Source organism: Dendrobates tinctorius, unplaced genomic scaffold (genome assembly GCF_039654945.1).
Source record: "Dendrobates tinctorius isolate UK_male_01 unplaced genomic scaffold, ASM3965494v1 ptg000007l, whole genome shotgun sequence".
In the NCBI taxonomy this organism is placed as follows: Eukaryota; Metazoa; Chordata; class Amphibia; order Anura; family Dendrobatidae; genus Dendrobates; species Dendrobates tinctorius.
Window position 1 is genome coordinate 40,059,582 of NW_027361675.1, and position 144,179 is coordinate 40,203,760.

Here is a 144,179-nt window from a genome sequence, read left to right on the forward strand (position 1 = left end):
ACAGTGCCCCCCCCACATATGGGGTACCAACGTACTCAGGACAATCTGGACAACAACGTTTGTGGTCCAATTTCTCCTGTTACCCTTGTGAAAATAAAAAATAGCGTGCTAAAAAATCATTTTTGAGGAAAAAAAAATGATTTTTTATTTTCACTGCTCTATGTTATAAACTTTTGTGAGGCACTTGGGGGTTGAAAGTGCTCACTACACCTCTAGATAAGTTCCTTAAGGGGTCTAGTTACCAAAATGGTGTCACTTGTGGGGGAGCTCCAATGTTTAGGCACACAGGGGCTCTCCAAACGCGACATGGTGTCCGATAACGATTGGAGCTAATTTTCCATTCAAAAAGTCAAATGGCGCTCCTTCCCTTCCGGGCCCTGCCCTGCACCCAAACAGTGGTTTATGACCACATATGAGGTATTGGTGTGCTCAGGAGAAATTGCCCAACAAATTTTAGGATCCATTTTATCCTGTTGCCCATGTGAAAATGAAAAAACTGAGGCTAAAAGATAATTTTTGTGAAAAAAAAGTACTTTTTTTTTTTTTAACAGATCAATTTGAGAAGCACCTGGGGGTTCAAAGTGATCACTATGCATCTAGATAAGTTCCTTGGGGGGTCTAGTTTCCAAAATGGGGTCACTTGTGGGGGAGCTCCAGTGTTTAGGCACACAGCGACTCTCCAAACGCGACATGGCAACCGCTAAATATTCCAGCATATTTTCCATTCAAAAAGTCAAATGGTGCTCCTTCCCATCTGAGCCCTGCCGTACGCCCAAACAGTGGTTTATGACCACATATGAGGTATCGGTGTACTCAGGGGAAATTGCCCAACAAATTTTAGGATCCATTTTATCCTGTTGCCCATGTGAAAATGAAAAAATTGATGCTGAACGGAAATTTGTGTTGGAAAAATTAAAATGTCCATTTTTTCCTACCACATTGCCTTAGCTGTTGTGAAACACCTGAAGGGTTAATAATCTTGTTGAATGTGGTTTTGAGTAGCTTGAGGGGTGCAGTTTTTAGAATGGTGTCACTTTTGGGTATTTTCTGCCATATAGACCCCTCAAAGTGACTTCAAATGTGAGGTGGTCCATAAAAAAAATGGTTTTGTAAATTTTGTTGTAAAAATTAGAGTTGAGCGACTTTTGGTTTTTAGGGTCGCGTTTCGTTTCGTGAAACCCGACTTTTCCAAAAGTCGGGTCGAGCAAGATCGTCCGATTATAGGGAAAAGTCGGGGTCGTCCCGAAACACGAAACCCAATGTAAGTCAATGGGGAATAAAAGTCGGCAGTGAGAGGAGGACAGGAAACACACCTACAGTGCCCATTTGAATGCCAAAAGCATCAATTCTTCTTACTTAAGCTTGTCAACCTTAATTAACTTCATAATACAAGTTACGCACTGAAAAATGGGGGTTATTTGGCTAAAGTTGTGGGGGGAGAGGGCTGGCTGCAGGTTTTCATGTGCCCTGGGCGAAAGAGCGCCCCTTTAACACATACCACAACTCATCATGCTCCGATACGGCAGATAAATAGCGGTATAGTACAATGAAAAATACCTCACTTTTTACATCTCATGACGAGGCCCATCTATTTCTCCATACAGAATCATTGGTCCCATATAATGTTTGAAACAGTATATGATGAGCTCCACATAATGCTACAGTATATGTTGGTCCCCATGGATGAAGCTCCACTGTCTTATGGGCCCAAATAATGCTCCAAACATAATGGGCCCCATTTCTAATGCTCTAGTGTATAATGGGCCCTGTAAATGCTGCTCCAGTGTCTGATGTCCACCTTTGGAATGTTCCAGTGTATGGTGGGCCCCATCTATCATTCTCCAGAGTATAGTGCTCCCCAAAAATTGCTGTCCCAACATTGAAAACAATCAAATAAGTCTCCTCGCTAGGGAATCCCTGTACTTGTCTGGACAGGTGCTGTAGCTTGCTTAACAGCTCGCCAGCCGTTCTCACGCCCAGTATGGATTGCACGTGATTGCACAAAGGTTAGAAAGGGTACCGTATCCCTGGATAACATGTATGGATAGCGTACACATTCAAAATATATGTCTCAGGAGGCAGGCTCAGACGGTGTCAGGCCCAGTATGGATTGCACGTGATTGCACAAAGGTTAGAAAGGGTACCGTATCCCTGGATAACATGTATGGATAGCGTACACATTCAAAATATATGTCTCAGGAGGCAGGCTCAGACGGTGTCAGGCACAGTATGGATTGCACGTGATTGCACAAAGGTTAGAAAGGGTACCGTATCCCCGGATAACATGTATGGATAGCGTACACATTCAAAATATATGTCTCAGGAGGCAGGCTCAGACGGTGTTAGGCCCAGTATGGATTGCACGTGATTGCACAAAGGTTAGAAAGGGTACCGTATCCCCGGATAACATGTATGGATAGCGTACACATTCAAAATATATGTCTCAGGAGGCAGGCTCAGACGGTGTTAGGCCCAGTATGGATTGCACGTGATTGCACAAAGGTTAGAAAGGGTACCGTATCCCTGGATAACATGTATGGATAGCGTACACATTCAAAATATGTCTCAGGAGGCAGGCTCAGACGGTGTCAGGCACAGTATGGATTGCACGTGATTGCACAAAGGTTAGAAAGGGTACCGTATCCCCGGATAACATGTATGGATAGCGTACACATTCAAAATATATGTCTCAGGAGGCAGGCTCAGACGGTGTCAGGCACAGTATGGATTGCACGTGATTGCACAAAGGTTAGAAAGGGTACCGTATCCCCGGATAACATGTATGGATAGCGTACACATTCAAAATATATGTCTCAGGAGGCAGGCTCAGACGGTGTCAGGCACAGTATGGATTTGACGGGCCAGATTACACAGCGGAGGAGCAGGGAGAGGTAAAGATTGCAAATGCTGGGGCCCTGCCCAAGCAAGGGGGGTCCACTCGTGGGCGTCGGTACTGGCACTGGGCCCCTCATAGTACAGCGGTGTGTCTGACGGCGGGTGTGCACCACCACCGTCAGAGACACTTGATTGCACTATGAGGGACCCTGTGCCAGTGCCCGCGCACAAGAGTCGGCCTACCCACCTGTCCAGGGCAACGGCACTCGCACGGTGTCGTGCGGTAGGTGGTGACCCCGGCCATGGGGGGGGAGGCAGCACAGTTAGGGAGTTTTAGAAAGTGGCATATGTTGATGTTGGACATTCAGCTGATGCAAAAAGGCGAAATAGGTGAAGTACCAGGAAGAGGTGGACCAAAGCAAGCCATTTTTCTGTCACCCTATGTGTCATCAGGGGAAGGTGGGACAAAATCCTTGGAAACCCATGCGTGGTTCATTTTAATGAAGGTTAGATCATCCACATTTTGGGTTGACAGACGGGTCCTTTTTTCTGTCAGGATTGATCCAGCTGCACTGAAGACTCTTTCCGATAGCACACTTGCAGCTGGGCAAGCGAGCTCCTGTAAGGCATATTGGGCCAATTCAGGCCAGGTGTCCAGTTTAGCGGCCCAATAGTCAAAGGGGAATGACCTGTGTGGGAGAACATCGATATGGGAGGAAAAGTAGTTTGTAACCATAGTTGACAACTGCTGTCTCCTGTCACTTTCCATCGATGGAGTATTACCAGTTGTGTGAGCGGTATTTGAAAAATCAGTCCACAACATTGTCATGAAACCCCTGTCTCCAACGCCACTTCTGCTGTGTGCACCACGAACACCTCTGCCAAGCTGCCCCCGGCCCGTACGGCTCGTGTGAGAACCATCACCGCTGCTGTGTGCTGGGAATGCCTCAAGCAACCGATTTACCAGAGTTGCTTGTTTATTAGCCAATATTAGGTCAAGGTTCTCCTGTGGCATGATGTTTTGTAATTTGCCTTTATAGCGTGGATCCAGGATGCTGGCCAACCAGTAGTCGTCATCGTTCATCATTTTGGCAATGCGGGGGTCCCTTTTTAGGATCCGCAAGGCATAATCTGACATGTGGGCCAATGTTCCCGGTGTCAATGATGCACTGCGAGTGCTGGGTGGAGGAGCACTTTCTGGCAAATCCACATCCCTCCAGTCACGCACAAACCCTGTACCAGACCTTGCCACGCCAACATTTTCACTTGCCCCACGAGATGCATCCTCCTCCCCTAAGTAATCATCCTCCTCCTCCTCCTCTTCTTCCTCCACCTCGTCCAGGAGAGGTCCCTGAGCAGGCAATGGCTGAATGTCATCAAGGATTCCCTCCTCCTCTTCATCAACATTGGCTGCAGACGCCTGCTCCTTAAGGTGCGTCAAAGTTTGCATGAGCAGACGCATAAGTGGGATGCTCATGCTTAGGATGGCGTCGTCTGCGCTTACCAGCCGTGTGCATTCCTCAAAACACTGAAGGACTTTACAAAGGTCTTTCAGCTTCGACCACTGCACGCCTGTCAACTCCATGTCTGCTCTCAAAGTGCCTGGCCGTGTATCCTCCCACAAATGCATTATGGCCTGCCTCTGCTCGCACAGCCGCTCCACCATGTGCAGGGTGGAGTTCCACCTTGTTGCAATGTCGATAATGAGGCGGTGGTTGGGAAGGTGGAGCAATCGCTGCAGCTTCTGCATACGAACGGAGTGTACAGGCGACCGGCGGATGTGCGCGCACAGTCTTCGCACCTTCTGGAGCAGGGCTGTTAACTCCGGATAATTTTTGAGGAAGCACTGCACCACCAGGTTCAAGGTGTGAGCCAAGCAAGGTATGTGGCTGAGTTTTGAAAGGGCTATGGCTGCCACAAAATTACGGCCGTTATCACTAACTACCTTGCCTGCCTCAAGATGTACACTGCCCAGCCATGACTCAGTTTGTCGCTTCAAGTACTCGGCCAGCACCTCGGCGGTGTATCTGTCGCCCAAACACATCATCTGCAACACAGCCTGCTGACGCTTTCCACTAGCTGCTCGATAGGGGGACACATCGTGTGCAACAGTGGCAGCTGCAGATGGAGTGCTCGTACGACTGCGCTCTGTGGACGAGCTTTCGCTTCTGGAGGAGGAGGAGGAGGAGGGTCGAACGCCTACAGCCAACTGTTTCCTATACCGTGGGCTAGGCAGCACTGTCCCACCACCGCTGTCCCCTCTGGACCCTGCATCCACCACATTAACCCAGTGCGCAGTGATGGACACGTAACGGCCCTGGCCATGCCGACTGGACCATGCATCAGTTGTGAGGTGCACCTTTCCGCTCACTGACTGCTTGAGTGCATGGACAATGCGGTCTTTCACATGATGGTGGAGGGCTGGGATGGCTTTGCGAGAGAAGTGGCGACTGGGTAGGTCATAGCGTGGTACTGCATAGGCCATGAGTTCGCGGAAAGCTGTGCTTTCCACCAACCGAAAGGGCATCATCTCAAACGAGATTAGTTTGGCAATGTGGGCGTTCAAACCCAGTGTACGCGGATGAGAGACTGAGTACTTTCTTGACCTACTCATAGTGTCTGGGAGGGTGAGCTGGACTTGAGAGCTGCATATGGTGGAAGTAGCGGTGGACAGGGCGGACTGAGAGAGGGTTGATGATGGTGATGGAGTTGGTGTTCTTTCTGATGGCCTAGAATCAGTCTTTCGTTGATATAACAGTGGGATTCCCTGACTGCTGTGGTCTTGCAACGACACCTCAACATTTAGTGCTGTGCTAATCGGTGGGCTTACAGTGGGGGGGAAACAATGTAGCGTTGCTGACTACCTTCGTTGTGATCAGTTGCACATGTGGCACTTGAGGTTTGGTGTTGTGTCCACGCTTGCAAGTGCATGCTGGTTAAATGTCTAAGCATGCAACTGGTTTTCAAATTTTTCAGATTTTTCCCTCGGCTAAAGGTCTTTGCGCACTTCTTACAGATAACCTTGGCCTGATCATGATGATTTTGGTCAAAAAACTGCCACACTGCACTCTTCCTACTTTGGCAGACATTTTGCGGCCTAGCACGCTGTGATCTTTTGACCCTCTGGACAAGCTGTCCAGCAACTCTTTTGATGTTTGGAACCTGTCTTTGGAGTGCTCCGGGCCTGCCAGATAACAGCTGTTGCGATGTCGATGTCTGCTGTGGATGCTCCTCATCTGAGCTATTGGAAGCAGCACCCTCTTCCCCCAATGGATGCCAATCTGGGTCAACAACTGGGTCATCCATCACCTCCTCTTCTATGTCATGTGCACCTTTCTCTGTGTCACCGTGTATGGTGGTATAGTGTGCGGGAAGGGGCACCTGAGTCTCATCAGGGTCAAAATCTGGTTGTACACTGCGAGGACAATGTAGTGCTCTGAGTGAATGTACCAGCAGAATCATCCATCAGCGGCTGTGCATCAGTGCACTCCATGTCAGATTCATCTTGGCCTGGGTAATTCACCATTTCACTTGATAATCTAGGCATGGTATGTGAAAACAGCTCCATGGAGTAATCAGTAGTATGGCCTGCGTCATCCTTCAATCTTGGTTGGGGTGAAGGACACAAGGAAAGGTGTGGTTCATGAACATGAGCCTCCAATGACGACTCAGTGCTTTTACTTTTTACAACTGAAGAGGAGGCGATAGAGCTGGAGGCTGAGTCAGCAATGTAAGACAAAACTTTTTCCTGATGCTCTGCCTTTAAAAGCGGTTTGCCAACTCCTAGAAAACTAAGCGTTCGAGGCCTTATGTAGCCAGACGATGACGCAGGGTCAGCACCTCCTGCATTCGGTCCTATTTTGCTCTTGCCACTACCATCAGATCCACCACTAACACCATCATTACCAGCTGCCAACCCCTGCCCAATTCCACGGCCTCTTCCACCAGCCTTCCTCATTTTTGGTAGAAATGTAGACAAAATCCAACAAACTATATAGTAATGTAAAACAAGGTACAAGGTGTCTATAGGACAGGGGAGATTTAGAATTTCTGCACACACTTGTGGACAGTGGACACTTTTGGATTGTGTGAGGCCCACTGATATCTGAGCGCTATGTGACAGGCTCGATGGCACAGCTGCCTGTGACCAAAGTGACGAGAGGATAATGGAGATTTTGAATCTCTGCGCACACTTTTGGACCCTGGACACTTGTGGATTGTGAGGCCCACTGATATCTGAGCGCTATGTGACAGGCTCGATGGCACAGCTGCCTCTGACCAAAGTGACGAGAGGATAATGGAGATTTTGAATCTCTGCGCACACTTTTGGACACTGGACACTTGTGGATTGTGTGAGGCCCACTGATATCTGAGCGCTATGTGACACGCTCGATGGCACAGCTGCCTGTGACCAAAGTGACGAGAGGATAATGGAGATTTTGAATCTCTGCGCACACTTTTGGACACTGGACACTTGTGGATTGTGTGAGGCCCACTGATATCTGAGCGCTATGTGACACGCTCGATGGCACAGCTGCCTGTGACCAAAGTGACGAGAGGATAATGGAGATTTTGAATCTCTGCGCACACTTTTGGACACTGGACACTTGTGGATTGTGTGAGGCCCACTGATATCTGAGCGCTATATGACACGCTCGATGGCACAGCTGCCTGTGACCAAAGTGACGAGAGGATAATGGAGATTTTGAATCTCTGCGCACACTTTTGGACACTGGACACTTGTGGATTGTGTGAGGCCCACTGATATCTGAGCGCTATGTGACACGCTCGATGGCACAGCTGCCTGTGACCAAAGTGACGAGAGGATAATGGAGATTTTGAATCTCTGCGCACACTTTTGGACACTGGACACTTGTGGATTGTGTGAGGCCCACTGATATCTAAGCGCTATGTGACAGGCTCGATGGCACAGCTGTGACCAAAGTGACGAGAGGATAATGGAGATTTTGAAACTCTGCGCACACTTTTGGACACTTGTGGATTGTGTGAGGCCCACTGATATCTGAGCGCTATGTGACAGGCTCGATGGCACAGCTGCCTGTGACAAAAGTGACGAGAGGATAATGGAGATTTTGAATCTCTGCGCACACTTTTGGACACTTGTGGATTGTGCGAGGCCCACTGATATCTGAGCGCTATGTGACAGGCTCGATGGCACAGCTGTGACCAGAGTGACGAGAGGATAATGGAGATTTTGAATCTCTGCGCACACTTTTGGACACTGGACACTTGTGGATTGTGTGAGGCCCACTGATATCTGAGCGCTATGTGACAGACTCGATGGCACAGCTGTGACAAAAGTGACTAGAGGATAAGGGAGATTGGATTGCTTTTAAAAAAGCAGTTTGCGGAGCAGTGGGTAAACAGCAATGCCAGCGTGTCAGGAAGCCTTAAAAGGCAGCCCAACAACCAACACCACTGATACACCACAATATAGCCTCCCCTTGCACTGCACACACAGTGACTTGTGTGTTGTGCAGGCCAAATCGCTAGCAGCAGCAGTTTTTTTGTCTTCTTCCCTGCCTAACGCTCTCCCTACAGAATCAGCAGCAACCTCTCCCTATACTAAGATCGGCAGAAGATGGCGGTCGGCGTGCACGCCCTTTTATACCCCCTGTGACGCCCACCAAAGCAAGCCAATCACTTGCATGCCCTTCTGAAAGATGGTGGTGACCCGTGCCTAGGTCAGCACGTTGCCCACAGTGTCCGTGGATCCTGATTGGCTGACAAAGAGCGCAAAACAAACTTTTGAAACGCGACTTTGGCGCGTAAGTCGCCGACCTCGTGGCCGACCTCATCCTAGGGTCGGGTTTCGTTTCATGAAACCCGACTATGCCAAAAGTCGGCGACTTTTGAATTTTTTCGACCCGTTTCGCTCAACTCTAGTAAAAATGAGAAATCGCTGGTCAACTTTTAACCCTTATAACTTCCTAACAAAAAAATATTTTGCTTCCAAAATTGTGCTGATGTAAAGTAGACATGTGGGAAATGTTATTTAGTAACTATTTTGTGTCACATAACTCTCTAGTTTAACAGAATAAAAATTCAAAATTTGAAAATTGCGAAATTTTCACCAAATTTCTGATTTTTTCACAAATAAACGCAAAAATTATCGACCTAAATTTACCACTAACATGAAGCCCAATATGTCACGAAAAAACAATCTCAATCGCTAGGATGCTTTGAAGCGTTCCAGAGTTATTACCTCATAAAGGGACACTGGTCAGAATTGCAAAAAATGGCCAGGTCATTAAGGTCAAAATAGGCTGGGTCATGAAGGGGTTAATGATTAAATCTACATAATGAGCACCATCATTTAACTGGCAAACTTTATTTTTCTATACTGTAATGCATCATTTTTGTAATCTCGTCACACATTTGTAATGCTTTATATTAAAAAAATCCAATAAAAAACACTTGACTAAAAAGTTTTAGGGTGTGTGCACACGTTGCGGATCTGCTGCAGAATTTTCCGCGCGGTTTGACATCTGTCATGGAGCAGGTGCCAAACCGCTGCGGAATCCGCACAAGTAGTGACATGCTGCGGATTTAAAACCGCAGCAAATCAGTGCGGAAAATTCTGCACCGTGGGCACTGCGTTTTTCATTGCCTTACATGGTACTGTACACCGCAGCAGGAACTGCTGCGGATCCGCAGGGCAAAAACCGCTGCGGATCCGCAACATGTACACACACCCTTAAGGATACAGTACATGTCTGTATGAACTCTGTGCAGCAGTGTTCTATATGAATGCAGTCCTGGGCATTATTCATTTTAAACTGCACTCTAAAGAAGGGCTTACAAAGAACACTGCACTTATGAGGCTCGTTTAGATGGACAGACTATAAAAACAGGATTTTTGGGTTGCTTACCGTAAAATCTGTTTCTCGGAGCCTTCACTGGGGGACACAGAGACCACGGGTGCATGCTGCTGACACTATGCAAAAAAAGGTTAGCTCCTCCTCCGCAGTGTACACCCCACCGACCGGCAGGGATTTCCTCAGTTAGTGAGAAAGCAGTAGGAGAAGTAACAGAATAGATTGAAAACAGAACAAACAACTCAACTGTAACCATTGAACCAAAGTAAGAACAGGAGCTGTAGAACATGGGAGGGTGCTGTGTCCCCCAATGAAGGCTCCGAGAAACAGATTTTACGGTAAGCAACCCAAAAATCCTGTTTTCTCGTTCGCCTTATTGGGGGACACAGAGACCATGGGACGTCCAAAAGCAGTCGCTGGGGTGGGAAACAAACTTCCATCAGGCCAGCGGGCTCACCACGGCAGCTTGCAGAATCCTTCTACCTAGGCTGGCGTCCGCCGAAGCGTAGGTGTGGACTCTGTAGAATTTCACAAACGTGTGAACCGATGACCATGTTGCAGCTTTGCAAAGCTGCAGCGCGGAAGCTCTGTGGCGTACCGCCCAGGAGGCACCCACCGCCCGAGTAGAGTGGGCCCTGATCCCCGGAGGGGCTCCGCGACGCTTAACTCGGTAGGCTTCCAAAATTGCCGATCTGATCCAGCGAGCAATAGTGGCCTTTGACGCCGGGAGACCTTTCCACGACCCATCTGGAATAATGAAAAGAGACTCTGTTTTTCGCAAGGAAGCCGTCCTAGACAGATAGACTCTTATTGTCCTAACCAGGTCCAGCTTGTTCAAAGACCGCTCTCGGGGATGAGTTGGACTCGGACAGAAGGACGGTAGCACGATATCCTCATTGAGGTGAAACGAGGACACCACCTTCAGAAGGAAGGAGGGCGGAGGCCGCAGAACTACCTTATCCTGGTGAAGCACCAGAAAGGGAGAGCAGCAAGAAAAAGCTGCCAATTCCGACACGCGCCGGACGGAGGTGATGGCCACCAGAAAGGCCACCTTCCAAGAAAGAAGAGAAAGGGAAACTTCCCTGAGAGGTTCAAAGGGAGAACCTTGCAGAACCTCAAGAACCAGATTAAGATCCCATGGATCCACAGGCGCCCTGTACGGCGGAACCGTGTGAGCCACGCCCTGAAGAAAGGTCTTGACTTGAGGACGGGAAGCCAACGTTCTCTGAAAGAAAATGGACAGCGCCGAAACTTGCCCCTTCAAGGAACTGAGGGCAAGCCCCACTTCCAATCCTGCCTGGAGAAAGGCTAGGACTGAAGGGAGCGAAAAGTACATGGGCGCGATGTCATTGGTCTCACACCAAGTGAAATAGGCCTTCCAAGTACGGTAGTAGATCTTGGAAGATGATGGCTTGCTGGCTCGGATCATGGTCTGAATTACTTGGTCGGAAAATCCAGCTCGTTTCAAAACCTCGGTCTCAACAGCCACGCCGTTAAATTGAGCGGCCAAGAATTGGGGTGGCAAATCGGACCTTGGGACAGCAGATCTGCTCTGTCCGGAAGCTTCCAGGGAGCGTCCGCAAGAAGATTGACAATGTCCGCGAACCAAGACCTTCTGGGCCAATTCGGGGCGATGAGAATGACTGGAATTCCTTCTGCCTTGATCTTCCTCAACAGCTTGGGAAGAGGCAGAGGAGGGAACAGGTAGTGAAGATCGAACTGGGACCAAGGAACGGCCAGGGCGTCGGCGCCCACTGCCAGAGGGCCCCGAGACCTGGACACGAATTGTGGGACTTTCCTGTTGAGGCGAGATGCCATGAGATCTACATCCGGGGTTCCCCACCGAAGGCAGAGCCGATGAATCACCTCCGGATGTAGGGACCACTCTCCCGCCGCGAGACCCTCGCGGCTGAGAAAATCGGCGGCCCAGTTGTCTACGCCGGGGATGTGGACTGCGGAAATTGTCGGAACGGAAATCTCTGCCCAAAGAAGAATTTTGGACACCTCCGCCAGGGCTGAGACACTCCATGTTACCCCTTGGCGGTTGACATATGCCACCGCTGTGGCATTGTCTGTCTGAACCCGAACAGGCAGTCCCTTGAGAAGCCTCTCCCAGTGAACGAGAGCCAGATGGATCGCTCGAATCTCTAGAACGTTGATCGGTAGTGCCGATTCCCGATCCGACCATCGACCCTGAACAGTGTGGTTGCGGAACACTGCACCCCAGCCGAGGAGACTGGCATCTGTGGTTACTATCTGCCAGTGAATGGGAAGGAAGGATCGACCCGATAGGATGAGAGGTGACGTCAACCACCAGTTGAGAGACCGCTTGATCCGGCATGAACGATGGACAGGGCGATCCAGGTACAGAGGCGACCTGTTCCATCTCGACAGAATGGCCTGCTGGAGAGGTCTGGCGTGAAATTGGGCAAAGGGAACCGCCTCTATTGCCGCCACCATGTTTCCCAGGACCCTCATGGCTGTACGGAGGGACGGGGATTGTGTGATCTGAAGCGATCGTACCTCCTGCTGCAGTGAAAGGATCTTCTCTTGAGGGAGAAAGACCCTTGACCGACGAGTGTCGAACAGTAGGCCTAGAATGACCAAACGTTGGGTAGGAACCAGACAGGACTTTCTCCTGTTGACGATCCACCCGAAATTGGAAAGAGTGTCCAGGACGATTACCAAACTTTGGTGAGCCTGTTGAAATGAGGGAGCTTTGATCAGAATATCGTCGAGGTACGGAAAAAGAGCGAGACCTCTGACTCTCAACAAAGCCATCAACGCAGCCATGATCTTCGTGAAGACTCTGGGAGCGGTGGCGAGACCGAAGGGCAGTGCGACAAACTGGTAGTGGTGCTGTCGAATCGCAAAACGCAGAAACTTCTGATGTCCGGAGAAGATTGGAACATGTAAATAGGCATCTTGGATGTCTATTGAGCACATGAATTCCTGCTCCTCCATGGAAGCGATGACCGAGCGAAGCGACTCCATTCGGAAGTGGCGAAGGCGGACTCTTGTTGAGCAGCTTGAGATCCAAGATGGGACGAACTGCGCCGTCTTTTTTCGGCACTACAAACAGGTTCGAATAAAACCCTGTGAAGCGCTCCGATTCGGGAACGGGCACAATCACTCCAGAACTGAGAAGAGAGGCGATAGCCGTAGAGAACCCCGGGATCAAGGCTGGATCTTTTGGAGGCCGGGATTCGAAGAAACGATCCCGTGGAAGAGACACGAACTCTATCTTGTATCCTGAGGATACGACCTCCCTGACCCAAGCTTCCTCTACGGAGGCCAGCCAATCTTCTCTGAAGAAAAGAAGTCAACCTCCCAATTGGAAGGGCCCCTCGGGTGCCCGACGATAGTCATGCTGATGTAGACCGTCCAGATCTAGATCTGGACGGTCTGCCCTGGGAAGAGTGGGATCGCCAGGAAGGAGTGGGTCTGAAAGAAACTTTCTTCCTATCCTGGCGTGCCTGCGGTCTCTGTTGATTGGAGGAGTTGTCCGCCGTATTGAAACGGCGGAAAGTCCGAAAGGGTCGAAACTGACGCCTTAGTGGAGGTCTGCGAGGCTTGGACTGAGGGAGGAGTGAACTCGTGCCTCCGGTGGCGTCCTAAATAATCTGGTCCAATTGGGACCCAAAAAGGCGCACCCCTTGAAAAGGCAGGTTAGTGAGGGACTTTTTTAGAAGACAAGTCCGTTTGCCAGGCCTTTAGCCAAATAGTACGTCGAATTGCAACTATGTTGCTTGACGCCTGAACTGCGCAGGATGCTGCATCCAAGGAAGCGGAAAGAAGATAGTCCCCCGCAAGGGAGATCTGATTGGCGAGATCGGCCAAACGCTCCGGTTGCGCCTTATCTAGGATGCCCTGACGGAGGTAGTCTGCCCACATCGCTATGGCTTTTGCTGCCCAGGATGAAGCAAAGATTGGACATACCGCCGCTGAAGCCACTTCGAAAGCAGACTTTGCCAGGGATTCTATAATCCTGTCATTAGAATCTTTTAGGGACGCCACGCCTGAAAGCGGGAGAACCGTGTTATTGGAAAGCCTGGACACGGGCGGATCCACCGAGGGAGAAGCAGACCAGTTGTCCGTGAGCTCCTTAGCAAACGGATAGAGTACGCCGAGACGCTTCCCTCTTTGAAAGCGTCTGGTCGGATCTTCTCTTTCCTTGGTAAAAATCTTTCCAAACTCGGAATGGAAAGGAAATACCCTGGAAGGAGTTTCTGCCCGTCTGAATGAAACCTCCTGATCTGAGGATTTCACAGGGGATTCAGCAATATCGAAGGTATGATGGATCGCTGCAATGAGGTTCTGCACTGTGACCTTCATGTTCGCATCCTGGTCTGAATCCAGCTCTAAAATCCCCTCAGATGACCTGTCCGAAAACGCTTCACCTGACTCGGGAGAGGAGGCCTGAGAGGGAGGTTGCTGAGACGGGCTATGCGGTGAGATGGGGCTAGGAGAGGATTCCGGCTGGGGATCTCGCCTGGGTCGTTTGCGACTAACGCTGGCTGACTCAGATGGAATCTCTTGGGACCTGCTGGGCCCTGCCGAAGTGTCCAGGGGCAACTTATCCAGAACGGCAACTAGGGATTGAGACACCTTGGTGAGGTCTGCCACTGATTGAGATAGAGAGGAGGCCCAGCCAGGCATGGGGGGTTCACTCTCACCTGGGGCCGTAGATGGCTCCTGGGTGACGTCCGACTGAATTGGATTGCTACAATCCAGACAGAGGGGAGAGGACTGACCTGAGGGAAGTTTGCGATTGCACGAAGAACATGCAAAGAACTTGACTAGGGTGCAGGGGAGGGCCATAGAGCGGGTACGATCAGATTTCAAGTTAGACATAATGAAAACCTGAGGTAGTGCCGGAAGGTTGGGGGACAGAAGGCGGAGAAGGGTCAGTCTGCAGTGCAGAGCTACTCACGGACCGGTGTCCCCAAAGCACAGGCTGCTGGATATCCGGAAATGTGCGTCCGGCTGACAGGCTGTGAAGATGGTGCCTGCCTGTAGAGAAGCGAGCGTCCAGGAGAAGGGGAAGGGCGGAGCTCGCCGCAGGGTTACCAATCGCTGCCCTCTGGCCATAACAGGCTGAGCAGGAGAAGGAAAGGCGGGGGAGGGCCTGGGGAGAGCGGGAGAAAAGCCCGCTTAGAAGAAAGGGGCGGGGGGCGTGGCCGCGACGCTGCGGTAGGCCCGAACAGAAGCTGGGGCCTAAATTAGTTGCGGCGGCCGCCTGTCAGCAGGGGGTCAGCGCGGAGGTTCGGACAAGGACGCCGCCGCTGGAAGCCGCTTCCCAGCATGGAAGAAGGGGAGGGAGAGGCCCTGTGCTCTCTGTCCCCAGAAAGGGGGGAGGGAAGTGGAAGAGTGGAGGGCAGCAATATAAGGATGATGTGCCCGTAGGGTGGCTGCGGAGAACCGCAGCGCCCGCATCCCTGTGCCAATGAAGAGGACCCCCTGTCCGTCGGGAATGGGCAGCCAGGTAAAATAAAAAAGGCCATACTCACCCATCCCCGATCCATTACCTGGATTGAAGAGCTCCTGTGTCTCCTCCAACCGACAGGCTCTGGTAGGCGAGTGGGTGGGAGACTGGCGACAAGGACCCCTGGAGTCGCTGGCACGTCTTGGTGTCGGCGTCCGTCTGGGCTGCTGGTCCTGTCGCGGAGAACTGCAAGGATACGGGGTGGCAATACACGCCGTACTCGCAGACTCCATGTGGGAGTACAGATGTGACTGTTCACTCTGTATCCCTCCGTAGAACCTGTAAAGGAACGACGCACGACGAGGTAGATAAGGGTCTAATGAAAGACCCGTGTCCACCTCCTACTGACACTAAGCTAAACTGAGGAAATCCCTGCCGGTCGGTGGGGTGTACACTGCGGAGGAGGAGCTAACCTTTTTTTGCATAGTGTCAGCCTCCTAGTGGCAGCAGCATACACCCGTGGTCTCTGTGTCCCCCAATAAGGCGAACGAGAAAGCAGCATTATATGCAGATGCAGAGAAATCATATCTCAGAAATCATATAGCATATGGGCCATACAACTAGTCGCAATACATAGAAGAGATGGTGAGTATATAAAAGCATGTCTTGGGTAGAGAGTAGGTGGATTTTTAAACAGAATGCTGTACCAAGAGGTGTTAAAACAGAATTATCTGCATTCGAAAAACTGACAAGTCATGTTTTTTTTTAATGTAATTTGCATGTTTAATCTAATTATGCAAATAAGCCAATTTCAGAGGTGCTATGCATTTAAATTGAGTAGATGGATAATACATGTGCTATCCCTGACAAAGGACAGACCTTCGAAATGCATTCGATTACTGGTGAAAGTAGCATTCAACCATAGTTTTGACATGTCACAGGAATCAACAGCTCCACTTTTGAAAGGATGAGATTTGTGAAAGGTGCTAACAGCCATGACATCAGCCACATATATTCTGTGTACTTATATGGCAGATTACACACTTTGGACACCATCACCAACCATAGTACCTTTGGGCTTACTGGCTGTGAGCAGGTTGGGTTAATCCTTGGTTCTATGTGATCATTAACCTTAAGTGTATAACATTATAATTAGCCTGTATTGTCATTTTGCGCGAATAGTAAAAACACCGGACATTTTACATAACAGCAATCTTTGTCACGGTTTGCAATTTATTTACAAATGTTGCTTTGAGACAATTGCACAATGTGATTTCATAGGTAACAAATGAGCTCTTAAAAAAAAAAAAAAAAAAAAAAAAAAAGAAGAAAACACAACGCCTAAAAAGAAGTCATTTTATTGTATTACAAAAACACTTATTTGGCAATAGTTTAGAATATCATTTGTCGAATTGAAGAAATAGGGGCAGCGTTCAGTAATTTTATGAATTTTTAGGAACAAAAAAAACCCTCACATTTTCTGGGAAAGAATAAAACAAAAATCAAACTTGTGACTTAATTCTAAGCACTCTGATGCCATGTAAAGCAGAAGACCGGAAAGTAACCTCAAGCTAGTAAGGTCTGTTGCGCTGGTCATTTCTAAAGTCATTCCTAAAATGAGAAGAACATAAAATGGTAAGGTTTGTCAATGTAATCTGAGGCTCTGATATGAATTTCACTTTTAAGATCATTAATATTATTGGGAAACATTACCCTAATATTGGCTTTACTAACTTGGTTAACAAGACTGCCTTTTTGACAGCCTAGTCTGTTTGCAAATTATATAATTTGACTGCTATCTAAACCATGTGCCATTAGCTCTTGCCTAAAAGGTACTAAAACTATTGCGCATAAAGCAACTGCTGCTCAGGTATTAAAAGCTTTTTATCTTGTTAAATGTGCAAATTTGCCAATTCCTCATAAAAACAAGCAACACTGCATTTTACCCCATATAAAAAATATTCTCAATTATCAATAACAGAGAATATTTATTTTTTTGCAGATCATCAGCGGTGGCAGGCCTTCTAGTAAGAAGCGTGCTTGCAAGTACGGCTCTGATTATGGTTGGATAGCTAGATACGGCCATCGTCAGAGCTTTTGATCCTCCGATGCTGCAGGTGCAAATATACATTTGTTTGCTGTATTGGAGACACAGTACTTCAAACATGCCGCCGGACGGTTCGAACTGATGATCAAGAGACAAACCCCTTTAAGCGTTTCATACTAAATTGTATGAATTTATTCTTAAGGGTACTGAGAATTGTGTGGATACCTAACATGTATAGTTTGTGAGGTATATGCAATTCTCATTGCTACATTTTATTTAACCCCTTCACGACCAGAGGTATCTCGGTTTTTAAATTTTCATTTTTTACTTCCCTTCTTCCCAGAGCAATAACTTTCATTTTTCGGCCAATATGGCCATGTGAGGGCTTGTTTTTTGTGGAACAAGTTGTACTTTTGAACGACACCATTGGTTTTAACCCCTTTCCGACATCAGGCATAAATTTACACCGATGTCGGACTCCCTCGCTTTTGTTGGCGGTGAGCCAACATCTTTCCCGGGACATGTCAGCTGTTTTGAACAGCTTTGAACAGCTGACATATGCCCGGAACAGCTGCAAGTGGAATCGCGATCTACCTGCAGCTATTAACTCATTAAATGCTGTCAGTTTGACATGCTTCCAGCCACAGGGCCGGAAATCCGCCCATCGGTGACCCCCCGTCACGTGATCGCGGGTTGGCATGACAACCAGAGGTCTCCTGGAGACCTCTATGGTTGTTACTGCCGGATTGCTATGAATGCCACCTGGTGGTCGGGGGCCCACAGCAAGTTAGCAATTCTGCCGATCGGGTTATGGCAGCTTCTAGTCTCCCATAGAAATCATTGAAGCATGCCAAAAGCAAAAAAAAAAAAGTTTTTAAAAATACAAAGTAAAAAATATAAAAAGTTCAAATCACCCCACTTTCGCCCCAATCAATCAAAAAAAAAAAATCAAACATACACAAATTTGGTATTGTCGCGTTTAGAATCAACCGATCAAAAAAAAAAAAAAAGGATTAACGCGATCGCTAAACGGTGTAGCGAGAAAAAGTCAAAACGCCAGAATTACTTTTTTTTGGTTGCCGTGACATTGCATTAAAATACAATAACGATCGATCAAAAGAACGTATCTGCACCAAAATGGTATCATTCAAAACGTCATGCTCAGCACGCAAAAAATAAGCTGTCACCCAACCCGAGATCATGAAAAATGGAGACGCTACGGGTATCGGAAAATGGCGCAATTTTTTTTTTTTTTACAAAGTTTGGAATTTTTTCCACCACTTAGGCTAGTTTCACACTAGCGTATGGAGGAGCGGCGTACTTACTCCGTGAAGCTCCGCCCACGGCGGTACCTCCTCCAGTCAGCTCCGCCTCCGTCAGCATGCGGCCTACATACTCTATCTTTAGCATTAGGTACGCAGGCCATGCCGATGTATGCAGATGCCTCCGCATGTGTCGCTTTGACGGTGTGGCGACCGCACCAAAATGCAACACGCTGTGTTCAGCGCAGGTCGCTGCACCCTCACAATGACGCATGCGTACCTAATGCTAAAGATAGGGTACGCAGGCCGCATGCCGAGAGGCGGAGCTGACAGGAGGAGGTGTGGCCGTGGGCGGAGCTTCACGGAGGAAGTCCGCAGCGCCTCCATATGCTAGTGTTAAACTAGCCTTAGATAAAAAAAGAACCTAGACATGTTTGGTGTCTATGAACTCAATGACCTGGAGAATCATAATAGCAGGTCAGTTTTAGCATCTAGTGAACATGTGAAAAAAAACAAACAAATGTGGGATTACACTGTTTTGCAATTTCACTGCACTTGGAATTTTTTTCCTGGTTTTGTACACGGTATGTTAAAACCAAATTTGTCATTCAAGAGTACAACTCGTGCTGCAAAATACAAGCCCTCACATGGTCATATTGACAGAAAAATAAAAAAAGTTATGGCTCTGGGAAGAAGGGGAGCAAAAAACGAAAATGCAAAAAGCGCCGGTCATGAAAGAGTTAACATATCGTGTACTGGAAAATGGGAAAAAATTTCAGTGCGGAGAACTTGCAAAGAACATGCAATTCCAGGTTTTTTGGTTTTTTTACCATGTTCACTAAATGCTAAAACTGCCATTATGATTCTCCAGGTCATTACGAGTTCATAGACACCAAACACGTCTAAGTTCTTTTTTATTTAAGTGGTTAAAAAAAATCCACAGTTTGGTTAAAGAAAAAACGGCGCCATTTTCTGTCACTTGTAGCATCTCCATTTTTGGTGATCTGGGGTTAGGTGAGGACTTCTTTTCTGCGTGTCGAGCTGTCATTTTTATTGATATTTTGGTGCAGACACGATCTTTTGATCACTCGTTATTGCATTTCATTGCAATGTAGCAGCGACCAAAAAAACCTAATTCTGACGTTTATTTTTTTCTCGTTACAACGTTTAGCGATTGTATTCTTTTTTTATATTGATAGATCAGAATTATGTGTATATTTGATTTTATTAAATTTTGAATGGCGCTTCAATAGTCGATGATCAGATCGCCTGTGTGTAGCAGAAATGCTCACTTGCTATGAGTGCTGACTGTTGGGTGGCGCTCATAACAATCTGGCAATGACAACCACAGAGGTCTGCTGGAGATATCTGACTGTCATACCAACCCATCGGTAACCTGCGATCATCTGACGGGGTCACGGATGGGTGGGATTTACGCCGCGCTTCTGGTATGAGCGAGTTAAATGCCGCTGTCAAATTCACAGCGGCAATTAACTAGTTAACAGCCGCAGGTGGATTGCCATTACACCTGCGGCTGCTGCGGGCACATGTCAGTGCCACAAATTACTTGCAGACATCCAGAAATGCTTTGACCCAATACAATGTACAACCTAAAGGGAAAGTTAGGAGTATTGAGAAACTGCTTCTGCTTTTAAAAGGGGTATTCCCATCTCCAAGATCCTATCCCAGCATGTAGTAGGTGTAATATTAGAAAATAACTCCAATTAGAAAAGTAGTATAGTTTTTCTGATTCACTATGCTTTTCCTTATGTACAGGAATTGCGTGACCTTAGGTATTCATGTTTACGACCACTAGCTAATTGTCACTATTCTATATCAGTGGTTGTAAACATGGATACCTAAGGTCCTGCAATGCCTGCATATGAGCAAGGACATTTTATCAGAAGAACTGGACTACATTGGATGTATTTGCAATTGTTACTATTATACCTACTAAATATAGGGATAGGATGTGGAGTTGGGAATACCCCATAAACACATCAAAATATGTCACTGTAGACCCAGGAAGGGGCGATTAAATAAATAAAAGAAAAAAATTCAGAGGCCACACAAATGCCCATCCAATGTGCTGTCCCTTATTCACTGACTAATAGAACAACCTAGGAAACTTCAGTTTGTTTTCTGCATTCAGGAAAAACTAATGGTAAAAACTAGCATTAATTTGAAAAAAGAAAAAACTAATTTGAAGGAGACCTGAGATGAGAGAATTACTGCTAGCTTCCCATATATGTGGACAATGAGATTCAACAGGAGGATCAGGATAAATATATTGGCATAATCACCTGCCACCCATCTTGCCTCCAAAGCCTCCTCTGTCACCGCCCCGTCCACGTCCTCTGTAGCCTCTGTCACCACCATACCCGCCTCGATCTCCACCATACCCACCTCTTCCACGATCTGTGGAACAAAGAAAACAAAGATTTTACTAAAGTAGCATTACAAGATTTATTAACATTAAAAATACCACTTTGACATATGGCAAACAAGGAGCATAAAATATTTTCTTATGTATAACATGAAGGAAAGCTTTACTGGGGCGGAGCTAGCCTGGCAATGTGAGGAGAAGCAGGACCCAGGAGCTCCAGTGAAATTATCCTGTTAGCTTTCATTATCTTGAGCCCTGGGGGGGGTCTGGACAGTCTGTCTTCCTCTGGGACCCGCGGTGCTGACAGGCGGTGACCGGGAGGTCAGCGGCAGAGATCTCAGTCACTATGAGGAAGACACAGCTAGGGAGAGGTGAGGAGAGAGCAAATCAAGATGGCGCCGCGCTGCAGCATGGGCTGACAGCGGGGAGACGTGTGGAGGAAATGAGAAGGGAGGCAACTGCAAGGCTGCAGAAGTATGCGCGATCCCCCACCACTGGCTCTCCTAAACAGCACCAACAGGTAAAGGCTGGATTAGAGAGATGCAGCACAGATGGAGGTGGATGGCTCCCAGGAGACACAGGGGGAAGGGGACGCCATAGAGTCTCAGGCTGGGGAACAGATGCAGGACCCTGTGCTCATGGCTACTGTGGAACAGGCTGCTAATACCCCCACCCTCACTGATATCCTGAACGCTTTGTCGCTGGGGAATGCAGGCTTGGCCCGGCAGATGAAAGACATTAAAGATGAGCTGAGGAATGTGAGGCAGGACATTAGATCCCCAAATGACAGAATCACTGAGCTGGAGGAGAGAGTGTGAGGTGGAAGATGTATTATGGCCTGTGAGAACACGAGTTGAACAATACGGCAAAGTAATAGAAGCACTCAGAGCCAAGCAGGATGATTTGGAAAATCGGATGCGCCGCAAGAATGTGCGTATAGTGGGGGTCCCCGAGGAGGCAGAACCTCAGCCACATGGGGCACAGCCACGCACTGTCTTGATCCAAACGCCATCTTGAGAGGGACTAGAGACAAGACTGACTTAATAAATGGGCAACAAACTTCTTTGTATCCGGATTTCTCCATTGAAGTTCAAAATAAGAGACGGCAATTTCAAGATGTTAAACGCCGGTTGCGATCCTTAAAAGGTGCCTTACTCAATGCTGTATCCGGCCAAGCTGCGAGTGGCTGCTATGGAAGCTACCCATTTCTTAGAATCTCCGAAGGATACAAGGGATTGGCTGGATAAGAATGAGAAAACATTACATCATTCGGAGACTTGAGTCTGTTTATCCTTGATGTATGAACTACTTCATGATAATGGATCTGCACTAAATGCCTTTTGGGAGTTTTTTCAAGATACCTCCCTCTGGATTGACTGTCGGCGGAGAAATGATGGATCTACCCTTCTGCCCTGTTGTACACTTTAAGTCCGCTCTGGTGGTGCATGCGGGCTACAGAGTGAAAAGAATTTTTTGATGGCTTCTTAATCCTTCCTTTTCTTGTTTTAAATTATTTCTTCTCTCCATTTTGCATTACGTCCATGAACATGTAAAAATATTTGGACTCCGGCAATATGAGGAGCGAACTGGGACTGTGGTATGGAGAGGATTTGTTTTTCTTGTTTTTCTTTTGTAGCTCCTGATTGCTGGCGGTGATAAGCTGCTAACAACGCTTCCCTTTTTCTGGAGAGCTGATGGTTAATGATCTGGACTCTCGCGGTTATTGCGGCTAGGTATATGCGAGAAATGCTTCCTCACGCTGCTCTATTGCTTTTATGTCTCATAAGTAGGTACTATTGCTCGAAACCTTAAAATATTGACGTGGAATGTCGGGGCCTGAACGAGCCGACTAAGCGTAAGGCAGTGCTTGACTATGTAAAATCTTCGCAGGCGGAAGTGATATGTTTGCAGGAACCACATATGACAAAGGATAGACTTCAATCTTTGCGTCCTCGATGGGTTGGGAAGTGTTTTCATTCCGTTCTGTGAATCGGATTCCAAAATAGACGTGGATGGTCGGTTTGTATGTTTGAGGGGCAGATTGAATGAAATTGAATGTTTGATTGTTCTTTATGTCCCTCCGTATTCTGGAACAGTGTTGAAGAAGAGTCTTCGGTTCATAGAGACCTCCGGGAAGCCCGACGATAATACTGGGTGATTTTAACAATATACTGGATAACACATTAGATCGATCGCAGGGGTCAGGGGGACCATTGAGAGATCAGACACCCTTTGGGAGATTAAATCCAAACAAATAAAAACCTTATATCTTAAATATTGATCCCTTCACATACAGAACAATATACCAAAAGAGAAAAACGAAGGAACAAGATCCCAAAAATTATCAAATTTTATTACACCATGAATAAAAAGTATATATCATACCACCACCATATCTCAATAAATACAATACAGAGTATAGAGAGGGGGAGGAAGTTACCTCACCCTAGTTACAACAACTCATAATTGTGGATTGAGGATAAACTGTATAATGGTTCCCTCCACCTTGATAAGGAGCAGCCTTGACCTATTAGAATTATTGCACTAGATGTGCACCCTCCTGTAGGTTATCAGCAAGGTGCAACATGTCACCATAACAAAAGGTACACAAGAGTAAATCACCATATAAAGTTGCCAATGTACCTGTAGTCATGCTGCCACCCGGTAGAGGGGACCTGTAACACACCCCGACGCGCGTTTCACCGCCTTTGCAGTTTCATCAGGAGGTCCAGGGTGCACATCTAGTGCAATAATACTAATAGGTCAAGGCTGCTCCTTATCAAGGTGGAGGGAACCATTATACAGTTTATCCTCAATCCACAATTATGAGTTGTTGTAACTAGGGTGAGGTAACTTCCTCCCCCTCTCTATACTCTGTATTGTATTTATTGAGATATGGTGGTGTTATGATATATACTTTTTATTCATGGTGTAATAAAATTTGATAATTTTTGGGATCTTGTTCCTTCGTTTTTCTCTTTTGGTATATTACCCTTTGGGATATTGTTGGATGAGGTGGAACTGGTGGATTGATGGCGACGAGATAATCCACGAACAAGATCGTACTCATGTATGTCCCTTTCTCATGGCTCGCTGTCCAGGACTGATATGATACTGGGTAACCCACAGGCAGTTCGACGGTCCAGAGGAGTCGAGTATCAACCTAGAGCCTTGCCGGATCACTCCCCTCTTATGGCGACATTTAACTGGGAAAATGGCGGGGTGTGTGTGTGTGTGGGGGGGGGGTGGAGAACGGGCACCGTGGTCGTTAAACGCATTCTAGTTACCTATTATTCAGGCAGGTGCTAGGATCCCTGACTTACTAAAATATTTTTTTGCCATTAATGAGGGTACAGCCCCCAGGGAAATAATATGGGATGCGTCTAAAGCCTACCTGAGAGGATTGTTGATCTCGGAAGTGAATAGAGTTAAAACTAAGTCTAGAGAATATGGGGAACTCCTACAGAAGGAAGTTATCTCTGCAGAACTGCAATACTTGAAAACTCCATCTGATATACATTTTAACGCATTAAAGGACGCAGAAAAACGATCAGCCCAACATAAGCATTAAAAAGCTGCAGGTAAACGATATTTTCAGCAACAGGTTTATTTCGGGGAGGGAGAGGGAACTGGACATCTGCTGGCTACCCAGATCAAGACTCAATGTGGCACTGCAATGGTGGCGGAGATAAAAAATAAAGACGGGGAACTAGAAACATCTTCTGGGGCAATTCTAGCAACTTTAACGAGTTTTTTGAGACATTATATAATTTGCAGTGGGGGTTCTCTGATGAGTTGCTCAGTAGCTTTTTGGGGACTACTAGTCCACCTACTCTGCCGGAATCGGAAGCTGTTGGGCTGGAGGCACCAATTGGTCTGGAGGAATTAGAGGAGGCTATAGATTCTATGGCAGGGAATAAAACACCAGGGTCTGATGGGCTGCCTGTGGAGGTATATAAACAGTACTCACATATAATGCTTCCACAGCTGCTGAAGGTGTTTGAAGCGGCTAGGGAAGATGGGCACTTGCCCCGGTCTTTGAATGAAGCAATCATAGTGGTGATCCCCAAGGCTGATAAGGATCCTTGTCTTCCAGAGTCATACAGGCCTTTCTCCCTTTTAAATGTTGATGTCAAGATTTTGGCAAAGATTCTGGCGATGCGGCTGTCTAGAGTAATATCTAGTATTATTCATCCAGATCAAACTGGTTTTATGCCGGAGAAATCGACTGCAATTAATATCCGTCGGTTGTATTTAAATTTACAGATGCCATCAAATGGAAAGGAACTTAGAGCAGTTGCAGCTTTGGACGCTGTCAAAGCATTTGACAGCGTCGAATGGCCATATCTGTGGGCTATATTAGCTAAGATGAGTTTCCGTAAAAATTTTATTGCCTGGATACAGCTGCTGTATTCGAGTCCAGAGGCCAAAATTAGAGTAAATGGGGAGATTTCAAATACAATTAACTTACACAGAGGGACCAGACAGGGGTGCCCCCTGTCTCCCCTACTGTTTGCTCTGGCAATTGAGCCCTTGGCAGTAGTAATTCGGGCGACACTTGAAATGAAAGGGTTTGAATATGAGTCTTTGCAAGAAAAAAATAGCGCTGTATGCTGATATGCTTTTGTTTTTGGGAGATTGGCCATCTTTTTTGAGGGTGGCAATGAAAGTCTTTGGATCCTTCGCAGCGATCTCTGGTCTACATATTAACTGGGAGAAATCTTCAATTATGCCGGTGGGAGATGCCCCCGAGAACTCCTTGGGATCGGACGGACGCTTAAATGTAGTCAAAGAGTTTAAAAACTTGGGAATCCATATTGGGCATAATATACAAGATTTTGAGCGTTTAAACATTACCCCGCTACTTGCTAAATTTCAGCAAAAAGTAAAGGACTGGTGCAAGTTACCACTGAGTATGGTGGGAAGGGCAAACCTGGTAAAAATGGTTCTCATGCCACAAGCTTTGTATGTCCTCTATAGTGCGCCCATTTGAATTCATGGTCAACTCTTATCAGATAAACATTTAGAGCGCTTATCTGGAAGAGGAGTGTTCCTAGAATTCATGGAGGTTTTGAGTAGATCTAAAGAACTGGGGGGGGGGGCTTAGCGGTTCCTGACCAGTTTCTGTATTATCTTGCAGCGCAGTTGCAGCATTTTAGAGGATGGGGGGAGGAGGATTCCATCATGCCAAGTTCCTTGGGGTGTATGCTTATATGTGTAGTGGGAAAAGACTTACTGGTGCAGGCGCTAGACTCGGGTCGGTTCCGTCAGGGTCGAGCTATCAATAGTCTGACAATGAAGTGCATGGACAAGGTATGGAACATGGCCAAAGAAATATTGGGTATACAGGGAGTCACGGAGCATTCCCTGATTTGGAGAAACTTGACATGTACAGAGTTACATAAATTGGAGTGTTTTGAGCTATGGGAGAGGATAGGGATTAAACTAATATCACAGCTTTATTGGAAGGGGAGTTTCGATCCTTTGAGGATCTTAAACAGACGCTTTCCATTCCTAATGCACGATTTTTTCAATATCTCCAGCTGAGACATGCTTGTGAAACACAACAGCGACTCATTCCACTAGGTAAGCCAGCCAAAACTCCGCTGTTGGATAGAGTAGTGAGGGGAGGAGGATCAAGAGGTATTATATCCATGATATATGCAACAATGTCGGAAAAGAAAGTGGCAAGCTTGGATGCATTAAAGAATAAGTGGCAAGTTGATGTAGGTGATTGATTTAACAGATGAATGGGAGGATGCATTGCAAGAAGTCACAAAAACAGGATTTTTGGGTTGCTTACCGTAAAATCTGTTTCTCGGAGCCTTCATTGGGGGACACAGAGACCTTGGGTGTATGCTGCTGCCACTAGGAGGCTGACACTATGCACAAAAAAAGATAGCTCCTCCTCCGCAGTGTACACCCCACCGACTGGCAGAGAATTCCTCAGTTAGTGAGAAAGCAGTAGGAGAAGTAACAGAATAGGTTGATAACATAAACAACTCAACTGTAACCATTCAACCAAAGTAAGAACAGGAGCTGTAAAACATGGGAGGGTGCTGTGTCCCCCAATGAAGGCTCCGAGAAACAGATTTTACGGTAAGCAACCCAAAAATCCTGTTTTCTCGTTCGCCTTATTGGGGGACACAGAGACCTTGGGACGTCCCAAAGCAGTCCCTGGGGTGGGAAACAAACTTCCATCAGGCCAGCGGACTCACCACCGCGGCCTGCAGAATCCGTCTACCTAGGCTGGCGTCCGCCGAAGCGTAGGTGTGGACTCTGTAGAATTTCACAAACGTGTGAACCGATGACCATGTTGCAGCTTTGCAAAGCTGCAGTGCGGAAGCTCTGTGGCGCACCGCCCAGGAGGCACCCACTGCTCGAGTAGAGTGGGCCCTGATACCCGGAGGGGCTCCGCGACGCTTAACACGGTAGGCTTCCAGGATAGCCGATCTGATCCAGCGAGCAATGGTGGCTTTTGACGCCGGGTGACCTTTCCGTGCTCCATCAGGGATAATGAAAAGAGACTCTGTCTTTCGCAAGGAAGTCGTCCTAGACAGATAGACTCTCACCGCCCTAACCAGGTCCAGCTTGTTCAAGGACCGCTCTCGGGGATGAGTTGGATTCGGACAAAAGGACGGGAGCACGATATCCTCGTTGAGGTGAAACGAGGACACCACCTTCGGAAGGAACGAGGGCGGAGGCCGCAGAACTACCTTATCCTGGTGGAGAACCAGAAAGGGAGAGCGGCATGAAAGAGCTGCCAATTCCGACACGCGCCGGACGGAGGTGATGGCCACCAGAAAGGCTACCTTCCAAGAAAGGAGAGAAAGGGAAATATCCCTGAGGGGTTCAAAGGGCGGACCTTGCAGAACCTCAAGAACCAGATTAAGATCCCATGGATCCACGGGTGCCCGGTACGGCGGGACCGTGTGAGCCACGCCCTGAAGAAAGGTCTTAACCTGAGGACGGGAAGCCAACGTTTTCTGAAACAGAATGGACAGCGCCGAAACTTGACCCTTCAGTGAACTGAGGGCAAGCCCCGCATCCAATCCTGCCTGAAGAAACGCTAGGACTGAAGGCAGCGAAGAGGACATGGGCGCGACGTTATTGGTCTCACACCAAGTGAAATAGGCCTTCCAAGTACGGTAGTAAATCTTGGAAGATGATGGCTTTCTGGCTCGGATCATGGTCTGAATTACGTGGTCGGAAAATCCTGCTCGTTTCAGAACCTCGGTCTCAACAGCCACGCCGTTAAATTGAGCGGCCGAGAATTGGGGTGGCAAATCGGACCCTGAGACAGCAGATCTGTTCTGTCTGGAAGCTTCCAGGGGGCGTCCGTGAGAAGGTTGACAATGTCCGCGAACCAAGACCTTCTGGGCCAATTCGGGGCGATGAGAATGACCGGAAGTCCTTCTGCCTTGATCTTCTTCAACAGCTTGGGAAGAAGAGGCAGAGGAGGGAACAGGTAGGGAAGATCGAACTGGGACCAAGGAACGGCCAGGGCGTCGGCGCCCACTGCCAGAGGGTCCTGAGACCTGGACACGAATTGTGGGACTTTCCTGTTGAGGCGAGACGCCATGAGGTCTACATCCGGGGTTCCCCACCGAAGGCAGAGCAGATGAAACACTTCCGGATGTAGGGACCATTCTCCCGCCGCGAGACCCTCGCGGCTGAGAAAATCGGCGGCCCAGTTGTCTACGCCGGGAATGTGAACCGCGGAAATTGTCGGGACGAAAATCTCCGCCCAACGAAGAATCTTGGACACCTCCGCCAGGGCTGAAACACTCCGTGTTCCCCCTTGGCGGTTGACATATGCCACCGCTGTGGCGTTGTCTGTCTGAATCCGTACCGGCAGTCCTTTGAGGAGCCTTTCCCAGTGGACCAGAGCAAGATGGATCGCTCGAATCTCCAGAACGTTGATCGGTAGCGCTGATTCCGGATCCGACCATCGACCCTGAACAGTGTGGTTGCGGAATACAGCACCCCAACCGAGGAGACTGGCATCTGTGGTTACTATCTGCCAGTGAATGGGAAGGAAGGATCGACCCGATAGAATGAGAGGTGACGACAACCACCAGTTGAGAGACCGCTTGATCCGGTAAGAAAGATGGACAGGGCGATCCAGGGACCGAGGCGACCTGTTCCATTTCGACAGAATGGCCTGCTGGAGAGGCCTGGCGTGAAATTGGGCAAAGGGAACTGCCTCTATCGCCGCGACCATCTTTCCCAGGACCCTCATGGCTGTACGGAGGGATGGGAATCGCGAGGTCTGCAGCGATCGTACTTCCTGCTGCAGAGAGAGAATCTTTTCTTGTGGGAGAAAGACCCTTGACCGACGAGTGTCGAACAGAAGACCTAGAAAGACCAGGCGTTGTGTAGGAACCAGACAGGACTTTTTCCTGTTGACGATCCACCCGAAATTGGAAAGAGTGTCCAGGACGATTGACAAACTTTGGTGAGCCTGTTGGAATGAGGGAGCCTTGATCAGAATATCGTCTAGGTACGGGAAAAGAACGAGGCCTCTGACTCTCAACAAAGCCATCAACGCAGCCATGATCTTCGTGAAGACTCTGGGAGCGGTGGCAAGACCGAAGGGCAGTGCGACAAACTGGTAGTGGTGCTGTCGAATCGCAAAGCGCAGGAACTTCTGATGTCCGGAGAAGATTGGAACAAGTAAATAGGCATCTTGGATGTCTATTGAGCACATGAATTCCTGCTCCTCCATGGAGTCGATGACCGAGCGAAGCGACTCCATGCGGAAGTGGCGAAGACGGACACTCTTGTTGAGCAGCTTGAGATCCAAGATGGGTCGAACCGCGCCGTCTTTTTTCGGCACTACAAACAGGTTCGAGTAGAACCCCGTGAAGCGCTCCGATTCGGGAACGGGCACAATCACCCCGGAACTGAGGAGAGCGGCGATAGCTGTAGAGAACCCTGGGATCAAGGCTGGATCCTTTGGAGGCCGGGATTCGAAGAAACGATCCCGTGGGAGAGAGACGAACTCTATCTTGTATCCTGAGGATACGACCTCCCTGACCCAGCCGTCCTCCACGGCGGCCAGCCAAACGTCCCTGAAGGAAAGAAGTCGACCTCCCAATTGGAAAGACCCTTCGCGTGCCCGATGATAGTCATGTTGAAGTAGACCGCCCAGATCTAGATCTGGACGGTCTGCCCTGGGAGGAGTGGGGTCGCCAGGAAGGAGTGGGTCTGAAGGAAACTTTCCTTCTCTCCTGGCGAGCCTGCGGCCTCTGTTGGCTGGAGGAGTTGTCCGCCGTATTGAAACGGCGGAAAGTCCGAAAGGGTCGAAACTGACGCCTTAGTGGGGGTCTGCGAGGCTTGGACTGAGGGAGGAGAGAACTCGTGCCTCCGGTGGCGTCCTTAATAATCTGGTCCAATTGGGACCCAAAGAGGCGCACCCCCTGAAAAGGCAGGTTAGTGAGGGACTTTTTAGAAGACAAGTCCGCTTGCCATGCCTTTAGCCAAAGTGTGCGTCGAATTGCAATAACGTTGCTTGACGCCTGAACTGCACAGGATGCAGCATCCAAGGAAGCGGAGAGAAGATAGTCCCCAGCATGGGAGATCTGATTGGCGAGATTGGCCAAATGCTCCGGTTGCGCCTTATCTAAGATGCCCTGCCGAAGGTCGTCTGCCCACGTGGCTATGGTCTTTGCTGTCCAGGATGAAGCAAAAATTGGACACACCGCCGCTGAAGCCGCTTCAAAGGCAGACTTCGCCAGGGATTCTATAATCCTGTCATTAGAATCCTTTAGGGACGCCACGCCTGAAAGCGGGAGAACCGTGTTATTGGATAGCCTGGACACGGGCGGATCGACCGAGGGAGAGCCCGACCAGTTGTCCGTGAGCTCCTTAGCAAATGGGTAGAGTACGCCGAGACGTTTTCCTCTTTGAAAGCGTCTGGTCGGATCCTCTCTTTCCTTGGTAAAAATTTTCCCAAACTGGGAATGGAAAGGAAAAACCCTGGAGGGAGTTTCTGCCCGTCTGAACGAAACCTCCTGATCTGAGGATTTCGCAGGGGAGTCAGCAATATCGAAGGTATGATGGATCGCAGCAATGAGGTCCTGCACTGTGACCTTCATGCTTGCATCCTGGTCTGAATCCAGCTCTAAAATCCCCTCAGATGACCTGTCCGAAAGCGCTTCCCCTGACTCGGGAGAGGAGGCCCGAGAGGGAGACTGGTGAGAAGGGCTATGCGGTGAGATGGGACTAGGAGAGGATTCCGGCTGGGAATCTTGCCTGGGTCTTTTGCGACTACCGCTGGCTGATTCAGATGGAACAATTTGGGACCTGCTTGGCCCTGCTGAAGAGTCCAGGGGCAACTTATCAAGAACGGCCACCAGGGACTGAGACACCCTGGTGAGGTCTGCCACTGATTGAGATAGCGAGGAGGCCCAGCCAGGAATGGGGGGCTCACTCTCACCTGGGGCCGCAGATGGCTCCTGGACGTCGTCAGGCTGAATTGGATTGCTACAATCCAGGCAGAGGGGAGTGGACTGGCCTGAGGGAAGTTTGCGATTGCACGAAGAACATGCAAAGTACTTGACTAAAGTGGAGGGGGGAGCGGTAGAGCGGGTACGATCAGACTTAGACATAGTGAAAAGCTGAGGTAATGCCGGAAGGTTGGGGGACAGAGGGCGGAGAAGGGTCAGTCTGCAGTGCAGAGCTACTCACGGTCCGGTGTCCCCAGAAGCGATGCTCTGCGACCTGTCAGTGGATGCAGGTCAGAGTGAAATCCGGCCGATAGACCTCCTGAACGAAAAAACCAGCTGGAAAAGATGCTGTCCAGTGAGGAGCTGGTGCCCGGCTAACAGGCTGGGAAAATGGCGCCGTCCTGAGAAAAAGCGCGCCTTAGGAGAGGAGGGAGGGCGGAGCACCTCGTAGGGTTAAAATTCACCGCCCTCTAGCCAATAGCAGGCTGGGCAGGTGAAGGACAGGCGGTGGGAGGGCCTGGGAAGAGCGGGAGAGAAGCCCGCTTAGAAGAAATGGGCGGGGGGCGTGGCCGCGACGCAGCGGTAGGCCCGAACTGAAGCCGGGGCCTAAATTAGTTGCGGCGGCCGCCTGTCAGCAGGGGGTCGGCGCGGAGGTCGGAAAAAGGACGCCGCCGCCGCCGGAAGCCGCGTCCAAGGGAAGAAGGAAGAGGCCCTGTACTCCCTGTCCCCAGAAAGGGGGGAGGGAAGGGGGGAACGCGGGGGCCAGCAATATGGAGCATGGTGTGCCTATGGGCGTAGGGCGACTGCGAGCGACCGCAGCGCCCGCTCCCTGTGCCACTGAAGAGGCGCACCCCCTGTCCGTCGGGAATGGGCAGCCAGGAAAATTAAAATAAAAAATCCATACTCACCCATTCCCGATCCGTTACCTGGGACAGAAGAAGTCCTGCGTCTCATCCAACCGACAGGCTCTGGTAGGCGAGTGGGAGGGAGACTGGCGACAAGGACCCCTGGAGTCGCTGGCACGTCGGTGTCGGCGTCCGTCTGGCTGGTCCTGCCGCGGAGAACTGCAAGGATACGGGGTGGCAGTACACGCCGTACTCGCAGACTCCATGTGGGAGTACAGATGTGACTTTTCACTCTGTATCCCTCCGTAGAACCTGAAAAGGAACGACGCACGACGAGGTAGATATGGGTCTAATAAAAGACCCGTGTCCACCTCCTACTGACACTAAGCTAAACTGAGGAATTCTCTGCCGGTCGGTGGGGTGTACACTGCGGAGGAGGAGCTATCTTTTGTGCATAGTGTCAGCCTCCTAGTGGCAGCAGCATACACCCAAGGTCTCTGTGTCCCCCAATAAGGCGAACGAGAAAGTCTTGGTTAGAGAGGTGCAGAGAGTGCCACATCTTTATTTGCCTCGAGTTTATCGAACTCCTGTACGGCTGTTGAAAATGGGATATGCTAGAGAGGCTGATTGTTGGAAGTGTGGAATGCCCAATGCGGATCTGATACACAGGACCTGGAACTGTCCCCGGCTACGTAGGTTTTGGGGGGATGTGACTGATTTACTTAATACTGTCTATCAATGTCAAATGGTACTAGACACCAAAATGGCTCTCCTGGGTCGGGTGGAGAATTTGCCGCTCTTGGAAGGACACCAGCTGGCAGTCTCACGAATATTATATCAGGCTCGTAAGAGAGTGGCGGCTCACTGGAAGGGATCTTCTGTACCTACAATCACGGAAGTTACTGATGCAGTTAATAATATAGATATGGAGAAATGTGTGTACCAAAAGAGAACAATTAAGAAATGGGAGGATATATGGGCAGCCTTGGTTGGACACACCCAGGTTGGCTCCTTCTAGATTAACATGGATGAGAGCGTTGAGGAGGATATAACTGGAAAACTCTGGCTGTGAGAAACCAAATGCATCGAGAAAGAAGAGTTTTTTGTCGGGTGAGGGTGGGGGGCAAGATGGGTGGGATTTTTGTGGGGTTCTATTGTGTTTATGTAATACACTATTTGGAAACTATCCTGTATGTGATTACCTGTTTTTTCAGTATTTGAAAATGTTTAATAAAAAATTACCTGATATAAAAAAGGAAAGCTTTACTTATGTCTTGCAAATGCTGATCTGAGTGTATTGAACATAAACGCATAAAAATGCCCAAGTTTAATTTCCTGCCAGGGTGCCTTCAAATGTCAGTCACTACAGTTTTTGCAGCGATTTTGTGAAGCTTGCCATAAAGAATGAGATACTTTATGCTCATGTTGCAGTCATTAAGTGTCGGTGTTTACTTACATTTTACACTTTCTATGCAAAAAAGAACTAACCTTGTCTAGAATCTTCTGGTCTGGGCTCACTGCACTGGTTACAAGAATCTCTTCTGGCAAAGTTCATGTTTCCACAAGAACTGTAATTCACAAAAACATTGCTTTTTAACAAACAAATTTAAAAATAAATGTTTGATCTATTCTTTAATATTAAAGGCTTACGGATTTGGGCACAGCCAGTCTCCACCTTGTGGTGCACCACTGCCTCCTCTGAAAGAGCCACGGCCTCCACCAAAACCACCTCCACCCCTATGACCTAAGGAGAAAAAAAATTATATTTATATACTGTAAAGGAATAAACCATTACTTGCAAATGTGCAACAAAGATAAGCGAACGGCCTGAAGGACCTTGGTCCATAGGCCTGGTCAGTAGTATGGAGCTGCTGTACAGGAGTCCTGTGAGCCTTCCTACAGATAATACATAGTCCGCTTAAAACAAGAAGTAGATTCGAAAGTCTGAGGTTTATATACCACACACTCACACACTTACCACCACCTCTTCGACCTCCTCCACCACCACCACTAGCTCCTCCTCTCATAAATTCAGGACGCCGTGTAGCAAAGGAGACTTTGATCGAATTTCCCATAAATTCTTTTCCTGTGTGAAAAGTGTAGTAAACATTAGATAATTCACAGGCTGCAAGATCCATATACAAGCGTAAATACTACAATTGCTGAGAGAAAATACTGGCAAGAATAGGCAAAATGTATCTTACCATCAAACCAGTCAATGGCTGCTTTGGCTGAAGGAGGGTCATCAAATGAAACAGTTGCTTCTCCTTTAGACTTGCCTGTTTCCTTGTCAGTATAAAGGTTTATCATCGGCTTTCCAGTCTTCTTATTAATCTGCAAAAAGAGTAATTCAGGCTCTCTTACACTGGTGCAACCTTCACCTTTTAATCCTCAGTTTTGAAGAAATTGATTTTGTAACATTCGAATATACAGGGATGAAGCTTTATTAACAAAAAACCTCTATAAACATGGATTTTTGTGAGTACTCACCGTAAAATCCTTTTCTCAGAGACGCTCATTGGGGTACACAGGTACTGTGGGTGTATGCTACTGCCACCTGGAGGCCGACACCAAGTGAACAAAAAAAAGTTAGCTCCTCCTCCGCCGCATACACCCTCGCCCCGATTGCGGGCGGAAACCAGTTTAGTGCAACAGCAGTAGAACACAAAATAAATCAGCCTTAATGCAGAATACAATATGTCTGGAAAAGGGCCGCCCTAATCTCAATAAAGGAAATTAAATAAACAAGAGCCAACTTGGCTAATAGGGTGGGTGCTGTGTCCCCCAATGAGCGTCTCGGAGAAAAGGATTTTACGGTGAGTACTCACAAAAATCCATGTTTCTCCTTCGTCTCATTGGGGGACACAGGTACTGTGGGACGTCCTAAAGCAGTCCCTGGGTGGGAGATTGACTCACCGATCCAAGCCACATGCACCTCCTGTCTAAAGGTGCGCCACTGCTGCTTGGAGAATTCTTCTACCCAGGCTCACATCTGACGAAGCCTGAGTATGCACACTGTAATGTTTAGAAAATGTGTGCAGGCTGGACCAGGTTGCTGCCATGCATACCTGCTCCGCCGAAGCCTGGTGCCGAAGCGCCCAAGAGGCGCCCACTGCCCGAGTACAGTGCGCTCTGATCCCTGCTGGAACCGGCGTGCCTCTAATGCGGTAAGCCTCTTGAATAGTTAGACGGATCCATCTAGCTATGGTCGACTTTGAGGCTGCGAGTCCCTTCCTGCGCCCTTCGGGGAGCACAAACAGCATGTCCATCTGGCGAAAGGGTGCCGTCCGCGACACGTACCTTCTGAGTGCTCTCACTAGGTCTAATGTGTGAAGCGCTTTTTCCACCTGATGTACTGGCGCTGGACAAAATGAAGGCAGGACAATGTCCTCAATGTGAAAAGAGGACACGACCTTCGGCAGAAAGGGGGGAGCTGGCCTGAGAACTGCCTTATCCTTGTAGGTGGTGAGAAACGGTGCTCTACAGGATAGGGCCGACAACTCCGAGACTCGCCTAATGGAAGTTATGGCTACCAAGAATACCACCTTCCTGGAAAGGTACGACAACGAAATTTCCCGTAATGGCTCAAAAGGAGCTTCCTGCAGGACACTCAAGACCTTGTTAAGGTCCCAGGAATCTAGGGGCGCCCTATAGGGTGGTACCAAATGTGAGGAGACCCCCTGGATGAACATCCTCACCTGCATATTAGTAGCGATTTTTTCGCTGGAAGAGGACAGACAAGGCCGATATCTGTCTCCTAAGGGAACTCGGGGCCAACCCTGAGTCTAGGCCTGACTGAAGAAAAGCCAAGATGTTGGGAATAGAAAAAACCAGTGGAGCAACCCCGCGATCTCAACACCAACCAAAGAAGACCTTCCACATGTGATGGTAAATTCTTCCCGAGGTAGACTTCCGGGAGCTAACCATTGTCGCGACCACTTTACGCCCAAACCCCGCCTGGGTCAGAATCCAAGATTCAACGGCCATGCCGTCAAACACAGGGCCCCTAAGTTCGGGTGGCAGATCGGCCCCTGAGACAGTAAGTCTGGACGCTCTGGCAGACGCCAGATGGAACGTCTGCGAGGAGCTGCACTAGATCCGCGTACCATACCCGGCGGGGTCAGTCTGGGGCCAGCAGAATTGCTGGAACCCCCTCTGTTTTGATTTTGATGATGACACTCGGAAATAGCGGCAGCGGGGGAAACAAGTATGGAAGGCGAAACTGGTTCCATGGTAGAACCAACGCATCTCCACTGCGATCGCTCACGGGTCCCGGGACCGAGCGACAAACACGGGCACCTTGGTGTTCACCCTGGAGGCCATCAGATCCACATCCGGTGTTCCCCACCGCTGGCAAATGTGCTGGAAGACCACGGGGTGCAGGGCCCATTCCCCGGGCACGACCTCCTGCCGGCTGAGGAAGTCCGCCGCCCAGTTTTCCACGCCTGGTATGTGGACTGCTGAAACTACCGAGCGGTTCTCCTCGGGCCAGCGAAGCACGTGCCTTGCTGTGCGTGCCCCCTTGATGATTTACATAAGCCACCGCCATGGCGTTGTCCGATTGAATCCGGACAGGAAGTCCTGCTAGAAGGTGCTGGAAATGTTGCAGTGCCAACCGCACTGCTCGTATCTCCAACAAGTTGATCGGGAGGAGTGCCTCCTGTTGCGACCATTGTCCCCGAGTCGTGTGATGGCGGAAAACCGCTCCCCAACCGAGGAGGCTTGCATCGGTTGTGACCACCCGCCATTGATCTGGGGGGAAAGGGTTTCCCCTGAAGAAGGGAGGCATCCAGCATCCACCACTGTAGTGACTGTCTGACTTGAGAGGACAACAGGCACCGATGATCAAGCGTAAATGGGCTCTTGTCCCAGGATGTCAAGCTAGCGTGGTGTAGGGGACAAAGATGAAATTTCCACCACCATCTTCCCTAGCACCCTCATCCCAAACCGAATGGTATGCGGGACTGGTTACAGAAGCTTCCGGATTCCTTGCCGGAGCGCTACAGCCTTGTCTTGAGGGAGAATTACCAACCCTCGGAAGGTGTCGAAAATCATCCCTAAGAAAGAAATCCTCTGGGCTGGGACAAGGGATGACTTCTTCCTGTTGACCAACCATCCCAGGGGGAATAGGGTATCCAGCGTAATGCTGACATTTTCTTCGCATGCCCGAAATGAAGGGCCTTTCACCAAGATGTCGTCCAAGTATGGCAAGACGACTATACCCCGAGAGTGTAGCATGGCCATGGCGACTGCCATTACCTTTGTGAACACTGGGGGCAGTGGCCAGCCCGAAGGGTAGTGCTACAAATTGGAAATGCCGACCCTCGATGGCAAACCGTAGGAACCTCTGATGGAGGAAAAATAGGGACGTGCAGGTAGACGTCCCGGACGTCGATCGAGGCCAAGAATTCTCCTTGCTCCATGGCCGAAATAACTGAACGGAGAGATTCCATCCGAAAATGTTTGATTCTGATGAACCTGTTCAGGAGCTTTAGGTCCAGTACCGGCCTGACTGTCCCGTTCCGTCCGACACTAATTCCGTCACCCACGCGTCGCGCGCTACCGCCCCCAGACGTGGCAGAATCGGAGCAGACAGCCGCCTACCCTGTCGTTTTCGGGTAACGGGCGCCCCGAGTCATGTAGCTGAGGGTTTTTGGGATCTGGCTCCCCTTGACCTGGGCCGGCAAGCCCACATCCTGCCCAGCAGGTTGGCTCTATATGCGACCTGTCGATCCTTGTCTTGGTTGCAGCGAGCTGGAGCGGCGTAACTGGCCGCTGTCATCCACTCAGGGTTGCGAAACGCCAGAAACCACGCCTGGCGAAGCAGCGGTTTGATTTTCTGCTGCGGGAGAAAACGGCTTTTTCCCCCCCGTAGCATCAGAGATGAGTTGGTCTAATTTTTCCCCGAATAGGCAGCTAAGTCAAGGATTTTTTGGAAATCGCATCGGCCCACCACATTCTTAACCATAGGGCCCTCCTGATGGCGATTGCATTTGCCGCCGCTAGTGCCGTGCAATTAACCACATCTAAGGAGGCATTAAGTAGTCACCCGCCATCGCGATCTGACTTGCCATCTCTGACACCTCCGCCGGCAGATCCCTATCCTGCAGGAGCTTATTTAATGACTCAGACCATGACATCATGGCCTTAGCTACCCAAGTCGCTGCGAATGAGGGAGAGAGCGCCGATCCTGATGCTTCATATACCGAGCGGGCCAAGCTTTCTATGAGCCGATCTGTGGGGTCTTTAATGGAAGAGACACTAGGTACCGACAATAAAGTTTTCGAGGCCAAGCGTGACACTGGGGGATCCACGACTGGAGATTCCACCCATTTCTTGCAGAAATCCGGTGCAAACAGATGTCTTGCTTCCAGCATCTTCTGGCCCGAGAAACACCTGTCCGGTCGTTCCCTGTGACGCTGTACTATGTCCTCGAACTCTGGGTGAGTGTTAAACACCCTATGCGGTCGCTTGGCCCTCTTAAAGGACACCTTGTGACCTGAGGCTAGGGGGACGTCATCTTCGTTACCCAAAGTCTGATTGACAGCTTCGATGAGACTGTCAACCTTTTTCCGACACCCTGGAGTATCCAGGTCCAGGGCCTCATCTGCACTCTGCTCGCTCCCGGATAATGGTGATTGTGAACGAGACGCCGTACTCACGGATGCCGAAGCACCGGACGGGCCCGGCGACGCACTGTGGGTTCTTTTCCTATGCACCTGCCTCGAGAGAGTGCGGCCCCTGCAGGCCGGAGGCTCTAGTGAGGTGGATGATCCCTCCCAGATCGGCGAGCCGCCACCTCTGCTCCTATCTGGGGCTTGAAGGGTCTCGATCGCCTAAGTTAGCGATGCCATAGACCGTGAAAGCGATAAAGCCCATTCCGGGGGATCCGGACCCCTGGGCTCCGAAGCAGGGGAGGGCTCCTGGGAGCGTTCGGAGTCACAGGCTTCACATACTTTTTTACTCTGCGCTCGTGGAAAACTAGCCCCACAGGAAATGCATGCGGCATAAAGGAACGTGTGCGATTTCCCTTTTCCGGTCATATTGCTGCCAGGCTCAATAACCCCCACTGCTTTCTATAAGCGGGTTGAGGGACGTAGCGCGGCTCCAGGGTCGAGGTCGCCCTTACCCTGATCCTGTGTCCCCACGTGCTCCTGCCGCTGCTTCTGCGCTGTGCTCTCCTGCGCTCCTTTCTCCCCTGAGTAGGCCGAGACGTCCTCTCCGGTCGCGGACTACCCTGTAACGAGACCGGGGGCTCAATTTGTTCGCGTCCGCCCCTCCACGGGGGGCGGCACCGGAAATGACATCACGCCGGGGGCGGGACTTCCACCCGCAGCCTAGCCACGGGCTAAATTTTTACCTCTGCCCGCCTGCACGTTGGCGGTCCCGCCGGCCCTTCTCTGAGCCGCTCCATGCGCTCTGGCGGCTCCCGCCTGGGGGGTAGGAGGGAGGGAGGAAAACGCTGCCGGCCTCTCAATGGAGCTCTCCCTCCCCAGTCCTCCATAACTGCAATAACCTCCGCTACAGAGCCAGCGCACCAGGTAGAGGGGATGGGGTAATTTTCTGGACAGTGCAGGCACCCTAGCTCCGTCCCCCCTGCAGGGGCGAGGAGAGGGACCGTCCGCCGCCATGCAGCACCGCCGGTCTCACGTTGGTGGAGCAGTGGGGGCCGCACAAACTAGTCTTGTGCCTCTGTGCAAGGCCATGGTTTCAATACCTGGGGTAGACAGGGCTAAGTCCGGCATTATGTCCCACGTCGCGGGAGAGGATATGTGGAGGGACACTCGCACGTGCTCGCCCGTTGCTGGTTTGGGGAAATCGGATCCTTTCAATAGGATGCGTTGTCCCTGTCTTATCTTCATAAAATAAAAAAGAAAAATAGAAGTCTGGGGAAAAGTCCCAGATATGTCCCACGGTGCGGGAAAGGATACGTGGAGACGATAGTCAACGCGTGCTCGCCCGTTGATGGTTTGGGGAGATCGGACGCTTTCAATAGGATCCGTCGCCCCTGTCTCATCTTCATAGTCAAAAAATAAAAATAGTCTGGAGACCTCCAGACATGTGTACCTCCAACGGACACCAAGCAAAAAACTGGTTTCCGTCTGCAATCGGGGCGAGGGTGTATGTGGCGGCGCTAACTTTTTTTGTTCACTTAGTGTAAGCCTCCAGGTGGCAGTAGCATACACCCACAATACCTGTGTCCCCCAATGAGACAAAGGAGAAAAAAGGTTATCAATATAAGAATCCCTCACTCTTACCTTTATGATACCAATTTGTTTGAAGTAGTCGGCCACTTGATCTGGAGATGCATCAGCAGAAAGTCCTTGCACAAATATTGTATTATTGTCAGAATTGTCCTGATTGTCTAGAACATAAACAGAACTACATAAATAACAGTCTAGTGGGAAATTATGTCCAGCCTCTCTATGTATATAAAATAGTCTTACCTGACTCAGGCTTATTACCATAATCTTTAGAGCCTGCAAAAGTACAAAACAAGGTATTTGAAACATGTTACAGCAGCAAGTAGGCGATACATTTCTGAGACATTTCCAGTGTTAACTCCTTTACTACATGCGCCGTACTAATACAGCGCATGTCACTTCTCTCCCTTTGATGTGGGCTCCGGTAGTGAGCCCTCATCTTTCTCAGGACATCCGCTATTTTGAATAGCTGACATGTGCCCGGAACAGTCGCGGGTGGAATCGCGATTCACCTGTGGCTATTAACCAGTTAAATGCAGCTGTCAATCTGACAGCAGCATTTAACGAGCGCTTCCGGCCATGGGGCCAGAAATCCGCCCACTGGAGATCCCCCGTCACGTGATCGCGGGTCACCGGTGGGTTGGCACGACAACCAGAGGTCTCCTGGAGACGTCTATGGTTGTCACTGCCTGGTGGCCGGCGCTCATAGCAAGTACAGAGGCAATTTGATCATCGCCAGTATGTTGCAGAGCTGATCGGGTTATGGCAGCTTCTAGTCTCCCATGGAGACTATTGAAGCATGCCAAAAGTTAAAAAAAAGTTACAGTAAAATCCCTTTCACCCCATTGAAAATAAAATAAAAAAAAAAATAAAAAAAATCAAAACATTCACATTTGGTATCGCCACGTTCTGAATCATCCGTTCAAAAAAGAAAAAAAAAAAAAAAAAAAGATTAACCTGATTGGTAAACGACGTGGAGAGAAAAAAAAGTCAAAACGCCAGAATTACTTTTTTGGTCATCGCATTAAAATGCAACAATGGGCAATCAAAAGATAATATCTGCACCAAAATGGTATCATTAAAAATGTCAGTTCAACATGCAAAAATAAGCCCTCACCCAACCCGAGATCACGAAAAATGGAGGCGCTATGGGTATGGGAAATGGCACATTTTTTTTTTTTTTACAAACTTTGGAATTTATTTTCAATACTTAGTTAAAAAAAGAACCCAGTAATGCTTGGTGTCTATGAACGCGTATGACCTGGAGAATCATAATGGCAGGTCAGTTTTAGCATTTAGTGAACAAGGTGAAAAAAAACCCCATAAAACAATTGTGGGATTGCACTTTTTTTTGCAATTTCACTGCACTTGGAATTTGTTTCCCGTTTCTGTGTACAGTATATGGTAAAACCATGTAAGTACGACCCGTCTCGCTAAAAACAAGCACTCACATGGCCATAATTGACGGAAAAATAAAGTTATGGCTCTGGAAAGAAGGGGAGCGAAAAACAAACGCAAAAACGAAAATGGGCTCCAGCGCGAAGGGGTTAAACATTCACGCATTCGTAGTTACCCAATACCTGTAATTCTTAATCTGTTAAAGGCGAGGGAACCCCTGGCTCAATATTTTCACTCCTTTGTCCTTTTCTACCATAAAATTGCTAGGTATAGGAACAAGCATTCTATATTCCTCTTCTAAACTATATTCTGATTTAGAGGATATGACTGTGTTAAGCATTTCTGCTGTGAAAATGACAGTCCTTCCTGTTGTGCACTGGGGTACCCTGGTAGGAAAACACTGCCCTAATAGATAACCTAAGGGGCAATAACACTGCAAGAGTGAATGTGCAATTAAAACGCTAATTTGATAATTATATTGCAGTGTAAACATGCTGCCAATCACCTGATGGACGAGGAAAATTCAGCATAAAAGGATCATCGTTCTCGACTGTGCATTGTCCTGTGTAAACCGGACTCACACTGCCAAGACCAATGGCATCCAATGTACACATGCAACCTAGTATAGATTGCTTATGCACATCATTTACTTTGATTAGTTTGTGAAAACACGCATTCAAACGACTGCCCATTGGTAGATGTTTACTGATCTGCAGTAGTGTCATGCCACTGGTCAGGCTGTGTAAACAGACTGGTAGTCTTCCTGTAGCCCCCACAACTCCCAAACTAAAATGAATAGTTGGGTTAGAACAATATATTAACTACACACAGAAAAGGTAGCAATTACCATGTCAATGAAGGGGGACAACCTCAGAGACCCCTACTCATTCCTAGAACAGAAGTCTTGTCAATGGGACTGCCAGAGACAACTTTACTTGGTTATCTCTGTCACTCCGTTAACAACTGACAGAATAAGAAGATGTACTGTCAACTTCTCCAATCAATCAGTAGGGGTCCTCTGCCTACCAACTCTCACACTAGCGCTAATCACTACAAAACTCATCCATGGCATGCATGCAGCTTACTAGAATAATTACCGTATATACTTGTGTATAAGCCGAGTTTTTCAGCCCCTTTTTTGGGCTGAAAAAGACCCTCTTGGCTTATACATGATTCATACACCTGAAAGCCAGCGATGGAGGGGGAGCAGGAGACACGATACTCACCCTCCTGTCGTCTACATATCCAGCTCTGCTACATCTCAATCCCGGCGTCTGTATCTCCCTTGCTGTCTTCTTCCTGTGCGGTCACATGGTACCGCTCATTAAAGTCATGAATATGGACGTGTCTCCACTCTCATATGGGTAGAGCCGCATATTAATGACTAATGAGCGGTACCATGTGACTGCACAGGAAGAAGACAGGAAGGGAGATACAGACACCAGGACTGAGATTTAGCAGAGCCGGATATGCAGACGCCAGGAGGGTGAGTAGCACTGGGGGAGGGTTAGACAGCCATGCCATAAAGATGCCATAAGGAGAGGTGAGTATGCCTTTTTTTAAATCGCAGCAGCAGCATTATTATATGGGGCATATATGGAGCATGTTATGGGCCACCAATAACCTTTGTGCAGCATTATATGGGGCATATATATTAATATGGAGCATGTTATTGGCCACCAATAACCTTTGTGCAGCATTATTATATGGGGCATATATTAATAAGGAGCATGTTATGGGCCACCATTAACCTTTGTGCAGCATTATATGGGGGCATATATTAATACGGAGCATGTTGCATTTCCCACCCTCGGCTTATACTCGAGTCAATACGGTTTCCCAGTTTTTGTTTTTTTTTTCTCCTTCAAAATGGAAGTGGGGGGTGGGGGGGTTCGGCTTATACACGGGTATATACGGTACATTTTTTCATATTTTGCTTTTTTTAATGCAAGACTGAACATTTATGAAATCAGAGAACAGTCATAAGCATCCAAAAAAAGTGTACATATGAATTAACGACTTCATGGTGTTCTCTGACGTAGCAGTGTGATTCTGGCTGGATATACAACAACTGATTACTAGTAAGCAGTGAACATTCAGCTTACTAAATGGCTGCCATAGCTATGCATTATAGCACATGGACACTGACTTTCAGTCCACATATACTGCAATCAGTTTGTACTGAAAGAGAACATTCTCCTTAATAATGAATGACCTCTGGTCCAGTCAACATTGCATAATATTTTAGAAAGGACAGTGCAATATGATTATAAATAGTCGCATATTGAGAGCACATGCACACCAGACATTTCTGCTGCAGATTTCGTTCCCCGAAAGCTGCACATTCCACCATGTCTATTGCAAAGGGTAAAATCTGCTCAGACTCCTCACCACCACTGGAGCTGCAGGTACCCTCTAACATATCTCCACCATTATCCTGTAGACTGTAAGCCCACAAGGGCAGACCCTTCTCTCTGTACCTGGGTCATTGGTATTTATATGTGTACTTTTTATGTAGAGCCCCTCATGTACAGCACCATGGAATCAATGGTGCTATAAAAATAATCTGCAGTATGAATTGACATATGGTACCATTTCAAAGTCATAAAATGGTCAATTTGCAATGAAGAAATTCTTTAGATTGAGATTAAGAAATTCCACAACCAAATCAGCACTGCTGCTATATTTTGCTGTGAATTTTTCATCTGTGGACAAGTGGAAAATCCGCTGCATGTGCCCCTTAATGTGTATGTACACTAATACTGCTTATTGAACAAGAGTTTCAGAAAGTTTTTAAGTTAGATGCTACGTTTTATAGCAACTCAAAAGATATAACAAAAGTTACATGGCTTGGTTTTCCTCACAGGTTTTTTTTTTTAAATTTATGTGGCAAAAAGCTCAAATTAGGAAGAATCTGGTCTGTGATTTTAATGGGTTAGACACACAGAAGCAAACCACCACAGTATCCTTCTTGTATAGAAAGTAGGATATTTTTTTCTATCCTTTTAAGTTCAGTGGAAACTTGCCACAACAATATAATGAACAAATCATCCGGCAGGGACTTTAAGTAGCAGCAGATTAACAGCAGTGGAAAACTTGCTATGAGTCGTTTATCTGAGTTTTGGAAGTGTTTCTCCCTAGTCCTTACCATAGAAGCAGTCCGCACACTTGCCTTTTGAATGTATCTTTGCACACATATAAGACAGCATTTATTACTGGCCTGAAACAAGCTGAGGAGTCCTGTTCAGTGCAACAGGAATTCCACCGAAAGGATCTATTTTCTTGGCACTTACCACCAAAATTTTTGAAGCCACCTCGGTCGCCACCGCTGCGGAGGAAAAAGTGGAGACATGATTTTTTTGCCCCCCTTCACCACAAAGGGCTGTTGAACTCAAACCCCAAGCTGCTGTCTATACCAGTGTAGCTTCCCATTTAAAACACCATATACACGGTTATGGAAAAACAAAGACTTTACCATTCTTTAAAGACGTTCTCCAGGATTAATGAATTCTGAACAATCACCTGTGAAGGTTACGTACCCAATGGATGTTGCTCTAATGGGGCACATTTACCATACATTTTACAGTGCACATGGTGAAATCTGCAGCAACATCTGGAGTATAGTTTGACATTGTTGTGAAATTTAATTCTGCATCACAGAACAATTTAAGCTGTGGATTTTCACATGCAAATTCGCAGCAGAAAATCCGCAAAATACACAATCTTGTGGGGACGTAAACTTAATGTTGCAGGAAAACTTGAAAGTGGTAGTGATCTTCACTCACTATTTTAAAGGGTTTGCGCACATGTGATCATGTTATTAAAATTTGGTTATTTGGCTTGTCAGAACTTTGCGCATAACAAGGGGGTTTGATTTTTTTTTTTTAAATTAACACCTGGAAATGTGACAAAATAATTACTTATTCAATCCTCGGGCTGCTAATGTAGCCAGGATGAGACATGTGCAGGCAATCACTGGCCTCGGCAGTCATGTTTGCATGCATGTGTCATGTGACAGCTGAAAAGGTCAAGTATATGATGGAAATGACAAGCGCTCAAGGATCAGTGGGAATTGTTATTTTAAACACATTATTAGTCAGGACGATGGGGAAAACACCACTGCCAGACATCTTTAGCAGGAGGATAAGCGGCAAACACACCAATCCTTCTCCCAATTATTTCAAAGAAATTCTTTTGACATTAAGAGATCCACAGTGATCATACTCCGCATTTAAAGTTAAAACCGATTTCAGCAGTTCGTTGATGTGTGTCCAAGCAAATCTCACAACAATGTACATACACAAAGATGTAGGAACGCCCTCCAGCTGTTAGCGGGTATGTGTCAGATTTTATATTAAAGAAGCCCTATTTTTTTTTTTCCAAATCACCCCCCTTTCGTCCCATTAGAGATATAAAAATAAAAAATAAAAAAAAAACATCCATATATTTAGTATCGCTGCGTTCAGAATCGCCCGATCTAGCAATATTAAGAATTTACACAAATCACTAAACGGCATAACGAGAAAAAAAGTCAAAACAGAATTACGTGCATTAAAATGCAATAACGGGCAACCAAAAAAAAATCTTATCCGAACCAAAATGGTAATAAAAATTCCAGCTCGGCACGCAAAAAAAAAAACCCTCACCCAACCCAAGATCACGAAAAATGGAGACGTTATGGGTATAGGAAAATGACGCAATTTTTTTCACCACCTAGATAAAGAACATCCTAGACATGTTTGGTGTCTATGAACTTGTAATGACCTAGAGAATCATGTCAGGTCAGTCTTAAAATAAAAAACAACTATAGGATTGCACTTGTTTTTTTTGCAATTTCACTGCACTTGGAATTTTTTCCTGATTTCCAGGACACGATATGTTAAAACCAATGGAGTCGTTCAAAAGTACAACTCCTCCCGCAAAAAACAAGCCCTCACGGCCATATTGACCGAAAATTTAAAAAAAAAGTTATGGTCCTGGGAAGGGGAGCAACAAGAGGGATTTTTGGGTTCTTACCGTAAAATCTTTCTTGGAACCTTCATTGGGGGACACAGATTACCATGGGGTGTATGCTGCTGCTGCTAGGAGGCTGACACTATGCAAAACAAGGAAATTATACACCCACCGACAGGCACCAAGTACCTCAGTTGGTGAGAAAGCAGTAGGAGAAGCAACCAAAAACTCAAAATATGTACCAACCCAACAAGGGACTCGAAGACCCAACACAATACAACTTAAACAGGGAGGGTGCTGTGTCCCCCAATGAAGGCTCCAAGAAAGATTTTACGGTAAGAACCCAAAAACCCCTCTATCGCCTCATTGGGAGACACAGATTACCATGAGACGTTCCAAAGCAGTCCCGAGGAACGAGAAGGAAGGGCTTAGATTGGTCGACGTGCTACCGCCGCCTGCAGCACCTTCCTACCAAAATCTGCATCAGACGAGGCCTGGGTATGAACCCTGTAGAACCTCACAAACGTGTGCAAAGGTCGCGGCCCTGCAAAGTTGTAAAGCCGAAACCGGGTGTCGAACAGCGCAAGAGGCCCCTACAGCCCAGGTGGAGTGGGCTCTCACTCCCTGAGGGGCCGTTTCTCCTGAAGGCGATAAGCTTCCAGAATGGTAGAACGAATCCAGCGAGCGATTGTGGATTTAGATGCTGGAAGCCCTTTTCGGCAACCTTCAGAGATGACAAGCAGGGAATCGGATTGACGAAACGAAGCGGTCCTGGCAAGGCAGACCTGCAAGGCTCTCACTACATCCAGTTTGTGGAGCGACTTTTCCAGATGGTGGGTAGGCACAGGGCAAAAAGAGGGAAGGACGATATCCTCATTAATGTGGAAAGGGGATACCACCTTTGGAAGGAAGGAGGGAACTGGCCTGAGAACGACCTTATCCTGATGGAGGATTAAGTACAGGGAAAGACAGGATAACGCCACCAGCTCAGAAACTCTCCTAATGGATGTGATGGCGATAAGAAAGGTTACCTTCCATGAGAGAAGGGACAGAGGGATGTCTGGATAGGCTCGAACGGCGCCTTTTGAAGAGCACCAAGAACGAGATTGAGGTTCCACGGATCTATCGGAGAATGATGAGGAGGCACCACGTGGGCGACTCCCTGGAGAAAGGCCTTAACTTGCGACAAGGGGGCCTGATCCCTCTGGAAAAGAATCGACATAGCCGATACCTGGCCCTTGAGGGTACTGAGGGACAGGCCCGCATCTAAGCCGGACTGGAGGAAGCCAAGAATGGATGGAATGGAGAAAGACAATGGGAAAACATTGTTATCGTCGCACCAAAGGAAAAAAGCCTTCTCGTACCTATGGTAAATGCAGGAGGAGGCTGGTTTCCTAGCTCTGATCATGGTCTGGATGACCTGGTTGGAAAAACCCGATTCTCTCAAAATCGTGGCCTCAACAGCCATGCCGTTAAACTCAGAGACTGAGAATTCTGGTGGTAAAGGGGGCCTTGAGAGAGAAGATCTGGACGGTCTGGAAGCATCCGGGGGACGTCCGCGTACCAAGGTCGCCTAGGCCAGTCTGGAGCCACCAGAATTACTGGGATTCCTTCTGATTTTATTTTCTTGACCACCCTTGGGATCAGGGCAAGGAGAGGAAACAGGTAAAGAAGTTGAAACTGGGACCACGGAATTACAAGAGCGTCGCAACCGACGGCTAGAGGGTCCCTGGACCTGGCTACGAAGTGAGGAACCTTGTGGTTCATCCGAGATGCCATGAGATCGACGTCCGGGGTGCCCCAACGCTGGCATATCTGATTGAAGACTGTGGGGTGAAGGGACCATTCGCCTGACGCTAGGCCCTGGCTACTCAGGAAGTCAGCTGCCCAATTTTCCACCCCCAGAATATGAACGGTGGAGATCGCCGGAACGTGACGCTCTGCCCAACGCAGTATCTTTGCCACTTCTGTCATTACCTGTCTGCTGTGAGTACCGCCCTGGTGGTTTGTGCGCGCCACGGCCGTGGCGTTGTCCGATTGAATGCGGACTGGTTTGCCTACGAGGAGAGGCTGTCAGCGAAGGAGGGCAAGGAAGATGGCTCTGATTTCCAGAAGGTTGATGGGAAGAAGAGTCTCCTGGGCGTTCCAGCGGCCTTGGGCAGTTTTCCAATGGAAAACCAGCCCCCATCCTAGGAGACTGGCATCGGTGGTGATGACTTGCCACTGAGGTGGAAGAAAGGACCGTCCCTGGAGAACTGACGCTGTTAATGTCCACCAAGTCAGATTGCCTTACTCTGAGAGGCAGGAGAATGGGGCGATCTAGAGAAACAGAGGTCTTGTCCCAGGCTGAAAGGAGGGACAGCTGGAGAGGGCAAGTGTGAAATTGTGCAAAAGGCACTGCTTGCATGGAGGCTATCATTTTCCCCAGGACCCTCATGCAGGACCGAAGGGGAATGGGCCTTAAGCATTTTAGGGATCGGATTCCCTTGCAAAGGGCTGAAAATTTGTCCCTCGGTAGAAACACCCGGGCTAGATTCGTGTCAAATTCCATGCCCAAAAAGGTCAGACTTCTCTGTTGACTATCCATCCGAGGCGGTCGAGAGTATCCAGGGTTATCTGAAGACTTTGAAGGCAGTCTTGACGGGACGAGCCCTTGATCAAGAGATCGTCCAGATAAGGGATGATGAGAATCCCCCTGGAGCGAAGGATGGCCATGACTGTTGCCATCACCTTCGTAAAGACAAGGGGAGCGGTAACTAGGCCGAAGGGAAGGGCCGTGAATTGATAGTGATTTTCCTGAATCGCAAAGCGGAGATATCTCTGATGTTGCAAACAAACAGGGATGTGAAGATAGGCATCCTGTATGTCCACAGAGGAGAGGAACTCTCCGGGTTCCATTGAGGCTATCACTGAGCGCAGGGACTCCATCTTGAAGTAGAGGATCCTCACGTGGCGATTGAGCAACTTTAGGTCCAAGATTGGACAAAGGGAGCCGTCTTTTTTCGGGACTGCGAAGAGATTCGAGTAAAACCCTGAAAACCGTTCGTTTGAATGATGACTACGGCGGAAAGAAGGGAGGAGACGGCCTGAAGGAACCCTGGAATCTGGGACCGCTGTCTTGGGGGACGAGACAGAAAGAAGCGTCTGTTTGGGGAAGAAAATTCGATCTTATATTCGGATATGATGATTTCCCTGTCCCAAGCGTCGTCGACAACGGACAGCCATGCTTCCATGAAAGAGGAAAGTCTGCCTCCCACCCTGGAAGAATTTCCAGGTGGGGGTGACCCATCACTTGGAGGAAAATCTACCGGACCGGGAGCCTGAAGACCTGGAAGGTTGGCCTCTTGATTTCCAGCGGGGAGCGGGTTTATACGATGGTTTTCTCCGCTCTCTGGAAGCGGAGGGCCGGTCCTGCTTGGATGATCCTTCTGTGGAAGAGAAGGGGCGAGAGGACCTAAAAGGCCAAGCAGCTTTTCTGTTGAAAAACCTTCTAGACAGACTGGGGAAGGGAGGTACTTTTACCACCAGTGGCATCTGAAATTATCTGATCAAGCTTGGCGCCAAAGAGCCTAGAACCGTGAAATGCCAGGTTGGTGAGCGACTTCTTAGAAGTGGTGTCCGCACTCCATGACTTCAACCAAAGGATACGGCGTATGGCTACTATGTTGCTGTTAGCTCTTGCTACGCACTTGGCCGCGTCCAAGGAGGCGGTCAAAAGGTATTTACCCGCATGATTAATTTGATCTGCTATATCTGCCAGCTCGTCCTGAAGGGCTGCTGCCAAGATGGCCTTGTGAAGAATTTTTGCCCAAGCTGAAATGACTTTCGCCACACAGGCGGAGGCGAAGATAGGACAGAGGGAGGCGCCGGATGCCTCAAAAATTGACTTAGCCAGCGATTCTATTTGCCTGTCTGTTGGATCTTTAAGCAATGCCCCGTCCGGAAGGGATAGAACAGTCTTAGAGGAAGGACGGGAAACTGGTGGATCCACCTTGGGAGCTTTGGTCCATTTTGTGAGTAGATCCGCATCGAAGGGATATAGCACAGCTAAGTACTTGCGGCCTGAGAAACGTTTCTCAGGGTGTTCCCAGTGTTTGGAAAAGGAAATATCGAACTCCTTGTGATTGGGAAAGGTTCGAGAGGCAGGTTTCGCTCGCTTAAAGGGAACAGAGCATTCCTGAAGGGGTGCCTTATCCTCCTTCATTTTGAGGGTTTGGAAAATAGCCGATATGAGACTATCAACCATGTCCCATGTTTTAGACATGTTATCTGCGTCTGAGTCAGATCCCGATTGGGAATCGTCTGACCTAAGGGCGTCTCCTGATGAAGGAGACGAGGAACGTAGCCTGGGTGAAGCGGAAGGACCTTGCGAGCTGGAAGAAGAGCCAGACAGAGCCCGCTTCCCAGAACTCCTACCGGTCTGTCCGTCTGAAGGTCGCGGTCAGGTGCAGGCGACTCACCGTGAGAGGCGGTCGGCGCACAGGTGGCTGTAGATAGCTGAGGTAAACGTTCTAAGACCTGGACCAGGGACTGAGACACTAGTCAGGTCAGAGACCAACTGAGACATTGCAACGGCCCACTCTGGGGGGAGGTGGAGTGCTCTCAATTCGAAACTCTGTGCGCTCCTGAGGGGCAGACATAGTGGAAGGGCTGCAGGACGGACAGAAGGGAGACTTACCTGACGCCCACTCCTTTTTACAGCGCGCGCAGGCGTAGTGAATAGCGGTGGGTCTAGAACAGAGAGCACTTGTAGGGTTGGGCATAAGTGCACTCTGCGGCAGTATGTCCGCACGAATCCGAGAGGGAACTGCCGTGGGGAGCTAATTGTGTCCTCAGGACAATAGCAGAACAAAGCCTACCGAGGTTCAGATGCGCAGCAGGACGCCGCTGTGTCCCCAAGCAGAGATCCGTTGGAGGGAAGGAACGAGATCCCAGAAAAGACAGAACGATAGCGGTGGACGGGGCTAAACGGCCGAGCCGCGTGATTGGATGAAGACTGCGGGAGGCGCGGTTATGGAGGGAGACTGATGCGCCGAAGAGAAAGTAGCCCTGTGATGGGCTAAGGCAGGAGCGAAGAGAGCGCGCGCAGAGCGGGGAGGAGGGAGTTTTCATAGTGAAAGCGAACATAGTGGTTTCCACCCAAGTCACATGTCCGACGGCGCACCCGGAGCCCGCAAAGCCGCCGGGATAATTAAGATACCGGGTAAACGGCTGCCTGCGGAACCCACTGCTGAACCCCCCGGTGGTGAGCGATGGGGAGAGAGGCGTGCGCCTGAAGAAAGAGGGCGGGAATTTCAAACAGGGGCGGTGTAGAGGCTACCAGAAGCGCCGACCCCAATAACTTCCATGTGGAATGACTGCAGGGCGGGAGATTCAAACAGGGGATCAGAGGCGCCTGTGGGACGCTGCAGGGCTGGATGGGTCAGCTTTGTTCCATTTCTGAATGCGGGGCTGGAGGGGACATTCAGACAGCTTACCTGACGTCCCTGAAGAGGATGACCGCAGGGGCCCACGAATAAAGAGCAGGCCGCTGGGAGAGAAGATCCTCTGTACCCGCACCATGTCCGCATGGTGCAGAAGACGGCTCGAACCTCTTGCTCGAAGGGGAAAAGTCACCGCTGGTGTCCACCGTCTTCCTCTCAGCCCTGTCCAGGGAGAGGGGTGAGGGGGAATCGGATAGGACCGGCCACCTGTCATCAGCCCATAGCACCTGAGGGTGATAGGGAAAAGGTCCTGCCTGCGGTACTGAGAGGTGCGATGTGGGCAACACCACATTGCTCGCTCAGCCGCCTGATATGGGAAATCAGGGTGAACTTACACCCTGTTTCCCGATGCTGAATCCTGAAAAAAAAAAAAAAAAGGAAAAAATTAATACACACAACTAAACCCAAAAAGGAAAAAAGAAAATCATTAAATGCGTATCTGGGGAGATCCAGGTCCGCCTCCTACAGACACTAAGCACAAACTGAGGTACTTGGTGCCTGTCGGTGGGTGTATACTGCCGGGGAGGAGCTAATTTTCTGGTTTTGCATAGTGTCAGCCTCCTAGCAGCAGCAGCATACACCCCATGGTAATCTGTGTCCCCCAATGTGGCGATAAAGAAAACGAAAACGCAAAAAGGAAAATACCTCCGGGGTTTAAAGACCCCAGAGAATCTACATAAATCAAGGAGCAATTTTTAATTCCTAATCCAATAAAATCTGGTAGTGTGGCAGTACTTTTCCAAAGAGAACGGTAAGAATCCTGCATTTGAAAAGTCAGAACCCAAAGAGCAGCAACAAGACAGGATACTCAAACTGAATCAGTTGCCAGGTAAGACTACAACAGTTAAATGTGGAGACTAAGGGTACCATTACACTTAAAGATGCACCTGCAATCCCGACAACGATACGACCTTGTCAGGATCACTGGTGCATCGCTACATGATCGCTGGTGAGCTGCCAAACAGGCAGCTTCACCAGCGATCAGCACAAGTGAGGACACTGGTATCTAAGGTAAATATCGAGTTACTAAGCGGCGCACGTCACTTAGTTACCCGATGTGTACCTTAGAAACCTGCGTGCTTGCGCCGGGAGCTGCGAGCACACAGGTTTCTAAGGACACATCGGGTAACTAAGTGACGTGCACCGCTTAGTAACGCGATATTTACCTTAGATACCAGCTCCCAGCACCTGCTTAGAGCGCTGGGAGCGTCGCTGATCGTTGGCTCCCGCTGCCACACGCAGCGATGCACGCTGGCCAGCGGGAGAGCAGCGATCAAAAAATGGCCCAGGACAATCCTGCACGATCAGCGATACCCGGCAGGGGGCCCGGTCGCTGATGTGTGTCACACACAGCGATTTCACTGGCGAGATCGTTGTGACGTCACAAAATCAGAGATCTCGCTGTGTGTGACGGGGCCTTAAGGGATTATTTTCAAGTTGTCTTTTGAGCAACTCAGATATGCAGTCTCTATGCCTCCTTGTTACTTGGGGGGTAGGCACTCCTTTAGGTCTACACTTCTATCACTGTATTTACATATAGATAACTGTGCCTTTGAACAATCACATAGCTCAGGGAAGCCATAGTAAACATTGAGCATAGTAAACTGGAAACTGCAAATGCTGAGTGTATGGGGGATTGTGATACTATAGGACTAATAAGAGCACTTTTTTCAGGAGCTGAGATGGAGGTGAGCAAGGCTAGTTTCACACTAGCATTCAGCAGAGATGCGGAGGGTTGCATAGCTCCTCTGTTAAGCCCCACCGCTTCCTTCAGTTCCGCCTACATCGGCATGTGTCCTGCGTATCTATCTTTAACATTGGGTACGCAGTCCATGCGAATGTATGCGGATGCTTACACATGCGTCGTTTTGACGCCGTGGCGAACGCAACATGTTGCATTTTGTTGCGGTCGGCGCAGTGTCAAAACGATGCATGCACAGGCATCCGCATACATTCACATGGCCTGCGTACCCAATGTTAAAAATAGGTACGCAGGACGCATGCCGACGTAGACGGAGCTGAAGAAAGTGGTGTGGCAGTGAATGGGGCTTAACGGAGGAACTACGCAGCCCTCCGCAGCTCTGCTGAACGCTAGTGTGAAACCAGCCTAACTGCTCTATAACTATAAAATTATAGAATTATGGGTTAAAGGGAGTCAGAAACATCAACCCTCCTAAGCAGTCTAGGTAGGCATATGCTTCATAGAAATTTAAATAAAACGTTACCTTTATATTTACGATCTGATATCTTACTCCTGAGAAATCCACGTTTTCTTAATAGGCAAGAGCTGTGATTTATGGGCAGGACACTGATCAGTATCAGAGTCTGACAACAGGGCTAATGTTAAATGAAAGGGGCGTAACCATGTAATGTCTTCATTACCATTTATGTTATCTTCTTGTATATAGTGCAGTTATTCAAATCTAACATGTCAGTCTGTTCTTTGCTCTCCAGAGACCTCTAAGCCCGTTCATTTGTCATAATTTTCTCATGGGGCTGCATGTACATTACTCAGGTTTCATTGTAGATAACAGAAAGCGCACTGCATTGGAACAGACTACAAAATAAAAATATAGTTCACAAACTAAATGGGGAATAGCACTGAAGTGCAATAGACTGTTAGAAAATGGCGCGTCATGGGGTACAGATCTATACAACAGTGACAGCATCCAACATGTCAGGAGATGTATAAAAAGGTAAACCTTCATACAAATCATTCCATCATTAAGAGTAAAACTAAAATTTATCTTACAAAAATATTTGATTATTTCCAATAATATCTGATTAACTTCCAACAATTCGAATTATCATCCAACACAGAGAACATGTTTTTGCCAATTAAAATGAGAAAACTTATTAGTTCAAGAGCATTGGTGAAGATATGGCCTGGTGCACTATAATAATCTTTAAGAAATTCTCAGTGCTTTAGATTCTAATTTGGCTTTTATCATGTCATATTGCAAGGTTCGTTAAAAGGGTCAATAGTGACTTGTAGGATCGCTGCCTCCAATAGGTGGCGCTAAAGTTCAAGGCCTCTTTTTCTCTGAAGAGTCAATTTGCATATTTAATTTCCCAGCAGAACATACAAAGTGTCCTCATACTGGCTGTCAGACCTGGCATGTCACTCTCCACAAGGAGAAACTTAACCCTTAGATCTGTACTTTGAAAATGTTATCCACTGCAGACAAACCCACAACAAAGCCAAATTTAAAAAAAAAAAAGGAAATTTCTGAATTTTTATTAAAGCCCCGACCTTAATTCTGAACACCCAACCAAACCACATCAAAAGGATGTATGATGCTGTTAGATACTCTGGACATGGTAGTTGCAATATACTCCACATGAAAAACCTTTGGATTGAACCACCACCATTAACTAATATTGTGGGGGTAAACTTGGTGAATGCTCACAGAAGCATTGCACAAAATCCAATGAAATGAAAGCAAAATTTTGCAGATTGGCATAATAGACACAAATTGTAGAAGATTTGTTCAGGCAAACAGAGGGAATTCATTGAATATCAACTTTGTTATATGTGCCAAACAAGATTACATATATAAAATATCTCCCCTTAAAGCGTACCTCCACTTTCAAAACAAATAGTAGGACTTTGCAAAGTAATTGTTTTGTTTAACCAGTTTAGGAAGTTTTTTCTGCTAACATACAGTACAGACTGCACATGCTAGGCCGTGTCCTGCTCATTCCCAGCAATAGTCTTCATCATGGTAGCAGGCATCATAGTATACTACATTAGTCGCTCCTGCACTGAAAGCAGCAGCTAAGGGTGTGTGCACACGTTGCGGATTCTGCTGCGGAACCGCAGCGGATTTGGTGCTGCGGTGTACAGTACCATTATAATCAATGGAAAATGAAATCCGCAGTGCACACGGTGCAGAATTTTCTGCGCGGATTTGCTGCGGTTTCAAATCCGCAGCATGTCAATTCTTTGTGCGGATTCCGCTGCGGTTTGGCACCTACTCCATGGCAGGTGTCAAACCGCAGGGTAAACCCGCAGGCTAAACAGCAGAAAATCTGCAGATAGGTTTTACCTGCAAATTTACACAAATCAACGCGGGAAATTCCGCAGCGTGTGCACACACCCTAAGAGTGACAAGCTGGACTCTGCCTAGTTTAGTACCAGCCACAGCACTTCAGGCTGTCCTATACTTTAACCCCTTTCTGCCATCCGACGTACTATCCCGTCCATGGGACCTGGGCCCCTATGCCCATGGACGGGATAGTACGTCGGCGCGATCAGCGGCGCCCACATGGTGAGCGCCGCTGATCGCGGCCAGGTGTCAGCTGATTATCACAGCTGACACCCGGCACAATGTGTCAGGGGCGGTCACGGACCGCCCCCGACACGTTAACCCCTTGCACACCGCGATCAAACATGATCGCGGTGTACCGGGGGTTAAAGGGAAGCATCGGCAGGGAGGGGGCTCCCTCCGTGCTTCCCTGAGCCCCCCACGGCAGCGCAATGTGCAGCGCTGCTGCGGGGGGCTCCTTTCCTCCAGGCCCCCGAATCCAAGATGGCGACGGGGGCCTTCGGTGGCCTGCAGGAAGCTGGCTTCCTCAGTGCCTGCAAAGCGCAGGCATGAGGAAGCCTTCTGCAGTGCCTGTGTCAGATCGCTGATCTGTCACAGTGATCTGTGATGTGACAGATCAGCGATCTGTCACAGGACAGTGATGTCCCACCTGGGACTATTTAATAAAGTAAAAAAAAAAATAAATAAAAAAAAAAGTGTTAAAATAAATAAAAAATAAAAAAAAATAAATAAAAAAAAAATGGCCAAATAAGTTAGAAAAAAAAAAAAATATTCCCCCAATAAATCCATTTTTTGGAAATAAAAAAAAAACAAAAAAAAACAATAAAAGTACACATATTAGGTATCGCCGCGTCCGTAACGACCCGCCCTATAAAACTGTCCCATTAGTTAACCCCTTTAGCGAACCCCTTAAAAGTAAAAAACGAAGCAAAAAATAATGATTTATTATCATACCGCCAAACAAAAAGTGTAATAACGCGCGATCAAAAAGACGCATATAAATATCCATGGTACCGCTGAAAACGTCATCTTGTCCCGCAAAAAACGAGCTGCCACACAGCATCATCAGCGAAAAAATAAAGTTATAGCTCGCAGAATAAAGCGATGCAAAAATAATTATTTTTTTATATAAAATAGTTTTCATTGCATAAAACCGACAAAAACATAAAAAAACGACCTAAATGAGGTATCACTGTAACCGTACTGACCCGAAGAATAAAACCGCTTTATCAATTTTACCGCACGCGGAATGGTGTAAACGCACCCCCCCAAAAGAAATTCATGAAACGCAGGTTTTAGTTCATTCTGCGTCCCAAAAATAGGAATAAAAAGCGATCAAAAAATTTCACGTGCCTGAAAATGGTACCAATAAAAACGTCAACTCGTCCCGCAAAAAATAAGACCTCACATGACTCGGTGGGTCAAAATACGGAAAAATTATAGCTCTCAATATGTGGTGATGCAAAAACTATTTTTACAATAAAAAGCGTCTTTTAGCGTCTGACAGCCGCCAAACATAAAAACCGCCATAAATAGTAAATCAAACCCCCCGTTATCACCCCCTTAGTTAGGGAAAAAATAATAAAATTTTAAAAAAAAGTATTTATTTCCGGGCTAGGGTTAGGGCTAGGGTTAGGGCTTAGATTAGGGTTAGGGGTGTGTTGGGGTTAGGGTTGGAGTTATAATTGGGGGGTTTCCACTGTTTGGGCACATCAGGGGCTCTCCAAATGCAACATGGCGTCTGATCTCAATTCCAGCCAATTCTGAGTTGAAAAGGTCAAATGGTGCTCCTTCCCTTCCAAGCTCTGCCATGCGCCCAAACAGTGTTTTACCCCCACATGTAGGGTATCAGCCTACTCAGGACAAATTGCAAAAAAATTTTTGGGGTCCAATTTCTCCTGTTACCCTTAGGAAAATAAAAAATTGGGGGCAAAAATATCATTTTTGTGGAAAAAAATGATTTTTTTATTTTCACGTCCGAGTGTTATAAACTTCTGTGAAGCACTTGGGGGTTCAAAGTGCTCACCACACATCTAGATAAGTTCCATGGGGGTCGTGTCCAAAATGGGGTCACTTGTGGGGAGTTTCAATAGTTTAGGTACATCAGGGGCTCTCCAAACGCACATGACACCCGCAGACCATTCCATCAAAGTCTGCATTCCAAAACGTCACTGCTTCCCTTCCGAGCCCCGCCGTGTGTCCATACAGTAGTTTTCTCCCACATATGGGGTGTCAGCGTACTCAGGCCAAATTGGACAACAACTTTTGGGGGTCCAATTTCGCCTGTTACCCTTGGGAAAATGATAAAATTGGGGACTAATTGATCATGTTTCTGGAAAAAATACGATTTTTTTATTTTCATGCCCTGGCATTATAAACTTCTGTGAAGCCCTTGGGGGTTCAAAGTGCTCACCACACATTTAGATAAGTTCCTTAGTGGGTCTAGTTTTCAAAATGGGGTCATTTGTTGGGGGTTTCCACTGTTTAGGTACATTAGGGGCTCTCCAAAGGCAACATGACACCCGCAGACCATTCCATCACGTCACTACTTCCCTTCCGACCCCGACGTGTGCCCATACAGTAGTTTTCTCCCACATATGGGGTATCAGCATACTCAGGACAAATTGGACAACAACTTTTGGGGTTCAATTTCTCCTGGTACCCTTGGGAAAATAAAAAAATAGTGACTAAAAGATCATGTTTGTGGAAAAAATACGAATTTTTTATTTTCACGCCCGGGCGTTATAAACTCCTGTGAAGCACTGGGGGGGTCAAAGTGATCACCACACATCTAGATAAGTTCCTTAGGGGGTCTAGTTTCCAAAATGGTGTCATTTGTGGGGGGTTTCCACTGTTTTGGTACATCAGGAGTTTTCCAAACGCGACATGGTGTCCGATCTCAATTCCAGCCAAAAACGTCAAATGGCACTGCTTCCCTTCCGAGCTCTGCCATGCGCCCAAATAGTGGTTTACCCCCACATGTGGGGTATCAGCATACTCAGGACAAATTGCACAATAACTTTTAGGGTCCTGTTACCCTTGGGAAAATAAGAATTGAGGGTGAAAAGATCATTTTTGTGGAAAAAATATGATTTTTTAATTGTATGGCTTTATGTTATAAACTTCTGTGAAGCCCATGGGGGTTCAAAGTTCTCACCACACATCTAGATAAGTTCCTTAGGGGTCTAGTTTCCAAAATGGTGTCATTTGTGGGGGGTTTCCACTGTTTTGGTACATCAGGGGTTTTCCAAACCCGACATGGTGTCCGATCTCAATTCCAGCCAAAAACTTAAAATGGCGCTGCTTCCCTTCCGAGCTCTGCCATGCGCCCAAATAGTGGTTTATCCCCACATGTGGGGTATCAGCGTACTCAGGACAAATTGCACAATAACTTTTAGGGTCCTGTTACCCTTGGGAAAATAAAAATTGGGGTGAAAAGATCATTTCTGTGGAAAAAATATGATTTTTTAATTGTACCGCTGTACGTTATAAACTTCTGTAAAGCCCTTGTGGGTTCAAAGTTCTCACCACATATCTAGATAAGTTCCTTGGGGGGTCTAGTTTCCAAAATGGGGTCACTTGTAGGGGGTTTCCACTGTTTAGGTACATCAGGGACTCTCCAAACGTGACATGGCGTCCAATCTGAATTCCAGCCAATTTTGCATTGATAAAGTCAAACGGCGCTCCTTCCATTCTGAGCTCTGCCATGCACCGAAACAGTCGTTCCCCCCCACATATCAGGTATCTGCGTACTCAGGACAATTTGCACAATAACTTTTGCAGTCCAATTTCTCCTGTTACCCTTGGTAAAATAAAAAAAATTGAACCTGAAGTATTTTTTTTTATGAAAAAAAGTTAGATGTTCATTTTTTTTAAATATTCAAAAAAATTCCTGTGACGCACCTAAAGGGTTAATAAACTTCTTGAATGTGGTTTTGAGCACCTTAAGGGGTGCAGTTTTTAGAATGGTGTCACTTTTGGGTATTTTCTATCACATAGACCCCTCAAAGTGGCTTCAAATGTGATGTGGTCCTAAAAATAAAATGGTATTGTAAAAATGAGAAATCGCTGGTCAAATTTTAACCCTTATAACTTCCTAACAAAAAAAAATTTTGGTTCCAAAATTGTGCTGATGTAAAGTAAACATGTGGGAAATGTTAGTTATCAAGTTTTTTGTGTGCCGTATCTCTGTGATTTAAGGGCATAAAAATTCAAAGTTGGAAAATTGCGAAATTTTCAAAATTTTTGCCAAATTTCCGTTTTTCTCACAAATAAACGCAAGTTATTTGAATGAAATTTTACCACTAACATGAAGTACAATATGTCACGAGAAAACAATGTCAGAATCACCGGGACCCATGGAAGCGTTCCAGAGTTATGACCTCATAAAGGTACAGTGGTCAGAATTGTAAAAATTGGCCCGGTCATGAAAGTGCAAACCACCCTTGGGGGTGAAGGGGTTAAATTAACAGCAAAATGGTCTAATGGAGCCATTTAGTACAACTATTATACAGCGAATTCCTGCACTACAATCATTTTTCTTTTGAAAGTGGAGGTACATTTTAAGAAGTATGTAAATGTTTGCACTAAAATTCTCCAATTGTTTGTAACTTGCATAGACTTTGTATTATATCCATATTTGCAGGCTTAGGCATAAGCTGTGCAATTCTCTGGGGCTTTTTGAGCAATCATTGAGGTTTCAAGACCTTGAGCTCACCGGTCTGCATGCAATTATAGGCCAAACAAAGAATCTTAGCGCAAAAGTTCAGTTGGTGCAGGTGGTGCATCATCCTATGTAAACAGGACTTGCACTGCAAAGAACCATGAAAGTTATGTGCACTGAGCGATCTTATTTGATATCAGGCAGGGCACATCATTTACTTTGGTCTGACTTTGAATGACCGCCTGTCGGTCCATGTAAACCAATGTTTCCCAAATTCCAGTCCTTGAAACCCACAAAACATGTTTTCAGGATTTTCTTAGCATTCCAGTGTGAGCGAATCTGTGGCATTTTCTGATGACTTGATACCAATTCCAACACCTGTGCAATACCCAAGGAAATACTGAAAACATGATCTATTGGGGCCCATGAGGACTGGAGTTTGGGAAATACTGAAGTAAACGGACCTTTAGTCTTTAAAAGCAATAAAAGGAAGGCACGCAGCTCAGGAGAACACATGAAAATATTAAAATTGAGCAGGACATTAAAGCCCATAAGGCCTTGCATAATACGAAGATTATATTAAACAAGTATGAGTTTCTTCCAAAGAGCTAAATAAGATTTAGACTAACCTTATCCCAGAAGATCTGTCTGAATCATAGCTACCACGACCTCTGCCACCACCGAAACTCGGAGAGCCACCATGTCCTCGATCACCACCACCATACCTGCCGTAATCACGACGGTCATCTTCTGTACACAAACAAAATATTAAATTGAATAAAAAATAACCATCTTAACCCAATTTATTTTGTAACCATTTCTAAACGTCACATTTACTATAAAGATCCAGGCAAGCCACACTTTACTCTGCATTGATGTTTTAGAATGTCAGCGCACAGTAAAAAGCTTACAGGGGCAGAGAGCTGGCTGGCAGACACAGCCAACTCCCCACAGAGAAGGCATACATGATTTATTATCATGCTTGCCTTTCAGAACGCTGTGTACACACTGAATAAGCATTGTGCATAGAAGTTAGGAAGAACTAATGGCACTCATGAAATCACTAGGTGTAAAGGCCCCATCTCACATAGCGAGATGGTTAGCGAGATCGCTGAAACGTCACAGGTTTTGTGACGCGCCAGCGATTTCGCTACTTGTGACACATAGCGGCAACCGGGACCCCGCTGCGATATCGCTGATCATGCTCGAATGTCCTAGGCCATTTTTTGATCGCTGGTGTCCCACTGGCCAGCATGCATCGCTGTCTTAGATGCCGACGAGCGACCTCGTTGGCGACTCAGAACTCAGGGACGCAGGCGTGAGTTGTCAGAATAGCTGCTGTGTGACATGGTCCCAACGACCGCCGAGGTCGTTATATGGACCGCCGGATCGATGCTGCGTCATTGAGTAGATCTGCCTGTTTGACAGCTTTCTAGTGACCATGTAGCAACATAGCAGCGATCCTTACCAGGTCGTATCGTTGTCGCTGGAGCGTTGCTATGTGTAACGGCACCCTAAGGAAAGAGCAGGAGGTGCTGGGTCCTAGGAGACCAAGTCAGCTCCACTACGAAGCCAAGAGGTTGAATTTCCCAACGTCATAGGAACATAATATTTAAAAGTCAGAAAGGAAAATAAAAAAAAAATAAAAGGATAATCGTAGTTTATAGCCTTGCCCTGATAGGGGAACACTTTTTTTTAGCATTGTTTGATGTAAAAAAAAAAAAAAAAAAAAAATTAAAAATGTGGAAAACAGGCATGCATTTCCTATTTTTCTTTACATGTGTGATATGACATCAGTGTTGCAGACAGACATCGGAAGTAATGGAGGAAATTCAGGACTGGACCCAGGAAGGGGGAGTAAAGCCTTTGTTTTTTGTACTGCAGCCTGCTCTAGGGGAACTCAAACTGGGCAAAAACAGTTTATCACCTTAAAAGATTTTTTAATCATCACTTGCCTTTCTTAACCCTGTGAACATAGAACAAGCTGCTCCAGTATCCAGTCAAAGAACAATCACAGACATCAGCAGTAAGGTGAATAACGAAAAGCATCCACTACTGGAACAGACCAATAGGGCAACCTAGCTTGATTCACAGAGACGGTGGGCGAGTGCAGCTCAGTTTGTCATTTAAAAGCATCTCCTGCAGGTGCCCAGGTATTTAACATGTTGGAATAACATTAACACCTTACCGACCGGTAAGCAGGTGTACGGAGAGTTGGGGTCACGGGATGAGATCGATGCAAAACCAGCAGATAATGGCTGTGACACAGCCAGGACCTGCCTCATAAGCCACAAGTGGATTGGGGCTCCAACGACTATTCAACAAAATGTCACTGTTAAACTCTTGATAGCAGTATTAACAGCATGTCTGCGTGGGGTCACGCCATATGCATCCATCGGCGCTCCTGTGATGCGATCGAAGGGCACCGATGGATTGTTTTGATAGCAAGGGGTCTGTTGAAGACCTCCATTCATGTTATCACAAACATCCACTGAAACCCAGCCTGTGGCTGGACTTCAAAGGAGACATTTTTTATTATATGCAGTAATACTGTGGTATTGTAGTATATTGTACAAGTTATCAGACAATCGCAGGTTCAAGTCCACTAAGAGGACTAAAATAGTTTAAAAAAAAAAAATAAAAAAAAATTAAAATTTAAAAAAGCAAAGTTCAAAATCACCTCCCTATTCCCTCATTAAAAATAAAAACAGTGTACTTAAAAATCCAATGTATCAAAATATAAAAATTATCAATATAATTGCCAAGCATCATAAAAAGGGGAAAAAAAATTGAAAACTGCAAAATTATAATGTACATCGTAAAAACAATTCCTAAAAAGCAATGCTAAAATTACAGGTTTCGGAGTTTCACTGCACTTGGGATTTTTTTTTTTTCACCATTCTCGAGTGCAATATGTGGTAAAATGAATGGTGCCATTCAAAAGTACAACTCGTCCTGCAAAAAACAAGCCCTCATACGTTATGTGAACAGAAAAATAAAGTTATGGTTCTTAGAAGATGGGGACAAAAAAAAAAAAAAGTTTGCATGACACATCAACAAGAATAAAACAGTCACATATACATACACCTGCAAGAAAATTTACCACCTGTTAGCATATACCATAAAGGGGTTATCCCCACTAACAAAGTATTTTAATCAATAAATCTTGGAATAAAAATAAGTTCCACAAATGGATGTGTAAACAAAAAGTTCCTGTGCAGAGATAACCTTATAAATGTGCCCCTGCTGTGTAATGTGTAATGGCTGTGTGTGACCATACAGGGACCTGGTCTGATCATACCACAGCTCCTGGGCAGGGGAGGAAGCAAAATAGATATTACAGCATGGGATCACAAATTATTCTTTTTCTGAGGCAAAACATTTCCCTGCCTGTTTTTAAGCAATATCTTAACTCACAGAAATAATCAACTGTGATTCCATGATGTAATGTCTGTATACTCTTTCGCATCCTCCTCTGCCCAGGTTATGTGGTATGATCAGACCATGTTTCTGCACGATCAGACACAGACATTACACAGCAGGGGCACATTTATAACATTATCTCAGCACATCCAATTGTGGAACTTATTTCAAGATCTACTGATTTCAAATGTTGATTAAAATTAACTTTGCTCATGGAAAAACCCCTTTAAGGAATTGATTGGTTCCTGGAACTTGGGCACTGTAAAGCTCCTACAGGATTGCTTCTGGGTACAATTGTACCAAACTATCAGCTTGGTTGGGGCTTTGTTTAGAAACTATAATTGTGAATTCATTTTTTCAAAGCCAAATAAATTCTGAATACACAAGGTAAGCTATACTTAATATTCACTTTCAGAACCCCCTCTTGGCTCCAGGAGGGAAAGAGAGGAGACAAAACTGCATCAAAACTGAAACCTGGCCTAAACTGTCTTCTTTTAACCATGGCTGCAGCTGTCAGGTTTTTGGTTTGAAATAAATATGAATTGGGGAAGACTACGTTACGCTGAGTGTTGCAATTTTCCCAGATTTAAGGGCCTGCTAGTTAAATGAATAATAGTACGTCACCCTGAGAGGACTGGCTAAAACCCTCTTTCCGGGAGGAGTAAGACTGAGACTGTCCGCCATATCCTGATGATTCATAGGATCCTTGGTTCTGCTGTTGCCCATAGGATGACCTTGGCTTTTGCCCGTAGTCTTGCTGATCAAAGGAATCTTGGGGCTGCTGATAGGATGGTCTGCTGTTTCCAGACTGGTTTTCTTGTGAAGAATCTCTGCTGCTGTATTAGAAAATCAACATTTTCAAGAGCAAACTCATGTAAGTATGGATTTTACAAGAAAACAAGAACTACTGAAGTGGATGAGAGAGAGCTCTATACAGGAACTTCTGCTGCACGGAAGAACTAGAAGTAAGGAATTAGTAATTTAGACAACCAGCATGTCTATATAATAACAAAAAATTTAAAAAAAAAATTAATATATGTATATATTATATATACATACACACACACTATATAATCGTCTTTCTGTATTTGTCTAACGGAAATCCTGCGTCGCTGATTGGGTGCGACCAATCAGCGACAGGCGCAGTCCGTCCGCGAATTGGCGCAGCATTCGAACGACGCACGCCACCGTCGGGAGATCTGCGGCGCTAGCCGCTGATCTCCCGCTGCACGAAGGTCAGTGGCGACGCAGTCAGGAGATGACCAGCGCAGCACTCAGTGTGCGGATGGTACCCAGGGTCCGGAAGAGAGGAGATTCTCCTTCAGGCCATGGGTACCATAAACCTGTAAAAAATAAAATTAAAATAAAAAATAGTGATATACTCACCTTCCGACAGCCCCCGGACTCTTTCCCTCCTCTCACCACGCGCCCCGCATCTTCCGGTCCCAGTAATGATGGCGCGAAAGACCGCTGATGACGTCATCTCCAGTCCTTCGCGCTAAGAATAACTGGGACCGGAAGCTGCCGGGAGCGTGGAGAGGAGATCGGGGGTCGTCGGAAAGTGAGAATAACCTTTCTTTTAATTTTTTATGCGTTAGAATGGGACGTACGTGTGTGTGTGTGTGTGTGTGTGTGTGTGTGTGTGTGTGTGTGTGTGTGTGTGTGTGTGTGTGTGTGTGTGTGTCTCTCATAATATATATATATATATATATATATATATATATATATATATATATATATATATATATATATATATATATATTAAAAATTGCTTAAATGAACAAAAACCTTTACCCTCCTACTGTCGATTGAGAAGTCTGTCCATAGCTACCATAGGTCTGCTGGCTTTCATAGGGGGCTTCAGAGGACTGGCCATAACCTAAAAAATGCCAAAATATTTATACAAAACATACAGAATACAAATAAAGTATCTAAAGTATAATGTACCGTTCCACTATGTAATATGCATTACAAAGTGTAAGTTATACTGAGCATACATTATTCCATTTAAGGTGCTTCAGTCTTGGAAGAGTTTCAACTTCCCTTTTAAGTTACTTTATGGGATTACTGAGCAGATATACAATTTTAAATCACTTATGGAGGAAGTACTGAACAAAGTAAAATGGTGCATTACCAAGATGCTGTGTGCAAGTTAGGCCTATTTAACACGTGTTGTTGCAGTCTGAATACTGACCACGAGCCTTCTGACAAACTTTACAGTTTCATACGCCCACAAGGTACTTAAGAGCGGGCCAGGAAATCTGGGACACAGACTCACATGGATGTGTGAATGCGGCCTAAAGCTCAGATTTTGAAGAGCTCTTTATTTTAGGCCTAAAATTCTGTTGAGATTTTTTGAGCCGGAGTTCTATTTTTCCTACACGTTCCTCTTTCTTGCATACATTACATGATTGGATTCACCATGAAAAGCTTATTGAGTGTGGGTTTATTACAGGATTCAATAGGAGTCAGTGAGCTTTAAGTAAAAGTGGCAGTAGTTATTAGTGAAAGCATTTTACATTTAGGAGTTTAAAAGGGTTATTCAAGAGAAGACATATGCAGCAAATTCTCTGTACAATCAAAAAATACATTGATCATTGAGATATAAGACTACAGCTAGTCAATCTGCTTGTTAAAAAAAATACCTGGCTGACTCTGACCATAGGTAGGATTGTAAGCTCCATAGCTCTGTCCATATGCCTGTGCCTCTGGTGCTTGTCCATATCCGGAATAGTCCTATGAATACATATTTACAAGTCAAAAAACAATGTCATCACGTGACTAACAGAGGAAGAAAATGCGACTAGCCTTATTCCATTAAACAAACAAGACCAACTGTCCCTTCCAAACAGAAAACTGATGTGTACAGGTAGGAACTAAGAGTAACCATCATATGTATACATAAAGTTGCACTCTGTAGTGCTATAGCAAGTAAGCATGAAATTTGAATTGCATTACTTCTCTAGGTAATAAGAAAAAAATGGAGATGCCTAGCACATAATTTGGCCAATTCACACGTGCCCAGCAGCCAAACGACAAGGCGATCTCCGGTTGCTGAGAACCTAAGGCTGGAGTCACACTGCCACGATTCTCGTGCGAGAATCGCATAGTAAAACTTGCCTTGGCCGGCACCTCTCCTGACCTGAGCTTGACAGCTGCATAGTAATCCATTATGCTGTCATGCTCCGGTCAGGAGAGGTGCCAGCCAGTCCGTGAAGTGGGATGAGATTATTGCACGAGAAAAATGGTAGTGTGACTCCAGCCTAAGGCTAGTTTCACACTAGCGTTTGGAGGCGCAGCGGACGGTCGCCGTGAAGCTCCGCCCCCTGCAGCACCTCCTCCGGTCAGCTCCGCCTATGGGCGCATGACGCTGCAACACGTTGCATTTGGCACAGGTCGCTGCACCGTCAAAAGGACGCATGAGGCGGCAAAAGCATACCTGCGCACGGCCTGCGAACCCAATGCTAAAGATAAGGTACACAGGCCACATGTAGCATCATGCGCCCATAGGCAGAGCTGACCGGAGGAGGCGCGGCAGGGGGCGGAGCTTCATGGCGACCGTCCGCTGCGCCTCCAAACACTAGTGTGAAACTAGCCTAATGTAAATCCTCTTAAGCTGGAGATCGCCTTGTCATTGGCAGCTGGGCACGCATGAATTAGCCAAAATATGTGCTAAGCATCTCCATTTTTTTTTTTATTACCTAGAGAAGTAATGCAATTCAAATTTCATACATTTCATGATAAATGCTACAGAGTGCTACTTTGTTAGCCTTATTCCATGTCACATCTCTGGCTGTCAAGTTTCATTTATACACAGAGGCCAAGTTCATGCACAATATACAAGAGGACTGTATAATAAAGGTGTGTGAATCTTTACATAATCACCATTACACACAGACAAAATAAATTGAGGCTATACTATGGATCTCATACCTGTGGTAAAATTCTTGGCCATTAGCCTCAAATACCAACTGAAAGAAGAAAGCTAATGCAAAACATAATGCAAGGCAACAGCTCACAGTACAGGCAAACTGCAGCCAGACCCAATAAAAAGCCACAGTTTACAGCCTGGAAGGATAGTATGAGCTTAGCTTACTCTTAACCTCTTAGTGACGAAGCCAAATTTTTGAAATCTGACCAGTGTCACTATGTGGTAATAACTCTGGAACGCTTCAACAAATCCCAGTGATTTTGAGATTGTCTTTACATGACACATTATACTTTATAATGGAAATTTAGATCGATATGTTTTGTGTGTGTGTATATATATATATATATATATATATATATATATATATATATATATATATATATATATATATATATATATATATATATATATTTGAGAAAAATGTAAAAAAATTAACAATTTTCAAAATTCCAATGATTATCCATTTAAAGCAGAGGTCTCAAACACGCGGCCCCTGAGGCAGTCATCTGCGGCCCGCGGTGCACGACAGGTCTCACCTGCTGAGGCAGATAGAAGGGGAAGGCTCGCATTCAGGAGCGTGCGATACTGCTCTGTGTGCACAGGAACTCTGATGAGGTCACAGAAGGGGGAGGAGCCAGGGAACACATGATCAGGGGCCTCAGTGTATGCAGGACACTGCTGTCTGTGTTGGTTGTCATGGTGCTGGATGCGGGTAAGTTTCTGTGCGGGGTCAGGAAGGGTTTACAAGGTGCGCGGAGCCGAGCCGTGCGCGCCCAAGGTGCGGTGAGCCGAGCCGTGCGCGCCCAAGGTGCGGTGAGCCGAGCCGTGCGCGCCCAAGGTGCGCGGAGCCGAGCCGTGCGCGCCCAAGGTGCGCGGAGCCGAGCCGTGCGCGCCCAAGGTGCGCGGAGCCGAGCCGTGCGCGCCCAAGGTGCGCGGAGCCGAGCCGTGCGCGCCCAAGGTGCGCGGAGCCGAGCCGTGCGCGCCCAAGGTGCGCGGAGCCGAGCCGTGCGCGCCCAAGGTGCGCGGAGCCGAGCCGTGCGCGCCCAAGGTGCGCGGAGCCGAGCCGTGCGCGCCCAAGGTGCGCGGAGCCGAGCCGTGCGCGCCCAAGGTGCGCGGAGCCGAGCCGTGCGCGCCCAAGGTGCGCGGAGCCGAGCCGTGCGCGCCCAAGGTGCGCGGAGCCGAGCGTACGAGGACCGAGGTGTAGGAAGCGGAGCCGTGTGTGTACGAGGTGTACGGAGCGGAGCTGCGAGTGTACGGAGTGGAGATATGCGTGTATTTTGGCATGGGGGGGGCCCATTTGAAAGTTTGCACCAGGGCCTGTAACTTTGTGTACGCCACTGCTCACGCTAGAAGAGAGGAGAAATGAGCCGCTCCTGTTATGAATGGGTCACCGAAGAAAAAACCTAAAACAAGCTAAGCCCCAGAAAAACCAGAGGGGTTGGTAACTATGCAGATTGCAGATCCCTGATCCTAACCACACAACTAGCAGCAACCGTGGAGCGTACCTACGATGAACCTAGACACCTCGTCACGGCCGGAGGACTAAATAAGCCTAAAGCAAGAAAAGGGGAAAACTAACTGCCCCAGAGCAGACCCCAAAGGAACAGACAGCCCCCACACATGTATTGACGGTGAAACAAGATGAAAACACAAACACAAGCAGGAAAATAGGCTGAGCAAACGATGGGGCCCAAACTAACTAGAAAGGAGAGGAAAGGAAAGACTGTCTGCAATCTGCCCAAAACCCTACAAAATAATGTCCAACACTTCTGATAACAAAATTAACCCTGAAGTCACTAGACTTCTCCCACTATATCAGCACTCTGAAATATTCTGAGACAGAGCAAAAAGAGGCCAATCTAATAAGGGACAAAAAGCAAATTGGCAAATACAGATAAATAAGAGTGGAAATTCAGCACAGCCCCAGCCGGGGCTGGTTGACCACACAAAAAACTGAATAGAACAACAAAATCAAGTGTGAACATTAACAGAGAAACTTAGCTTGAGCTGACTGGAACAGAGCTGAGAACCAAGACCTGACAAGCAGAAGGAATCAACAGCACCAGAGTAGGGCGTCGGCTGTCTTAAATCCAATCTGAGATTCCTGAGGTCCAATCGTCATCCTCATTATCAGGTGGCATATCTCTACTGATTAAATCAGCCTCACTACCTCCTGTTACCACCAGAGGGAGCCTGGAAGGAGAACTCACAACTGGTAGACCAGAAAATGAACTCACAACACGCTCCGTAGTGGCTGTGGCCCTGAGTGATGACATCACGCCAGCGCGAAGAGAGCGGAGGAGTGACTTCCCCCTCCCCCCATTGCTGAATTTTGCAGGTGACTGATTGTGGCTGTGTGTACAGCGAGATGATAGCATCGTCTCACATGCAGAGCCGACACTATCATCCGCTGAGGTAAGCTGTACATCGCAGCTGACAACCTATTTGAACGGCCACGATCGGTATTAGCACCGATCGCGGCCGTTTAACCCCTTAGATACCGCTATAAATTGTGACTGTATTAAGTTTGAAAGGAATGCGGCCCGCCAGCTTAAATTTTTTTCTATATGTGCGGCCCATTTACTCTGCCGAGTTTGAGACCCCTTCTTTAAAGGGAATCTGTCACCCCATTTTTGGCCTATAAGATGCGGCCACCGCCATCAGGGACTTATCTACAGCATTCTGTAATGCTGTAGATAAGCCCCCGATGTAACCGGAAAGATAAGAAAAACGAGTTAGATTATACTCAACCGGGGATCCGGTCCGATGGGTGTCACGGTCCTGTCTGGCGCCTCCCATCTTCTAGAGATGACGTCCTCCTTATTTCTGCCGCGGCTCCTGTGCAGGCGAACTTTCTCTGCCCTATTGAGGGCAGAGTAAAGTACTACAGTGCGCGGGCACCGGACCTCTCTGACCTTTCCCGGCGCCTGCAGTACTTTACTCTGCCCTCAACAGGGCAGAGAAAGTACACCTGCGCAGGAGCCGCGGCAGAAGTAAGAAGGAGGACATCATCTCTAGAAGATGGGAGGCACCGGACCGGACATGACACCCAACACCAAAGGAACGCGCCCCCGGTGAGTATAATCTAACTTATTTTTCTTCTCTTTTAGGTTACATCGGGGGCTTAACTATAGCATTACAGAATGCTGTAGTTAAGCCCCTGATGGCAGTGGCCGCAGCTCATAGGCTGAAAATGGGGTGACAGATTCCCTTTAACAGAGACAGTCATACCACAGAAAACCATTAATAAATGACATTCCCCCTTGTGCCTGCTTTACATCAGCACTATTTGTAAATTGTTCTTTTATTTTGTTAGCATATTCGGAGGTTTAAAAATGTAGCAGTAATTTTTCATTTTTTCAAGGAAATGTACAAAATTTATTTTTTTAGGGACCTATCCATGATTGAAGTGCCTTTGGGGGTCCCATATATTGGGAAACCCCCAAAAGTGATAGCATTTTACAAACAGCACCCCCTGACATTGAAAACTGCAGTCAGGTAGTTCATTAACCCTTCAGTTGATTTTCAGGAATTAATGCAAAGTGGCATGACAAATGAAAATGTATATTTTTAAATGCCGCTAATTTCTGAACAGGTTACAACAACTGTCTAACTCTAAGGCCGCTATTTGATTGTGAATTGCCATGGCAAACATCAGGATCACACAATCATGATCAGAGGGCACCAATGGGGATAAAGAGAAAGCCCCCACAATCTATCATTTATATGATGTAGTCACTATTGACAGCAGCATCTAAGGGGATAAGCAGATATGGATGGTGACAACACTGATCATGGCTGATGCAGCAAGTTGTCAGCTGCAGGATTGTCACCTGTATTGGGAGGCTATTCTCTTATATCGCAGGTCAGTAAAAAGACGTATTGGCTGTCATTAAAGGTTAAAGAATTACATTTTTCCCACCTACCTGTGAGGTTGGTCCAGCACTTTGACCCCCTGGATTTCCGTATGCAGTATAGCTGCAAGATAAAAAAAAATAAAAAAAAAAAAAAAATATATATATATATATATATTTTTTTTTATATATATATATATATATATATATATATATATATATATATATATATATATATATATATATATATATATATATATATACACACATACACACACATATATACACATATATACACACAGTGCCGGCAAAAAAAAATCTTTACACTTGCGCAGCAAAAATAAACTTTACATATAAAATACACATCATAATTTCACTTTTTAAAAGTGTACACAATGGGGGAGATAATAAAAAACTGTCTAATATTAAAGCTGGCCTTGTTGCAAATATCATCCAATCAACGCTCAGTTTTCACTTCTCTGGTAAAGCAAAAGCTGTACTCTGGTTGTTAATGTGCAGCTCAGCCAGTTTTGCTATTAGGCAGTCTTTTATTATCTCTCAGTTTTTTATTATCTCCCACAATGGGTCGAAAGAAGCTTAAAATGGAAGAGAAATCCCATGCCTTGGCTCTGCTCGAGAAGGGGGATTCGGTGATTGCTGTAGCTAGAGATCTGGGAGTGTCAAGAGAAGCAATTTATCAACTGAAGCGGTCGGCGGCATCATTGCCTCCTGGGATGGTACCGCAGAGGAAGTCAGGCTCTGGTGCACCTAAGAAGACTTTACCAAGGACTGATAAGCTTCTGAAGCGTGAAGTGATGTCACATCCTTCTATAACTGCTGTTGAACTAAAAAACAAGTACCCTATGCTCCTCCAGAACATCGTAACAAGGACAATTCGTCACTGCCTGCAGAAGGACCTGGGTCTACCAAGTTGCCGTGCTGCAAAGAAGCCCCTGCTCACAGCAGCAATGAAGAAAAGGCTTGCCTTTTGTAAGAAATATCAAGATTGGACATCTGAAGAGTGGAAGAAAGTGATGTTTAGTGATGAGAGCACTTTCAGGCTGGTCAGGGGAGGCTCAAAGGTTGTGCGTCGTCCGAGTACCGTGTCACGGTATGACCCAAAATATACAGTTAAGACTGTTAAACACCCTGACAGTGTGATGGTGTGGGGTGCATTCAGTGGAAGCATGGGCAGGGCAGGTTTGTACTTCCTTCCCAAGAATGTAACTATGAAAGCAAGCAATTATATTACTGTTTTGGAAGAACACATGCTTACTTTTTGGGTCATACATCAGTGTGATTACTTTATGCATGATGGAGCCCCTATCCACAAAGCCAAGGCCATGAGAAAGTTTCTCAGTGACCATAACATTAACATTTTAGAGTGGCCAGGTAATTCTCCTGACCTTAACCCCATAGAAAATGCCTGGAATTTAATGAAAAACAAGGTTCAAGAGACACGACCCAGCAACATCAACAATCTAAAGGAGGTGCTGATGACACTGTGGGTAAACATGGTCTCCACATACTTAGCCAGCCTTGCTGAATCCATGCCTAAACGACTGCAGATGGTGATAAAATGTAAGGGTGACATGACAAAATACTAATTGCAATAAAATATCCACAATAAAATACTTGAATCCACTTGAATATTAAAATTTTGTGGTTTCATCGAACTTGTAAAGATTTTTTTTGCCGGGTATGTATGTATGTATGTATGTATGTATGTATGTATGTATGTATATATATCTCATTAATACAAAAAAAATAAATATATACTCCATGTAGATGTTGTACTTGGTGGACTTTGAACCCATTTTAAATCATATATATTTATTTTTATATCTATATAAGGAGTGTGTATGTTTTCCCAGTGTTTGTATGGGCTTCCTCTGGGTACTGTAGTTTCCCATCTCACTCCAGAGACATTCTAATAGTAAATCTAGATTGTGAGCCGAAATGGGGACAGTGATGTTATCTTAAGTACTGTTGGGCTATACAAGCAAATAAAATAAATAAATTGAGTAAAAGGGATGGGTGTTTCAGCTGATGCCGGAAGAGTATTTGTTCCACACTGTGGTAGGATGTAATAGCTTTATTACATTCCAAATTCATAGTAAACCCTTTTTCAAAAATAAACTACATACCATATACACTCACTGGCCACTTTATTAGGTACACCTGTCCAACTGTGTGTTAAGACTTAATTTCTAATCAGCCAATCACATGGCGGCAACTCAGTGCATTTAGGCATGTAGACATGGTCAAGACAATCTCCTGCAGTTCAAACCGAGCATCAGTATGGGGAAGAAAGGTGATTTGAGTGCCTTTGAACGTGGCATGATTGTTGGTGCCAGAAGGGCTGGTCTGAGTATTTCAGAAACTGCTGATCTACTGGGATTTTCACGCACAACCATCTCTAGGGTTTACAGAGAATGGTCCAAAAAAGAAAAAAAATCCAGTGAGCGGCAGTTCTGTGGCCGGAAATGCCATGTTGATGCCAGAGGTCAGAGGAGAATGGGCAGACTGGTTCGAGCTGATAGAAAGGCAACAGTGACTCAAATTGCCACCCGTTACAACCAAGGTAGGCAGAAGAGCATCTCTGAACGCACAGTGCGTCGAACTTTGAGGCAGATGGGCTACAGCAGCAGAAGACCACACTGGGTACCACTCCTCTCAGCTAAGAACAGGAAACTGAGGCTACAATTTGCACAAGCTCATCGAAATTGGACAGTAGAAGATTGGAAAAACGTTGCCTGGTCTGATGAGTCTCGATTTCTGCTGCGACATTCGGATGGTAGGGTCAGAATTTGGCGTAAACAACATGAAAGCATGGATCCATCCTGCCTTGTATCAACGGTTCAGGCTGGTGGTGGTGGTGTCATGGTGTGGGGAATTTTTTCTGGGCACTCTTTGGGCCCCTTGGTACCAATTGAGCATCGTTGCAACGCCACAGCCTACCTGAGTATTGTTGCTGACCATGTCCATCCCTTTATGACCACAATGTACCCAACATCTGATGGCTACTTTCAGCAGGATAATGCGCCATGTCATAAAGCTCGAATCATCTCAGATTGGTTTCTTGAACATGACAATGAGTTTACTGTACTCAAATGGCCTCCTCAGTCACCAGATCTCAATCCAATAGAGCATCTTTGGGATGTGGTGGAACGGGAGATTCGCATCAGGGATGTGCAGCCGACAAATCTGCGCCAACTGTGTGATGCCATCATGTCAATATGGTCCAAAATCTCTGAGGAATGCTTGCAGCACCTTGTTGAATCTCTGCCACGAAGAATTGAGGCAGTTCTGAAGGCAAAAGGGGGTCCAACCCCTTACTAGCATGGTGTACCTAATAAAGTGGCCAGTGAGTGTATACTCGAGTATAAGCAGAGTTTTTCAGCACTTTTTGTGCTGAAAATGCCACCCTCTGCTAAGGCTGGTTTCACATTTGCATTTGGAGGCACAGCGGACGCTCGCCGTGAAGCTCCGTCCCCTGCCGCGCCTCCTCCTGTCAGCTCCACCTATGGGCGCATGCCGCTGCGTACTTTATGTTTAGCATTGGGTATGCAGGCCGTGCGCAGGTATGCTTTTGCCGCCGCATGCGTCCTTTTGACGGTGCGGCGACCTGCGCCAAACACAACGTGTTGCATTTTGGTGCGATCGCCGCACCGTCAAAAGGACGCATGCGGCGGCAAAAGCATACCTGCGCTCGGCCTGCGCACCCAATGCTAAAGCTAGGGTACGCAGGCCGCATGCAGCGGCATGCGACCATAGGCGGCGCTGATCAGAGGAGGCGTGGCAGGGGGTGGAGCTTCACACCAAGCGTCCGCTGCGCCTCCACATGCAAATGTGAAACCAGCCTTATACTTGAATGAGGTGTCCAGAAGATGTAGGGGGAGCGGCAGCAGTGGAGCTGCGAATCACAGGAAGTAGGAGCCGGGCTGCTACGGCTAATTCCTGTGCCTGCTGCTAAAGAGAAATATTCACTGCACTGGCAACGAATATTCATTTCTCTGCACGCAGAGTGTCAGCCGCAGTAGTCAGCTCCTGAAGTTGCCGGGCGGTAACGTGTGCCGCTACTTAAGTGAAATGAATATTCAAGTCTCTTCGCTCCCTTGGGCATGCAAAAAGGTGAATATTCATTTCTCTTAAGTAGCGGCTGACACTGTGCGCGGTACTTAATACTCGCTGCCCTCCACACACAATAGTTCCAGTGAGTATTCTGGCAGATGTGCTCTGCTTGTGAGCAGCCCATGACGTCCCTGCCATGCGCTGCTTACAAGCATAAAGCATCTACTGGCACCGGAACAAGACGCTGTGAGGAAGCAAGTATAATGGTTTATTTGCTTTATGTTTTTTTCACGGGGCCCAAGCATACACGGATAGGGATGGAGCCCACGCATACACGGATAGGGATAGGGCCATACATACAATAGTGCCTCACCCTGTGTGTGTTTCCCTTTTTTTTTTTTTTTATTTTGAGTAGAATAAATGTCATACATATGAGTGGTAGGTACAGTACCAGTGCTCACTCTGCAATGTACCCTGTCCTGCGTATGGACACGGCAGCACGTACTTATCCTGGTAAATTATGCCCTTTTATTTGTTTGCAACATTATACCTATGTGCATTTAGCACTACGGTGCTTGTGAATATTGCACACCAGCACTTTCTTTCCACTGCAGCACTTTCCATTTTTTATATACTTCCCTGTGTTTTGATCATTGCACTGCAGCACTTTCATTATTGTTGTGAACTTCAACAGCCATTTTTAAGTGCTCCATATATGATTGCACTTTTTATAATTTTATTACAATATATTACTTATTTTTTACACCCTTACACCATTTTAGCAAGTTGCACATTTTGGGTGGATTGATATATTGCACTACAGAACTTTATAGTATGTCTCTTTGATATTAATTTTGAATTGTGGTGATATTCTTGTAATTTTATTATAGTTTATATTGATGCACTACTAATTATGCAGTAAAATTCTGGTTTCACATTAATATAAAAAAAATTTTGGGGTGTTTATTATCTACTAATTTTAGTGCAATTTATGCTATGCTATCAACTATTTAAAATTTCTTTGGGCTATATACTTGGATATGTAAATTTAATTGAATTGATATAATATTTTTTATTACGTGCTCCGATTTATTCTGCTATTTTAAACATAATACATATACAAAAAAATGTTTTATTTAATTACTAATATATTTCTATACTACTTTTATATTGTCTTCAATGCACAATTTTTTTCTAGGATCTTATTTGAAATAGTGCTTGACCAAAATTTTATATACAATTTGTTCTATATCTGATACCTGTCCGGCTTCTGACAACAGCAGAAACTGGCAAAAATTCCAGTCCTAGAAATTTAACGTCAATGACAATTGCAGCATTCAAAAGGTTTGCCGAAGGAAAGGGATTCTGGTCATCCTATAAGCGCTTCCTCATGGCGGCTTAATTGTTAAGTGCTGCAAAACATGTTGGAGAAAAATAAATTATTCAATGGAATGCTATGCCATGACAGGGGGTCTAAAAGAGGGATTTTTGGTTCTTACCATAAAATCTCTTTCTTGGAGCCTTCATTGGGGGACACAGATTGCCATGGGTGTATGCTGCTGTTGCTAGGAGGCTAACACTATGCAAAATAAGAAAACTTAGCTCCTCCCCGGCAGTATACACCCACTGACAGGCACCAAGTATCTCAGTTGGTGAAAAAAAGCAGGAGGGGCAACAACACTTAAATATGTACCAACCCAACAAGGGGCTCGTAGGCCCAACACGTTACCATTTAAACAGGGAGGGAGCTGTGTCCCCCAATGAAGGCTCCAAGAAAGATTTTACGGCAAGAACCAAAAATCCCTCTTTCTTTATCGCTTCATTGGGGGACACAGATTACCATGGGACATCCCAAAGCAGTCCCCAACGGTGGAAAAAGCACTTAGGGAACGAGAAGGAAGTACTTAGATCGGTCGGTGTGCCACCGCCGCCTGCAGAACCTTCCTACCCAAGCATGCATCAGACGAGGCCTGGGTATGAACCTTGTAAAACCTCGCAAAAGTGTGCAAGGACGACCAGGTCGCGGCCTTGCAGAGTTGCAAAGCCGAAGCCTGGTGTCGGACAGCCCAAGAAGCCCCTACAGCTCGGGTGGAGTGGGCCCTCACTCCCGGAGGGGGCCGTTTTTCTTGAACGCGGTAAGCTTCCAGTATAGTAGAACGAATCCAGCGAGCAATTGTGGATTTGGATGCCGGGAGCCCTTTCTGGCGACCTTCAGAAATGATAGGCAGGGAATCGGATTGACGAAAGGAAGCGGTCCTGGCAAGATAGACGTGCAAGGCTCTCACTACATCCAACTTGTGAAGCGACTTTGGCGAAGGGCAAAAGGAAGGAAGGACGATGTCCTCATTAATGTGGAAAGATGCCACTTTGGGAAGGAAGGAGGGAACGGGCCTGAGAACGGTCTTATCCTGATGGAGGATTAGGTTCGGGGAACCACAGGATAAAGCCGCCAGCTCAGAAACTCTCCTAATGGATATAATGGCAATCAGAAAAGTTACCTTCCATGAGAGAAGGGAAAGAGGAATGTCCCGAATAGGCGCACTTTGGAGAGCGCCGAGAACGAGATTAAGATCCCAAGGATCTATTGGAGAATGATGAGGAGGGGCCACGTGGGCGACTCCCTGGAGAAAGGTCTTAACTTGGAAAAGAATCGACAGAGCCGAGACCTGGCCTTTGAGAGTACTGAGGGACAGGCCCACGTCTAGGCCGGATTGGAGGAAACCAAGAATGGACAGAATGGAGAACGACAATGGAAAAACATTGTTGTCGCACCAACGGAAAAAAGCCTTCCAGTACCTATGGTAAATGCAGGAGGCGGCTGGTTTTCTAGCTCTGATCATGGTCTGAATGACCTGGTTGGAAAAACCCGATTCTCTCAGAAACGCAGCCTCAACAGCCATGCCGTTAAACCGAGACTGAGAATTCTGGTGGTAAAGGGGGCCTTGAGAGAGAAGATCTGGATGGTCTGGAAGCCTCCAGGGAGTGTCCGCGAGCATGTTCACGAGCTCCGCATACCAAGGTCGTCTTGGCCAGTCTGGAGCAACCAGAATTACTGGGATGCCTTCTGACTATCTTCTTGATCACCCTTGGGATCAAGGCAAGGGGAGGAAATAGATAAGTGAGTTGGAACTGGGACCACGGGATTACCAGGGCATCGCAACCGATGGCCAGAGGGTCCCTTGACCTGGCTACGAAGCGAGGAACTTTGTGGTTCATCCAGGAAGCCAAGAGGTCGACGTCCTGGGTGCCCTAACGCTGTCGATCGTGGGCTGTAGAGACCATTCGCCTGACGCTAGGCCCTGGCGACTTAGGAAGTCGGATGCCCAATTTTCCACCCATGGAATGTGAACGGCAGGAGATAGCCGGAACGTAACGCTCTGCCCAACGCAGAATCTTCGCTACTTCTGCCATTACTCGTCTGCTGCGAGTGCCGCCCTGGTGGTTTATGTACGCCACGGCTGTGGCGTTGTCTGATTGAATGTGGACTGGTTTGCCTACGAGGAGAGACTGCCAGCTTAGGAGAGCAAGGAAGAGCGCTCTGATTTCCAGAAGGTTGATGGGGAGAAGCATCTCCTGGGCGTTCCAGCGCCCTTGGGCAGTTTTCCGATGGAAAACCGCTCCCCACCCTAGAAGACTGGCATTGGTGGTGATGACTTGCCACTGAAGAGGGAGAAAGGACCTTCCTTGACGGACTGAGGAAGGTATTGTCGACCAAGTTAGAGATTGCCTTACCCTGAGAGGCAGGGATATGGGACGGTCCAGAGAAGCAGAGGTCTTGTCCCAGGTTGACAAGGAGGGACAGCTGGAGGGGACGAGTGTGAAATTGTGCGAAAGGCACTGCTTCCATTGAAGCCATCTTTTCCCCAGGACCCTCATGCAGGACCGAAGGGGAATTGGCCCTGTCCGTTTTAGGGCTCGGATTCCCTTGCAAAGAGCTGAAAATTTGTCTTTCGGAAGGAACACTCGGGCTAGGTTCGTGTCGAATTCCATGGCCTGGAATGTCAGACGCTGAGTCGGGAGCAGGGTGGACCTCTCTCTGTTGATTATCCAGCCGAGGCGGGAGAGAGTATCCAGTGTTATCTGTAGACTTTGAAGACAGTCCTGGCGGGACGAGCCCTTGATCAACAGATCGTCCAGATAAGGGATAATGAGGATCCCCCTGGAGCGAAGTATGGCCATGACTGCTGCCATGACTTTCGGGAAGACACGGGGAGCCGAGGCTAGGCCGAAGGGAAGGGCCGTGAATTGATAGTGATCTTCCTGAATCGCAAAACGAAGAAATCTCTGATGTCGCAAACTAACAGGTATGTGAAGATAAGCATCCCGTATGTCCACAGAGCAGAGGTACTCTCCGGGTTCCATCGAGGCGATCACTGAGTGCAGGGACTCCATCTTGAAGTGGAGGATCCGCACGTGGCGATTGAGCAATTTGAGATTCAAGATTGGGCGAAGGGAGCCGTCTTTTTTCGGGACTACGAAGAGATTCGAGTAAAACCCTGAAAAACGTTCATTTGGAGGAACGGGAAGAAATACTCCGGCGGATAGGAGGGAGGAGACGGCCTGAAGGAACCCTGGGGTCTGGGACGGATGTCTTGGTGGTCGAGACAGGAAGAAACGTCTCTTTGGGGGTGGGGGGGGGGGGACGAAAATTCGATTTTGTAACTGGAAATGATGATTTCCCTGACCTATGCGTCGTCGACAACCGACAGCCACGCTTCCCTGAAAGATGAAAGTCTGCCTCCCACCCTGGAAGAGCTTCCAGGTGGGGATGGCCCGTCACTTGGAGGAAAATCTACCGGAGCCTGATGACCTGGTGGGTCGGCCTCGTGAACTCCAGCGTGGTGCGGGTTTATACGATGGTTTCCTCCGCTCCCCGGAGGTAGAGGGCCGGTCTTGTTGGGATGAACCTTCCGGGGAAGAGAAGGGGCGAAAGGACCTAAACGGCCGAGAAGGTTTTCTGTTGAAAAACAGTCTAGGCCGAGACTGGGGAAGGGAAGTACTTTTACCCCCAGTGGCATCAGAAATTATCTGGTCCAGCTTGGCGCCAAAGAGCCTAGAACCGTGAAATGCCAGGTTGGTGAGTGACTTTTTTGAAGTGGTGTCCGCACTCCATGCCTTCAACCAAAGGATACGGCGTATGGCTACTATGTTGCTGTTAGCTCTTGCTGTGCACCCAGCCGCATCCAGGGAGGCGGCCAGGAGGTATTTACCCGCATGATTAATTTGGTCTGCTAAATCCGCTAGCTCGTCCTGAGGAGCTGACGCTAAGATGCCCTTCCGAAGAATTTTTGCCCAAGCTGAAATGACTTTCGCCACACAGGTGGAGGCGAAAATAGGACAGAGGCGCCATATGCCTCAAAAATTGATTTAGACAGCGATTCTGTCTGTTGGATCTTTAAGTGATGCCCCGTCCGGAAGGGATAGAACCGTCTTAGAGGCAAGACTGGAAACTGGCGGATCCACTTCGGAGCTTTGGTCCATTTAGCAAGAAGGTCCGCATTAAAGGGATATAGCACGTCTAAGTACCTGCGGCCTGAGAATCGCTTCTCAAGGTGTTGCCAGTGTTTGGTTAATGTCGCTTCGAACTCTTTGTGATTAGGAAAGGTTTGGGAGGGAGGTCTCGCTCGTTTAAAGGGGACAGAGCATTCCTGTAGGGGTGTCTTGTCCTCTTATCTTGAGCGTTTGGAAAACAGCCGATATGAGACTATCTACCATGTCCTGTGTTTTGGACATGTCTGCTTCTGAGTCAGACTCTGATTGGGAATCTTCATTTGACTCAAGGTCGTCTGCTGAGGAAGGAGAGGAGGAAAGCAGTCTGGGAGAAGTGGAGGGTCCTTGCGAGTCGGAAGAGGAGCCAGAGAGCCCGCTTCCTAGAACTCCTCCCCGGTCTGTCCCCCTGGAGGTCGCGGTCAGGTGCAGACAACTCACCGTGAGAGGTGTTCGGAGCACAGCTGGCTGAAGATAGCTGCGGTAGTCGTTCTAAGACCTGGACCAGGGACTGGGACACCTTAGTCAGGTCAGAGACTGACTGCGACATTGCAACAGCCCACTCTGGGGAGGGGGGGGTGCTCTCACTCCGGGATTCGGTGTGCTCCTGTGGGGCAGACATAGTGGAAGGACTGCAGGACGGGCAGAAAGGGGACGACTGACCTGATGCCCACTTCCTTTTACAGCGCGCGCAGGAGTAGTGAGTAGCGATGGGTCTAGAGTAGGGAGCCCTTGCAGGGTTGGGCATATGTGTAGTCTGCGGCAGTATAGCAGAGTGTATCTGCCGAGAGTACTGCAGGAAAGAGGTACTGCCGAGGAGGGCTAAATTGATCGCCAGGCAGATGCGCAGTATACCATGACCCTTATGCGCTGCAGACCGCAAAAAAAGCTGTGTCCCCCGCGCCAGATCCAAGACAGGATGAACGCTCAAAGAACCAAAGGACCCTAGTGGGGGGCGGAGCTTAGCAGACGTGCCGCTGATTGGTTAAAGACTGCGGGGGGCACGGTTAAGGGGCATACTGCGAGGCTGTGAAACTGAAAGAAGCCCAGTGTATACTGCCGGGGAGGAGCTAAGTTTTCTTATTTTGCATAGTGTCAGCCTCCTAGCAGCAGCAGCATACACCCATGGTAATCTATGTCCCCCAATGAAGCGATAAAGAAAATCAGTTTTGCATTGCCTGGCTTTTGAAGAACATTTGTTTTCCTGTACGCTGGTTACAGAATGAGTTGAGAATCCACCTTTGAGCTCGTTCTGAAAATGAGTTTTTAACGGTCTTCTGATCGCCTCAGCTGAATGAGAACCACATGAAGTTCAGTAGATCAGAGAGCCCAAACACACAGGCTCTCCATTCATGTGTTGTGACTGACACACCCATGACACTTTCAGCAGCTGCGCATATAAACTGATCAGCCGGCAATCCATGTATCCAGGTTCCCTCTGCAGCTTATTCGCTAAGGGCTATGGCTTGCTGCATAAGCAGGGACCCAATCAAATTCGCTCATCTCTAAGGGGTGGTTCACATTGCATTAGGGGCCATGCATTGAGAACATCCGTTACATATCGGCACCAACGCTATGTAACGGGTGCGTTAACACACATTGGCCGCAATTATAGTAACGCATCCTAATGCATGCCGATATCGGCATGAGTTAGCGATGATGTGTTACTTTATGACGCACCCTCAAACATGGTCTGCAGCTCTTTTGGGTGCGTCGGGTCTGGCGCACAGCAAATGGACGCGCTCGCTGTACATAGACCTGTATGGCTAACGCACGGTAGCGAAATGCTACCATGCGTTAACGCATACCGTTAAGAGTTAGGGCACAAAAGATGTAAAAAAAAAAAAAATGACATCAGCGTTAACGCATCCATTTAACGGATCAGTTAAACGGATGCCCCTAACGCAATGTGAACCTAGCCTAATATAAATCACTGATCCCTGAAAGCCTGGATTCTGCAATGGTCCATCCGTAGTTTTCAGCATGTCAGTTTAGATATGCGGAAATAGTGGATAGAGATTCATTGGAAATCTTCATTTGACCATCAAATCTAAATTTTCAATATCCATGGTTTATTTTCTGCAGCATGTAAATTCTTTGTGCGGATTCCGCAACGTTTTTACACCTAGTCCATTATAGGAATCCGCAGGTGTAAAAACGCAGGCAAAATCCGCACTAAATACGTAGGAAATCCACACGTAAAATGCAGGCATTTTGACCTGCGGATTCTGCCCGGAAAAATCTGTACACACCCTTTTATGATTCTAAGGCCAGGTTCACATAGCGTTAACACAGCCTGTTCAACATATAGCGTTGACGGGCTACGTTAACACTATAGCATAACGCGATATGCATTATGCTATACTGCTAGCGCTGAGGATTCATCAGAGCTGGCGGTGGCTAGCGCTGATGAATCAGCGCTAGCGGTACCGGAGCCTCAGACGCTGCAGCCCGCGTCTGAGGCTCCGTCAGTGCTTGACGGCACATCGCGAACGCGTGCCACTTTATGGCATACGTCGCGATCCGCCACATAATGGGGCTGAATAGCAGCGTTAACAGACTACGTTACACCGCATTATACCGCGGTGTAACAGTCTGTCAATGCAGTGTGACCCCGGCCTAAACATTTCAAAGGCGGACACCCTTCTCCCGAATAAACACTCCTATATGATAAAATGGGAAACCTTCCTGAGAAGGGAACTTTCACCCTGGTATTAGCAAACCATCTGGAATAAGGTGGCTAAAACTTCCATATGCACTCTGTATAAGGGGAATCAATACAAAATCTTCATGTTCTGGTATCATACTCTTGGACTCCTAAAAAATTCAATCTTAAGATACCAGATATCTGCTGGCGCTGTGGTTACCCAAATGGGTCCCAGATACACATCTTTTGGACTTACTCAATGATTGCAAAGTTCTGGGATTCAATTAAATCTCTGTTACAAAAAAGTACTATTTGCAGAAATCCCGTTAGACCCATTAATTTACCTACTGAACATTTCCCCAAGGGAATGGTCAAGAACTCTAAGCTTCTACTGCACATGCATTGGAAACAGTGGTCTACCCTCCTATCAGGAACTGAGTTTCTGATATTAAGCGAGTCGAACACATGGCGGCTATATTGAATATCAAGGTAGACCTTTTCGACCCTATTTGGGTCCTCTGGTACTACTTATGGACACAACATAATAGTTAAGACCTTCACCCCCCTTTCCTTCATTCCATTGTTGTGTAAGGCTATGTGCACACACTGCGGATTCACCTGCGGGTTTTTCCGTGCGGAACCGCAGGTAAAGTGACCTGTGGTTTTCCTGTGGTTTGGCCTGCGGTTTTCCCCTGCGGTTCCACACCTCTACTATGTTAAAGGTGTGAAACCGCAGCGGAATCCGCAGAAACAATTGACATGCTGCGATTTATAAACCGCAGCAAAACCACGCGGAAAACACCGCAGCGTGAGCAGAGCGGTTTTTACAATCCATAGGGTAACATGGTACTGTACCATGTCTGCGGAACTGCTGCAGTTCCGCAGGGCCAAAAACGCTGCGGAACGGCAGGAGAAACTGCAGCGTGTGCACATAGCCTAAAAGTCTTTAGTCATCACTCTGTTGCAAAGTTTTGCAAAGTATGTCTTTGATGCCTGTGTGGGAGGGTGGATAGGACCTCCATAATGTAACTACATAATACTGTATTTTGCAAGGTGGCTTCTCAAATCCTTCTGGATTAAAAATGTGCTAGGCTGGGGTCACACTGCGTTTAGGCAGTCCATTTAATGGACTGCATTACACCACGGTATAACGCGGTATAACGCAGTCCATTAACGCTGCCATAGACCCCCATTGTGTGGCGCATCGCTTATGCCGTAAAGTGGCACGCGTTCGCGATGTGCCGTCAAACCCTGACGAGCCTCGGACACAGGCTGCAGTGTCTGGGGCTCCGTCACTGCTAGCGCTGACGACTCATCAGCGCTAGCGGTATAGCATAACGCATATCGCGTTATGCTATAGCGTTAACGCAGCCCGTCAACGCTATGTGTTGAACGGGATGTGTTAACGCTATGTGAACCTAGCCTTATAACTGCTTATGCATGCATTAATACATAGAATCATAGAATCGTAGAGTTGGAAGGGACCTCCTGGGCCATCTGGTCCAACCCCCTGCTCAAAGCAGGATTCGCTAAATCATCCCAGTCAGATGTCTGTCCAGCCTCTGTTTGAAGACTTCCATTGAAGGAGAACTCACCACTTCTCGTGGCAGCCTGTTCCACTCATTGATCACTCTGTCAAAAAGTTTTTTCTAATATCTAATCTGTGTCTCCTCCCATTCAGTTTCATTCCATTGCTTCTAGTCTTTCCTTGTGCAAATGAGAATAAAGTTGATCCTTCTACAATGTGACAGCCCTTTAGATATTTGTAGACAGCTATTAAGTCTCCTCTCAGTCTTCTCTTTTGCAAACTAAACATTCCCAAATCCTGCAACATTTCCTCATAAGACAGGGTTTGCAGACCGGTCACCATTCTGGTCGCTCTTTTCTGAACTTGCTCCAGTTTGTTGATGTCTTTTTTAAAATGTGGTGCCCAAAACTGGACACAATATTCCAGATGAGGTCTGACCAAAGAGGAGTAGAGCGAAATAATGACTTCACGTGATCTAGACTGTATGCTTCTGTTAATACATCCTAGAATTGCATTTGCCTTTTTTGCTGCTGCATCACACTGTTGACTCATATTCAGTCTGTGATCTATTAGTATACCCAAGTCTTTTTCACATGTGCTGTCACTTAGCCCTATTCCTCCCATTCTATATCTGCTTTTTTCATTTTTATTGCCCAGATGTAGTACTTTGCATTTCTCCCTGTTAAAAACCATTTTGTTAGTTGCTGCCCACTTCTCCAGTTTATTTAAATCTTTTTGAATCCTCTCTCTCTCTTCTCTAGTATTAGCTATCCCTCCTAGCTTTGTCTCATCAGCAAATTTAATCAGTTTACCCTCAATTCCTTCATCTAAATCGTTGATAAAGATGTTGAACAATACAGGGCCCAGGACAGAGCCCTGTGGTACCCCACTTGAGACATTCTTCCAACTGGATGTGCAGCCATTTACGACCACTCTTTGGGTCCGATCACTAAGCCAGTTATGAATCCACCTAACAGTTGCCTTGTCCATTCCATTCCATTTTTTCAATAAGGATTGTATGAGAGACTTTGTCAAATGCTTTGCTGAAGTCAAGATATACTATATCTACAGCATTCCCTTGATCCACCCAATCAGTGATACCATCATAGAAGGAAATTAAGTTAGTCTGACATGACTTATTAGTTACAAACCCATGCTGACTCTGTTTAATCACTTCATTCTTATCCATTGACATTGACATGTATTGACATACATGTTGTTTAATAATTTGTTCAAAGATCTTTCCTGGTATAGAAGTCAGACTCACCGGCCTATAGTTGCCTGGGTCCACCTTCTTCCCCTTTTTGAAGATAGGAACAACATTTGCTCTTCTCCAGTCTTCTGGCACTTCTCCTGTTCTCCAAGAATTTTCAAAGATTATGGAGAGGGGTTCAAAAATTTCTTCTGCTATCTCCTTCAGTACTCTGGGGTGTAATTCATCTGGACCTGGAGACTTGAATTCATTTAGGTTAGCTAAGTGCTTCCTCACTATCTTTCTGTTTATAGATATCCTGGATTCTTCTATTCCCTTAATAGGACAGTGAATAACAGTTGATGCTACATTTCCTTTCTGAGAGAAAACAGATGCAAAATAGGAATTTAAAAGTTCAGCCTTCTCAACATCCTGTCTTACCATTTCATCATTTTCATCCTGTAAAAATCCTATAGCATCTTTGACTTTTCTTTTACTTTTGACATATCCCCAAAATCCTTTAATATTGCTTTTGACATCTCTTGCAAGCCTCAATTCATTTTCAGCTTTAGCTAATCTGATTTGTGCCCTGCAGGTTCTGCAGACAGCATTATATTCTTCTTTAGATATGCCTCCCTCTTTCCATTTTATAAACATTTTTTTCTTCCTTTTTAGCATGTGCTTAAGTTCTGTGTTCATCCATCCTGGTTTCCTTAAATGCTTCCTATTCTTCCCTCTTTTCGGAATTGTTAACAACTGTGCTTTGAGAATTTCATTTTTCAAGATTTCCCATCCTTCCTGGACATTTTTGTCTTTAAGGATATCCAGCCATTGGATCCCTCCAATTCTCTTTCTGAATCCCTTAAAATCTGCCTTTCTGAAATCTAACCTTAACGTCTGAGTCTTCACAGGTCTTCCTCCTCTAGTTATCCAAAATTCTAAAATAGCATGGTCGCTACCTCCTAGGGTCCCAGCCACTTTTATCTCCTCAACCATTTCCTCCCTGTTTATAAGGATTAGATCCAAGGTAGCAGTTCCCCTTGTTTTCTCCCTTACCTTTTGGAAGATAAAGTTGTCAGCAAGAGAGGATAAGAATTTCCTTGACCTGTTAGTTTTGCCTGAGAGATTCCCAACAAATGTCTGGATAGTTGAAATCTCCCATGACAACTATGTCATATTTTTGGGAGAACTTGGCCATTTGATGCATAAAGAGTTCATCCATATCTTCAACTTGCACAGGCGGCCTGTAGTAAATGCCTACAATGGTGTCCTTTCCATTGTTCTGTCCTTGTATTCTTACCCAAACAGTTTCCACAGAACTCCCAGTCTCTGAAGCTTCAATCTCTGTGCAGATATACGCGTTTCTAACATACAATGCGACACCCCCTCCTCGTTTATCAAGTCTGTTTCTTGCAAATAAGTTGTATCCTTCTAGTCTTGTATTCCAATCATGTGTATTGTCCCACCAAGTTTCAGTGATTCCAATGACATCATATTTCTTTTCCTGTGTTAGTAGTTCCAATTCTCCTTGTTTGTTGCCCATGCTTTGTGCATTAGTATAGAAACATTTTAGTTTGTGATTGGTTTCTCTTTCTCCAATATTTTTATTAATTAGATTCTTTCGGCTTTGTTCTTCCTTTCCACTTCTAATAGAGTTCTCAATAGCATTTGTCAGGTGTATGGCTTTTTCTGGTCTTTTGCTTCCCTTCCCATGTTGTTCTAGTTTAAAGCTCTCCTTACAAATGTAGCAAGGCGACTTCCAAATACATGCTTTCCAGTCTTCGTAAGGTGCACCCCATCTCTAGCAAGTAGTCCATCGTATAAGTAGTTCACTCCGTGATCCAGAAATCCAAATCGTTGCTGACGGCACCATCGACGTAGCCAGTTGTTCACCTGCAGAATCTTATTCCACCTCCTTGTTCCATGGCCATCCACTGGGAGGATGGATGAGAAGACCACCTGCGCTCCCAGTTCTTTCACTTTCTTGCCTAAGTCTTCAAAGTCTCTGCAGATGGTTTCCATGTCGTTTCTTGCGGTGTCATTTGTCCCCACATGTAGTAGCAGGAATGGGTAGTCATCTGTAGGTCTGAAGAGTCCTGATATCCTGTCAGACACATCTTTAATTTTTGCACCTGGAAGACAGCACATTTCTCTTGAAGTTATATCCGGTCTGCAGATAGCGGCCTCTGTTCCTCTCAACAGGGAATCCCCCATGACCACCACTCTCCGTTTCTTCTTCACATTTTTCTTTCTCCATCCAGGAGGACTCTGATGGCGTACAAGGTTGCTGTTTGTTGGCAAAGTCTTATCCTGATGTATTTCTTCATCGTTTTCCTGCGTGAGAGCCTGGTACTGGTTTCTGAGCAGTATGGGTGCTGACTGCCTCCTGATCCTCCTGCTTCTCTGGGTCACATGTCTCCATTCCTCTGTTTCTTCAGGTGCACTTCGAATTTCTTCTCTTTCTGTAACATGAAGAGAATTCTGCTCTGTCCAAGAACTCTTCACCTTTCTTAATGATCTTCAACGTAGCTAACCTCTCTTCGAGATTTTGCAACTTTTCCTCCAACAGGGACACAAGCTTGCATTTGTGGCATGTGAAGTTTGGCTTTACCACTGGTAAATCTGTGAACATGTAGCAAGAAATGCAGCTCACCAAATGGCTCCTGGCCTCTTCCATCTTGAGATTTTTTAAAAACGATGAAAGATGAGCCAAAATTTGCGCGCCGATAGGCGCGCGGGTTTTCCGATTTCCTCTTTTCAGCTGCAACGGCCAAAACCCAGTGATCGTTGAGCTCGCGGAGACTCTTCACTTATCCCAGAAGGCACTGGGAATATGCAAATGATCTCCTCAAGACTCTTCCCCTGGTTTTACAATTACAATTTGTAACCCTAAATGATTGCTATGTTTTGTTGATTATTAACTTTTATTGAAGCATGTAGAGTTTAAAAAAATAAACTCCATTCTCAGAAACAAGGGAATTTTTAACCCCTTTACGACATTAGGCGTAATAGTACGCCAATGACTGACACCCTCCCCTTTGATGTGGGCTGAGCCCACATCTTTCCCGAGACATCAGCTGTTTTAAACAGCTGACATGTGCATCCAACAGCCGAAGGTGGAAGTGCGATCCTTCCATGGCTGTTAACTCGTTAAATGCCGCTGTCAAACTTCTGGCAAGCGCACCGGAAATCCCGCCCAGCGGTGACCCAGTCACGTGTTCACCGGTGGGCTGGCATGACAATCAGAGGTCTCCTGCAGACTTCTATGGTTGTCACTGCTGGATTGGTATGAGCGCTGCCCGGTGTTCAGCGCTCATAGCAAGGGAGTAATTCTGCTACATACAGGCGATCTGATCATTGCCTGTATGTAGCTGAGCCGATCGGACAAGTGCAGCTACTAGTTTCCCATGGAGACTGTTGAAGTATGCAAAAAGAAAAAAAAAACATAATACACTACTCAAAAAAATAAAGGGAACACTAAGGCCGGGGTCACACTGCGTTATAGGCAGTCCGTTGAGGGACTGCGTTACACCGCGGTATAACACGGTGTAACGCAGTCCGTTAATGCCGCCATTGAACCCCATTGTTGGTCGCATTGCGACGCATGCCGTAACGGCTGGGTTCACATCACGTTTTAGCAGCCCGTTCAACGCATAGCGTTGACGGGCTGCTAACGGTATAGCATAATGCGATCGCGTTATGCTATACCCGCTAGCGCAGATGAATCATCTGTGCTAGCACAGATGATTCATCTGCGCTAGCGGTGACGGAGCCTCAGACGCTGCAGGCCGCGTCCGAGGCTCCATCAGCAAATGACGGCACACGGCGAACGCGTGCCGCTTTATGGCATGCGTCGCGATGCGCCCGACAATGGGGCTCAATGGCGGCGTTAACGGACTGTGCTACACCGCGTTATACCGCGGTGTAACGCAGTCCGTCAACAGACTGCCTATAATGCAGTGTGACCCCGGCCAAAGAGGCACGCATTCGCGATGTGCCGTCAATCGCTGACGGAGCCTTCGGACGCGGCCTGCAGCGTCTGAGGCTCCGTCACCGCTAGCGCAGATGAACCATCTGTGCTAGCACAGATGATTCTCTGCGCTAGCGGGTATAGCATAAGGCGATCGCGTTATGCTATACCGTTAGCAGCCCGTCGACGCTATGCGTTGAACAGGCTGCTAAAACGTGATGTGAACCCAGCCTAAGATACCACATCGTAGATATTATTGAATGAAATATCGCAGCTGCAAATCTTTATTCATTACATAGTGGCATGCGTGGAGAACAAAAAAACAAACATGATCAATGTAAATCAAAATTAATATCCCATGGAGGTCTGGATTTGGAAGGATACTCAATCAGTGGAAAATCAAGTTACAGGCTGATCTAACTTCAGTGGAAATGCCTCAAGACAAGGAAATGATGCTCAGTAGTGTGTGTGGCCTCCATGTGCCTGTATGACCTCCCTACGACACCTGGGCATGCTCCTGATGAGTGGGCGGATGTTGTCATGAGGGATCTCCTCCCAGACCTGGACTAAAGCATCCGCCAACTCCTGGACAGTCTGTGGTGCAACGTGACGTTGGTGGATGGAGCGAGACATGATGTCCCAGATGTGTTCAATCGGATTTAGGTCTGGGGAACGGACGGGCGGGCCAGTCCATAGCTTCAATGCCTTCATCTTGCATGAACTGCTGACACGCCGGCCACATGAGGTCTGGCATTGTCCTGCATTAGAAGGAACCCAGGTCCAACCACATCAGCATATGGTCTCACAAGGGGTCTGAGGATCTCCTCTCGGTACCCAATGGCAGTCAGGCTTCCTCTGGCGAGCACATGGAGCGGCCCTCCAAAGAAATGCCACCCCACACCATTACTGACCCACTGCCAAACCAGTCATGCTGAAGGATGTTGCAGGCAGATCGCTCTCCATGGCATCTCCAGACTGTCACATGTGCTCAGTGTGAACCTGCTTTCATCTGTGAAGAGCACAGGGCGCCAGTGGCGAATTTGCCAATCCTGGTGTTCTGTGGCAAATGCCAAGCGTCCTGCACGTTGTTGGGCTGTGAGCACAACCCCCATCTGTTGACGTCGGGCACTCAGACCATCCTCATGGAGTCAGTATCTAACCGTTTGTGCAGACACATGCACATTTGTGGCCTGCTGGAGGTCATTTTGCAGGGCTCTGGCAGTGCTCCTCCTGTTCCCCCTTGCACAAAGGCTAAGGTAGCAGTCCTTCTGCTGGGCTGTTGCCTTCCTACAGCCCCCTCCACGTCTCCTGGTGTACTGGCCTGTCTCCTGGTAGCGCCTCCAGCCTCTGGACACTACGCTGACAGACACAGCAAACCTTCTTGCCACAGCTCGCATTTATGTGTCATCTGGGATGAGCTGCACTATCTGAGCCACTTGTGTGGGTTGTAGAGTCCGTCTCATGCTACCACGAGTGTGAAAGCACAACCAACATTCAAAAGTGACCAAAACATAAGCCAGAAAGCATTGGTACTGAAATGTGGTCTGTGGTCGCCACCTGCAGAACCACTCCTTTAATGAGGGTGTCTTGATAATTGCCAATAATTTCCATCTGTTGTCTATTCCATTTCACATACCCCATTTCTTAATACAGTGTATTGGCCCCTCTAAAATCAATGACAGCTTGAAGTCTTTTGTGGTAGTGGTTGATGAGGTTCTTTATTTTCTCAGATGGCAAAGCTGCCTACTCTTCTTGGCAAAAAGCCTCCAGTTCCTGTAAATTCCTGGGCTAAGCAAAGAAAAATCAGCTGACAGCAAGTCAGTCCCAGGATGCACGTTCCAAGTCCAATGACCCAATCTGAAAATCAAGTGATACAAACAATAGAAAAGAACAGCATCCACTCGAGGTGATGAAAAGGAAAAAGCCTCATGGCAGAATAAAGGCTTTTTTCTTTTTCAATCACCTGGACTGGATGCTGTTCCTTTCTATTGTTTTGCAAATTCATTGGCTGTCTAGCATGAACTGCGTGCTTGAGATCTCCCCACAGTGGCTCAATGATATTGAGGTCAGGAGACAGATGGCCACTCCAGAAGCTTCACTTTGCTCTGCTGTAGTCAATGACTGGTCGACTTGGCCTTGTGTTTTGGATCGTTGTCATGTTGGAACATCCAAGTATGTCCCATGCGCAGCTTCCAGACTGATGATTGCAAATTAGGCCTGTTTCACACATCAGTTTTTCACCATCAGTCAAAATCCGCCAAAATTTGAAAATGGTGGATCCGCCATTTTTTCTCTTAGAGATACATTAGTGGCAGATTTTGGTGGATGGTCGTCCGTTGTGTCCGCTATTCGGCGGATCCGCCAGATTCCTGGCGGATTCTGTCTGAGGTGATCGGACTTGGCAACGTTTTTTTGGCGCCGTCAAAATGGCGGGAGAAGGCGGATCTGCCGTCGTCCGCCATGTGGTAGAATGGGCGCCTATGGACGGCGGATCCGCCGGGATCCGCTATTTTGCAGAATCCGCTAAATCGCACTGAGCATGCTCAAAAAAAAAAAAAAAAAGATACTTTTCCAGACAGTCCAAAAACTATATAAGGTGGGCTAATTAATCATTGGGCCCAGACATCCGGCAATAGCCAGACTGAAGAGACAGAGCCAGAGCCAGCACCTGCCCAGCAGAAAGACCCCCAGCTGAGAAGAGAGCCTGCCAGCCAGCCATAACCTGCCCAGCAGCAAGACCCCTGGAGCAAGAGGCCTGCCAGCAAGTGCCCAGCACCAAGCCAGGACGGAGAGGCCTGCTACCAAAGCCACCAAAGCCTGCAATTGTGTAATAAACTATTTGAGTGGGACATGTCTGTGGCTTGTCTGCGTGTGTGTGTGTGTGTGTGTGTGTGTGTGTGTGTGTGTGTGTGTGTGTGTGTGTGTGTGTGTGTGTGTGTTCTGCCTTCCTGCATGTATGTTCGTGGCCTCCCAGTGTTGCATGTCTGTGTGTGTATGTTTTTATTATGCTTTTTTTTTTTTCATACTTTAATTGTTTTTCTGGTGCATGTGTACTGAATTTTATTTTCATAGTACTGTAAGTTTATTTCCATATTTGCAATTGTGCTGTGATTGTGTTGTGTATTGTATGTGGTGTAACTGTGGTGTTTTATGTGGCGTTTCTGTTGTATATCATGGTTTTTTATTTTTCATTTATTGTGGTATTTAAAATAAAGAGCAGAGTAGCTCCTACTTGTGGAAAAATTTTTTATTTTTTTTTAAATAAAAACTGCTTAGAAAAACTGTCCGTAGTATTATTTTAAAACCAGGTAAAATTAAGTATAGGTATACGTACAAAAAAGTACATTAACTGTTGGTTTTTGGTATACAAGTGTGGTCATACTGAAGTGAGAGATTGGAATGTACACATGCAAACACTTGGGTATTCTCTCAGTTAGAGTTTCAGGGAATTACACATGCAATCACAGTGTGGTTACACTCTCAGTGAGATTTTCAGGGAATTTACACACATGCAAACACTTGGGTATACTCTCAGTGAGAGCTTCAGGGTATTACACACATGCAGAGTGTGGTTACACTTTTACACATATGCAAACACTTGGGTATACTCTCAATGAGAGTTTCAGGGTATTACACACATTAATACCAATGAAGATTTTTCTTTTTCTATGTTATTAAAATTCTCTTTATACTTGCAGATTCTTTCAGGAAGCACCGCCAGCCAGGGCGCAGCAGAGAACACTAGGCAACCAGTTCTATTTTCCCTGTAAGTATATTGGCCTGAAAGCTTTTTCTGATCCTTTGTATAGTAGCTTTACAAGTGTCTTTATACTTGCAGATCCGTTCAGGAAGAACCCGCCAGCCACACCGCAGGAGACCAGCAAGCCAGACCTCATCAATGTCTTCTTCTGAGAGCTCCCCCTCACATCATCAGCAAACTGAGGTAAATATATTTTTTTTTACTCAATTTTTTGTTTTTAACCCTATATGCATGTATTATGTTTTCACAGGAAACTGAATCTGAGGAGCTTCCAGGAGGAGACATGCAGGGTGGAGAAATGCAAGGAGAAATGCAACTTACACTCTGCCCCGCGCAGAGTGTAAGTTTAGCAGATACAAAAACTCACATACATACATAATGCTACACCCAACACAAACATTCATCACAGCACACACAATAACTACGCATCCATCCAACCCCAAATTTTTTTGTTTGTTTACTGTCTTCAGAATCCGGTGCCCACACTAGAGCGACTCCCAGGACATCCCAGCGTCGTCGAGGTGCTGCCTCTGGTGGTCGACGAACGGTAAGTAAACATTTATTTGGGTGATTCATTAATGAACCTCATGTGTTTGAACGTAATCATTTTTTTTGTTTTGTTTGTTTGCTTTTTTTCTTCACAGGTTTCACAGCGTGCTCCCCAACAACATGTGGAAGAGGCTCTAATTGATGTCGACCTCCTCATTGAGGTTGTCCAACCACGGGAGCCGCTGTGGAACATGGCAAACTGCTTACATGCCGACCAACCAACCACCCGACGGCTATGGGATGAGGTGTGTTTGGAGGTTGTAGAGAACTGGGAGGAGCTCGATGCGAGGGCCAGGGATTTTGTGCGTAAGTATTCCAATTTCAGTAACTTATATTCCAGCACGTGAAGTGTTGAATACTAACCACTTTTTTTTTTCCTTCACAGGTGACAGGGTTATCATACGGTGGCGGTCGCTCAGGGATCGCTTCAAGAGGGACTTCTACAAGGAGATGCAGGCCCTGAGTGGATCGGGAGGACACAGGAGCACCCCGTATAAACATTACAGAGCCCTGTCGTTCCTCCGGTCAACGATGGTGAGCAGAAGGTAAATATTCCACACACCATTTCTGTAGTACAAATGTTTACATGTTTAACCTATTTTTTTTCAGCAATGTTAAATGAAATATAAATATAATATATATTTTTTTCTCTTTTTTTAGCACCGTCTGCAGCACTCGAGAGCCTGCTTCTGAGTTGCCTCCCTCTGGAGGGATCCCTTTGGAGACCGCCACCGGTGACCACATTGAGGTATCCGACCCCTCTCTACCTTCCCTCTTGTCTCGTCCCTCTATCCCCTCCACCAGCACTGGAGCAGCAGGGCAGACTTCATCACATGAAGCTGTTTGTGACAACTTACAGTACCCTTTACCCCACCTCTCGGACACTGCCGCAACATCTCGACCAACTTTTGGTTCTGGCCGGCAGCGTCTGAGATGTCAGGAAAGGATGACCTTGTCTGACTGAGTCTGAACTCATTCGTCCAGAATGGTTTCCACATTTATGGACAACAGTTAGCTTCTGGGTTGAACATGATAAATCAAAGTATCATGGACCTCAGAAGCTACATGGAACGGATGAATGCAGAGTCAAACCAGACACAGAGACAATTTTTTTCAGTCAGTTGTCCGGCAAATGGAAGGTTTAAGTACTCACCAGCAGATGCATGTGATGCAAGCCTGTCAGAATGTTCTAGTGGCTGTACTCTCCAAAGCATCCCATTCTACCCATGCACCTATTCCATCACCTCATTCCACCGTCCATCCTTCCCCATCCATCCATCATCCTACCACCATCCATCCTCCTACCACTCCCTCTCCTTTCTCTAGTTCCCCATTCCATTCTTCCCAGTACCTTCCTTCCCCATTGCATTATACCCCAATGCCCTCACCATACCCACCCCCACACACGCCTTCAATGTTCCCACAAACCTCCTGTCCATCAACTCCCGTCCCAACCTCATGTTTTCAACCCCCCTTCCACTTCTGATCCTCAGCAACTCCCTTCCGAGTCCTCCAACCCCCCCTCGATGTGGTCAACCCCGTTAACCCCGCCGATGATATCCCCACCGAATAATACCGGCATCTGTAAAAAAAAATATTAAAACACTTTTCTCAAAATTACTAAACAGTATATAATTTTGAAAAAAAAAAAATGCAAAATAAACATGTTTTTGTTTCAAAAGAATTTTATTGTATAGTGTCCTTTTTTTCTTAAGCTCTTGGTAAAAGGTTGAAAGTACACCGGTGGTGTACAGATACCAATACACAACACATGGTAACATTTGCAAAGTACACCGGTGGTGTAAAGGTACAAAAAACACAACACTTGGTAAATTACACTAGTGGTGTATAGGTAATAAAACACTATTACCCACAGTTGATGTAAAGGTATCAAAACTAAAAAAGGAAAAATTGCTACAATTTTTCTTATCCAAAAAAGGAACCTTGGTAGAAAAAAAAAAAAAAAAAAAAATTATACTTGTCATCTTGCCAGTCGACGCTTCCTTCTGGCGACAGAAAATAATCCGCAAATGTGTCCCTCATTCTTGACACTGACTCAGTACTCCGAACACTTGTCTGCTGATAATCCCACAAGGTGGTTTCACAAACATTTTCTTCCATGGAAACAGGTTCCTTTGAAAGTACAAAATTGTGCAGGATGACACACCTTCACCACCTCATCCACATTCTCAGTTTTCATTTTTATGGCAGTTAACAGCACTCTCCATTTTGCAGTTAAAATTCCAAAAGCGCACTCCACCACTCTTAGCTTTTGTCAATCGATAGTTAAATATTTTTTTACTGTGTGTCAATCCATGACTACCATATGGCTTGAGAAGATATTTGGACAGTTGAAATGCGTCGTCACCTACACACACAAATGGCATTGGTGGGCCTGTTGTTCCAGGGAGTGGTCTTGGAGGTGGGAAATCAAAATTGTCTCCATACAAACGACAGCCCATTGCAGACATCTTGAAGACCTGAGAATCATTTGAACGACCATACGCACCAATCTCCACCGCAATAAATTTGCATTTGGCGTCTGCAATCGCCATCAGTACAATAGAAAAGAATTTCTTGTAGTTGAAAAATTCTGATCTAGAGGGTTTCACAATCCTTATATGCTTCCCATCCACAACACCAACACAATTTGGAAACTGGCAGATTTGTTGAAAGTTGTCTACAATCTCCAGCCACCTTTCCTGTGTTGGCTGTGGGATGAACTCCTCCTGTAGACAATCCCACAATGCCCAGCAGGTCTGTTGGACAATTCCAGATATTGTCGATATCCCAAGCAGGAACTGGTAATGGAGGGAGGTGAAGGATTCTCCAGTTGCCAGGAATCTGGTAAAAAAAAAAAAAAAAGGGGGAAAAAGTAAAATTAATACAAACTACAAGCCATAACATAACAATAAAAGTCTGCAGAATCTGAAACCTTTTAAAAAATAGATAACTTACCAAAGAGTCACCATCAAATGCTCCGCCGGTGATACAGAAAAGCGCATGTAGGTATCCCTTCTCCGGATTTGCGCTCCGACACGCTCCACCAATATATCGAACAGGTCCTGTCTCATGCGCACATAATTGAAGAACTTGTCCGGGTTATACCTCAATTCCAGGTATAGTGTAGAAAACACACCAAGGCTAAACCTCTGTGCATTTATCGGATGAATCCACTGCCGTTGTCTCTTCCTTCTCCAACGCAGGATTCGCAGTCTTTTCTCCCTCTGGAGAGCAATAATTGCCAACCGATTGCAGTGAAGATCAAATTCCACACAGAAGCTGTTAATACTCACAATAACTCCTTCCATTGCTGCCACTAGCTCTAAAACTTTTCAAACATATTGAATTACAACACCATAGCTATAGTTTCCAGGATCCAATCACATTTGGGAGCATTTTCCAAGAGCCAATCATATTTGGGAGCATCCCATTTTGGAGGTGTGGAAAAACAGATCCGTCAGAAAACGGATCTAACGGAGGGCAAAAACAGATGCCAGCGGATGGAACCGATCTGGTTTTTGACGGATCTGTACAAAAACCCATATATCGGATCCGTCAAAAAACGGATCCGTAACATCCGCTTGCATCCGTTTTTACACATTTATAGCGGATCCGCCATTTTCACTTTTTGGCGGATTTTGACTGATTTGAAAAAACTGATGTGTGAAACAGGCCTTAGCCTCCAGTATTTGCCGAATACGTGCTGCATTGATCTTTCCTTCAACAGTGACCAAGTTTCCTGTGCCTTTGTAGCTCACACATCCACAAACAATCAGCGATCCACCTTCATGCTTTAGAGTAGGAATGGTGACCTCTCTCCAAATGTAATGTTTATGGTTGTGGCCAAAAAGTTCAGTTTTGGTCTCATCGCTCCAAATTACCTGGTTTAAGAAGTTTTGAAGCTCGTCTCTGTGCTGTTTTGCATACTGTAGTCGAGATACTTTGTGGCATTTGCGCAGTAATGGCTTTCTTCTTGCGACTCGACCATGCAGCCCATTTTTCTTAAGTGCCTCCTTATTGTGCATCTTGAAACAGCCACACCGCTAGTTTGCAGAGAGTCCAGTATTTCAGTTGGTGTTACTTGTGAGTTTTTCTTTGCATCCCGAACAATTTTCCTTGCAGCTGTGGATGAAATTTTTGGTGGTCTACCTGACCGTGGTTTTGTTTATACAAAACCTCTGATTTTCCATTTGTTAATCACAGTTTGAACACTGCTGACTGGCATTATCAATTCCTTGGATATCTTTTAGTATCCCTTTCCTGTTTTACACAGTTCAACTATCTTTTCCAGTAGATCCCTTAACAATTCTTTTGCTTTCCCCATGATTCAATCAGTGGCTGGATGAAAGATTCAAGAGTGTCTGGATCCCAGAAACTCACTCAGCTTTAATGCATACACACGGATTACATGCAAACAGGTCACAGGTGAGGATGTTACCTTTAGTAGCCACTCAAACCCATTTGTGTCAACTTCTGTGCATGTTATCAGGCCTAAATTACAAGTGTATGTAAACTTTTGATCAGGGTCATTTGGATGTTTTGGGTTGTCATTGTGATTTAAAAAGAGAACACAGTAGTTTGACAATAAATGGCTTCACACAACCACTAACCATGAGTGGAGAAAAAGTTTTGGTGTTACCATTCATATTCTCTTAAAAAAAGGCCAAGATGGTGGCCAAGATAGTGTACCCTATACTTGCAAGATATATATATATATATATATATATATATCTTGCAAGTATAGGGCACACCTTAAGGAGTTACACAATTTCTAGGTGTAAACATTACATATTAAAGTCTCTGATCCCCTTTTTATAATATTGGTCTATCTGAAATCATCACTATTATTCTTCTTTGTAGATCTAAAGAAAAAAAAGCCCTCTAAAATAGGAAAAAAAGAATGAAGGGTTTTTATAAACAAATGGTGACAATCACTTTCACGCCGAAAACAGGTAATCACAGAAATAACATTTCAGGATAGTGGAACTTGTGTCCACAAAAGTCATCTAAAAACCACAAGGGACAAGGCCACCTTTACTTAAGTGCAACTTCCAAATAAGTAAAGGGATGTTCATCGATTCAATGCAAAGCTCAGAATTAACAAGCTACAATTTAGCAGAATACTTGTTATGAGAGAATTAAGTTTGTGGTATAACCTGTTCTAGCAAATTGATGACATATTAATACATACCTTTGTTGATTTTGTCCTCCGTAACTGCCGTAATTGCCAGGATCTAAAATCAGGAGGAAAACGGCATAAACCACATTACTTCAAACATTTGACATCATGAATTGCACTTACAAACATGTCAAAAAACAAATACATAAAGTACATAGATAGGAGAATCTGACATGAAAGATAAAACTATAAAATCCACCTAGAATGTATGTCCCCAGAGGGCAAAAATGTGTCTTTAATGGTAGGTGCACACGTTCAGTAATTGGCAGCGCTTTGGATGCCAGCACATGTCCTCTGCGTCCAAAGAGCTGCCGGGTATTGAACGCAGGAGAATCCGCATGTGGTTCATTGAACAGTGCAGATTCACCACGTCCAATGCATTGTATAGGTGAAATTTATCTTGCATTTAAAACCACAGCAAATCCACGCGGAAAAATCTGCAACGTGTGCACTGCATTTTTCATTTTGCATAGACTTAAATGGTACTGTGCAATGCAGCAGAAATTGCTGCGGATCCGCAGCAGAATCCGCAACGTGTGCACACACTCAGACAGCCTCAACACGTGCGGGGATTGCCTATTTGTTACACAATCCTCACTTGTTTTGAGGCTGTAACAGCTGCAGATTATGCAGCAACAGGGACTCGAACATAAGAACACTTCCAGATGTTCAGATAACACCAGAGCATGCTTGGATAAGATGTTATCCAGCACATTCGCTCATCACTAGTGGACAAGGGAATCAAGCAGGTGGGAAGCTGTATATAAAATGTTTGGCCCAGACGTGAAGCACCAAGCGCCTGTACTTGGTTTGAACAGTCATTCTGTGCCGACAGAGGCCCTTTAACGGCGAGCTTTGTACATGCATAGCACTTGTCAGAACTAAGCTTATGAGCATGTTCAATGGTGGAGGCCACCACAATCCACTTCTTCAACCACCATTATTATTATTTATTATTCAACCACCATTATTATTATTTATTATTCAACCACCACTACTGTAAGGCTATGTTCACACATTGTGTTTCTGCTTTTTTATGCAAGTGAAAAGCTGCTTTTTACAGTAATAGCAAAAGCTATGAGATTACAGAAATCTCATGCACACGATTGCTTCCCCGCCCCCCCAATGAATGGGAGAACGTTTCTTTTTTTGAAACTGCAGTAGGTTAATTCTTTAAGCATTTTTGCAGTGCTTTTTTACCAATAGAAAGCAATAAGAGTGCAAAAACGCCACAAAATGCAATCACACGTTTTGGCTGCTTTTTGCAGGGCTGTGGAGTCGGTAAGCCAAACCTGCGACTCCGACTCCTCAATTTCCCTTCCACCGACTCCACCATATATTGCTTACAATTAAGTAAAATATTTATTGTAGTACAATGTGAACATCAGACATTTAATAATTTTTATGATACAATAATCAAGACATTTAGATAGAACATAATATCTATTAGAAAGCAACTTTAGAACACAAAAAACTGTAATAAATTGTAAATATGTAATACACTATGTAATATCGATTACATATATATATATATATATATATATATATATACACACACACACACATATATATAACACTATGTAATAAACTATGTACTGTAAGTGGCAAAAAACAGTTTTCAACAAAAACATACTAAATAACATTTGTGCAGTCTATGAATTTGTTCTAAGAAATAGAATTGCCTCCATCAGATCCTCCTTCATAGATTACCTCAAATCTGACCTAATAATTTTAAGGCCAGAGAACAACCTCTCTACACTAACTTGGGTTGGAGGCAAAGCCGTAACCACATAGAATCATAGAATCGTAGAGTTGGAAGGGACCTCCTGGGCCATCTGGTCCAACCCCCTGCTCAAAGCAGGATTCACTAAATCATCCCAGTCAGATGTCTGTCCAGCCTCTGTTTGAAGACTTCCATTGAAGGAGAACTCACCACTTCTCGTGGCAGCCTGTTCCACTCATTGATCACTCTGTCAAAAAGTTTTTTCTAATATCTAATCTGTGTCTCCTCCCATTCAGTTTCATTCCATTGCTTCTAGTCTTTCCTTGTGCAAATGAGAATAAAGTTGATCCTTCTACAATGTGACAGCCCTTTAGATATTTGTAGACAGCTATTAAGTCTCCTCTCAGTCTTCTCTTTTGCAAACTAAACATTCCCAAATCCTGCAACCTTTCCTCATAAGACAGGGTTTGCAGACCGGTCACCATTCTGGTCGCTCTTTTCTGAACTTGCTCCAGTTTGTTGATGTCTTTTTTAAAATGTGGTGCCCAAAACTGGACACAATATTCCAGATGAGGTCTGACCAAAGAGGAGTAGAGGGAAATAATGACTTCACGTGATCTAGACTGTATGCTTCTGTTAATACATCCTAGAATTGCATTTGCCTTTTTTTGCTGCTGCATCACACTGTTGACTCATATTCAGTCTGTGATCTATTAGTATACCCAAGTCTTTTTCACATGTGCTGTCACTTAGCCCTATTCCTCCCATTCTATATATGCTTTTTCCATTTTTATTGCCCAGATGTAGTACTTTGCATTTCTCCCTGTTAAAAACCATTTTGTTAGTTGCTGCCCACTTCTCCAGTTTATTTAAATCTTTTTGAATCCTCTCTCTCTTCTCTAGTATTAGCTATCCCTCCTAGCTTTGTGTCATCAGCAAATTTAATCAGTTTACCATCAATTCCTTCATCTAAATCGTTGATAAAGATGTTGAACAATACAGGGCCCAGGACAGAGCCCTGTGGTACCCCACTTGAGACATTCTTCCAACTGGATGTGCAGCCATTTACGACCACTCTTTGGGTCCGATCACTAAGCCAGTTATGAATCCACCTAACAGTTGCCTTGTCCATTCCATACTTAATCATTTTTTCAATAAGGATTGTATGAGAGACTTTGTCAAATGCTTTGCTGAAGTCAAGATATACTATATCTACAGCATTTCCTTGATCCACCCAATCAGTGATACCGTCATAGAAGGAAATTAAGTTAGTCTGACATGACTTATTAGTTACAAACCCATGCTGACTCTGTTTAATCACTTCATTCTTATCCAGGTATTGACATACATGTTGTTTAATAATTTGTTCAAAGATCTTTCCTGGTATAGAAGTCAGACTCACCGGCCTATAGTTACCTGGGTCCACCTTCTTCCCCTTTTTGAAGATAGGAACAACATTTGCTCTTCTCCAGTCTTCTGGCACTTCTCCTGTTCTCCAAGAATTTTCAAAGATTATAGAGAGGGGTTCAAAAATTTCTTCTGCTATCTCCTTCGGTACTCTGGGGTGTAATTCATCTGGACCTGGAGACTTGAACTCATTTAGGCTAGCTAAGTGTTTCCTCACTATCTTTCTGTTTATAGATATCCTGGATTCTTCTATTCCCTTAATAGGACAGTGAATAACAGTTGATGTTACATTTCCTTTCTGAGAGAAAACAGATGCAAAATAGGAATTTAAAAGTTCAGCCTTCTCAACATCCTGTCTTACCATTTCATCATTTTCATCCTGTAAAAATCCTATAGCATCTTTGACTTTTCTTTTACTTTTGACATATCCCCAAAATCCTTTATTATTGCTTTTGACATCTCTTGCAAGCCTCAATTCATTTTCAGCTTTAGCTAATCTGATTTGTGCCCTGCAGGTTCTGCAGACAGCATTATATTCTTCTTTAGATATGCCTCCCTCTTTCCATTTTATAAACATTTTTTTCTTCCTTTTTAGCATGTGCTTAAGTTCTGTGTTCATCCATCCTGGTTTCCTTAACTGCTTCCTATTCTTCCCTCTTTTCGGAATTGTTAACAACTGTGCTTTGAGAATTTCATTTTTCAAGATTTCCCATCCTTCCTGGACATTTTTGTCTTTAAGGATATCCAGCCATTGGATCCCTCCAATTCTCTTTCTGAATCCCTTAAAATCTGCCTTTCTGAAATCTAACCTTGACGTCTGAGTCTTCACAGGTCTTCCGCCTCTAGTTATCCAAAATTCTAAAATAGCATGGTCGCTACCTCCTAGGGTCCCAGCCACTTTTACCTCCTCAACCATTTCCTCCCTGTTTATAAGGATTAGATCCAAGGTAGCAGTTCCCCTTGTTTTCTCCCTTACCTTTTGGAAGATAAAGTTGTCAGCAAGAGAGGATAAGAATTTCCTTGACCTGTTAGTTTTGCCTGAGAGAGATTCCCAACAAATGTCTGGATAGTTGAAATCTCCCATGACAACTATGTCATATTTTTTGGAGAACTTGGCCATTTGATGCATAAAGAGTTCATCCATAGCTTCAGCTTGCACAGGCGGCCTGTAGTAAATGGGCAACATCTCTAACTATTTCCAAGTATAAGGCTGAGTGCAGACGTACTTTTTGGCCCTGCGGCTTTTTCCGCGCAGAATGGAAGAAATCTGCAGGTCAAATTACCTGCATTTTTCCTGCGGTTTTCCACTGCGGTTTTCCCTCTGCGGATTTGGTGACAGGGGAGATGGAAAACCGCACAAAAGTAGTAACATGCTGCGGATTTTGTACCGCAGGAAAACCGCGCGGAAAAATCCGCAGCGTCTGCACAGCGGTTTTTTTTTCCATTGATTTTAAGGCTACTGTACATCACAATGCGGATATGCAACGTTTCTGCGCAGTAAAATCCGCTGCGGATCCGCTGCAAATCTGCATCGTGTGCACACAGCCTAAAGGAATTGCCTCATGCACAGTCAGTTTTGATGAACGGTTGAATTTTTCTTTTTCTTTGAGAGCAAGTGAAACATTTTGCTGAAATATGGTCAATCTGCTTGCTATAGGAGACGGAGTGAAATCTTTTTCCTTGCAGCAACGCTTTGCCTGCTCCATATCATCCAAATACTTGCCAAAGTCAAACTCCTCATCTGATGATGAAGATATGGCAGCAGTAGCACTGTCAGGACCCAAGTCCTCTTGCACCTGGCAGTCCTCCTGTAGGCCATTCATCCTAACTGCTACCTCAGTCAGAGCTTCTTTTCCTTTAGTAAGCTGTTTATCATCAAGCAATATACCATGACTTGGGTCCACATAAACAGCTGCCAGAAAATTTGTATTTTCCAATAGCTGTGTCTCTCTCCGTTTCATCGAGCAAGTTCTTCCACTCCCTTATGAAAATGCCAGGAGTTAAATCCTCAGCTTTCTAATTTTTTAGTCACGGTAAATAGGTGATTAAGCAATTCCTTCAATTCAGCCACCTGTGTCCATTGACCTTCATTTAGGGTTACCTGAGGGTTCGCCATATCTATAAGAAACGGTTTTAGCCAGGATCAAAACTAGGGGGGGGGCAGAACCTCATACTGTTCCGCAGAATCTCATACTGCACACCTCAGCTGCTGCAGAACCTTATACTACACACCCTTACACTTGAAAATAAAGCCTGCACCTTAAAATGTGATGAATGCAGTCTATTGATTCCAACTATCAATTGATATGTTAATGAAGATGAGCAATGCCTGTCCTGGGTGTCCTTTTGGGCAGCTATGAGGTGTACCTGACTGGTGCTAAGAAAAAAAAAAAAAAAAAGGAGTATTAGTCTGTGTGCTACCCGGCTTTCATTCTTTTTGGTACAGATAAGATATGGATAGACAGATATGGATAAATGGATAGATAGAGCAGATTTCTAATCTGCTTTTGAAAACATTATCTATGAGCTCAAAAACCTTTCAGGTGATGCGTTTTTTTTAAAAAGCTGATCTGCTTTTGCAGCTGAAAAACGTATCCTCAAAAAACGCAGCAAAAACGCTGTGTGTGAATGTAGCCTTAGATCAGGAATAGAACAGCCATTTATAGGACATTTCATAACTTTCCCAAATTCCTATGAAAAAATATTCAGCACATTCTGCATTGAACTACTGTACCCAATTTATTATATATTTTAGGAGTCGGACCATTCTATACCAACTCCACCAAAATGAGCTCCGACGCCACAGCCCTGGCTTTTTGGTGAATGAAATTAACTTAATTAAACATGTACTATAGGCAAATGACAATCTGCAATAGAAAGAGAAAATGTAGGAAAAAAAATGCAAAACCTGATTTTTGTAAGCAGGTTCTCTGCTGCTAAGAGCAGGTTTTGGCTGTAGAAAAAAAAAAAAAAACTGCAAAAAAGCAGCTTATGAACATAGCCTTAACCTGTGTAATGCCACTGTCAATCTTAAACGGTAGCATCTACAGTTCAAGTGCCAATCGACTACCCCCACAGCTGCCAGCTCGATGCTCTGATGAAGACAGGCTTATGGCTGGGTGCTCGTAGGAGACCATGATTTTTATTATAAACTGCAACACATTGGTATTGCAGTACACGCTACAAGTGATCAGATGACTGAAGGTTCAAGTTTTATAAAGGACCAAGAAGAAAAGTTTTAAAAGTTTAAAAAATATTTTAAAAATTTTAATCACCACATATCCCCCCCCAAAACAAAGAAACCATACCTGTATTTACACTCATAGAAGGAAGGCTATTAAAGGGGTTGACTGGGCAAAAGGAAACATTTACCAGAACTGAGATGTTAAAGAAAAAAACAAAAAAAAAAAAAAACAAAACTGATACTCACCTACCTGGATGCAGTGCAGGTCGCTCAGTGGTCTGGGCTGACACAGGGAGGGGAGATATCCCCATACCACCAGCAAGACTATGACAGTCTGCCATTGGCAGCAGCGGGTGACCTAAGTAGCACATCGGATGCTCTTCTGATGCAAAGGTTCTGCCGACTGCTGATGGAATGACGACGTCTCCTCTTCCTATGTCAGCAGCACAAGCCACAGAGCCACTTACTCTGGCTCCAGGGGTTTGAGAATTTGTTTAATTTCCAAGCCCCTGGGAAAACTTTCACCCCCAAACAACCACTAACGGTTGACACCATCACTACCTGGGCTTTCGAAAAGAAATATTAATCTTAAAAAAAAAAAAAAATCTTGAAATTTGAAATATTCATTGAGCTGGGGGTCTCATGCTAAAATACAAATGGCAAAATTGCTCAACAGCGATCCGCTCTATATGTACATGGGATTACTTGAAACCAGGCCCGTAGGCAGGAGAATGAATATTTCCTTTAAGTGGGATCAATATGCCAACCCAATAATGTGTGACTTTGTATGCCCACAGAGAAGGCACAACGTGTGAAAAAAATTAAAACTAAACATATATCCGGCAGTGTAACCAGCTATTTCTTTCCCTGTCACAGATGAAATTTAAGTATTTAATATATAAAAATAGTTCTAATAGAAAAGGAAACAAAACTTAAAAGGGTTTTGCGATTTAGGACCGGTTTACTTACCCTCTGCGGCTACATCCTACATATTGTTGTCTGCAGCGCTGCAGTCCTATCAACAACAGGGCATCCAACCAGTGATCTCAGTGAATCAAGTCGCCAACTTGGGACAGTGCCACTAAGCTTAGTGATTGGCACTGTCCACAACAGCAAATTCTAAGAGAAGCTGTTAAAACTCTGCACTGGACCAAGGAAGGGTAAGTAAATTATTTTTTATTTTTACTTAAGCCGGTAGAAGAGGGGTTTCCCCAAAATTGGGAATGCCCTATAAAATGTATTTGTTGCACTTTGTGGTCTTAAAGGGAACCTGTCAGCAGGATTATGCATAGTAACCTACACAGTGTCAGGTCGGCGCCGTTATAGTGAATGAAATGATACCTCGGTTGCTGAAATCCATCTTGTGGCTGTTTCTTAATCTTTATTTTCAGTTTTGTGTTAATGACATGCTCCTGTCCTAAGGTGAGGTTCATATATGTGGTGCTCTGATTAGGTATTCATAATGCAGACTGCTGACAGGTCACTGATCCCTCACTGACCTGACCCCTAGTTTAAATATTGAATATCACATAATGAATGAAAAAAACGCTACTGCAGGCAGGTGCCGGCTGTGGCACCTGCGCTGCAGCTTAAGGCCCTTTTACATTTAGCGATGCACCAGCGATCCGACCAGCAATCCGACCCGGTCAGGATCGCTGGTGCATCGCTAAATGATCGCTAGTGAGCGTTCATACAGAAAGATCTCACAGCGATGCAGCAGCGACGCAGCGCACGATACTTACCTTTCACACACAGCGATCCTGACGTCCTCCCGTCCGCCTCCAAGCGTCGCCACAGCAGGAAGTCCCAGCAGGAAGCTGACGAGAAATGGAGTCGCCCAACCCAATCTCGCGCGATCAGCGATGGACAGTGGGGGAGCCGGTCGGAGGTAAGTATCACACATAGCGATATCGCTATAACGTCACAAAACCAGTGACGTTTTAGCGATATTGCTAGCGATATCGCTATGTGTAAAACCCCCTTTAATCGTATGGTTACTGTGCACTTAATCCCTTTTACAGATTTACTTGATTGAAAAAAAAAGAAAGTCCTTTTAAAAATGGCACCTGGGGCGCCTGCACAGTAGCAGCTATCGGTTTGTATAGAGATCCGATAGCTGCTGTTGCGCAGGCAGCGCCATCTTGCTGGAGAAGAGGAAATAAAATGTCCTCCACTGATTTGGCGCCGTCTGCGCAGTAGCAGCTCTCGGAGATCGCAGACAGCGGCACCATCTCGGTGGAGGACTTTTTTTCTTTTCTCCATCAAGATGGCACTGCCTGCGCAACAGCAACTATCGGATCTCTATACAATCCGATAGCTGCTACTGTGCAGGCGCCATTTTTAAAATGACTTTCCTTGCTCAAGTAAATCTGCAAAAGGGATTAAGTGCACAGTAACCATACGATTAGGCTGTAGCGCAGGTGCCACAGCTGGCACCTGCCTGCAGAAGCGTTTTTTCATTCAGTATGTGATGATATTCATTATGCAAACTAGGGGGCAGGTCAGTGATGGATCAGTGACCTGTCAGCAGTCTGCATTATGAATATCTCATCAGAGCACCACATACATGAACCCCGCCTTAGGACAAGCATATCATTAACACGAAACTGAAAATAAAGATTAAACAACCACAAGACGGATTTCATCAAGCAAGGTATCATTTAATTCACTATAATGGTGCCGACCTGACACTGTAGGTTACTGTGCATAATCCTGATGACAGGTTCCCTTTAAAGTTATTCATTTCCCCCCAATATTAGTAAAGGGGTCTGTATAAAATATAGCTTAATCAACTAGTTAAAAACTGAAATAAGGACACAACATATTAGGTGTATTAAAATCAAGTCATGCCATTTCCCTCAATAACCAATCACCAGTGGGTGAACCAAGGGGAAAGTAACACAATGGACTATTCTACAGCTATAAGACCATGCTCACCAATTGCCTGAAGGTCCTGTACAGTGCAAATAGAGCATCCTTATGTGTATAAGGAGGAAGCATTTACTCCACACACCCCATAACCACAGAGGGTCCGATTAGAGGTCTCCAGATGCATTTCCTCACAACCTGAGGAGCCTTCAAAGCTATTTGCTTGGATAGACCACATCATATAAGGCTGGATCTGAGCCAGGAGTGGTCACTACAGGTGCAATGGACCAGGCGGTCTGGTGGAGCCCTCTAATCGGACCCTGGTTGTGGGGTGTGAGCGGTAAACACCCCCTTATACACACAAGGATACTTGGTTTGCACAGTACAGGAGCAGTCTGGCAGTTGAAGAATAGAGTCCATTGTGTTACTTTCCCCTCCGTACAACCACTGGTGATTGTGTGATATTTTGGAGCAATGGAATGACTATTTTAATGTTGTGTATTATGTTTTGTGCGTCCTAGTTTAGGTTTGCAACAAGTAGAGTTATTTCTGTTTTACAGACCTCTTTGCTAATATTGATATCAACATAATGAGGGGGGAGGATGTGTCTGTGCAAGGTTTGTTGCTACATTTATAGTCCTCAAATATAGCAGAAAAAATACAGAGTGAAACAAGGGAAGTTATTAAAAGATGAAAACAACCCCCCGGTTCAGTCACCAAACAGCGAGTACCTCAGCCTGCGGACGAGGTGTAGCCCTCCAGAGCAGGACCCCAGGACAACGTGTAGAGAGGCCGCAGCCTCGTCCGACACACGCGCTCAGCCCACCGCCATTACTGGGGCTGTACAGAAGGCCCCGCCGCCCTCCCGCTGCTGCGTCACTCCGCAGTCAGGCCCCACAGACACACAGGGGCACATGGCAGCTCCGGCTCCCTACCTGAAGACATGATGGCGACGATATTGCGGACACTGGAGCAGCAGAAGCTCAGCCACTATCACTTCAGGCTACAGAACGTAAGAACGGCGCGAAATGAGCGTGCGTCCCCACGCTCAGCGCTGTCACGCAAAGAACTCCCGGAAGCATACGAGTGACGTAAGCTAGCGCGCGGGGTGACTGGTCACATGGTTAAGTTCTTTGCGTGTCGTAAAGTGACATAAAGCGAGACTCATGCGGTAACTTGCGGTGCGGTTTCCATTTTAGGAATGGTCTGTATGGACCCGGGTTGTACGCGGAGAGGGAACGGTTTCCTTCATGTTATATCGGATGTACGCCGTTCACATTGGCGGGAAAGCAATGGGAGACGGTGCCTGGAATGTATGGGGTCTCTAGCTCCGCCCACAAGTAACCTTGTAGGGATGTCCGGGCTCAGCTGGAATCTGAGAGAGGAGCTGTGCAGCATGCCCCAACTGTGCAGCACGGGAACGGTGGGGAACCCTGTTGGGGGCGTGCTGGGGAGATTGTGGCCACACAAGGTGCCAAACCTACGTACCATGTCTTTCTCCCTGCCAGGAGGAGTTGTCAGAGGGATATTCAGCAGAAGCCAAGGCAGCAGGATGTAGACGAAGCTAAAGTTAGTTTCTTATTCTGCAATTTTTTCTCTTCTGTTTTTTTTTTTATAGGTTTAACAACAAAAAAAAATAATCATCACAATAATAACATACAATGCAGCGAGGTGTCCTGATGTGAATACACTTAAAAACAGCTACAAAAATTATAAAACTGGCATCAAAGTGGGCACTGAAGGGCGTTAATGAAAGGGTTAACTGACTTTGGGCCATTGATCTCACACTGCAGACATATAGAGCAGGGAGCCCTACATCTAACCCAGGTCTCTCCAGCCTGGCCCAAATGGGTTCTGGGCATCAATAATTTGAATAACTGATGTTTTTAAGGGGTTAAACCACTTTGGACCACTGATCTCACACTAATACATAAATAGTGATGCCCCGCATCAAACCCAGGTCCTTGCAGCCTGGCCCAAATGGGTTCTGGGCATCAGAACTGGCATCAAAGTTGGCAATCTGCCCATTTTCACAGATTTGAATAAGGCTACTTTCACACATCCGTTTTTGTAAATCCGGCACGATGCGGCGAAAATAGTGAAAATTGGATCCGGTTTTTTCACATAGAATTTAATGATCGCCGCATCGTGCCGGATGGACATGCGGCGCCTCCGGTTTGTGCCGGATACGGCAAACATGCGCCGTCCAGCGTCTGTAAAAAACGTTGCCTGCAACGTTTTTGTGCAGCGCCGGACCGGCTTTTTGAACAGCGCATGCCCGGGCACTGTGAGATTTAACCCCACAAGTGCCCGGCGAGTCTCTCTCTCCCTCTCTATCCCGTGCTGCGGCTCCTCTCAATACCGGCTCTCCTGTCCCCCAGTGCTGCGGCTCCTCTCCATACCGGCTCTCCCGTCCCCCGGTGCTGCAGCTCCTCTCCATACTGGCTCTCCTGTCCCCCGATGCTGCGGCTCCTCTCCATACCGGCTCTCCCGTCCCCCGGTGCTGCAGCTCCTCTCCATACCGGCTCTCCCGTCCCCCGGTGCTGCGGCTCCTCTCCATACCGGCTCTCCCGTCCCCCGGTGCTGCGGCTCCTTTAAATGTCCTCCACGCCGCATAAGGCGCCGCATCTACATCCGGTGTCACCGCTGCAGGCCGGATCCGGCGGACCGGCTTTTCGCCGCATGCCGCCGGACCCCTGACACCGGATGTGTGAAAGAGGCCTAACTGATGTTTTTAAGGGGTTAAATGACTTTGAGCCACAGATCTCACACTGAGAATACACAGAAGGGAAATCAGTGGCCCAAAGTCATTTAACACCTTAAAAACATCAGTTAGGCCGAGTTCACATTAGGCTAGATCCACATTGCGGTATGGCCCTACGTTTAACACATCCGTTGCACTAGCGCTATGTAGCGGATGCGTTAACGCAACCCATTGGCCACCATTCTTGTAACGCATCCTAACGCATGTCAAAATCGGTATGCATTAGCAATGATGCGTTACTTCATGACACACCTGAGAACGCGGTCCGCAGCGTTCGCGGGTGCATTGGGTTTAGCAAACAGACGTGTTCGCTGTGCATAGACCTGTATGGCTAATGCATGGTAGCGCATGGTAACGAAATGCTACCATGCGTTGGCGCATACCGTTAGCGCTAGTGCACAAAAGATGTCAAAAGTCTTAGTTACTCACCGGTTAACGGTATTTTTCGGAGTCCATGACAGCACCACCTGAGAGAGGGGATCCGCCCTTCTTAGGAACAGGAAAACCTACAGATACAAAAAGGGTGGCACCTCTCCCACGCATCAGTTGGATTACAGAGTATAAAAAGAGGACCTCCAAGGTTAATGCATAATTATATGTACAACAATATCAACACTTAAATTTTTATCACCCGTGGATATGTACAAAGGGAAGACGTGCACACCCAAATTAACTAAGGGAAGGGAATCTATGGGTGCTGTCATGGACTCCGAAAAATACCGTTAACCGGTGAGTAACTAAGACTTTATTCGGTCGTCCATGACAGCACCACCTGAGTGAATTACAGAGAGTAATCACTACTTTAGGGGGGGACTACAGCCTGCAGAACCCTGATACCGAAGGAGAGGTCTGCAGAGGCACCCAAGTCTAGTCTATAATGACTATAAAAAGTGCTCGGAGAGGACCAAGTGGCCGCCTTACAAATCTGGTCGATGGAGACTTCCGACCTCTCGGCCAACGAGGTTGCCACGGCTCTGGTGGAATGCGCCTTCAGTTTCTCCGGAGCTACTCTACCTTTTGAGGCATAAGCTAACGAGATTATTTCTCTAATCCACCTGGCTAGTGTACTTTTGGACACCCTAAGACCTTTCCTAGGGCCTTGGTAGGAGACAAAGAGAGCATTGTCTTTCTTCCAGGGATCGGTAGCTGCTAGATACTCCAAGAGGCATCTCCTAACATCTAAAGTGTGTAGCTTCTCCTCTTTCTCATTAGTTGGTTTAGGGAGGAAGGATGGAAGGACTATTTCCTGCGACCTATGAAAGCTGGAGGCTACTTTTGGTAAATACGCTGGGTCGGGTCTAAGTATTACCCTATCCTCCTTTACCTGAAGAAAAGGTGGGTGCCTAGACAATGCCTGAATGTCGCTTACCCTACGGGCTGACGTTATGGCTATTAGGAAAGCTATTTTGAGGGACAGGCTCCTAATAGAGGCCAACCAGATGGGTTCAAATGGCGCTTCTGTCATAGCTGTGAGGACTAGGTTCAAATCCCATGGCGTGAGTCTATTCTTTACTATTGGTCTGGATCTACTCGCTGCTTTGATAAATCTTTTGACCCAATAATTAGCCGCGATGTTGCAGCTAAAGAGGGCCCCTAAGGCGGATACCTGTACTTTAAGGGTACTGGTGGAGAGACCCAAGTCCAGCCCTTTTTGTAAAAATTCCAAGATCTGGCCTATGGGGACGGAATCACCAGTATTTACATTTGAGCTTTCGAGGAACCTTTTCCAAATTCTGACGTAAATCTTAGTTGTCACTACTTTCCTACTTTTTAGAAGAGTGTCAATTAGGTCTGGAGAGAAGCCTTTACTTTCTAGCAGTGACCGCTCAAATTCCACGCCGTGAGATGTAGGCCAGCCACCTGAGGGTGGAAGACCGGGCCCTGGGACAGAAGGTCCGGGATGTCCGGGAGAACCCAAGGATCGTCTACCGACATGATCCTGAGGTTCGAAAACCATGCTCTTCTGGGCCAGAACGGGGCGATGACTATGACCCTTGCCCTGTCTTTCCTGATCTTCCTCAACACTAGAGGAAGTAGAGATAGGGGAGGAAAGGCGTAGGCTAGCCTGAATTCCCATTTTATCAGAAGCGCATCTACTGCCAGAGGAGTCTCCCTGGGGTTTAGGGAGCAAAACTGTCGTTTTTGAATTCTCCTTGGTGGCGAATAGATCCACCTCTGGCTGACCCCATCTCTGCACAATCTGAACGAAAATGGAGGTGTTTAAGGCCCACTCTCCTTGTTTTAATAGATTGCGGCTTAGGAAATCTGCCGCGATGTTCTCTTTCCCTCTTATGTGAAGAGCCGTGAGAGATAAAAAATGACGCTCTGCTAGCTGGAACAACTGTCCTGCCACCTTCATCAGAGTTCGGGATCGAGTTCCGCCTTGGTGGTTGATATAGGCCACGGCCACTCGATTGTCCGATAGAACTCGTACGTGATGGCCCTGTAGATACATAAGGAGCTCTTTAGCTGCGAGTACTACCGCTGTTAATTCTTTCAAATTAGAAGACATTTGTATCTGATCTCGTTCCCATAGGCCCTGGACCAGAATTTCTTCCATATGCGCCCCCCAACCGGAAGGACTTGCATCCGTGGTGACCACGCGGGTAATGTTATACTCCCAAGGGACCCCTCTAGACAAGTTATTTCTTTATAGCCACCATTCCAGGGACTCTATTGTGTTTCTAGATAAGGTCAGTCGACCTTCTAAGTTACCCCCAAGAATCCTCTGATACCATAAAACTTCGCCCTGTAGAGTTCTCATATGAACTTGGGCCCACTGGACTGCGGGAATGCAGGATGAGAGGGAACCCAACAGGGACATGGCTTTCCTGAGGGACATGGAGGGGTTGTTGGAGGCGTTCAGGACCCGGCCATGCAGGTGCAGCAGCTTCTCTGGGGGCAGACGGCATTCCTGCTTTTCTGAATCTAGGGTTAGGCCTAGAAATTGTTGAATTTTTAATGGCTGCAAACGGGATTTTTTGATATTAAGTAGCCATCCCAACCGCTCTAGAGCCGCCGTTGTTTTCTGTAACTGTTCTAAACACTGCTCGGCTGAACTGCCTATTATAAGGAGGTCATCTAAATAGGGGACGACTAGAATGTTTAGCTCGCGCAGATGGGCCATCACTTCTGCCATCACTTTGGTGAATACTCGAGGCGCAACCGCCACCCCGAAGGGTAGGGCCGCGTACTGGAAGTGCTGGATTGACCCATCCAACTGAACCGCCAGTCTAAGGAAAGATTGGTGTGCTAGACCTATGGGTATTTGATAGTAAGCGTCTTTCAGATCTAGGACCACCATGAAGCAGTTTTGAAACAGCATCTTTATTGCGGTGTTGATTGTTTCCATTTTAAATGGACGTACAACCAGGAATTTATTGAGGGCTTTGAGGTTAAATATAGCCCTAAATGAGTCGTCCGGTTTACGGACCAAGAACAGGGGGAAATAGAAGCCTTTCCCCCACTCTTCCTCTGGAACTCTCGTCAGGACTTTTTTGTCCAGTAGCTCGAGGACCTCGGTCTCCAGGGCAGCTTGTTCTAGCGGGGAAGATTTGAGTGGAGTTACCTTGAACCGATCTTGGGGAACGCAGGCGAACTCTAGGTGCAGTCCTGTAGCTATCACCCCCAGTATCCAGCTGCTATTCGAGATTCTGGCCCAGGCCGGGTAGAAGGCAGATAATCTTCCTCCTACCGGAGCCACTAGTCATTGGGGCGGCTTCTTATTATCCCGTGATGGACCTTCTTGGCGCCCCCCTCCTCCATACATGAAGCCCGTACCTCTGGTTTTTTTGTTGTCCCATCTGTTCTGATCTCTGGCCTGTCTCCTGCGGGAATACCCTTTCCTAGAAAAGGGACGTCTCCAGGATGTATTCGGCAGACTCGGAAATTTCTTTTTCTCATCCCCGGCCTTCTCTAACAGTTCGTCTAGGACGGGGCCAAACAAGTATTCACCCTCACAGGGGATAGAACAGAGACGGGACCTGGCTTGGATATCTCCCGGCCAGCATTTTAACCAGAGGGCTCTTCGGCCGACTTAGACAAACTTGCAGACCTAGCCGCCATTCTTACTGAGTCCGCCGAGGCATCTGCCAGAAAGGCAGCAGCATTCTGGATAATTGGTAAAGACTTACGGATGGAGGCTCGCGAGGTTCCATCCTTTAGCTGAGAGTCCAATTGATCCAGCCAGACCATCATGGATCTGGCTGCGCACGTGGCTGCTATTGCTGGCCTTAGGGCGCCTGCTGACATCTCCCATGTGCCCTTTAAAAAGGAATCTGCCTTTTTATCTAGGGGGTCTTTAAGGGAGGCCATATCGTCGAAGGGTATAGATGACTTTTTTGAGGCTTTAGCTACCGCTGCATCCAGCTTGGGGGCCTTATCCCATCGACTTACTATTGGGTCCTCAAAGGGGTATCTACGTTTGAAAGCGGGCGGCATAGAACCCCTTTTTTCCGTTTTCTTCCACTCCCTGTCAATCAGGCTCTGGACTTTCTCGTTTAGTGGAAAAGTCTTTTGTTTTCTGGGGTCTAGACCCCCGAACATAATGTCCTGAGCAGACAGTTCTGTCTTTTTTTCTTCTACCCCCATGGTTGACCTTATGGTTTTAATTAATTTATCCATTTGGTCCAAGGGAAAGCAGAACCGGCTGGAATCCTCTTCGGAAGAAGAAGAGGAGGCCGAGGGCTCTGAGGAGATATCTTCCTTTCTAGGGCCGACTGAAGACTCTGAGCCTGAAACACTAGCTCGTCTTCTTTTAGAAGAACCTTCTTTTGATAGGGCTTTTATTTCAGTCCTGATTAATTGCCTCAGGTCTGTAGCGAAGCTTGGAGCTTCTTCCGCTACCTGTATAAATAGGAAAGAGTGTAAGAGTCTGATACTCCACTCACGTTCTACCCCTCATCTCCGTCCCTACCGTCTGTCTCACGCAAGACTGACACAATCTCTTGGGGTGGCCATCTGGTAAGGGGCAACTACAGAGGGCACATTCCTTGTGCTTCTGCTTCCCTGTGGCCTTCTTCCCCTGAGAATCAAACACATAAGGGGACACTGCATCAGGGTACATTCTCGTCAGATCTCTTACCCTTGCAGATGAGGACAGGTACCGGATCATGGGGGGCTGCGGGAGGATCCTTTGACCTAGAGGAACTGCTGTGGCTCCGTCCACTTGAACGTCCCTCTTTCCTCTTAGGTTGGTCACTGGGGCGCTTTGCCACGGGCTGCACCTCTTGTGGGTCCATGGGGGCTTCTGTTGTGTCCATCGCTGGGCCTCCAGAAGCACCTCAGCAGCGATGCCTTCTGTCTTAAGAAGGCTCCCCCTCCGGATTAGCAGGACTCTGTCCGGTGTTCGGGCCCCCCATTGGACCGCTCCACGCGATCCTCCCCTTCAGGTGCCCGGCCCCCTCAGGCGGCGGGCGCGCATCGGCGCGCGTTCACCACAACCGGAAGTCGCCGACTTCCGGTTTCAGCGCTAGGCCCCGCCCCCTTCGCCGCGTCACTTCCCCGCGCGACAGAGGCCGCAGGGACTCGCGGCAAGGGGCTAGAACTGCGCCGCCGGCTCGGAACCGCCGCTCCCTTTGTGGAACACCGCCGGCGGCGCCCGCCCGAACGGACCGCACCCCCGGGGGAAGGAGACACAGGGGGACCCGCTTACCTCACCGGTCCCGTGGAGAAGGCGACCGCCGGACCCTGTCTCCGCCTGCTCTTACCACTGCCGTGGAAATCCTACCCGGACCCACCGTGGCGCATCCAGGGCCCCCAGCGAGACCGAGGTAGGAGAACCCCCCGCTACCTGAGTCCGTCCGCTGGCCTGGGATTCGGTTATCCATGAAGGACGATCTGTAGGGAGTTCTGTCCTTGTTAGGAACAGGAAACCAACTGATGCGTGGGAGAGGTGCCGCCCTTTTTGTATCTGTAGGTTTTCCTGTTCCTAAGAAGGGCGGATCCCCTCTCTCAGGTGGTGCTGTCATGGACGACCGAATAAAATGACATCAGCGTTAGTGCATCTGTTAACTGGATGACCCTAACGCAATGTGGACCTAGCCTTAGTGTATGTGTGCGCAGCGTATACCTGCGTACCGATCCGCATGCGTGTTGCGTACATATCTTTAACATCGTGTACGCAGGGACATGCGTTTGCATGTGGATGCGTACGCATGCGTCGTTTCGCAGTGTGTGGTGAACGCAACATGTTGCATTTTTTTGAGACCTCAGTTTCGTGCAGACAGTCATGGGGATGAGTGCGTCAAAACTACGATTTACTGTCTATGGGAACGTGTTGGTACGCAAGGACTTGCGTATGCATGTGTTCGATACGCATGCGTTTTTCACACTAATTATGTCCAGGACATGATTTCACCACCTGCAAAATCCCTGCTGTAAAAAAGGGGGTCTGGAGACCGGAAGTCCATTACTCTTAAGACTCTGGGTGCAAGCACAAGATACTCGATGTAAGTATAGAAGCTTTGAAATGTCTGTCTGTCTCTCACTGCATTCTGTTGTCTGTGCTTATGTTTTGTTTTCTGTTAATAATAATAATTTTATTTCTATAGCGCCAACGTATTCCGCAGCACTTTACATTGTAGAGGGGACTTCTACAGACGATAGACATTACAGCATAACAATAATCATGTAGATCATAACAGATACCAAGAGGAATGAGGGCCCTGCTCGCAAGCTTACAGTCTATAAGGGAAAAGGGAAGACATCAAAGGTGGATGGTAACAATTACTTTTATTGTTTGGACCAGCTATAGTGTAAGAATCGGGTGTTCCTGTTGCTGCATGAACCAGTTAACAGTCTAAATATATTACAGTACAGACAGAGGGCTATTAAATGCAAAAAGCATGTGAGAACATGATGCGAGGAACCTGGAATATGGTAAAAAAATTTGAAATGAGCCACACAGGAATATTTAGCTTAGTGCGTTGAGGCAATACACCAGTCTGAACAAATGCGTTTTTAAGGCACGCTTAAAACTGTGGGGATTGGGGATTAATCGTATTAGCCTGTTCCTTCTAGACTGTGAGTTTTCCTGTCCTGGACTCCTTGCCTGGATTTCTCATTCCTGTCTGTTCTGTGATTATCTGGCGTGGATTGCTCCTGTGGCCCTGTGTACGTATGAGTGTGTGTACTTTTACTATGTTGCTCTGCCCAGTCTCACACTCTGCCCAGTTTCACACCCTTCGTCACTTTGTGTCTTATGTTTTCCTCTTTTTTCCTTGTAGACTGTGCTACTGTCCCCGTGCTGTGCTGCCTGCTGTGCTGTTGGACTACTGCCTGTAATGTAAGTTTGTCCCTCAATTTTATTTTTATTTTTTTGCTTTGGCTACATTGTGTTTGGCTCTTTTAAACAAGTTCTATTTTTCTTCTGGTCTTTTCTGTAGTGTTTCCCTTGACTGCTGCCTGATTTTCAAACATGTCCTCCAGTGAAGAACTGACTGCTTCCCAGGGTGGAATTGACACTGATTATGTAATCACATTTGATATATTGATTGGTATGTATAGACTGGCAATACTATACATGTGGTAAATCATGTATTTTCTTTACAGGTACCTTCCACTGTGGAAGACCAGGAGCAGTTGAGTCGAAATGAATCTTCCCAGGGTCGTCGGACTCAAGTTTCTGAGGAGGAAAGACAGGGTGTAAATATTCTTTTCATTATCAGACATGTAATTGTATTTTTTTAAAGTTTTGTATGTTTAAAACTGTATGACTTATTAATTTTATTTTCTTATTTTATTTGATCTATAGGTTCCACAACGTGAGGAAAGTCAACATGTCATTGAAAATGACCTACTCTTTCCACTGGTTCAAGAGCGAGCAGCATTGTGGGACCCCCGTGATCGTAATCATTCCGACTCAGTATTGATTCGACGACTCTGGGAAGAAGTGGCAAAATCGCTGTTGGGTGATTGGGACCGAGCAAGGCCACAAGTTAGAAAGGATTATCATAAGTATTGCAATGTGGTCTTTTTTGCTGTAAATGTTGGTTTCTTTTTTTTACAATAATTTTTTTTTCCCCCTTCACAGTGAAGAGAGTAAAAGTTCGTTGGCATTCGATGAAGGATCGCTTCAATAAGGATATCAGACAGGAGATTCGGGTTAGAAGTGGTGCTGATCCAAAGCTATCGAAATATAACTACAACTGTATGCTTACTTTTCTGAGGCCTGCGTTAGCTCAGCAAACGTGAGTATTTTTTCTGTTGTGTGACTAAAAAAAATTTAGAGTTTTTATAGTAATGTTTTTCTTTTAATTTCCACGCAGAACCTGGAGCAGCACTATACAACCTGGATCTTCCTCTGTTGGAGCGGTCCCTCATCGACCAGCCAACGAACTGTCCCAATCATCCACCATCAATGGAGCAACCAGGCAGGATTCACAGGCTGCGAAACAAGCAGCCAGTCCATTTGATTTTCCCTTCTCCCAGTCCTCTGCCACTGCTTTTGTTGGGTCTTCTCATCTGCGGCAGAGGGCCTGGGAGAGGTCAGTCATCCCCGAGTTTATTCACTTAAGCTCGATCTTCCAGGATAGGATGAAGGTGAGTGGAGATAAACTGGACAGTGGGTTCACTCAGGTGAACACACTTTTCCAGGATGTCCACAGACGCCTCGACCACCTGGAAGCCAACCTGTTATGATTGAGTGACCGTAGGAGGCAGACACAAAAATAGAAGCTACGTCCAGAAAACCAGAGGAGCTGGCAACTATCCGATTGCAGACCCCTGAACCTATCAACACAACTAGCAGTAGCCGTGGGGGGTACCTACGGTGCCCTAGACCCCTCGAACACAGCCGGAGGACTATATAGCCTAAAGATAGAAAGGGAAATCTAAACTGCCCCAGAGCAGACCCCAAAGTAAAAGGCAGCCCCCAACAAATAATGACGGTGAAGCAAGATGAAAAAACACTGACACAGATAGAAAGATAGGCTGAGCAAACGTTGGGGCCCAATCTAATCTAAACATGAAAGGAAAGCTGCTGTCTGCAATCGGCAAAAAACCCTATCAAAAACATAGGCCAGCAAGCTGAAATGGAAAAAGGCCCTGAAGCAACTAAGCTTCAAAACTAGATCAGCACTCTGGTATTTTCAGGAGACAGAGCTAAGGAGTTCAGCTCACCCCAGCAGGGAATGGCTGAAATCCAGAAAAAACAAAGCAAGGACAAATGCAAAAAGCAAGGAAGAAAACTTAGCTTTAGCAGAGCAGGAATTCAGACTGGACTCCAAGGATACCACAGAGAAATCACCCGCAGGGAAAATGGGCGTAGGCAGCCTTATATCCAGTCTGTGACTCCACTCAGCCAGTCATCATCATTAATCTCAGGTGTCTGATAATCAGACTCACTACCTCTCCTTACCAGAAGAGGGAGTTCCTCGGGCCTCAGTGATGAAGGTGAAAATGAACTCACAACAGTACCCCCCCCTTGAGGAGGGGTCACCGAACCCTCAACCACGCCACCAGGGCGATCAGGGTGTGCCTGATGAAAGGCACGCACCAATCTTTTGGCATGAACATCAGAGGCAGAGACCCAGGAATTATCCTCCTGACCATAACCCTTCCACTTAACCAAATACTGGAGTCTCCGTCTAGCCAGACGAGAATCCAGTACTTTCTCTACCTCATATTCAATGTTACCTTCAACCAATACAGGGTCTGGAGGTGCCACTCCCGGAACAACAGGTTCAACAAACCTCTTCAACAAAGACTTATGAAACACATTATGGATTTTAAATGTGACAGGAAGAGCCAAACGAAAGGATACCGGATTAATAATCTCCAAAATCTTGTAAGGTCCAATAAATCTAGGCTTAAACTTAGGAGAAGCCACCTTCATAGCAATATTTTTTGATGATAACCACACCATATCACCAACCTTAAACTGGGGACCAATGGTCCTATGTCGGTTGGAAAACCGCTGGGCCTTTTCCTGGGAGAAAGATAACTTATCCACCACTTGGTCCCAGATTTGGTGCATTCTCTCCACCACAGTGTCAACACCTGGGCAGTCAGACGGCTCCACCTGCCCTGAAGAAAATCGAGGATGAAACCCAAAGTTACAAAAGAAAGGTGACATCAAAGTGGCAGAACTAGCTCTATTATTTAAAGCAAATTCGGCCAAGGGTAAAAATGAAACCCAATCATCCTGATCAGCGGAAATAAAACATCTCAAATATGACTCCAAGGTCTGGTTTGTTCTCTCTGTCTGCCCATTGGTCTGAGGGTGAAAGGCAGAGGAGAAGGACAACTGAATTCCCAGCTTGGAACAGAAAGTTCTCCAAAATCTAGACACAAACTGAACTCCTCTGTCAGACACAATGTTCTCAGGAATCCCGTGCAAGCGAACCACCTGTTGCAAAAACAGGGGCACCAACTCAGAGGAAGACGGCAACTTAGGGAGTGGTACAAGATGAACCATCTTAGAGAACCTATCACAAATCACCCAAATAACAGTCATCCTTTGAGAGACAGGCATATCAGAGATGAAATCCATTGAAATATGGGTCCATGGCCTCTTGGGGACAGGCAAAGGCATCAACAACCCACTAGAGCGGGTGCATGATTTAGACCGGGAGCACGTCCCACAGGACTGCACAAAATTCCTGACATCACGAGACAAGGAGGGCCACCAAAAAGACCGACTCACAAGATCTCTAGTACCAAAAATACCTGGATGACCAGCCAAAGCAGAGCAATGAACTTCAGACATCACTCTCTTCTTCCACTGGTCAGGAACATACAACTTTCCACTGGGACAACGCTCAGGCTTGTCTCTCTGGAATTCTTCCAGAGCACGTCTCAAATCGGGCGAGATGGCAGAAAGAACTACCCCTTCGCCTAAGATGGTAGCAGGTTTGGTCACCACAGGAGAATCAGCAAAGAAACTCCTAGAGAGTGCGTCTGCCTTGACATTCTTAGTTCCAGGAAGAAAAGAAACCACAAAATCAAAACGTGTAAAAAACAAGGCCCACCTAGCCTGTCTAGGGTTCAAGCGCTTAGCCGACTCTAGATAAATCAAATTCTTGTGGTCGGTAAGGACCACGACTTGATGCTTAGCTCCCTCCAACCAATGTCTCCACTCCTCAAATGCCCATTTCATGGCCAACAGTTCCCGATTCCCCACATCATAGTTACGTTCAGATGGAGAGAACTTTCGGGAAAAGAAAGCGCAGGGATTCATTTTAGATGTTACAGGATCCTTTTGGGACAAAACAGCTCCTGCACCAATCTCAGAAGCATCCACCTCTACCTGGAACTTAAGTGAGACATCAGGTTGCCGCAAAACAGGGGCGGAGGTGAATCTTCGCTTCAACTCCTAAAAGGAAGAAACAGCCTCCGGAGACCAATTTAACACATCAGCACCCTTCTTAGTCAAATAAGTCAATGGCTTGGCAATACTAGAAAATTTTGCTATAAATTTCCGATAAAAATTAGCAAAACCCAAAAACTTCTGGAGGGCCTTCAAAGAAGTGGGCTGAACCCAATCATAAATGGCCTGTACCTTGGCTGGATCCATTTCAATAGTTGACGGAGACAAAATAAATCCCAAAAATGAAATCCTCTGTACCCCAAAAAGGCATTTAGATCCCTTGACATACAGGGAATTCTCCCTCAAGATCCGGAACACAGTCCGAACATGTTCCACATGAGAATCCCAATCCTTGGAGAAGATCAAAATATCATCCAGATAGATAATCAAAAATTTATCCACAAAATCTCGGAAAATATCGTTCATGAAGCACTGGAAGACAGAAGGGGCATTAGTGAGCCCAAAAGGCATCACCAGGTACTCAAAATGTCCGTCCGAAGTATTAAACGCCGTCTTCCATTCATCCCCATGCTTAATGCGAATAAGATTATACGCCCCCCTGAGGTCAAGCTTGGTAAACCAGCAAGCACCTTTAACTCTAGAGAATAGATCCGAAATCAGGGGTAACGGATACTGATATTTAACAGTAATCTTGTTGAGGGCACGATAATCAATACAAGGTCTTAGTGATCCATCCTTTTTGGCTACAAAAAAAAACCCAGCACCTAAGGGTGAAGAGGATGGTCTAATATGACCCTTCTCCAATGCCTCCTTAATATAGGATCGCATAGCCTCGTGCTCGGGTACAGATAAATTGAAAAGCCGACCCTTGGGGAATTTACACCCCGGGTTCAGCTCAATAGCACAGTCATAACTCCTATGAGGAGGCAAAGACGCAGACTCATTCTCACTAAATACATCATAAAAGTCAGCCAAATAGTCAGGAACATCATGTGACTGAGGAGAGGTGGAGAAAACAGAAGCATCACTAAGGGCACACCGACAACCCCAACTCACCACAGACAAAGATTTCCAATCCAGAACTGGATTATGGATTTGTAACCAGGGAAACCCCAGAACAATGGTATCATGCAGATTATGCAACACCAAAAATCTGCAATTTTCTTGATGGTCTGGGGCGACCCGCATTACCACCTGGGTCCAAAACTGAGGTTTATCTTTAGCCAAAGGAGTAGCATCAATCCCCCTCAAAGGGATAGGCGTCCGCAGAGGTGTCATAGGAAATCCACAACGTTTAGCAAAATCCAAGTCCATTAGGTTTAGAGCTGCTCCCGAATCCACAAATGCCTTGGCGGAAAATGTTGACAGGGAGCAGATCAGAGTAATAGCCAGAAGAAACTTAGGTTGAACACCACCAACAGAAAACATGTGTGCAAAGCGTTTCTCTCGTTTAGGGCAGACAGAAATAATATGCGAGGCATCTCCACAGAAAAAACACAACTTATTACGCCTTCTGAACTCCTGACGCTGCTCTCTGGACAAAACTCTATCACATTGCATAGGTTCAGTCATTTGTTCAACAGGTGGCAACACCTCGTGCAGTTTTGCGTTCGCGCAAAGGCCGATCAACCTGAATGGCTAATGACATAGAATCGTCAAGACCAAAGGGAACAGGAAATCCCACCATAGTATCTTTTACGGCTTCTGACAAACCCTTCCGAAAGAGAGCAGCCAAGGCATTATCATTCCAAGTAGTAAGTACCGCCCACTTTTGGAATTTTTGACAGTACAATTCTGCAGAATCTTGACCCTGATTCAATGCCAGCAGGGTCTTTTCAGCCTGATCAATGGCATTAGGTTCGTCATACAACAAGCCCAAGGCTTGAAAAAATGCGTTCACATTAGTCAGACTAGGATCATCTGGTTTCAAAGAAAACGCCCAATCCTGGGGATCGCCACGCAGCAAAGAGATGACAATTTTAACCTGCTGCGCGGAGCTCCCTGACGAGTTAGGCTTCAAGGCAAAAAATAATTTACAATTATTTTTGAAATTCAAAAATTTAGACCGATCACCACAAAATACATCAGGTGTAGGAATCTTTGGTTCAGCAGCATGTGAATGAGCAAGGTAGGCGGAAATTCCCCGCACTTCCGCAGCGAGCTGCTCCACACGATCAGACAATTGCTTTATCTCCATTGAGAGGAAAAAAAATTCCCCCTACGGCCTCAGAGATATAGAGGAAAAAATATACACACTTTTTTTTTTTTTTGCAATTCTTTCCTGCTATTGAGTACCCTAGGATCTGCGGTTAGGCGGGTGATTCTGTTATGATTGAGTGACTGTAGGAGGCAGACACAAAAATAGAAGCTACGTCCAGAAAACCAGAGGAGCTGGCAACTATCCGATTGCAGACCCCTGAACCTATCAACACAACTAGCAGTAGCCGTGGGGGGTACCTACGGTGCCCTAGACCCCTCGAACACAGCCGGAGGACTATATAGCCTAAAGATAGAAAGGGAAATCTAAACTGCCCCAGAGCAGACCCCAAAGTAAAAGGCAGCTCCCAACAGATAATGACGGTGAAGCAAGATGAAAAAACACTGACACAGATAGAAAGATAGGCTGAGCAAACGTTGGGGCCCAATCTAATCTAAACAGGAAAGGAAAGGAAAGCTGCTGTCTGCAATCGGCAAAAAACCCTATCAAAAACATAGGCCAGCAAGCTGAAATGGAAAAAGGCCCTGAAGCAACTAAGCTTCAAAACTAAATCAGCACTCTGGTATTTTCAGGAGACAGAGCTAAGGAGTTCAGCTCACCCCAGCAGGGAATGGCTGAAATCCAGAAAAAACAAAGCAAGGACAAATGCAAAAAGCAAGGAAGAAAACTTAGCTTTAGCAGAGCAGGAATTCAGACTGGACTCCAAGGATACCACAGAGAAATCACCCACAGGGAAAATGGGCGTAGGCAGCCTTATATCCAGTCTGTGACTCCACTCAGCCAGTCATCATCATTAATCTCAGGTGTCTGATAATCAGACTCACTACCTCTCCTTACCAGAAGAGGGAGTTCCTCAGGCCTCAGTGATGAAGGTGAAAATGAACTCACAACACCAACCTTAACAGACAGGCAAAACATTTTTTTTCAGCAATAAAGCAGGGCGTGACGGAAAACCTTATGCCTGAACTCAAGCTGAACGTCATGCAGGCCTGCCAGGCTGCTTACAGCCAGGCATTACAGCAGCAGTCCACAAGCTACAGAGTGCAGCAGCCCTGCATCAAGCAGCATCCAGCACGCTCCAGATTTCAGTACCCCTGCAGCAAGCAGCATCCATCACGCTCCAGAATGCAGCAGCCCTGCAGCAAGCAGCATCCAGCACACTCCAGAGTGCAGCACCACACAAGCACACTGATACAAAGGCCAAAACTCCCACTCATCCAAAAAAAGAAACCCAGAAAGACTCCCACTAGTGACTCTGCGCTGCACCGAAAATCAACCCCCTGGAGCAAGAAACGTCGCCCAAAAATGGTCCTCTCACCTCCCAATGTGTCTATGTTGTCTAATGTGTCACTACCTTCCCTTGGTTCCAACCCTTCCAATTTGTCTATCCCTTCCCACAGTTCAACTGCTAACCTTTCCCCTACTCCCAATATGTTAAGTCCCATCCATTAGCCAATCCTTGAATTTATTGCTCCTTCCCCTGTAACCCCTTCATCATTGAATGTTACGCAATCATCACAGCTCCACACCCCCAAAGTTCAAAATATTTCACCGTCAAACACAAAACTAATTGTTTAATGCAAAATAATCAGATGGTTATGGTTGTTGTGAAATAAAATGTTTATATTGTTTGCACACTCCCTTTGTTTTCTTTGTCTCTTTATGTGAAAATACACACATGTGTATTGTATTTTTGAGTTTAAGTTGTAAGGGGTGTTTAACTCTAGGTGTTTTTTTAGTAGTAAAGTAAGGACACATATAACATTTACTTGGAAACATATAACGTTTACTTGCAAACATAACATTTACTTAAAGTGTATTAAACCATATTGTCTTGCCATGGAACACGTCCAATATCCGAGACAAAGTAAGCAGCAAACTTACCCTTCATCTGGGCAACTTCCACTGTAGTCCTCAGAGGGTGATGACAGTAATCCTGCAAATTGCTAACAACTGGTTTGTCAAGTTCTAATTGTTGTCGCTCTTTTTCATGGATGAAATTGTGCATAGCAACGCACGCTTTTACCACATCATCAATTGTCTCAGTTTTTAGATTGATGGGTGTTCCCAAAATGCGCCATTTAGATGCCAGCAATCCAAAGGCACACTCCACAGTTCTTTGTGCCCTTGTCAGTCAGTAGTTGAAAATCCTTTTTGTGTGATTCAAGTCCCGACTCGAGTACGATTTTATGAAGTTTGCACACATTTGGAAACGTCTCATCCCCAACCACAACAAACGGCATTGGTGGTTTGTGAGTCATTTCCTCGTCCAAATGAGCCAACGTCAACGATGACAAATCCACAGTTAGCATCTGCAATCACCATCAGAACAATGGAAAAATATTTTTTATAACTGAAATACTCGGATCCACTTCCACCAGGTTTCAGAATCCGAATGTGTTTGCCGTCCATAGCCCCTACACAGTTTAGAAAATTACAAATGTCCTGAAATTTTGCAGCATTTTCCAGCCAGAGTTCAGATGTGGGTTGGGGGAGGAATCCTGCACTCAGAAAATCCTATAAAGCACGGCAGGTGTCTCCAACAATCCCAGAAAGCGTAGACACTCCAATCCGGAATTGGAAATGTAGAACTCTTAAGGTCTCTCCGGTAGCCAGGAATCTGCCGAACAGAAAATGGAAAACAAAAATCAGTATATGGCTTTTAGAACACTCATAATAATGACAGGTGTTTATTTTTCAAAATTATGTACCTCATTGTCACCAACAGACGTTCCTCAGCAGGAATTGCTCGACGTAGCTGTGTATCCTGCCTGGTGATGAATCCCAGGACACGTTGCAGCAATTCAGTGAAGCTCTGTTCCAACATCCTCGTGTATTCAAAAAACTTCTCCGGCTTTTCACGCAGCTCTGTGTACAACGAGTGGTAGGCTCCACGGCTCTCTCGGACTTCTACAATGGGATGTTGCAAATAACAATGACAGCATCTTCTCCATCTTGCTCTTCTTCGTTCTTCCTCACAAGACACAGCAAAGGCAACAGCCAATTTCAATGATAAATCCAGATTCCGATAGAAGCTCTCCATGTCAAGATCCATCTTGCAGTTAGATACAGCAGCAAAACATGAGGATTTAATCTGTGTAGGGTCTATAGATACAGATTTCCCATGAGACACGCCCAATGGGTGTGGCTTTTGTCAAGGATTTCTCCTGGTACAGCATTTGCCGCATTACAAGATTTGTTGATAATTCGAACGCATGCACACGCAGCGTTTTTTTGGCATCATGCGTAAGCTGATGCTGATAAAAAATGCAGCTTAACCATACGTTCAAACGCGTTTTGGCATGCGTTTATGCATGCAGATAATACTCTGCGCACAAAGACGCTAATGTGAGCGTAACCTTAGTCAAATCTGTGAAAATCGGCTGCCCACTTTGTTGCCAATTCTGATGCCCAGAACTCATTTGAGCCAGGCTGTAGGGTCCTGTGTTTGATGCGTCATCACTATCTGTGTATTCTTAGTGTCAGATCAGTGGCCTAAAGTCATTTAACCCCTTAAAAACATCAGCTAATTCAAATCTGTGAAAATGGGCTGTTTGCCCACTTTGATGCCAATTCTGATGCCTAGAACCCATTTGGGCCAGGCTAGAGGGACCTTGGTTTGATGCAGGGAATCACTATTTATGTATTAGTGTGACATCAGTGGCCCAAAGTCATTTAACCACTTAAAAACATCAGCTAATTATTCAAATCTGTGAAAATGGGTTGTTTGCCCACTTTGATGCCAATTCTGATGCCCAGAACCCATTTGGGCCAGGCTAGAGGGACCTTGGTTTGATGCGAGGCATCACTATTTATGTATTAGTGTGACATCAGTGGCCCAAAGTCATTTAACCCCTTAAAAACATCAGCTAATTATTCAAATCTGTGAAAATTGGCTGTTTGCCCACTTTGATGCCAATTCTGATGCCCAGAACCCATTTGGGCCAGGCTAGAGGGACCTTGGTTTGATGCGAGGCATCACTATTTATGTATTAGTGTGACATCAGTGGCCCAAAGTCATTTAACCCCTTAAAAACACCAGTTAATTATTCAAATCTGTGAAAATCGGATGTGTGCCCAGAATTGGGCTAGGCTAGAGGGACCTGGGTTTGATGTGAAGCATCTAAATGCATGTAATAATTGAGTGAAATCAGTGGCCCAAAGTAATTTAACCCCTTAAAAACATCAGTTATTCAAATCTGTGAAAATTAGCTGTTTGCCCACTTTGATGCCAATTCTGATGCCCAGAATTGGGCTAGGCTAGAGGGACCTGTGTTTGATTCAGGGCATCACCATCTATGTAGTCTTAGTGTGAGATCAGTGTAACAAAGTCATTTAACCCCTTAAAAACACCAGTTACTTATTCAAATGGCCAAAATCGACTGCCCACTTTGATGCCAATTCTGATGCCCAGAACCCATTTGGGCCAGGCTTGAGAGACCTGGTTTTGATGTGGGGCTCCGTGTTCTATATCTCCCTGATGAAGCAGTAGTGAAACGTGCGTTGGAGTTGGGGGGGGGGCGCAGTGGAGTGCCAGACTGGTTGGTATTTGATTTTTTATCAATTGATACTATTGCACCTTATTTTATTAATTATAATTGATTAATTTTAATATATTTTTTCTATCATGTGCACTTGATTTATTCTCGCATGGGAATTAATTATCATTATTTGATATGTTATTCACTTATATATTTCTCATTAGTTTATTTAATAATTAGCATATGATTTGCCACATGGTTGTTTATCATTGAATCATTACACTTTTGCACTTTTTACTTTTTCATGTGTAATAGTATACACTGATATTTATGCCTCATGTAATACTGCTTATATATGGTACATACTTTTTATGTACAGTACAGACCAAAAGTTTGGACACACCTCATTCAAAGAGTTTTCTTTATTTTCATGACTATGAAAATTGTAGATTCACTCTGAAGGCATCAAAACTATGAGTTAACACATGTGGAAGTCTATAATTAACAAAAAAGTGTGAAACAACTGAAAATATGTTTTATATTCTAGGTTATTCAAAGTAGCCACCTTTTGCTTTGATTACTGCTTTGCACACTCTTGGCATTCTCTTGATGAGGTTCAAGAGGTTGTCACCGGAAATGGTTTTCACTTCACAGGTGTGCCCTGTCAGGTTTAATAAGTGGGATTTCTTGCCTTATAAATGGGGTTGGGACCATCAGTTGTGTTGTGCAGAAGTCTTGTGGATACACAGCTGATAGTCCCACTGAATAGACTGTTAGAATTTGTATTATGGCAAGAAAAAAGCAGCTAAGTAAAGAAAAAGGAGTGGCCATCATTACTTTAAGAAATGAAGGTCAGTCAGTCCGAAAAATTGGGAAAACTTTGAAAGTGTCCCCAAGTGCAGTGGCAAAAACCATCAAGCGCTACAAAGAAACTGGCTCACATGTGGACTGCCCCAGGATAGGAAGACCAAGAGTCACCTCTGCTGCAGAGGATAAGTTCATCCTAGTCACCAGCCTCAGAAATCGCAGGTTAACAGCAGCTCAGATTAGAGACCAGGTCAATGCCACACAGAGTTCTAGCAGCAGACACATCTCTACAACAACTGTTAAGAGGAGACTTTGTGCAGACGGCCTTCATGGTAAAATATCTGCTAGGAAAGCACTGCTAAGGACAGGCAACAAGCAGAAGAGACTTATTTGGGCTAAAGTACACAAGGAATGGACATTAGACGAGTGGAAATCTGTGCTTTGGTCTGATGAGTCCAAATTTGAGATCGTTGGTTCCAACGACCGTGTCTTTGTGCGACGCAGAAAAGGTGAATGGATGGACTCTACATGCCTGGTTCCCACCGTGAAGCATGGAGGAGGAGGTGTGATGGTGTGGGGTGCTTTGTTGGTGACACTGTTAGGGATTTATTAAAAATTGAAGGCATACTGAACCAGCATGGCTACCACAGCATCTTGCAGCGTCATGCTATTCCATCCGGTTTGCGTTTAGTTGGACCATCATTTATTTTTAAACAGGACAATGACCCCAAACACACCTCCAGACTGTGTAAGGGCTATTTGACCAAGAAGGAGAGTGATGGGGTGCTACGCCAGATGACCTGGCCTCCACAGTCACCAGACCTGAACCCAATCGAGATGGTTTGGGGTGAGCTGGATCGCAGAGTGAAGACAAAAAGGCCAACAAGTGCTAAGCATCTCTGGGAACTCCTTCAAGACTGTTGGAAGACCAGTTCCGGTGACTACCTCTTGAAGCTCATCAAGAGAATGCCAAGAGTGTGCAAAGCAGTAATCAAAGCAAAAGGTGGCTACTTTGAAGAATCTAGAATATAAGACATATTTTCAGTTGTTTTAAACTTTTTTGTTAATTATATAATTCCACATGTGTTAATTCATAGTTTTGATGCCTTCAGAGTGAATCTACAATTTTCATAGTCATGAAAATAAAGAAAACTCTTTGAATGAGGTGTGTCCAAACTTTTGGTCTGTACTGTATATGAGATTGATTTTTTTACTGATTTGTCTGCCATTCCATGCCCCTTACATCACACATATATGATATTTGTTTTTAATTATTTTTTAATAAAGATTTTTTCTAACTATAAATATTTCTTGTGTACATCATCTTCTTGGTATATATTTTTTTATGTAATCATGTGTTATTAATAAAGCTATATATTTTTAATATAGTAGTAGTAGTATTTGGAATATCGTTTTTTGGATTACTCCGTGTTCTATTTGTCTGCCTTGTGATATCAGTGGCCCAAAATCATTTAACCCTTTCATTAATGCCCTTTTGTGCCCACTTTGATGCCCATTTTTGTGCCAGTTTTATAAATTTTTGTAGCTGTTTTTAAAGGGAAGGTGCCATCCAAAAAATTTTTTTCAGCAATTGAAAAAATGTAAAGAATTAATGTTTACATTTTCTTAAAATATATTAGCATTTGTTTTTAATTTTGCAAAATGTGAAAAATAATTTTAAAAAGTTTGGCATTTCCACTTGTTAACACTAGGGGGAGCAGCTACTGAAATTTGGCACAAAAACCTAGTGTACAACTAGCTCACATTACTGCCCTGCAGTAATTATGGGCGGAATCTGCTGACATGGGTGTGGTGTCACTCCTCTCCTCCCCTTCTGGGTGTTTGCTAAGGGAAAAGAGAGGATGACATTTAGGAACACAGTGAGCAGCCATTTTGATGGGGTCTGCAAAATTACTGACTGTCTTTGCATGGAAAGTCTGGATCAGAACAGGCCATCAATCAGAAGAAATGTTTCCTGGATTTCTGTGGAGCAGACAAGCAGACGGTCCATCCATGTGTATAAAACACAGCGCTCTATGTACAATCCCTGGCACCGAACAGGGTGCCCCCCACAGACCAGCACACTGCTCTCCTGAAATACTCTGTGCTGCTGTCGCCCTGCTCCTTCCACCATACATCAGGCCCCTGTCGCCTCGCTTTCACACATCGCCAGGACAGGATCTGAGGAGAGGAATGGGGTCTTCAGTCACCGAGGATGGCAGGCAGCAAGGATTTTGGGAGCAGGGTGACAGCAGCACAGAGTATTTCAGGAGAGCAGTGTGCTGGTCTATGGGGGGCACAGAGGGAGATATATGGGGGAGGAGCAGGGTGACAGCACAACAGAAATCCAGGAAACATTTCTGCGGATTGATGGCCTGTTCTGATCCAGACTTTGCATGCAAAGACCCCATTCCCCTCCTCAGATCCTGTCCTGGCGATGTGTGAAAGCGAAGCGACAGGCGCAGTCCGGGGTGACGCTGGGAAGCAGGCTGGGGGGAAATGGAGCCATTCAGTAACGATAAAAATGAGACCCCTCTCTTCAGCTGCCTCACCAGCCCTCCTCTGACATCACCTATTACCCCTGACCCGTGTGCAGGTGCTCAGCCAGAACCACCCTAGAATGGGTCCCCTTTTAGCAGATAATACTGCCATAGTGTTCTCACATAATACCGCCATATACTTCACACATAATACCACCATATAGTTCACACATAATGCCGCCATATAGATCATACACAATACCACCATGTAGATCACACATAAAACCAGCAGGGTGACACCAGCACAGAGTATTTCAGGAGAGCAGTATCACACGGGATAGGATTAGATACACGGCCCAGCAGTCAGTATCACACAAGAGGATTAGATACACAGCTCAGCAGTCAGTATCACACAGGATAGGATTAGATACACGGCTCAGCAGACAGTATCACACGGGATAGGATTAGATACACAGCTCAGTAGACTATCACACGGGATAGTCTGCTGATCCGTGTATCTAATCCTATCCTGTATGATAGTCTGCTGATCCGTGTATCTAATCCTATCATACAGGATAGGATTAGATACACGGATCAGCAGACAGTATCACACGGGATAGGATTAGATACACGGCTCAGCAGACTCACACAGGATAGGATTAGATACACGGCTCAGCAGACAGTATCACACAGGAAAGGATTAGATACATGGCTCAGCTGTCAGTATCACACAGGATCGGATTAGATACACGGCTCAGCAGACAGTATCACACAGAATAGTATTAGATACACGGATCAGCAGACTATCACACAGGATGGGATTAGATACACGGCTCAGCAGACAGCATCACACAGGAGAGGATTAGATACACGGCTCAGCTGTCAGTATCACACAGAATAGGAGTAGATACACGGCTCAGCAGACAGTATCACACAGGATAGGATTAGATACACGGCTCAGCAGTCAGTATCACACAGGATAGGATTAGATACACAGCTCAGCAGTCAGTATAACAGGAGAGGATTAGATACACGGCTCTGCAGTCAGTATCACACAGGATAGGATTAGATACACGGATCAGCAGACTGCATCACACAGGATAGGATTAGATACACGGATCAGCAGACAGTATCACACGGGATAGGATTAGATACACGGCTCAGTAGTCAGTATCACACAGGATAGGATTAGATACACGGCTCAGCAGACAGCATCACACAGGAGAGGATTAGATACACGGCTCAGCAGACAGTATCACACAGGATAGGATTAGATACACGGCTCAGCAGACAGTATCACACAGAATAGTATTAGATACACGGATTAGCAGACTATCACACAGGATAGGATTAGATACACGGCTCAGCAGACAGCATCACACAGGAGAGGATTAGATACACGGCTCAGCTGTCAGTATCACACAGGATAGGAGTAGATACACGGCTCAGCAGACAGTATCACACAGGATAGGATTAGATACACGGCTCAGCAGTCAGTATCACACAGGATAGGATTAGATACACAGCTCAGCAGTCAGTATAACAGGAGAGGATTAGATACACGGCTCTGCAGTCAGTATCACACAGGATAGGATTAGATACACGGATCAGCAGACTGCATCACACAGGATAGGATTAGATACACGGATCAGCAGACAGTATCACACGGGATAGGATTAGATACACAGCTCAGCAGTCAGTATCACACAGGATAGGATTAGATACACGGCTCAGCAGACAGTATCACAGGAGAGGATTAGATACACGGCTCAGCTGTCAGTATCACACAGGATAGGAGTAGATACACGGCTCAGCAGACAGTATCACACAGGATAGGATTAGATACACAGCTCAGCAGTCAGTATAACAGGAGAGGATTAGATACACGGCTCTGCAGTCAGTATCACACAGGATAGGATTAGATACACGGATCAGCAGACTGCATCACACAGGATAGGATTAGATACACGGATCAGCAGACAGTATCACACGGGATAGGATTAGATACACGGCTCAGCAGTCAGTATCACACAGGATAGGATTAGATACACGCCTCAGCAGACAGCATCACACAGGAGAGGATTAGATACACGGCTCAGCAGACAGTATCACACACGATAGGATTAGATACACGGCTCAGCAGACAGTATCACACAGGAGAGGATTAGATACACGACTCTGCAGTCAGTATCACACAGGAGAGGATTAGGTACACGGCTCTGAAGTCAGTATCACACAGGAGAGGATTAATACACGGCTCAGCAGTCAGTATCACACAGGAGAGGATTAGCTACACGGCTCTGCAGTCAGTATCACACAGGAGAGGATTAGATGTCCAGCAGACAGTATCACACAGGATAGGATTAGATACACGGCTCAGCAGTCAGTATCACGCGGGATAGGATTAGATACACGGCTCAGCAGTCAGTATCACACAGGATAGGATTAGATACACGGCTCAGCAGACAGCATCACACAAGATAGGATTAGATACACGGCTCAGCAGTCAGTATCACACACGATAGGATTAGATACACGGCTCAGCAGACAGTATCACACAGGAGAGGATTAGATACACGACTCTGCAGTCAGTATCACACAGGAGAGGATTAGGTACACGGCTCTGCAGTCAGTATCACACAGGAGAGGATTAGATACACGGCTCAGCAGTCAGTATCACACAGGAGAGGATTAGCTACACGGCTCTGCAGTCAGTATCACACAGGAGAGGATTAGATGTCCAGCAGATTGCCAAGTGTTTTGAAACAGCAGGGAGCAGCTCCTCCTATGTTTTGCAGGGGCAGCAGCTGGTCTGGTGTTTTGGAAAGAGCAGCTTGGTGTCCAGGAGCTCGTCCTGGTTCCTCTCCTGCAGCTGGTATGTGCAAAGTGAACATCCAAGCCGTTATGCTGGAACAGTGCAGCATCCAGGGCTTGCAATAGAGTGTAAATGGAGCTAAAAAGGAAAGCACTGGGCTCTAATAAGATGGTGCCTACAGCTGTGATTGAGCTGCCCACAGAGGCTTGCCCAGTTCACTCCTGATGCTGCTGCAATGATACAGATAGGGTCGGCAGCCGACTCTTGTCTTATGCCCAGGGACTGCCGTAAATGAGCATGGAAAGTGTCGTTCAGAAGCCAGAAAGGTAAGATGGCAGCCCCCAGTGGCTGCATTAATATAGTAAAAAAAACAAACCATACATATCACTGAGTCAAGCTTAGGGGACAATATCTTTTTATAGTTTTTTTCTTTTTTACATTAAATTATGAAAAAACACGGCACCTTCCCTTTAAGTGTATTCACATCTGGGAACCTCGCTGCATTATATGTTATTATTGTGATGCTCATTTTTTGTTGTTAAAAAAATTGCCGGATAAGAAACCAACTTCAGCTCCAAATAAGAAACTGGACGAATAAGAAACCAACTTCAGCCTCCTAGGATGTAGAACCAAATCCTGAACTGTCCGCTGTATCCAGGATGGTTGGGACTACAGATGAGCAGGTAGATTTCCGGGACTCGGATCAGCGTACAGATCAGCGGTACCTGGTAACTGGACGAGAGGCCGCAAATCTCTTAACTTCTGGCATCCCCGACGCAGCTTTTGATCAGCCAGGGCTGTCGGGGCATCATCTGTGCATCCTGCTCACCTCTATTTTGGACCTGTGTGTTATTTTTCGTTCCTTCATTCACAGGCGGAGCCGCCAGAACGTTCTCATCTTTATGTAGCTTCACTATATGACATCTGACTTCTGGTGCCTGTAAGGGTATGTGCACACGTTGCGAATTGTGCTGCGGATCTGCAGCGGATTTGGCCCTGCAGATCCGCAGCAGATCTGCAAGTGATGTATAGTACCATTTTTGCCAATGTAAAACAAAAACTATGCACATGCTGCGGATTTTTCCGCGGATATGAATCTGCAGCATGTCACTTCTTTTGTGCAGATCCACAGCGTTTTGACACCTGCTCCATTATAGGAATCCGCAGGTGTCAAAACGCAGGGGAAATCGGCACAAAATCTGCAGAAAATCCGCAGGTAAAACGCAGGTTATTTTACCTGTGGATTTAGCAAAAATCCACGCAGAAAATTGTACAGCAGAATCCGCAACGTGTGCACATACCCTCAGGCTGTGTTCACACGTTGCAGAAATACTGTGTTTTTGTTTTCTGCAGAATCTGCACTAAACTACACAGTAACGATCTCTGATTATTGCATTTTTGCTGCATTTTTAGTCCATTTTCCCCTTATTTGATGCGCTTTTGCTTCAGATATGAAGCCGAGTTTTTAATGTGTTTTTTTCTAGTACAGCAAAGCTTTGATTCTGCACTTAAAAAACTGCAGTTTTTTAGATGTGTTTTTTTAGGCTCCATATAAGATAAGCGAGAAAATAAGCATAAAAACCACAAAGTTCTGCAGCGTCTATAGACCACAGGGGGCTCAGTTTTCTAGGAAATCACTCACTTGTCCAGCTCATGCAAATACTAAATGGAGTATATGAAAATGAAATAAAAATCTTGTCCTTTATTAACTAGTGCATCATAAAAACAAGCTGACACGTTTCAGGTAATACTGCCTTTAGTCATAGCATAAAAAACATTACAACACAATATATATAAAGGCATATACTATAAGGCTACAACCGATGACAATACATGCAATACATGTCTTTTTTCTAATTCCATATGGTGTGCTACCTCTATCTTTTTTGATTTTCTATTTACAAGGACTGGTATGTACTAGGGAGGCTTTGCACCCTACTTTTTCCTGTGCTGTTGTTCTCTATTTTTATCTATATATATTTATCTATCTATAGATCTATCTATTATCTATCTATCTATTGCTTTCTATCTATAACTATCTATCTCTATATCTATCTATTTATATCTATCTATTTATATATATCTATAGCTAGCTAGCTCTATATCTATCTAGCTATCTATCTCTATATATCGCTAGATCTATCTATATATATAGCATTATACCCTATGAGGGGGGGGCAGCATTATACCCTATGAGGGAGTGCATTATACCCTATGAGGGGGGCAGCGTTATACCCTATGAGGGGGGCAGCATTATACCCTATGAGGGAGTGCATTATACCCTATGAGGGGGGAAGCATTATATTCTATGAGGGGGCTATATTCTATGAGATGGCTGCATTATATTCTATGAGGGGGCTACATTACACTATGTGAGGGGGCTGCTTTATACTCTATGAGGGAAGCTACCCCAACTCCTGCTACATAATTAAGATTTGTACGACTTTATATTATACCCGGATATTAGCGTGTTTTACCGCACAATTGGTGGTCTTGTATTTATCTCTATGTAGCTACATAGTGGGCCCCGAGAATGATTTTCTCTGGTGGGCCCAAGGGGCTTCAGTCCGACGCTGGGAACAAGGCAAGACTGGGTCTCTATTGGGCAGGTACCAGTTAGCTATGGTAAATATTGTGGAATTAACATATCAGAAAAACAAATCTACCCTCTGGGTCAATCTTTGTATCCAAGACCGAGTGAACTAGTGATTTGTGTAAGGCGATGGAGACACCTCTTGATTTGGAATCAGGATTAGTACTGTGTACCCATGAAGTATAATATCTATCTCTCAGAATGGGTAGATGCTCTGTCCTAAAATGAATTCCCTGAAGCATTAAAATGTGAACCTTCTTTTTATGCAGATCATATAACACTTGGGATCATTTTTCTGGGACATTTAACCCCTGTGAATGAAAGGACTCATACTTAATATGTGTCATTTTAGAAGTGCGGAATGGAGAAGGGAGAAAAAGGTAGAAGGGGAAGACAGATTAAATCAAAAGAATGGGTGAGGAAGATAGAAGAGCAAGAATAAAAGAAATAGAAAAGAAAATAGGCTAGGTTACTAGCAATTCACCAGGGAGTAAGGCCTGGTGTGTTAGTAGAAGTCGAAGAAAGTGAGAGAAACTAAAAAAATCTGCCTATATAATCTTCAACACAGGGGAATTAGTAAATTATTGTCATTACACACTGTGACGTGTGTTCCCATGTTAGGGACAGCGGAACGCACTAATAAATAATAATAAGTGCGTTCGCCGCCTGTGGTCCACCGTGCAGTAGGTGTTACACCACTGCTAGATAATGGCAGACGCACAATATGGCGGTATATCGCACACGGGTTGAACGTCACCCTGTGTGCATTGAGCGTACTCTGTTATCACCACAAGAGGCGGCGCACTGTCGGACTCTAGTGCTGTAAGATGTGAACTGTGGCCTGTAGCACGCCACTGACTGGCGCTGACTCTGACTAAATCCCTGTCCACACACGTAATATCAGAGGGAGGGGATCTTAATGAGTCATTCGCAGGCACATGCATTCATCATCAGTCACACAGATAGCAATAAGAGTCTATACTAGCGCATGGCCTAGCGGCCATGCGGGCCTTTTGTAGCCGTGCGCTTCCGGGACCTTCCAGATCTCTGAGATGGACGAATCAGATCAGGAGAAGGACCTGAGCACGTGACTCCCGATCTCCACTGGGAGATCGTCTCGTGAGCGTGCCCAGTAGCGCGGCGAGAGGACTTAGCCTCTGGAGTGGCGCGCTGCAGAGCAGGCTGCGCTACTATTGCTGGTCCAGAGGTGGCAGCAACAACCAGACCCAGAGAACTGGTCTGAGCAGGGCGTCTGGATTGCCAAGCTTGCTGTGCAGGTCCCTGAGAGATCGGAGGGGAATGGGAGACCGCTGGCTGCGTGGCTCTGAATTCCTGCTGTGCAGCTGCAGGAACCCGACGCCTAACATCCCAAGTGTGAGAATGCAGGAGCTCCCCATCCTAAACCGAGAAAAGGGAATTAATACAATTAATGGATCTGGTATGTAAACAATTTCTAGCAGGAGAAGAAGGTAAGCGGTGGAGGATGCATACACCTCCATCTACCTGTAAAATGATAGCAGTTCAAATCATTGTATTTGTCAACTTGCTATTAGGGCCTATAATGGAGATTATACTTATAGAAATATTCTTAATTAAAAAACAAGATCTTCCGATGGGCCTTTTCTCTGAATCACCTCAATCAACAAGGAAAAATTTACAGTAATATAATTACGGTACTCAAATAGGTGTTATATGCGTATTAATATCACAAACTAGTTGTTAGCAATTGTAACTGGAATAACAATACAGTATTCAGAAGATAAAGAGCAAACCTATAGTCATTGTAACTTCACTCGACTAGGATGGTCCCAAAGATGTTGGAAAATATCAGAAAAAAAGGCACAAATGAATCCTCCCAATCTCAAGGAGGGTGAAGTCCCTCTTTGCCTCGTCCCAATGGCGCTGGGTGTTCTTTTGAACATTCAAAGAAGGTCTCCCTCGTGTCTCAGTGGAGATGGTTTGGTCAATCTTTTATTTCAATTGGGGGGAGATTCAAGCAGTGGTAAATGTCCTCTAGTGACCATCTTACACGCGTGGTGCAACTGAAGACAAGACTGGAACCCCTAGATGTACAGCAAGTCATACTACTGATGCAGAACATGCAAATATATAAGCCGCGGAGACGCCATCACATGTTTCTCAACGCAGGCAGTAACTAGCCAGGTCTTTCACAGGGAAGGAACAACCACGGGAAGGGCAGTCTCCAATGAAGAAAACCACCTATACCAAAACATGGTATCCATCCACAGACAGCTGTTTCGGGGTATTGCCCCTCATCAGTGTGGAGTAGGAAACTGGCTAGTGGGAGCAATGCCTAGTAACAGACCATGAAAAGAGGAGGATGAATGACCTCATGGAGATCAACATCCGACACTGCGGAGACACCATCACGTGTTTCTCAACGCAGTGATTATAGAGCACTGCTCCCATCCATTATGGGAAATATGTAAAACATGCAAATATATAAGCCGCGGAGACACCATCACATGTTTCCCATAAGGGATGGGAGCAGTGCTCTAGAATCACTGCGCTGAGAAACACGTGATGGTGTCTCCGCAGTGTCGGATGTTGATCTCCATGAGGTCATTCATCCTCCTCTTTTCATGGTCTGTTACTAGGCATTGCTCCCACTAGCCAGTTTCCTACTCCACACTGATGAGGGGCAATACCCCAAAACAGCTGTCTGTGGATGGATACCATGTTTTGGCATAGGTGGTTTCCTTCATTGGAGACTGCCCTTCCCGTGGTTGTTCCTTCCCGGTGAAAGACCTGGCTAGTTACTGCCTGCGTTGAGAAACATGTGATGGTGTCTCCGCGGCTTATATATTTGCATGTTTTACATATTTCCCATAAAGGATGGGAGCAGTGCTCTAGAATCACTGCGTTGAGAAACACGTGATGGTGTCTCCGCAGTGTCGGATGTTGATCTCCATGAGGTCATTCATCCTCCTCTTTTCATAGTCTGTTACTAGGCATTGCTCCCACTAGCCAGTTTCTTACTCCACACTGATGAGGGGCAATACCCCAAAACAGCTGTCTGTGGATGGATACCATGTTTTGGCATAGGTGGTTTCCTTCATTGGAGACTGCCCTTCCCGTGGTTGTTCCTTCCCGGTGAAAGACCTGGCTAGTTACTGCCTGCGTTGAGAAACATGTGATGGTGTCTCCGCGGCTTATATATTTGCATGTTTTACATATTTCCCATATGTGATGGGAGCAGTGCTCTAGAATCACTGCGTTGAGAAACACGTGATGGTGTCTCCGCAGTGTCGGATGTTGATCTCCATGAGGTCATTCATCCTCCTCTTTTCATGGTCTGTTACTAGGCATTGCTCCCACTAGCCAGTTTCCTACTCCACACTGATGAGGGGCAATACCCCAAAACAGCTGTCTGTGGATGGATACCATGTTTTGGCATAGGTGGTTTCCATCATTGGAGACTGCCCTTCCCGTGGTTGTTCCTTCCCGGTGAAAGACCTGGCTAGTTACTGCCTGCGTTGAGAAACGTGATGGTGTCTCCGCGGCTTATATATTTGCATGTTTTACATATTTCCCATAAGGGATGGGAGCAGTGCTCTAGAATCACTGCGTTGAGAAACACGTGATGGTGTCTCTGCAGTGTCGGATGTTGATCTCCATGAGGTCATTCATCCTCTTTTCATGGTCTGTTACTAGGCATTGCTCCCACTAGCCAGTTTCCTACTCCACACTGATGAGGGGCAATACCCCGAAACAGCTGTCTGTGGATGGATACCACGTTTTGGCATAGGTGGTTTCCTTCATTGGAGACTGCCCTTCCCGTGGTTGTTCCTTCCCGGTGAAAGACCTGGCTAGTTACTGCCTGCGTTGAGAAACATGTGATGGTGTCTCCGCGGCTTATATATTTGCATGTTTTACATTTTTCCCATAAGGGATGGGAGCAGTGCTCTAGAATCACTGCGTTGAGAAACACGTGATGGTGTCTCCGCAGTGTCGGATGTTGATCTCCATGAGGTCATTCATCCTCCTCTTTTCATGGTCTGTTACTAGGCATTGCTCCCACTAGCCAGTTTCCTACTCCACACTGATGAGGGGCAATACCCCGAAACAGCTGTCTGTGGATGGATACCATGTTTTGGCATAGGTGGTTTCCTTCATTGGAGACTGCCCTTCCCGTGGTTGTTCCTTCCCGGTGAAAGACCTGGCTAGTTACTGCCTGCGTTGAGAAACATGTGATGGTGTCTCCGCGGCTTATATATTTGCATGTTTTACATATTTCCCATAAGGGATGGGAGCAGTGCTCTAGAATCACTGCGTTGAGAAACACGTGATGGTGTCTCCGCAGTGTCGGATGTTGATCTCCATGAGGTCATTCATCCTCCTCTTTTCATACTACTGATGCAGGTCCAGAAGAAGTCTGAGGGACCTCCTTTTCTGAAGGGTAAAGCAAGATAGATCAGGTAAGATTTGTATCTTTGACTCGTGAAAGTGGGCCACAGATCCATTGTGGAGTTTTTGCATAATTGCCTCCTTTATGCCGTATTGATATACACGACAGATCACATTGCGCTGCCAATTAGAGTCTAATCAGACTTTTTCTTCACTCCTAGAATACAGGTACAGTTGTGGCCAAAAGTATTGACACCCCTGCAATTCTGTCAGATAATACTCAGTTTCTTCCTGAAAATGATTGCAAACACAAATTCTTTGGTATTATTATCTTCATTTAATTTCTCTTGAATGAAGCAAAAAGCAAAACATTGATCATTTCACACAAAACTCCAAAAATGGGCCAGACAAAAGTATTGGCACCCTCAGCCTAATACTTGGTTGCACAACCTTTAGCCAAAATAACTGCGACCAACTGCTTCGGGTAAGAATCAATGAGTTTCTTACAATGCTCTGCTGGAATTTTAGACCATTCTTCTTTGGCAAACTGCTCCAGGTCCCTGATATTAGAAGGGTGCCTTCTCCAAACTGCCATTTTTAGATCTCTCCACAGGTGTTCTATGGGATTCAGGTCTGGACTCATTGCTGGCCACCTTAGAAGTCTCCAGTGCTTTCTCTCAAACCATTTTCTAGTGCTTTTTGAAGTGTGTTTTGGGTCATTGTCCTGCTGGAAGACCCATGACCTCTGAGGGAGACCCAGCTTTC

At 46.1% G+C, this 144,179-nt stretch overlaps 1 protein-coding gene across 1 annotated transcript; it reads right to left on the reverse strand.

Annotated features, from left to right (window-relative positions):
- Positions 1–16,441: 16,441 nt before the first annotated feature.
- TAF15 (TATA-box binding protein associated factor 15) lies at positions 16,442–110,815 on the reverse strand. The gene is made up of 16 exons (XM_073573787.1): positions 110,555–110,815; positions 100,450–100,492; positions 72,121–72,172; positions 66,909–66,999; positions 66,058–66,142; positions 64,888–65,099; positions 61,470–61,590; positions 44,986–45,020; positions 40,538–40,570; positions 40,349–40,455; positions 34,295–34,424; positions 34,069–34,176; positions 33,741–33,834; positions 33,579–33,658; positions 20,712–20,826; positions 16,442–16,710 (listed from the first exon to the last, which is right to left on the reverse strand). The coding sequence occupies exons 1-16, from the start codon at positions 110,562–110,564 to the stop codon at positions 16,671–16,673; spliced, it is 1,356 nt and encodes a 451-aa protein (XP_073429888.1). The 5' UTR covers positions 110,565–110,815; the 3' UTR covers positions 16,442–16,670.
- Positions 110,816–144,179: the final 33,364 nt, after the last annotated feature.

What these genes read in the sequence shown, in the direction of transcription:
- TAF15 (XM_073573787.1), bottom strand. An exon ending in TCTCAATCGACAGTAGGAGG is followed by an intron (nt 65,100 to 66,057) that starts GTAAAGGTTTTT and finishes TTTCTAATACAG; the next exon opens with CAGCAGAGATTCTTCACAAG. An exon ending in TGGTAATAAGCCTGAGTCAG is followed by an intron (nt 40,456 to 40,537) that starts GTAAGACTATTT and finishes TTTATGTTCTAG; the next exon opens with ACAATCAGGACAATTCTGAC.